The sequence below is a fragment of the Amblyomma mixtum genome, chromosome 4 (assembly GCF_055824585.1).
Source record: "Amblyomma mixtum isolate Tamu chromosome 4, ASM5582458v1, whole genome shotgun sequence".
Classification (NCBI taxonomy): Eukaryota; Metazoa; Arthropoda; class Arachnida; order Ixodida; family Ixodidae; genus Amblyomma; species Amblyomma mixtum.
The window spans coordinates 68,210,000-68,353,612 of record NC_143015.1 but is presented as its reverse complement, the minus strand read 5'-3'; the positions used below and the strand labels follow the sequence as shown (position 1 = coordinate 68,353,612).

Sequence of the window (143,613 nt, the reverse complement as noted above, 5' to 3'; positions counted from 1 at the left end):
GTCTGTTCCAGACTTTAGAAGCCATATCGAGCGGCTATGCGGACGCACACTTGAGTAATACGCTCTGTTCGCTCTTTCCATCCCTTCCCAACTATCTGGGCGCCACGGCCGCCTTCCACGCGCGCAGCTTGAACTGCTTGGCGTTCCCTTCAGTATTGCCGCTGGACACGGCTTTTTGAGCCTGAAGCAGACCTATGCGAGGCAATTACGAGGAAACTGGCGTCAAATGCGCCCGAGTGGTTGTTTCATGAAGGCGTACATAACTGAATATTTACATTCTGATTAATTTATAACAGGTTTTCATGAAACGACACTAAATTTAACAGTAGTGCATCTTTAAATGAAGTCAAACATTAATAGATATGTTGATTCATCGGCGCATAACCGGATTTATACTGTACCACACGAATGCCTTCATTTCCGGTGGTGCACAGGTATATTACTGGAGATTCAATTTCCTTTCCATGACTACAGAACCTTTCATAGTGAAATCATTTTTTTTAAGTTGATTGAATTTCTTTTCCACCCCTTTGTACTTTTCATGGTCGAATGATTTTGTTTTTCTAAAGTTCGCTAGTCACGAATTTTCTCCCTCTCTGCTCTGTCGTTGTTGATGTTGTTCTTCTCCTTTGATGTTGATGCGGAGTCGTAGAGGGCGGGTCTCGTGAGTGACCCTGGGGACGTACTTCGCGACTGGTGAGTTTAGACAGGTGTGCAGGTCTTCGGATGGTGAGGCACTTGGAAGGCTTTCTTCAAGAAATTATTTATTACACATGTATATACAACTTATTTACATATGCCGAATGATTTCGGCCTCTCCACTTTAACTAAATATAAAAACCTCAAAACTTCCACGACTCCGGACCACCGCTGGCCACCACACGGCCAACCCGTCCGGCCGCCGCTCAACTAACTCGCGTCTCCAACTCTACGCTTTCGGCCCCTGGACCACCACCGGCCACACACGACCGATCTGTCCGGCTGCCACACACCCAACCTCGGCGCTCTCCTTCGCGCGCACCCATCTCGTCACATTCGCGCCAAAAACTCCCTCCTCCGCCAATAAACAACCCTCCCGCCAAAACTTACTTTTCAGCCAATCGACGACTTTCCCGCCGTCGTTCAGAAGTAAGAGGTCACAAGGCAAAAGACAAGTAAACAATATAAAACACACACCTCGCTGTAAGCAGCCATGGCTAACTAAAAGCTATTACAACAGAAGGAAACAAACACCATTCAAAACACACGCTCCACTGTTAGCCGCTCTGGCCAGCTAGCAGGAACGAAAACAAGAACAGCCCCAGCCGTCCTGTCGTCGTCTCGGGTTTCGGACCGACTTCCTAGAAGAAACCATTCCCCACTCGCTGGGCCGAGAAGCGCGACCCTCGCACGCTACGCCGTTTTAAGTCCTTCTCCTTTTGTCGGCGCATTCCCCTGCTCCCTTTCGCCGACACTCCTCACACTTTACCACGACGCACGCTAGCTGCGGCGTGACACCTCCCCCCTTCTTCTCAATTCTTTCCCCCGACTTTTTTTTCTTCGCCAGTTCCGAACAAGGCATGCTTCTCCTTTAGGCTGCCTCAAGCCGCCGCCTCTCTCTCTAGTGCGAGAAAGCACTAAAGCTTCCCGTCGAGACACACCCTGAGATACACTCCAAAAAAGAATACAGGCATGCAAGTACATGAAAACAAGGTACACTTCTGCACAACACATCATACGCTACAGGATGACATGTTTCAAGTGAAAGTAAATTATACAAACACCATGCATACAAATAAAAAGGAAAGCAACCACAACAGTCCACCAAGGCGAGCCTCGAACATCGCTGCTCTCATGCTCTGTGCTCAGGGGTTCCCCTTTTTCTTTTCACATGTTAGGTTTGAATGCGGGAAAGCGCGTCCGCAAGCACGTTGTGGCCCCCCTTGATATGCTGGACCGTGATGTTGTACTTCTGTAGCGACAGCGCCCACCTCGTGAGCCGTGCACTGCTCGATGCCGCAGTGGCCACATACTGCAGAGGGTTGTGATCCGTCCTGACATGCACTTCCGCTCCCAGTACCCATGTGCTCACCTTATCCAATGCCCATACCACAGCGAACGCTTCTTTTTCAATCGTCGACCACTTCACTTGAGATTCGCTCAACTTTTTGCTCAAGAATGCAATTGGGTATTCTCTTCCGTCTGCATTCTGCGCCAGACATGCTCCGATTGCCCCCTGGGACGCATCGGTTGATAGAATAAAAGGCTTGGACATGTCTGGTGGGCACAGAACAGCTAGAGTTGCCAGCGCACTCTTCACCTCTTGGAATGCTTGCTCTTGTTCACTCTGCCAGCTGATCGGGCCGTTTCGACGACCCTTCGTTAAGTTTGTGAGGGGCAGCACTACCCGCGAGTACTCTTTTATGTAGTTGCGGTAATAGTTCGTTACCCCTAGTACGCTTCTGAGTTCCGCCTTTGTTCGTGGTGGCTGCATTGCCTCTATTGCTCGAACCCTCTCAGGATCGGGACAGTGCGTTCCAGAACCGACTATGTGCCCCAGGTACTTTACGCTTCCCTGTGCAAATTTACATTTTTCAGCATTTACCTTGAGCCCCACAGATTTTAGTGTCTCCAACACCGCATCAAGATGTTGGGCATGTTCGCTTATGTTTTCAGAAAAGACTGCGATGTCATCGATGTAAGCGCACGCATACGCTCTATGCTCAAAGAGAATTTCATTCATAATCCGCTGGAAAGTGGCCGCGGAATTTCTTAGTCCATACGGCATCACTGTCCAGGCGTACTGTCCACTGTCGGTCGCGAATGCGGTTAATCTTTGGCTCTGCTCGTCTAGCGGAATTTGCCAGTACCCGCGTGTCAAATTCAGAATTGTTATGCAGCATGCTTTTGCCACAGTCGCCAGGAGGTCGTCTACCTTTTTCATCGGAAAGGCGTCTACCTCTGTAATGGAGCTGAGGAATCTGTAATCAACGCAGAGCCTCACACTCCCGTCGCTTTTCGCCACACACACCACAGGGTGGGCGTAAGGGGATTCGCTGGGATAGATCATTCCCTCTGCCACTAGCTCCTGTACTTGTCTCTCAACCTCGACTCTCATCTTTAGCGGGACCCTGTACTGGTGACGAGGAGCAGGACGTGCGTTGTCCATTATGCGGATCGTGTGCTTACCTGCCCTACTTTTCCCCGGCTTTCCCGAAAAAACCTCACTGTGCCGACGGACAACTTCCTGGATGTGAGAGTCTTTTACCTCTGCTTCGCTCATGCGAACAGATACTACCGGGACTTCCTCCACCTTTCCGAACTCTTCATCCTCAAATACGACCCCGACTGTCCTTACCCCGACCGTAAACGGTTTCAAATTATTTGCATGCATCCACTTTCGGGATCCATCCTCCATCTGCATCACGTAGCCATCCTTCCGCTTCCTCTCCACTACCTTTACCGGCCCCCTCCAGACGTACTGCCCCTTAGACGTATCCTCATTCCTGACTAGAACGAGATCGTCACAATTAAAATTCTTCGGCCGTGCTCTCAGATTGTACCGTGTCGCATATGCTCTTTGGTTATCGACAGCATTTTGCCCCACCACCTCCGACATGGCAGCCAGCCGCTTACGTAGTTGCAGTAAATACTTTTCTGCCGACTCATTCAGTGTAATCGGAAGGGTCCAGTTTCCGGTCCAAGACTTCTCTAATATTGCTAATGGCCCTGTAGGTGTGCGCCCATATAGGAGCTCAAATGGCGACACTCCGGTCGTTTCATTGGGCACTTCGCGATATGCCCACAAAAGGCACGGGACCAGTCGGTCCCACCCCCGTCCGTGTTCTCCAATGACATGCCGCAGCATTCTTTTGAATGTCCCATTCCATCTTTCAACCAGGCCATTGCTTTCCGGATGACCCGGGGCTGAAAATCTAGGCGATGCCCCGAGACGGGCCAACAGTTCCTGTGTTACCTTTGCCGTAAAGTTTGTCCCCTGGTCTGAGCAGACCATTTCCGGCACCCCCACCCTAGAGAATATTTCCACCAGGGCGTCGCACACTGCTCGGGCTGTCAACAATTTCAAACAGACTACCTCTGGCCACCGAGAGCATACGTCCATCAAACACAGAGCATACTTGTGGCCTTTTGACGACGGGGGTTGGATTGGACCTACACAGTCCATAACTATCACCTGAAATGGGCTTGCTGGTCTTGTCAGGGGTGCTATCGGCACCCTGTCCGACTTCCTTTGTATAGCATTCTTTTGACACTGTGGGCATGCCTGACAATACCTAAGAATCTCGGTGTTCATGTTCGGCCAAAAGAATGAATTCTTTATGCGCTGCCTTGTTTTCTTTGCCGCAAGATGCCCACCAACTTCTCTGTCATGGGCTACCCGTAACACCGCCTGCCTCTTGCATTTCGGCAGAATCAGCTGTTTCACCATCCTCCCGTTTATCTTATCTGAATGATATAGCAGGCCGTTGGTTACCTGCATACCATGGGTGCCTGCCTTCGCCTGTTGCCATGCTGTTTTTAAGCTTTCATCCTCCAGCTGTAGTGACCTAAAGTTCAATGCCGTTGCTTCTCCCGTATTCTCCGTATTCATTTGGCTGTGCGACAACCGCCGCCACAGTAGCGCGTGGGTTCCCTAAATTACAGTGGTCCTCGATCTGTTCGTTTTCTTTCTGCTTGACCAGTTCATTATAGTCGCTCACTGATAACAAATTATTAATTCCATTCGCCAATTCCTCTGTCAATGCGCACAAGATGGCAACATGTGATCCCCTCCGATCAATTCTTAGTGGCACATACGCCAGCTCAGCCTCAATCTGATGTCCGAAGGCACCCTTCAATGCGACTTTGCCTCGAGGATCTACCCTTTCTTGCGGCAGTAGTGACCTCCTGACTACTGTGATGTCCGCGCCCGAATCCACTCGTGCCAAGATTATTGATTCCCCCGAAAAGAGGGAGACATCGCCCACCTTATGCGTCTCCGTCAACTGAGTGCTGGCTTTTGGCTCCCGTTCCTGGCACAGAATTTCAGCGCGGTGAGGGGTTACTTCTATCACTCTGGCCGTAATCTTCCTGACCTCCGTCTCTTGGCATTCTCGGGCCATATGCCCTAAACGGCCACAGCGGTAACAGAGGGGTGACGCTGGGTTCTTTCCCCTATCCTGCTCCCATTCCCTGCCGGCAGAATGCCCCTCCGTAGCAACATTGCGGACACCCATATCTCTGTTTCCGATCTTTACCTCAGTTTCCCGACACTCCCTAGACATGTGACCTAGTCGGCCACAACGGTAACACTGGCGTGTCATCGTATGTGCTCTAAATGGCGCATACTTCACCTCCATGGGTTCTCCCCCACGAAGTTGCGACGCCCCGGCCTCCCCCTCTTTCCTACATCCTTCGCCGCGGGCCGTACTCATGCGCGCAACGCCAGCCCCAAATGCTTTCCCTCGGCTCCTCTCCACCGCCTCGACTACTTCTGTAAGTCCGTCGATTTTAAGCCAATTTTTGTTTTCTTGAAGAGCTATCTGTCGGATCGCGTCGTTAGACAAGACCTCTTTCATTTTATCGACCACTACCAGCTCCATCAGCTCCTCAATTTCGGTCACTTTTCTGCTGCTGATATAATAAGAGTAATAACTGCGTAGTCGGTAGCCGAATTGGCGCCAAGATTCTTGCGGTCCTTTCTTAGCTGTGTCAAACATTCTTTTATATTCCACCGGGCTTAATCGCAACTCCCTCAAAATTACCTCCTTTAGCAGTTTGTACTCAAGTATCTCCTTTGTTCCACTTTGCATCGCCATCGATCGCATGCGGTCAGTGAGGTATGGAATCAGGGTGATAGACTGCACGCTTTCCGGTACTCTGAAGGAGTGAAAAAGCATCTCCACAGAATCAAACCACCCCGGAATAAGCGACTCATCTTTCGGCATTCGAGGTAGTACACTGCTCAGCATTGTGGAGTATTTTACTGCTTCTTTCCCCTCTGACAGATCAGCTGTGCCTTGCCTGCGTAATTTCTTTGTCTCAAATTCAATTTTGGCCCTCTCTAGCCTCATTTTCTCAATTTCTATATCAATTTGCCTATTGGGTCCAGATTTCCCCAGTCATGTTACTATCCATCTCTGGCGACAGTAGTTTACTCTTTCCCCTCGTAAGCATAAAGCACGAAGTTTGAGAGCAGCGCTGTTCGCTCACCGTTTTTCTTTCGCTGCCTTCTCTTCAAAGATCGTCAATCAAACCAAGTTCGAGAGTTCTCTCACAATGAACTTCACGCTGATGCGCCACAAGTCTTGTTACGAAACGCCGCCGCACTCTCAAGGCCCCTTCAATTTAAGTCCGTCCTGCTTTCCTCTGTTGGTGTCCACGATTCCTCTTCCCACCTACACTGGTGTCGAAGCTGCGATGATCGGTGATGATCGTCGAAGATCCGTCTGCTGTCTCTTGTGCCTTCTTTCTTCTTTCTTGACGTCCAGTTTTCGACTTCTCTTCGCCAGCCAAGGGCAAACGTTCCTTGTGAGCTCACCAAATCGACGTCTTCTCAACCTGAGTTGCCTCTGTCTTCCTCGTTCCCGTCGCAAAGCAGCGGTCCCTTGCGAATCCTATCGGCTGCGCCAGTCACGACTTTTCTCCCTCTCTGCTCTGTCGTTGTTGATGTTGTTCTTCTCCTTTGATGTTGATGCGGAGTCGTAGAGGGCGGGTCTCGTGAGTGACCCGGGGGACGTACTTCGCGACTGGTGAGTTTAGACAGGTGTGCAGGTCTTCGGATGGTGAGGCACTTGGAAGGCTTTCTTCAAGAAATTATTTATTACACATGTATATACAACTTATTTACATATGCCGAATGATTTCGGCCTCTCCACTTTAACTAAATATAAAAACCTCAAAACTTCCACGACTCCGGACCACCGCTGGCCACCACACGGCCAACCCGTCCGGCCGCCGCTCAACTAACTCGCGTCTCCAACTCTACGCTTTCGGCCCCTGGACCACCACCGGCCACACACGACCGATCTGTCCGGCTGCCACACACCCAACCTCGGCGCTCTCCGCGCGCACCCATCTCGTCACATTCGCGCCAAAAACTCCCCCCTCCGCCAATAAACAATCCTCCCGCCAAAACTTACTTTTCAGCCAATCGACGACTTTCCCGCCGTCGTTTAGAAGTAAGAGGTCACAAGGCAAAAGACAAGTAAACAATATAAAACACACACCTCGCTGTAAGCAGCCATGGCTAACTAAAAGCTATTACAACAGAAGGAAACAAACACCATTCAAAACACACGCTCCACTGTTAGCCGCTCTGGCCAGCTAGCAGGAACGAAAACAAGAACAGCCCCAGCCGTCCTGTCGTCGTCTCGGGTTTCGGACCGACTTCCTAGAAGAAACCATTCCCCACTCGCTGGGCCGAGAAGCGCGACCCTCGCACGCTACGCCGTTTTAAGTCCTTCTCCTTTTGTCTGCGCATTCCCCTGCTCCCTTTCGCCGACACTCCTCACACTTTACCACGACGCACGCTAGCTGCGGCGTGACATCGCTCATAAGCCTTTAAGCTTCTATCGGAAGAAATTCTTCTTAGCCTACATCTACAAAAACCTTCTGTTGTCGCAAAACAATTTCTGCTCTAGAAACACGTTGCCATATTCCTCGCGTTTTGCATTTTTTTGTGCCTTCGCTTAAAAGAAATCAAACGTTTTAGTTCACCTACAGTTATCCTATTAACTAAGATGACCACCTTGAAGTCCGACTCAGCGCGCCAGAGACGAGGTACAAACCTGTTTCCTTCAAGCTAGTCACAGGAGCAAGAACTGTTTGATTATGGCTAACTCCAGTCTCAGTCTAGCGATTTCCGAACTGAGTAGATTTCAGGTGATCAGACGTTTTTTTTTTTGGAAGTATGACTCCACTCGGAGCGTTGTACGACGAACGGTGGCATCACAATTTTGATGCGAAACTCTCGGAAGGCATGCTACTGATGGTGACTATTTCATCGGTTCGAATCCCTGTCGCACGCTAGTTTCCAACTTGACGAGCACATCTAAGGAGGAGGAGGAAAGAACTTTACTGTCCAAGAGAAATGGCTCTCGGCACCAGCACCTGTCATTATAAGCAAAAAAAAAAATTTTATGAGACCACCACCTCGAACGCAGTACGACAAACAGTTGCATCGCAATTTTTATACAAATTTCACCGCACGAATGACATCACACGGAGGACTGGCCGTGGTGTTACAATGTCTAAACTAGCGGTGCTCGGCTTGCTGCTTGCGTCATACGGCCGCTTCATGACACGACTCTTTTTTGCTTGCTGCGATTTTTGTACCACGTGCGAGTACACGCACGCACACACAAACACACAGCCGGCTTTTTTCATAATGGCACTAGAAATAGTTTCGCATTGAAAAATAGAAAGTCTAATATGTATGAGATTTTCTCATTTATGATAGCATTTTTGGCGGGTAAGATATATTGTTAGTCCAGTGGATTGTGTGTGCTCTCGCTGTGATTTGTTGAGCGTTGTGTCTGTAGATAGCGAATTCTTTTTTTAGCCATATGCAATGAAGTAGCCGGCGCCATAATCAGGCACCAACATCTCCTTTTATATCCATTTCAATAAAGCATATATATAGCATTGATTTCGCGAAACGAAGCCGGACAACGGAAGCCTAACGGTAGCCTCTCAGTGTGCCAGCCAGAATGCCAGCGAAACCACACAGCGTGCCTACAGGGGGCGTGTCGTGGCTCTTCGGGGCTGGGATAAGGAGGTCATTTGGCAGCGGCGGCAGCATCTGGAAGCACGCGTAACATTTGTACTCTGCTGTTGCAGTGGCCGTGTTGAAGCCGTGCTGCATTCGACCCTACTGGGGCATCGTCAGAAGCACTATTTTCTGGCGGCCATCCTTATCGTCAGTGTTCCTGCGACGAAATCCGGACGATAGGCTGCACTCTGCTTCTGGATTCACGACTGCGAGGATACCGTCTGCGCAAGCCCCGTTCAACGCATCGCAGCCTGTAAATTGTGGGGCGTTTCCCGGTCGGCGGTCATTTGGCAGCGGCGGCAGCATCAGGAAGCACGCCTAACATTTGTACTCTGCTGTTGCAGGTTAGTAATCCTAAGCTTCTATTGCACTTCAATGCTTCTTTTACGCTGTCGCTGCTGCCACTACTGCCACTGCCATAAAATTATGCAATAGGATTTCTTAACAGTTGCCTTGCGGAACTTTCTCGCTTTTGGTTTTCATTTTCGTTTGCTTCTTCTTGCTTCTTCCTTGCTATGTCTGACATTTGTTTATTGTGTCAGCTGCCTGTGCAGGATGAAGGGGCTGTTAAATGTAGTGAGTGTTCATATATGTACCACTTCGGGAAATGTGCTGGTTTGCAAGAAGAAACCTACAAATCTAAATATGAGGTGGCTAAGAAAGCCTGGAAATGCGTGACTTGTAAGAGCGCAGGCTCCCGGTCTAGCCGCAGTGAGGATGACATTGATGTAAGCTTAGTTCTTGCGTGAATCAACGAAAAACTTGAGCGCCTGCCAGCTCTAGTTGAAAAATTAAACAGCATGGAAGAGGCAGTTCAGTTTCTGTCGCAGAAATTCGATGAATTTCAAGAAAAGATTGCTAATCAAGATACTGAAATCGAAGGGTTAAGAAAAAGAGTGGCAGAACTGGAGGAAAGAGAGACAGCGCATGCAGCCGTTGAATCCGAACTTCAACGTCAGGTTAACGACCTTGAGTTCCGAAGTAGGCGACTGAACCTTGAGGTCCATGGAATCCCTGTTCTGGAGGGTGAAAAACTCATATGCTGTCTAAATGAGGTAGCTGATAAACTCCAGATACCTCAGCTTGAAGAGGCTGACGTTGCAGCCGTGCATCGACTGCCCGCTAGGCAAGACAACGTGCCGGGAATTCTTGTCCGTTTCACAAAGCAGGGAACCAGAGACACATGGCTTAAGAAAAAAAACGCCCTGAGGAATGAAACCCCTGTAATTTTCTTTCAAGAAAACTTGACTCGGCATAACAGGGACCTTCTACGGTCGGTAAAGGAAGCAGCAAAAGAAAAAGGCTATAAGTTTGTTTGGTACGTGAACGGCAAGGTCCTTGTTCGAAAGACTGACGGAGCTAATGCAATTCACGTCAGGGATAAGGGAGAGCTGGACGACCTTTAAAGGGTGCGTTTTTTTTTTGCAACAAAAGAAGGGTGCATAACGAAGTGAATTTTTACTTGCCTGATGATGTAGATGAAATTATCACAACATTTCCCGCATATCCCTTAAAATGTATCCATATGAACACGCGTTCTGTCAGAAATAAGGTGTCATCCCTGGAGGAGTTCTTTACTGGTTTCTCTTTTCAATTTTCGGTTATTATGTTAACAGAGACATGGAGCACTAATGAATGTGATATTTTTAGGTTGCCTGATTATATTACCCACTACCTAAACCGGTCGGAATCTCGAGGGGGCGGAGTGTCATTGTTGATCACAAATGATGTAGAATGTCAGATCATTGATTCTTACACAGTGCTTTCACCAGACTATGAAATGCTGACCCTGTGCACTGCTACACATGTATTTTCTGTGTGCTATCGATGACCGAATGGTGATTTGCCTGCGTTTCTGCAGTTCTATGATCAGTTCCTGGCTTATGTGGTTCAAAATCATAACTCTAAACCTCTAACAGCTGGTGGAGATTTCAACGTCGACATGAGTGTGAACAGTTCATCATCAAATGCTTTCAATATGGTCATATTATCGAATGGTTTTGCTCACTTAATTGACACACCAACCAGGATTACACCTGAAGGCCAGTCCACTCTGGATTTATTTATTACAAATTCCTTGGGGCCGAATGTTAAATCTGGAGTTTTGTCATGTTCTATCAGCGATCATTTGCCAGTGTTCTTGTGTGTAGAATCAAGCAGGTCAATAAGAAAAAAATCCCCACCAGTAATGTATCAACTAATAACAGACAAAACACTGAATTCCTTTCGTGACGCCCTGTTGTCAGTAGAATGGGACACGATCGGTAATCTTACAAATGCCAGTGAAGCGTACGATAAGTTTATGGATATACTGACCCAACTATACCACAAGAGTTTCCCGTCAAGAACACGCAAAAAAAGTAAAAGAACACGCAAACCATGGCTTACACCTGAATTACGGAGTGAAATGAAAACGAGGGACAAGCTATATCAACATTTCCTTCATACGCGATCAGCAGATGATCTTGTCCAATTTAAAAAGTATCGTAATAAGCTAACGAAGAAGTTGCGAAATGCACCAGCAGCATATTCATCTTTGTTGGATATTGAGTGCCGTCAAAACAGTCTGTTATGGTCGAGGTTGAACACCATCCTTAACCGTGGTCACTCGCATAAGCCTTCATTGAAATTACAAGTTGATTGAAAAGAATTATCCGGTGCAGAACTAGCTGATGCTTTTAACAATTTTTTCACTAGTATCGCTTCTGCTTCCTCTATATCCTCTCATGCTAGCAAATATGTTTCCAATTATATTAACAACACAACATACCTTCAGCCCGTAACAGTGGATGAAATCATGTCCGTTATACAAGCCTTAAAGAACTCTAGCAGTTGTGACATCGATGGTTTGCAAGTACGCCCAATCAAACATGTAGTTGATATTATTGCCCCCATCCTCACCCACATTTTTAACATGTGTTTAGAATCAGCAACTTTCCCAGCGAGAATGCAGTGCACAAAAGTTACTGTTCTGTACAAAAAAGGAGATTGTAATGAGCTGGGAAATTACAGGCCGGTATCTATTTTACCGATCTTTTCAAAGCTGTTTGAAAAAGTCTTGTATTCGAGGATGGCAAATTTCATTGAAAAACATAATCTGCTAACACCACACCAGTTCGGTTTCCGTAAAAACAAATCAGTTGAATTAGCGTTGCTAGAGCAGAAAGAATATATATTAACGGCGTTTGAAAACAAAGCAATAGTTGTTGGCATTTTCATGGACTTTTCTAAAGCCTTCGATTTAGTTAACCATAACATTTTGCTGGAAAAATTAAGTAAGTATGGACTACGAGGGCAGGCACTAGCTCTTATGAAATCCTACCTATCCAATAGAACTCAAGTTGTGAAAATAGGTGCCTTTACATCGAAAGCTAAAGCTGTCAATTGTGGAGTGCCGCAGGGAAGTATTTTAGGACCTTTACTTTTCAATCTCTATCTGAATGATATCGTCACTATTAACCCTAAAGCAAAATATATTATCTATGCAGATGACACTAGTATTTTTTTTGCTGGCAATGATATTAATCTTCTTGTTGAACAATGTAACAGTGCAATGAAATCCTTAGAGGAATGGTCAAGAGTAACTGCAATGAAGGTAAATGAAAGCAAAACAAAAGCGATTATATTCAGGCTGAAGAACAAGCACATACCTCCGCATCAAGATATTATAATAAACTCACGATGCATCGCTTTAGTAGAGAATTTCAAATGTCGGGGTGTCACCTTTTCCGCAAATATGTCCTGGGATAATCACGTTAAGCATGTTCTAAGCAAAAGAAGTCAAATAACTGGTGTAATAGGTCGTTTAAGGTATATCCTTCCCACACGCATCAAACGTTTGCTTTATCATTCACTCTTTCAGTCACACTTGAACTATTGTCAACTAGTATGGGGAAACACAACTTCCACTAATATAGAACACATCCACTTGTTACAGAAAAAGTATCTCCGACACACATATAATGCTTCTTATACTGCTTCCACCTCAACTTTCTTTAGCAACTCTGGTGTAATTCCAGCTCACAATCTATATAGATATCGCTTAAGCCATGTATATAAACAAGAAATCCACAGGAATATCCACAATATACGTAACCTATCCCAATTACAGGACAGAACTCCAAGTTACCTTACAAGACACTTCGAGGATTGGTCAGTACCAATGTCACGTTCAAGTTACGGGAAACAGTGCCTTAAGTGCACATACCAACGCTTTTGAATTATTATAATTCTTTCCGTTTTGACCTTTTTGACCTTTTCACGGCAACCTACAAGGACCTCCGGCAGATGTATTTGGTTTCTATGTAATGTTATCTAGCCTTGCTGTTGTTTTCTTTTGGATTTGTAGAAGTGAGTTCCGCTGTTGTTTTCTGTTCTTTTTGTTGTTTTCTGTTGTTTTCGTTTACGAGTACTAAGTCTGTATCATATTAAAAATGTATGTATATGTTTGCATATGAAGAATATGTTATGTGAATCCGCCACTCTGACAAAATAAGGGATTGTGGACCCGTCAAGCTGTCCGAGGACAGCTTTTTTCTGCAATCCCCCCATCTGTATTTGATGGCAAATAAAGATTTCATTTCATTTCATATAGGGGCTCTCGCCAGCCGAGATGAGGGCTCCTTGCTACTGGAGTATCTCTTGCCAAAGCCGTAGCATTATGTGAATATTCAAAAATTTCAAGCTGCAACTCAAAGTTCTATTCGGTGATTCGAATGAATCAAACACCGCATGTTCAAAATTATTCGAAACTGGCGGTTAGTTATTTGAATAAGGCATATCCTATTTTTCTACCGCGACAATTCCAATAACACAGGCCAATCACGCCACGCATCATGCTGCTGCGATCAGTACATGCACTGGATAGAGGATTGAGACCGCAGTGCTGCCCATTCGAGTGGCTGTGTTCATAATCCTCATACGTGGCCTCAGAGATTGGACGACGCGGCACTGCCCAAGCACGTACAGATAACCCGGTGCTATGTATGATCTCGGAGGCCATGCTTCGGAAGGCATGCTCCCTGTAGGGAGGGCTCCTTTACAAAGCAAATGATAGTCCTTGGAGGGCTATCCTAGAGAGAGCGGTGGCAATAACCTTGTGCTAGCCCCGATCGGATGTACTGGAGAGTAGGCGCTCCCAGTAATCTAGGGCTACCTCTGGTGCGGGAGGATGTGGGAATGAGGGGCAGGTGAGTAGTATCTGTAGAAGGTGTCCAGGTTTGCCACAGAGCTTTCAGGTGGGTGGAAATTGATCAGGAAAGCGGGCGTGTAGGACAAGGTATGGGGTTGTGATGGCAGCGACTGCGGCTCACCTCGAACCAGTGGGCTAGGCCGTGCACTTTCCTTGTAATTCTTTCTTCATTCGCAACAACAAGATAGCTGTAGTGCTGCCTGCGTCAAGGTTTTTTTTTTTTTTACATTTTATTACGATAACAAGGGATGCGCACAAACACTGCACCGATACCTACAAAGGCTAGCGGCCGGTCCGATACAAAAATTACTTTCAGCCGAACAGTGCGGAAGATTAAAGAGTTAATCAGGATGTTCGAAGCACTCCAGAATGCGTGTGGTGCGGAGAGATAGCCACCCTCTACCACTCCACATGGGGCTGTCGGGCAAGCCCGATAGAGCCCAAAGTTAGAAACCCGTCAGTCGAGCATTGGGAGGAGCTTCTGTCCAGCTCCGACCCGCAAGACCAGCTTGCGCTGGTTTAGCGGGCCGAGGAGGCAGCAAGAACCAATGGGATCCTGTACCTAGGAACACCACCTACTGATCAAGACCCCAACCCCTAAACCCCGTCCCATTCTGCGGAATAAAGTTTTATACTACTATACTACTACTACTAATCATGATGTTCATGAATAGTGCAGGTTTACAAAATACGCACCGCAAAAACAAAGAATAAGATAGGAGACTGCAAGAAGAATACAAAGAATACACTAGCAAAATAAAAAAAAATATGAGTACACAGAATAAAAAGAGAAAGAAATGCCAAAACAAAACACACCAAAAAAATTAGGTATCAAGAATTCAGAAAACAAGAGTGTCAAGCGAAATTTGATAACACTTGTAAACTAGTGAGAAGCAGAAAGCCGCCGGTAAGGATTACAGGCATTGTGGTCACCGCAAAAGTGAGCTTATATGCACACTGACGGAGGTAAAAACGGTCTACGAACTCAGTAAACGGTGCTTTCTTTAGAATAAGTGTCCCAATTTAAATGTGGGACACACCCCCCCCCGCCCCCCCCCCCCCCACTGGCTCTCTCTAAGAGCTATACTTGATGTCTTCGAATTGGAGATGGCGCCGGATCTCTCTCAGGCAGTACTCGTTGAGACTGTCCAACTGGGCTCGTCCGTCTTCGCGCGGGTAGCACTCGATCCGATCCCACACGACGCCGACGATTCGCATGAAGACGTGCAAGTCTTTCTCCAGGCTCCGGATTCCGTCTCGGACCATGTCGGCTGCCTCGGCGTCGGTGACAGAGAACACCTCGGCCAGTTCGGCCATGAGCGCAGGCTGCATCTGGACAGTGTGTAAGGCACTAGGAGTGCGCAACCTGTTAGAAGGAGAATAAAGGAAATTATTTTTTAAACAACCCTTTTCCCTAGGTTCCCCCCGGCTGATAAATCATTGACGAAGAGTCAGGCCACCTCTTGGCGCCGTCTCCAAACACATATACTCCAGGACCCGGTTATGTGTAGTCTTTATAATCCGGGACAATATTCAAATGAATGGAGAGTATGTATCTAAAAAGCGGGTCTGGAGCATACCAGTAGGAAATGCCCTCGTGCCCCTCTAGTGGGTAAAACAAACAGTCGCTTGGCCAATGAGAATCTCTGCTACTCAGCTGCGATACGGAGACAGACAAAGATCGTCCACCTGGCCGAAGACGCCGCCAGGTGGACGATCACAAGTTGTTATGCTCCATGACCACAATGCCCAGGCGTCGCCCTGTTTAGATGTTGCTTATTGCCTGAAAAAGGGTAGTTGAATCGTAATGTGTCACTTTAGGAGGTAGCGGCGTGACTGTGGCTATGTTGCCTTTTTTTGTTTTTGAAGGCTTTGTTTCTTTATGGCTTGAATGCCTTGCGCACCTATCGCAAATGCTTCGATTGTCTTCGTGTGTGTATATACCATCTCCCTTCGCAATTAAAGCTTAGTTGCGAGGCAGAGCTTGGAGAGTTTACTCTTCCTTTGTCCGCAGTCCGTATGATCTGAATTTTGCGTTCAAGATGATCAAGAGACCATGGCTCCTACCTTTCCAGCCGCCATGTAGTGGCCACCTGAGTAGAAGAAGAATGGCATATTGCCTAAAAAGGGGCTCGAGACGTGCATTTTCCCCTACATCTGCTCATCGGTAACCTATTATCATCAGCATCATCAAGCCTCTGCCATGTCACTCCAATTAACCATATCATGTGGCAGCCGTGGCTAACTTATCTCCGCAAATTTCTTAATCTCGCTTGCCCACCTAACTTTCTAAGAGAGAGCCAAGCTGACCTCCATTGGACTGTAGACCATTACCGCTAGCGATCATTGGTTATCTTGTCTGCACGTTTAGATACCGTATACCCGAGCCTATTTCTTCTCAATTTCGACTATAATATTATCAACCCGAGTTTGTTAGCGGATCCACTCCGTTACCCTTCAGGACCAGCGGTTATCTTACCATCGCATTACATGCCCTGCCCAAGCCCATTTCTTCCTCTTCATTTCGGCTAAGATGTCATTAACCCGCGTTTGTTCCCTCACCCACTCCGCCCTCTCCCGATCTCTTAACGTTACACCTATCATTTTCCTTTCCATAGCTCGCTGCGTGTTCTTAACTTTAGCTGAACCCTCTTAGTTATCCTCCACGTTTCTTCCCCATATGTGAGTACCGGTAGGATACAGCTGTTGTATACTTTTCTCTTCAGGGATATTGGTAAGCTACCATTCATGATCTGAGAGAACCTGCCATATGAGCTCCACCCCATTCTTATTCTTCTAGTTATTTCCCTCTCATGATCCGGATCTGCGGTCACTACCTGCCCTAAGTAGACATATTCACTTAGTACTTCCTGCACGTCGCTACCAATTGCGAACTGCTGTTCCTTTGCTAGGCTGTTGAACATTTTTTTTTGGTTTTCTGCATGTTAATTGTTAGCCCAAAAAGTTAGGTGGGCGGATGAGATTAAGAAGTTTGCGGGGATACAGTGGCCGCAGCTGGCAAAGGACAGGGTTAATTGGAGAGACATGGGAGAGGCCTTTGCCCTGCAGTGGGTGTAGTCAGGCTGATGATGATGATGATGTTAACGGATCCGCTCAGCTCTCCTCCTGTGTTTTAACGCCTGGCAAAGAAATACAGCTGCACAAATGCTGTGTAGCACACACGACATGTCTTGGTTTCAGAGGACAATTTTCCGCAAATTAACAAAGGACGTGAGGGAGAAACACTCATACACACACCAGCGCAGCAGCACAAAGCTGAGAGAGCACTACTTCGAAAACCCGTACGCCTTGCGCGTATGAGTTAAGCCAGCTGGCTGACAGACCGTAATTTTAGTCTGTCGTAACTCTCACCTAATTCCCGAGCAAACGTGAGGAAAAATTACTCCTTTCCACCAGCGCCACGTCGTGCAAACGACCGCTCTAACGTGATGCCGTTAAAGTCACGTCCGAAACAGTTTGCCCGCAGCTCATAAATGAGCGAGCTCGCAACAGTGATACTATAAATGAGCAATCTCACACGTACCTGTCGCAGTGGCCACCTGACAGGAACTGAGAAGCACGTGACACCAATCCGTCATTTCGACGCACCGTGTACAAGATGCTGCAAGTGTCGAAGTCTTCCTCCCAAGCCTCGCTGTCAAGTGAGACGTCCGTCAAGCTGTAGTTGTCATCGATGCCGTCACCAAGGTAAAAAACGAAGTCTCTCATCGCGCTTCCGAGCCGAAACCCTCCTCTTCGAATGTTCTTGCTGTGCTTGACGGCATCTGCAAGGCACTTTGCTTCCTCTTCATTCAACCAATTTGTCGACACGTCAAGATGTACTATGCTGGTGTTTCGTGCCAGTGACTTTATTATTGCGAGGCAGTGTCCCTGAGTCTGTGGATGGAAGTGATTAAATTCGATTGACACGAGGGAAAGTTCTCTAAGCGTCCCTGTTTCCTGAATGAAGCGAGCGAATAGGGAACAGCGACTTGAGGTAAGCGAATGAATGTCACATAACAGTTCCAAGGAAGAGATGTTGTTAACTGAAGGCCAAAAGTTTGAGCAAGTCTCCAGTGGCGCTAGGTTTCCATCGTAAGGACCAAGTCGAGGTGCTTCTGAAATCACGTTGTCCTCTAAGAACGAGACAAAACGAGTGATATACAGGTAGGTTAGCTGAAATGACACAATTTTTTCTTCAGCACAGTTCTCACGCAGGTCATTACAGATTTCAAGGAACTCATCTTGGTCATTGTCCTCAACATCAATTATTACTTTCTTGGCATTTCGCTTGGCGGACAATGATTTAAAAAACAGCTTCCAGTGGTCGCTGTCCCACATGGCAAAAGGCACCTTAAGTTCTTCCAGTGTTTCATTTTCCCCGAAAGCCGTAGCCGAGCAGTTCAGGAATCCCATTTCAGAGTCGAATTCTTTAGCTACACTTAATCTCAATTTGCGCAGCACTTTGTTTTTGGCAGCAACGTTCTGCAATAGGTCTCCACATGCTTGGTCGGGGTTAATGTCTTCCAGCTCAACAATCAAAAGTGACTCGTTCTGCACAAGCGCGTCCAGTACCACCCTCAAGTAATGTTCGGAATCATCCCTCATTCCTTTCACGGTCAAAGCAGTGAGCTTACATTGGTTTCTGAGAAAGTCTGAAAACTTGTCGCAGCATGGTGGAGAAGCCGCACTAATGACGCTCGAGTTGACTGACAGTTCCTTCAAGGAGAAGTTTGCTTGCAGCGCTTTCAAAAATGAGTCGGCATGCTCAGCACGCAGGCATAATTGAGGCATCTTGAGGCAAGACAGCGCTTTGCTAGACCGCAGAAGACTGGTCAGCGAGTCCACAACTGTCGTGCAACTGTCTCCCCTGTTCAGGAACACTAGTTCTTCCAGGTTTCTGAGTTTTGATAAGGTCATCCATCGCAGCTCACTCCAGAGTGCCCATGTGGGGAACGTCAGAGTCGTGATGGAAGTACTTCGCCGCAGTGCCTCGCAGAGGTCTGCCTCGTCTCTCTGAGATGTTAGAAAAGGGTATTCGAAGGCACCGATACAGCGGTGTGTTGCGATGAGCCAACGGAGAAGGGCTATTTGGAATCTGTTAGGAATCGATTTATAGCTAAACCTTGAAATGGATAGCTGTCCTGCAGATCCCCTCATCTCACGCATCTGATACCCTATGTTGAAGAGGAATCCATTCCAGACGCCGAGCTGGTCGACGATGTGGCACGTTTGGTGACGGGTAGCTGTGCAATGGAGACGGTGCTTCAAAGCTATCAGACCGAAGCTTTCGAACTTCGGTATGCCGAACTGCTTTGCCAGCTCCTCCGGATCCGGCGGAAGCACTCCATTTTCCGAAGTGTAATGGTTCGCCATTGGACCTGCGGGCAACATTAGTGTGCATTGCATCACAGTGGAAGTAAAGAGCATCGATACTTTCTCCCTATAATGTTTCCGCTGCACCGGCTGTTAACTATTTCCTCAAAGAATATTTTCGTAGTCATTGTCATGTGCTGCTCTCATATTTAACCTTGCTTTCGTTGACGGAAGTTTTACGAAAAGAATACAGGAGAAATTGGCTGTAATACACTAAGGCGGTGATAAAAATACATTTTCCAATTATGGACGCAATATCCATACTTCCCGTATTTTAAAAAGCTTTAGGAAAGCTAATACATAGTCGTGTGTCTTCCATTATCAGTAAGCACCCCATAATTACAAGCATTCAGTTCTGATTCATGGAGGGCCTCTCTACAGAACGTGCACTTTTGCTACAGAAAGAAGAAATATCGGAGACTTTTGAGCGTCAAGAGTGCACTGTGCGTGTGTTTGTGATCTATTCAAAAGCATTTGACTGAATTAATCACCATAGCATCTCTGAAAAATTGAACCATTACGGTTCCGACGAGTTTTTCATCAATTATTACAATCGTATCTTCAACACCGTAAGCAGAAAGTATGCATTAACCATCATGCTTCGCATTTCAGCAATATAACATGAGCTGTACCTCAAAGAAGCATACTGGGGCCGCTACTCCTTTGTTTATATGAACGATGTAGTTAACATAGATAATGCCACTAAATTCATCACTTACTCTGATGACCCCACATTGCTTTTCGCTGGCCGAGATCAAACAGAGGTAGTTAACTAGGCCGACCGTGTTTTGGCAGGACTTACCTTATGCAGCACTGCAAACTCTCTCGAAATTAACGCAACTAAAAGGAAATCCGTGCTGTTCCGACCGAAAAACCGCACAATAAACAATAACTTAGCATTAAAATACGAACATCACAAGTTCAAATATTCTCTCAAATTAAATGTCTTGGCGTACTCTTTGAAGAACATATGACCCGGAACATGCACATAGATTTGGTCGCAGCCAGGAGTTCGCGCGTGTGTGGTAGACTCGAGAAGTCACAATATTATTTACCTAGAAGGATCAAACTCATAATTAACCGTAGTTTACTCGTCTCCCACATTTCCTGCTGTCATTTGGTTCGGGCAATCACCACTTTTACCAACATTACCAAACCTCATAAGATTCAGAAGGGAGGAGTGCACCCTATAACTAAATCTCCGCGTAGCTGCCATATCGAATTCCTTTTTAAAAATTTCAATTTACTTTCAGTCCCTCGCCTTCATAAACTGACCCTTTTTACGCGCTACAAAATAGCCATAAAAGCATAACAATTTTTTTAATGCTGTTTCGCGTCTGGCAAAAAGAAGAATAGCGCGTGACACCCGCATGTTGCCAGAGTTGGAAGTTCGACGCACTCGCACTAACTACAGAAAGCAAATGTTTCGTTTCTTGCTTCTCAGTTACTAAAATAGTATTGTGTAGGTTCATTTTTCTGGAAATTTCTTTTTTTCTTCCTTTTTGTTTGCTTTTGGTTCCAATTTCCTTTTCCTGGTTGCTTGCGGGCATTGTACTTAAATTCCTGCACTGAATACGGTTTCCTGCTGTGTCAGGCTATGTAAAGTGTATGGGGCTCTGGGCCTGGTTAAGCCGTTTGTGTGGCTTTTAGTCGACCGCCCCCAATATCGATGTACAAGATGATGAAATAAAGAAATAAAGAATTTGAATTTGTAAGATGCAACAAAGCTCGCCGCCCAGCTTTTAGGGGTGGTTGTCAGCGGACCTCCGCGAACTAGCCACTGTAAATAGCAGGATTTCGAAGAGCAGTGTTGCTAATGGTGCGATAAAAGAGCTAAGCTCCAGTCAACACTTCTCTGTGCCAGTTATGAAGACGCTATCCTAGAAATTTCACCCGGGCCGAGCGCCTACTGAATCTTCTGCTGCATGCGCCTGTGCTGCCCACCTCTTTTGACCCACTCTATTACCAATGCAATGATTTAAATGATAAAAAAATGGCTGAGGCTTAGCTAAGGTTAAGCCTAGTCAGATGCGAAGCATATTGATGGCTAGGCTTGGTAATACATGGCTTTCCTTGGTTGAATACTTGGTCATTTTAATACAACCACTAGAAGTGTAGCAAGGATTGCCGTGGCAGCTATATACGGGATAATCGGTGAATTCACTGCAGAGTGTACAACCGCTGCCCCAGCACCGGCTACAACAGCATTCTTGGCACCCATGGAAAGTACATTGGAAACACCCTTAGTTATTCCACCACCGCCACCATTCCCTATAGACTGTCAGCTGCAGCGCCTCTGATGTGGAGCCTTTACCGCCGCGGCCGACCGCGCGAGCCGGCAGCCCATCTCTCCTCTGCTGTGACGTCCTGTTGTCGCGTGGTCAGCCGCCGCGCCTTTGATGTGGAGCCTCCACCGCCGCGGCCGACCGCGCGAGCCGGCAGCCCATCTCTCCTCTGCTGTGACGTCATGTTGTCACGTGGTGTCACGCGGTCACGCAAAAGATCAATGGTAGCTCCACCGCCACGCTCGACGGGCTGTAGTGTAGCTCTAGTAATATGCTTTACATAAAACTAGCTCCACTCTGCTATTCTGACAGCTCCGAAAAGGAACCCGGAACATTCAGGATTTAGAAAGAACTACTTCTCAACGCCTCTTACCGATGTGTGGGAGACACCACAAACAGAATTGCCACTGTATGCTTAAGTCCCAGTAACCAATGAGTAATTTGCCGTCTTATAACAAAGTGACTCCAATTAGGGGGATTCCCATAAAAATTTGGCCAACAGTGTTGCTACTTAGAATTATTTATCAATAAAGCCTCAACATACCATATGCTAGCAATCCCGGTTAAATTAATTGGTAGAGCGACTGCTCCGGCGACGTGGAGGTCCCGGGTTCGGTCCTCGGACCAAGACAAATTTTTTTTTTAATGTACCGCAGCCGTTTGGCTGCGCCTGGGTGGATGGCAATCAGTAGTTTGCTCTCTTATTGCAATTCACGCCACCTTGGGGGATTCCCCTAAACAATTGACCAACCGCGTACATCTCTACGACGAAACTGAATCATTCGGAGAGTGTCATATTTAGAAAGAAAAAATATTTTATGATAAAAACGTGGCCCAGAATGAGCCTTGCGATTTTCGCAAAATACAAGCGTAAATTTCTTATAGTGAGCCCGCTTCCTGAAAAGTTTTTCTCCCTTTTGTCCAGTTTAACCATTTTACTCCTCAAGCAAAATCAACCGTTTCTCGTTTGTGATTAAAGTTAGTAACTAGAGAGGGCAAATAAATGCATTCGGCCATACAATGCGCAAAACGTTCTCGCATACCGCTGTTCCACACTGCTCCATCAAGGAGCGGATTTTGTGAACGCAGCCGTCTCAATGCTTTCCTTAATAACGGCCGACCACAGAGGTCGCACCACTCGAACTAGACCGAATGGTGCTTAGTGTGTCTGTTCCGGCGGAAAAATGCTTGGCCTACACGCAAGCACTGAAAAATCGTTCACTCGAGAAATCCTGCCTGCCAAATAACAGAGGAATGCGAGGCTTAGAGAGGGCGAAAAACAGCAGCCGGCCTATTAGAGTGCACCGACAAGTCGTAGTCGTCTGACATGTACGCTCGCGATAACATCACCGCGTTCAGAGCGATTAGGAACCGTCGCTTTAGCGCGCGGCAATGTAAACCGACCCGAACACTCATGACTCACGCGGCAAGGCATCCGCGGAGGAAGAGGGAGGTGCGGAGGGAGAAGAGCGAAGGTCACAATCGCTGGAGGAGAGGCGAGCCAACTTCGCGCTGCGCTGACACGTGACAAATATATAGTAGATGGTGGTCTCTCCATATGCAGGGTGTGTCGCTTAAAACTTTGCGCAATTACTAAAAACCTAGAATTTTTGAGTAAGAAGACCGCTTTTTTCGGCATAGCATTGTCACCGATGGAGTCCATCAGAATACAGATAACAAGTGCTAACCAGCTGGCTGGTTAATACTGAATAGTTAACATTTTAACTATTACTGTTGGAATTTTTAATAATGAATTAGCATATAGCGTACTGTACGTAATACCAGTACCAGTTCAGAGAATTTCAAAAACAGTTTCCCTGGGCGCTGTGGCGCAATAAATTCTGGCGACAGCGGGCCAAAATATACGCCCTTTGGAGAAGCTTGCAGGCAAAAGCACCTCTCGAGTACATGTAACTGATCGAAATGGCCAAAATTTCTTGGACCAAGGCGCCTAGGGAAATCGCGTTCTCGAAATTATAAAAATTGATATGGATATTACAGAGGGCTGCACGCCCCTGAACGATTATGGAGCATAACAGCAATAGTTGAAAAGTTAACTATAAAATATTAGTAACCAGGCTGCTGGTTAGCACATCTGAGATGTGTTCTTATGTACCACACCGCCGACAATGCTATGACGAAAAAAGAGCTCTCTTAACTCAAAACTTGTGTCTAAGGTGAAACACCCTGTATAAGGGCTCCTTCGCCCATGTTAGCCTCAATTCTTGTTGCCACCGAGATGCGAAACCCGTCGACATTCCCGGTATCGCCACTCCTCACAAAGCAGCCGCGCAGTGAGCATGCCATCACATTCTAGTTCGCTTTAGTACGACGGATTGCAGCGCTGAAAGGAAACCCGGGTAGGTTGGAGGCTAAGTGGCTGAAGTGTTATAGAATGATAGCAATGCTACGCTTCAATCAACAATGCCAACAAGCTGGTTTTTGTTAATGTCATTCCAGAATGGCTCACGTACAGGCACAGCCCATTATTCTCCGCATTTCGAGCTCAATGCTGAGAAGAATTTTGCGCTGCGACCACCTGTACAACTCGGTCTCGTAGCAGTGCTAAAGCTCTAGCAGCTTCTCAGCTCTAGCAGCCCCAGCTGTCAGCACAGTGTCTGTAATTGAGGAGACTGAGAAAAACTTCAGTACAGACCGTGAATAACGCCTTCCCGTTCAAAAGCGCTCGCGAACATGAACAGAGTCTGTGAGTACTGATTGGTGCCAGCTGACGTGCGCGCTTAAAAATACGTCTCCAATGCGGGACTTGGAGTGGCAGGGTTTGCTAGAACGTACGAGTTGTAGTAACCGGTGCAAGAAATAGTCGCGCACAGGAACCGACATTTTCATATCGGAGGGCATATATTTCAAACAGTGCGATACAACCAACGTGAAAAATTATTGAGTCTGGGCCCAATTTTACGGTCGGTAATAAAGTCGCCGCACACCGTGCTCATTTTACAGTGATTAATGCCATATTTCACACGTAAACGATTCGTGAACCATTTCTTTCGTCAATGACAGTTCTGCCCGCGAATCACAAAACTCACTGCTAGAGACATTGGCGCATGGAAGTTGAGAACAAAGAGGTTCCTGAACAATGTTATCCTCAGCAAAGGAATCCGCAAATGTGTTTTCGGGTTCGTAGTGCGTGCATTTTTAGGCGCCGCCTCAAAAATGGGCATAGGTTGCGCGTACGAGCACATCATCGTCGTAATTAGGGATGAGTTGTGACACGCGCAGTGGCTAAGACAGAATGACATGGAATACACGCGATGCTTACATGAGATTGCATAGGGCAGCCAACAGAGAAGAAGACCGCACCGTTCTTTCGACACGCCCGCCAACGCAGCTGGCAACTGCACAAGCGAACAAGTGACCCGAGCCGTATCGGCCGCAGGCGCCCCATCCACTACGATTGGTGCCCTCTCCCATATAGATAGGAAATGTTCCGTTTATACGGTGCCGCCGTCTACAGGCGGAGAGTAGCAATCAGTGAGCACTTGATAGGGGAAGGCAAAGCGCGGGATATTAAAGTGCTCAAGAATAAACCGCGTAGGCTGCGAAGCACGATTATAAAAAGTAACATAGAAAATATGGCTCCTGAGGGAAACATATTAGTTGGAATGCTTACGAAACAATTTCGATTGGTGATTGATGAACTGGTGTGTGAGGAGAGTGGCGTTGGGCTACCGTTCACGGGGGGACCGGACATGCTCCGTTTTCTGTGATTGGCCGCTTATTGCTTTAATCGAATACAGTTGTCACGCGAAATGAAATGGAAAATCGATAAGTGATTCTGATACAATAACGCCACAATTTAAGTGTACTTTGACGAAAATCAAGATTAAAGGCATAGGCTTGCTTCATAATTCACACAACCTGCAAGGAGTTTCAAGGATCAACGATTGTTTTCTCAATAGTAGAGATCTAACATGCGGCGACCCACCGACAGGCAGTCTACTGTCGGAGACAAGAGAAAATATATATTCCCATTTTCTGGCATATTTTCTTCTCGATCGCACAAACGGTGGCATAAGAACTCACAGTTGGGTAAAGTTAGGGCATCACCGACAATGCCGACGTGCTGAGTGATAGCTTGGGCATTCTGCTGCCCGGAAAGTCACGTTATTTCAAGTTTATAATTTCACATCTCAAGATCATGAGTAATCACCATGCACTAAGTTAATACTTTGAAAAATAATCATCAGAGACTATAGTTTCTTGGTCTTGTAATTAGTTGTCAGGTCTTGTGGGCTTAACGTTCCTTGCATTGCCTTTCGGTACGTTTTGGAAAAAAAGACATTACAAATGACATTATATTCTTGAAGCCCAGTAACCAATCGCGGTCGCCTGTGCACAGCACTGCTGTCAAATTCTGAGTATACTATCGTCTCTGTGAAGTCTATACGCATATCGCGCGTTATCTGTATCGACTTCAAGCTATTATTTACGACCACGTATGAGCGTCAGTTTTTGGCGTTCCCCTCACCTTCCTGTTATCAGGGGTCTGCTGTCGTGTTCCAAATGTCAGGATTAGAAGAGGTCGCTTATCAATCGAAAAGAAACGTAGACATGGCGAAGAACTGCGTTGTTACACGCTCAGTCGTGATCACAGCACTGGAGCCGGGTATGCGCACATTTAGGAGAGGTGCTTTCCACTGCAGCGCAGAAAATATTGTCGAAAAAATCCAGTGGACTGACGATACGAGGCCGAGAGCATGAAGACGAGAACCTTCATCAACGCGCCAACCCCGAAGGCGTATATGCGCATATGAATATACGCCTATATGCTTCCAGTCCTTATGACGTACGCTACAGCCAACCATCATTACTATTTGCAACGTCACTTGGCATGCCCACATGCTGTACTAGGATGGACGTAAAGGTATATAACACTTATCGAAATATACAGCCAGTAGATGCCGCTGCAGCTGCATACTCCGTAGTTGTGCGTCTACGGATGAGGCCGACCCAAACGAGTCGCTTCTCTGTATTACGGGCGCAATCGCTAAAAAAAACATTCCTGCGACTGCTGATAGTGATGATAGTCAGAGGGCTCCCACTTCTAGCTCGGCTGCTTCGAGCGCCACCTCGCCTTAGTTCTAATCCCTATTGCTGTTCTATGTTTAGCCACTTCTATAAGAAACATCCAAAACGCTTGGAATTCGGTCGTGGCGTTTGTGAGTTATTTTGTGCGCTGTTTGTGAGTTTGTGAGTATCTGCTATTTGTGAGTTTTTTGTCTGGCGTTGTTACCTTAAGCGAACCTCAGTTTCTATATAGTCTTTCCCGTAGGCAGATATTTACCGGGTGACGAACTGTGTGCTGACGAACGACGGTGAAAAGGCCGCATTTCCAAACTAGCCTCCTTCGACTGGCGTGTCACGAAAACCTTATCGTCTCAGCTGAAGAACTCCCGTTCTTTTCTTCATCACCTATTTAATATCGAGTTAGTGCTACAAGGCCACCGCTTCAGCAAACGGTGACAGAAAAACAACCTTCCTACTCAAACGTTCCATATGAGCAGCTCGTATGGAATTGTGGAAATATGGAATCCATAAGGTATAGAAATATATATCGATATCCGTGTTTTTTTTGAGGAGCCCATACGTGTTTCACATAATTCCACACTGTTTTCATACACTGTGAAGATGTCATACGGAGTCCGTAAGCTTCCATACGTGCTTTACATGTAGTCTGTATCAACTCCACATGCTCTCTACTGGTCCACATGCAGCCTATGGACTTATGGGACTCGTCATACGAAAGCTTTCAGTAGGGCTGAGCGCGAGAGAGATGGAACACTTGTGGGAGGCAGCTGGAACAGCAGTCACGGGGAACTGCTCTGGATCTTGGGAGACGGATAGTTGTTCTTTCCGCAGTTTGACTTCGTTGTTTTACAACAGATTCTAACGGCGCAAGGGAGCGGGTCCAAGTACTTCAGAGTGTCGAGGAGTGCGCTTTGAGGAGGTGCAGGCTTTCGAGCGACTGCTGCGGCCAGGGACGTTGGAAGTATATTTTCAGTGGGGGGGCCTGAACAAGTTTCTTTATACTTGTTTTGTATATGTACTTAGGATTTTCAGATATTACAATCCAAGTTTGGCTCGGGAAAGAATAATTAACTGTGTGAAAAAAAAATTGTTTTGCTTACGCAATGTTTCTTTGATTGCTAGATGGTGTATATTTACAAGCATTAACAAGGAAAAAACTGCAAAATGAATTTCCAGTGCGCGCATGTTTATTGACTTTTGACAAATTTACATATTTAGGCATTCGCGCATGAGCAAAACCATAACATAATACAACAATTTAAGTACCCCAATAAAAGCAAACTCGCTACAGTACATGTATACAGTTATCAATAATGCACGCAAGCAGGAGACAATTCGGACAGTGCTGCCCTTGCTTGGTGCTTAGGCGGGTCCAAAGGCTGCTGCTCGCTCTACTGTTCTGTTCACAAACTCCTTGATGACGTCGTCTAAATTTGGGAGCGCCGTTCCTTCTTTTTGTACTATATGCAAAATCAAAAGATGCGATAACCTTTTTTGAGTCGTTCGGTTGCGCAAATACGTTTTTATTTTGCACAGAACACTAAAAGAGCGTTCCCCAGAAGCGACACACGCTGGTAAAGAAAACAGAAGCTGAACATACCTCGCGACCTGATCCATCAACTCGCCCATGTTTTGCGATTCCCTTTGTAGGGGCTCCAAAATGCCTAGAGTTGTAGCAGAATCAGTACCGTTTAGAAAAGCTGGTAATAGCATAAACTGCGCCGAGAGTCTGCACAAGTCAAAATCAACTGCATGCACTCCCAAAGCTGCCTCTAGTTCATCTGCCGTATACCGACTTCCTCCAGCGGCGCTGGTTAAGATGTCTTCTAGTTTTCCGAGCTGTTCCATGCTCGGCTGCTCAAAACGGTGTTTTGTTTCACTTACGATTGGTCGGCAGCAGCGAAATACTCCTTGCGCAGCGCGGCCTTAACGTCAAATGCAACTGGCTGGACAGGTCTATCAGTCGTCTCATACCTCGCAGGAGGTTTTGTCGGCCTTGACATACGAGGTTCCTTCAAGCCTAGGCGCGCTGCTGCTGTGCTCGTGTGCTGTCACAGCTTCTCGAACGCAGTTTCAGAGCGAAACTGGGAGATCGCCTGGCACGGAGCCTGTGCTGCCTTTTTTGCACCTGCGGCGCAATATGTTGAGCCCTGGAGAGCCCTTGCTAGTTCTTCACAAGGCCCAAAGAAGGCTACGGAAATGTGGATACCTAACAAGGTTTCAAATTTCTGCAAAAGCCAATCGCAACCTCTAAAAAAAGCCTTGCTGCTTTCGATCACTGAACCCGGTGTCTGCAAGAGCTCCTTGAGTGTCTCTTGGACTCTGGCGTAATTCTCGACGAAACTTTGCATCGACTTGACTAAACCGATCCATCGTGTCGGGCAAACCGGCAGTAACTTATTTGGCCTTGATCCACTCTCCACAGCTGACTCGCGTCCACGTAGGAAGTACTATGTTAGCATAAACACTTCTGCGGTTTTTGGAGTCAAGGACTGCGTTGGAAACGTCCTGAACAGTGCTAAGAGCGTCTCTTATATGTCGCAACTCCTGCTAGCCTCTTGCAGTACCAGATCTAAACAGTGATTACTGCAATTGACATACAATGACCGTGGCTCACACTAACTAAGTCTTTTTTTCACACCCGAAAATCGGCCGGACATATTCGCCGCCCCATCAAAGCAGTGGCCACGTACACAGTGAAAGTCTATGCCGAGGCGCAAAATCATGTCCTTGATGGCCGAGTACAGGGTCTCAGATCTACTTTCAGGCGCGTTATACAGACCGAGATACTCTTCCCGAACTTCGAGATTATTGCTCTGCAATAACTGCTCGTCACCATTTTCATCGGTTGTTCCATCAGCAATGATACCAAAAAATGGACTAGTCTAAACGTCCTCTACAATTTCTCGTTCCACATATCGGGCCATAATCTCTATAAGCTCATTCTGCATGTCACCGCTCACCCATTTATTTCTCTTAGTCATCCACGTCTTAAGGACCGGGGCATCCTCCGATCTCTCGTCGAGCAAATCGAGCAAATTTCCATCACATTTACCTCGTCCTCGAAGAGCTTGACCTTTGCGGCAGAGGTAGAGGACAGAGCTGACTTTGACACCAAGAGCTTCCCTGGCCTCCTCCCCCTGTTTGTTGTATTGCTGCCAAAGGTGACGCAAAACAACAATGCCTGCCCAGCATGACAAGTTTCGGATCGCGGAGGCGAAGTGAAATTTGCTCTGTTCATGTGACTGGATTCATGTGACTGGAACTTCTAGATAGCTTTTTTCCAATTGTTAAAACCAACCTTAACAAAAGTTGGTTCCATACTTCCAGCACTGTCCCCTCTTTCATCGAAATGTCGACGACACTCGTGACACAAGACTACGTCGCTCTTGCTTTCATACAAAAGCCAAGGAAATCGCACAAACAAATCACGTTGGCACGATCTACCGCCTCGGTTTTCGGGAAACCTGTAGGTTTCGGCTTGAAGTGACTGACATTCGTACAGCGCTGAATCGTCCTCCCTCGATCGACTTCTTCAATTCGTGAAGGCAATTGGCGAATGCACATTGCTTGTTTCATCAAAGCTGGTTCCTTCTGCTGTTCGACGAGAAGGCCCCGGTGCTGGAGCTTCTACAAATGAAATCAAAGACGTATGGTAACATTTTGCTTTTCAGAACGGGCTCCTGCTCGTATTTTGGTTTTTTAACAAGCGAAATCAAGTTCCTTCAACATTTTCCCGAATCAATATATAACAAGAAAATATCATTAGCATAGCCGATAGGCGACTTTTCTTTTGGTTGGAAACAGGGGCGTAGCCAGGGGGGGGGGGGTGCCTATGGAGCTTCAGCCCGCCTTCAGCCCGCCTGTAGGAAGCCCCCCCTCCCCCCCGAAATTTTTTTCGAACTGTCCCGCACCGCTGAACAAAACAATCCACCGGCGCCGGAAGTCCTGGATTTTGTCACCTGCAATGTCTTTTTCAGACTAGAAAATACATTTTGGCACGAACATTGCTAACTCGGGTTGGATTTCGTGGCAACGTTCATGCACCTGGAGTCACGTAACGCAAGCATCAGATAGCATCATATTGACACCGTCCATTCATCGTCGTCGTTCTACTATAACCACGAGAGCGCGGAATGCGCGCGCGAGCTGGCCTTAGAAAGGAAGAAGTCGAAGTGTCTGGCTGCGAATGCTCCGCTTTTGAGACTGCTACCGACGTTCGCTGCAGTCACCTACTTTGACGTATCCAACCGAGCCGGACGTACTGCACCACCCGTGACATCTGGTGGATGTGCTGGGTAACGCATTCCATGCCTCGGACTCCCCCAGCAAGCAGGGATTCAAGTCCTCGAGGGTCATCTGCCATCGAGGTGACGCCTGTACACCACGGCAGCCGCCGGCTCCAAGGCCTTCAACCCGAGTTTGGGCTTCTGGAGTCTCGCTCAACTCAAGCGGTTCGTTCAGCGCCATCATCGACGACCGTCCAGCCCGAAATAGGCATGCAGACGACGATTAGTTCCCCTTCTGTTGTGCTACAGCAACCTCGGGAGCCACCGATCTTCCAAGGTTCTCCAGGCGAAGACCCGGAAGACTGGCTGGAGAAATTTGAACGCGTGGCCCGGTACAACAGATGGACGGATGACTCCAAGCTTCAACACGTGTTCTTTTCGCTGGAGGGCGCAGCTCGTACGTGGTTCGAGAACCGGGAGTCGTCCATAACGACGTGGAACGTATTTAAAGACCAGTTCCTGAAGGATTTCACCACGGTGATTCGAAGAGAACGGGCCGATCTGCTCCTTCAGTGCCGAACTCAGCTACCAAATGAAAGCATACTGGTATACTTCGAAGAGATGGCAAAGTTATTTCGTCGAGCTGACCCGGACATGACAGAGCAGAAGAAACTCCGGTACCTTATGCGAGGTGTCAAGGAGCAAATCTTTGCCGGACTGGTTCGCAATCCACCGAGCACGGTCGCAGAGTTTCTGTCGGAGGCAACCACCATGGAAAAGACACTCGATATGCGGTTGCGGCAATACGAGCGACAGCCTTTGGCCATGACTGCGGCAGCCACGGACATCAGTACCACCCACATGCTTCGCGAAACTGTACGAGCTATCGTTCGCGAGGAGCTCCAGAAGCTGTTCCCGGCTACGCCGCCTGCGCCAACGGTTTCTGCTCTATCCGAGGTTATTCGGGAAGAGGTGCAACAGGCGCTTACAACACCAGCTCCCTTTCAGCCGTCTACAGCCTCACCGCTAATGACATACGCCGCTGTTGCTCGTCGCGCACCACCGCCGTCGCCGAGTCGCCTTCAGGAAACCCCGGCCCCTTTTCGGCCGCCACCACCTGCTCGTCTTGCTCCAGGGTATTCCCCCCGTAAAAGTGACATCTGGCGCACTCCCAACTACCGTCCACTCTGTTATCACTGCGGTGAGCCGGGACACCTGTACCGAAATTGCCGGTATCGTCAGATGGGCTTGCAGGGGTTCCCTGCCGATGCACCCCGTCCGCAGCCTGGGCAGCGACCCAGGGAAATCAACGACTATCTGGCCGCATCTGCCGGAGGGACACGCAGGTCGCCATCCCCTCGTCGTTTCTCTTCTCCTCGTCGGTCTTACGGTGACTTTCCGCGGGGAAGGTCGCCAAGCCCCCGCCAGGAAAACTGAAAGCAGCAACCTTTGAGGGGGAGGTTGCTCACCGGCGAAATGTAACAGACCCTCCTACGCCGCAACTAGGTGGCCACCCGATGCCCCGACCGACTGCAGTCCAACACCGTGATACGCCGACTCGACGTGAATGCCAGCTGACGAATCGAAGTGAACCCGCGCCGCACCGCAGCCGTGACCGAACACCGCGCCGTACCTCTCCCACGACGTCTACGACAGCAAACCTAAGCATTTCCCTCGACGGAACAGACGTCACTGCACTCGTCGACACAGGGGCGGATTACTCTATCCTGAGTGGAAATTTCGCCGCAACTCTGAAAAAGGTCACCACTCCGTGGATCGGCCCACAGATTCGTACAGCCGGGGGTCACTTAGTTACACCGACCGGGACTTGCACATCAAGAGTAGCAGTTCAAGGCGCAACCTACCTGGCAACGTTTGTTATACTCGAACATTGTTCACGTGACGTCATTCTCGGGATGGATTCCTTGACCGAGAATGGAGCGGTCATCGACCTCCGGTCAAAGGCCGTGTGTTTCTCCACAGAGAACGCAATACACAGAGATCCAGACCATCCGACCGCACTTTGCATCCTGGATGACCACGTCACCATCCCACCTCGTTCGAGTATTATGGTTTCTGTCGGCGCCAAGACTGTGCGGAATTTCGAAGGCGTCGCGGAAGGCAACCAGATCTTGCTTTTTGCCAGGAGCCTTGCTGTCGCCAGAGGAGTCGTTAATCTCGTCGACGGAGAAACAGAAGTGCTGATAACCAATTTCGGTGGTGCACACCAACATCTGAACGTGGGAACCGTTGTGGCTCACGTTGATGCCATCGCCCATGTCAGCAGCACACCCAGTATTTCCACAATGTCGTTGTCGCAACAGCAGAGCCCAGTCACTGGTTTCACGTTCGACGTCAATCCAGCACTCTCCCCGACGCAGCAACAACAAGTTAAAGATCTTCTTCTGCGCTACGGCGACACCTTCTCGGTATCATCGCGTGTTGGACGAACTCACCTAGCGAAGCATCGCATTATTACGGACGATAACGTGCACCCTCTCCGACAGTCCCCCTACCGAGTGTCTCCCGCTGAACGCGACGCTATTGGCCGCCAAGTGAAGGAAATGCTCCGCGACGACGTAATTCGTCCTTCCCAATGACACCGTCCATTCATCGTCGTCGTTCTACTATAACCACGAGAGCGCGGAATGCGCGCGCGAGCTGGCCTTAGAAAGGAAGAAGTCGAAGTGTCTGGCTGCGAATGCTCCGCTTTTGAGACTGCTACCGACGTTCGCTGCAGTCACCTACTTTGACGTATCCAACCGAGCCGGACGTACTGTACCACCCGTGACAATATGATCAAAATTACCAAGCGAATACGAATATTTTGAGGATATAAATAACCGATCTTGATTGACCTTGCTTATTGAAAGCCCTACCCACGCGGCGTTTCTCAACACACACACTCGGATATTGGTTATTTCAACCTGCGGCAGCATTCGTGGCTTTCGTTTGTCCTTCTCTGTCCTTTTTAGCTAACTGCTTTTATTTTTTCTTTGAACCAAACGAATACCCTTCAGTAATATGGGCGCAGAATAATACCCTTCTGTAATTATGGGTGCAGAATAATTGTCACCTTGCAGGCAGTTAAAATATACGTACTTTCGTATTGATTTCTGCATTGTTCCTCTATTATTGTAACCATATGGTGTTGTTGCGACCGCAGCATGGCCCAAGTACATATCGCGACTTCAGCTATCATAGTTTTGTTCTTGCGTGGATCGTCGGTCTTTCCGTTTGTAAAGTTTACTATGTGCGATTGCGTAAGATGTTTATTCGCCTTGTTTGACGCATTATATAGAGTGACTTTTGCTTAGATACGTAGATTTAATGGAGACATACGTGTATTTCAATATCTTGTTGCGATGTTTTGTGTACATATACATAGAGTGACTTTGTTTCCATTGGCACTTTTTTGTCCTTTATCAGTTGTATCATCGCTTATATAATACTCCAATTTGTCATCGAATTTCTAATGCATGTTTTGCACAACTCCTCGTTTATGCATGTGCTCGTTGTTGCGACTAAAATTTCAGTGCAATTACTCGCAATATATGGCCGCGCTGTAACTGCTCCTGCGCAGTACACTGGAACGAAGGACAGCGTCGTTGTGGTTTTTTGTGGCCGCTGCATATGTACAAAAAGTGTAAAGTTCTTGACCGACAAAGATTCATTAAAATCTTTGCCTATATACTTGCTAATTTTATGGCATTTACGTTTTTCATATCAGCGGCATGCACTGCTTTGCTGGTTTCGGATTGATATAGTTCTAGACTACATGTGATATTTTCTTCACTTATTAAATATGCAAAAGCATGGAAGAATTGGTACCAGTTATGTCTGCCATGGCTTTTGGGACATACGAATGCATTCTTTTATTTTAAAAAATGCATAATTTACTTGTCTACGCAGTGCGTAGCGTTGTCTAATACCCAGTGGCTGTCAATATGGCAATGCAATTATTATTATTGCGTTTTATGCCTCCACAAATTCTACGAGGATGCCGCGCTGCAACATGACCCCCCCCCCCCCCCCCCCCCGAACAAAATTTCTGGCTACGCCACAAAAGCTATTGTCAGGAATGTACCTCTCTTCTCTTATAGGCCGTCTAGCCTGATTTGCTATTTTGCCTCATAGTAGCGTTGGTAATCTAGCTGTGTTCGCAAACGTTTGTTTCCATAACCTCAATGAAAGGCGAAGTAATCAATCAAACATGCATCTACAAACGTAAAAGACAAACAGAAAAGACATGTTGATGATGGTGAAAATATTTGAAATGGAACTAAAAATTTTTGTTGGTCGCCCTGTTCCTGGAGTCCATTCGAGCTTGCAGCAACACTAGCCTTTTGGCCAGCTCCTGCTGAACCTTGGGGTCTGACCTCAGCAGCATTTTTCACACCTCTCAATTTTAGGTTCTTCAATTATTTCTTTTTCTGGGCTTTTTTGGCAGGCCCACACCATACGGTATAGGCCCACCTCTCTTTTACAGTGTGCACATTCTGGCTCATAGCTTTCCGGGTAGAATGCGGGAAGTCTTTTTCAATTTGAGTGTGCGCTCATTTGTGTTCTTCTCATTGTTATTTCAGAGCGTGCCACGCACTTACGCAGCAACCGAGCAGGTACTGCGCTCCAACATCCAATTGATTACCAAACGCATGGCCAAGATACGGCCCAAGGCCGAGACGTGAAAGTGATTTTATCATCTCTGGCTAAGCCTTGCGCGTTCGTATCGACAGAGCAAAAAAGATGCTGCCGACCTCCTAAGCCTTCTGCTAACCGAGCACAAGGCAAACGTCCGATTGGAGACGAAGGTTTAAGCTTCATGCGGTTTAATGTCCCAACGTTACTCGGGCTATGAGGGACTCCGAAGTGAAAGGCTCCGGAAATTTCGACCACCTGGGGTTCTTTAACGTGCACTCTCATCGCACAGTACACAGGCCTCTATAATTTTGGCTCCATCGAAATTCAACCGCAGCGGCCTGGATCCAAACCGCCTTTTTGAGTCGCAAGCCGAGTGCCATAACTTCTCAGCTACCGCGGCAGCTTTTCGATCCGAAAACCTCTATGTTATCTCCGACAAAAAAAAAGTCATATAGTAGGATCCATTAGCAGAAATCGCAATGGTGGTTTATCTTCAGTAAAATTATTACTTTACAAAGCACTGTTCGCTTCAGGTATTAAATATTGCCCTTTGGTGTGGCGCACAAGTCAGAGGAACCTCAATAACATGTTGTTACAGTAATGGAAGGCCATGCGCATTATTTAAAGCGCATCAGACGCAGACCATATCACCGACTTCTTAACATAAACACAGTCATATATATTGTTACCGGTGAACTGGTTACTGAATAAGTGAACGAATCATGAACGAAGACGCGGCGGTGCGCTGGACGACGACGACGTTGACAGTGGGTAGCTGGGCCCTCGGAGTCTGAGCTGAGTGCTGGCCATCTCAGAGCAGCCGCCAATATAGACTTACCGTAACGGTAATACCGTAACATCCCCGTAACAATACGTAAAGATATAACTTAGAGAAACGCACAAAACGGCGTATTTTTGCGCGGGACGACAAAGCAGAGCAGTGAACTTATCGCCGGTGAGCTTTTGTCCGTGTTTGGCCGAAAAAGTGGCCCGTGCGTGTGCATGACTCTCCTACACAAGACCAGACAGCCTCCGCTATTCTGCCCCGTGCCGAGAGGCGGAGAGCGAGTCTCTGCAGTTCCCGGAAGACAGGAAGGAAGGAAGACCTCCATGAGTGATTCGTCGCGGGGGTGCCAAAGGCAAGAGGTGCAGCGTGTGACCTTCCCCATAAAACTCTCAAGCAGCGCGCGTAAGGCATTATGGGTTAATAGCGACATTTAGGATAGCGCGCACTGTACCGCATACTGCGCGCCGCCAATGCGCGTCCGCTGATTGCTCCTGGTGCAGCAGGAGTCCGTGTAACAGGCTAGGGTGCCTCGATGCCTGCGCGCCGCGCCGCCGTTCGCCGGCGCGGCGGGCAGGCATCGAGGCACCCTATAGCAGGCCGGCATGTTGCGCCATCAGGTGTCCTCAAACCGATCTGCTGATACGCACTAACGGCGCGCAAAGCTGCCGCTTACCTCATAGCGCACACCGTCAGTACGCATGCTTGAGAGCGCCGCCTGCGCGATCGCCTGCAGTGCCAGGGCAAATCAGCGCGCGTACTGCCCATGCGCGTTACGCAGTAAGCAGGAGCAGTATGCGCCATTATATGTCTCTAACTGTACGCTGCCGCTACCATGGGATAGAGACAATTGTACTTGAATAACCTGTCGGGCTTGTTGGTGTTTGTTTTGTACTGTCGGGATTTGTGTTTCGTCCCTGTGTCTAGCTCTGTTGACCAATATGGCACCAAAAACATAACTGTGCTCCCAGCAAGTTCACATTCATCGACTAGGGTTTGTCTCACCATGATGAGTAAAAAACCGCCAACAGGAAGGGAGCCGGAAAAGCATGGACCCACCACAGCAGCCATTCGGAAGGAGTACAACATTCCCGCGGGCTCAAAAGACGAAATTCTCGCATAAATGAACTGATTGACTGGAAAAGTATTTATTTCAGCATACATTCGAAGTATAAAGAAATAGATTCTCTAAGACATCCCATCCACTATACATGGTGACACACACACACACACACACACACACACACACACACACACACACACACACACACACACACACACACACACACACACACACACACACACACACACACACACACACACACACACACACACACACACACACATACATACATACATACATACATACATACATACATGGTGGCACACCTTGGCACAATAAATAAGAACAGTTCTATAAGAAAATCAGTCGATGAGACATCAGGCGGTAACCATGACTTGACCTCTCCGACCGCACCGTCTTATGACTGGAACGTTACTCTAGCATACAGTATTCAGAAGCGAAAGAACACAGGAAAAGCAACTTCGCCTTTAGGAAATGAGCCGAGATCAATGGTTTAGAAATTTTCAAGCTCCGGAGTGTCAATAGGCGCACGACGGATCGTCCCTGACATCTTCGAAGTTGACGAAGCGCCGGATCGCTCTCCAGCAGTCCTCGTTGAGGTCGTCCAACTGCTTCCGGCCGTCGTTGCGTGGGTGGCACACGACCTGCTTTCGTACGACGCCAGCATATCGCATGAATACGTGCATCTCTTGCAGACTCCTCACTGTGTCTCGCAGCATGACGGCAACGTCGGTCTCGCCGGTGGACATAACCTCAGCGAGCTCCGCGGTGAGCGCAGGATGGCTTGAGACAACCTCCACTGCGGCAGCACAGCGCCTGTGCATAGTTGAAAAGAGAAACTGTTGATTTAGTTCACGCCTGCCTGTAGAGGCAGTTGTATTAGCCTTATTTTACATTACCAATATGAACAAGCTAATGGCTGCATAAACTTCGGGTGTAGGGTAGGGGCGGCAGAGGTAGTAAAACTCGCCTGCAGTTAGTAAATTATCAACAACTGATTAAAAATGCAAAACAGGCGAGCGTAGCCAGCATCTAGAAAATAAATCCGCTAGATTATACATTCTAACTACTGATTCTAGATAGAGACACATGTGGCTCGAAAGTGAACCGGGCGCAATGTAGAATGTGTAAACTAGACAAGAAGAAAAGATGTCGAAAGGTAACTATAATGAACGCCGAAACTTATACCGATCAGTTGATAGGCAGGCGCAGTACGTGGTCACCCCGCCGCGGTGGCTCAGTGGCTATGGTGCTCGGCTGCTGTCCCGAAAGACGTGGGTTCGATCCCGGCCGCGGCGGCCGAATTTTGATGAACGCGAAATTATAGAGGCCCGTGTACTGTGCGATGTCAGTGCGCGTTAAAGAACCCCAGGTGGTCGAAATTTCCAGAGCCCTTCACTACGGCGTCTTTCATAGCCTTAGAAGCTTTGGAACGTTACACCCTAATAAACCAAGCTGTACGTGGTCTATACGACGGTAGTCATGCACGACAAGGGACTTATATTGCTTTTTACCATCCAGCCGTAAGGTTACGTTGGACAAACAAAATGCGTCTAAAGGAACTGCTGCGTGAACTCTACAACAAAACCGCTGTGAAGGGCCGTACCTTAGCACACTTCCGGCGCTGCAGTAGTGCATTGGAGGGCATGCAATCAGATAAGTTTCACAGGGGTGTTAATGAGGCCGAAAGGCAATCGGGAACTTTAGTTGCCAAGCATGGTGTCGGGAGGCAAAGACGGCTGACGACAGGCGCTAAACGCCGTCGTACTCTTAACAACCCTGCTGAGTGTTTCGATCCGCATAGGCTATCGCCAAGAAGCGTGTCCGCTGTTTTCTGCGCTGAACGCGGCCAAGTCGTAGGCGTTACGCCGAAGTTGACCACTAGGCTCCACGTCAATGAGCGCTGCTGCGTTCACGAGTTTCACGTTTCAAAACTGCTGGCGCGAGACTGAGGCGGCTTGTCAGGTTCTTATACTTGGCAATCTCTGTTATAAAGGGAGGCAAAGATAATTTAAAGCATATATCAATATAAAAACTGATGAAACAGAGTTTTTTTTATCAAGCAGTCGACAACTTGGCACATAATTTTTCTGCGGGAATGCATTAGCTGCGCAAGTAATTCGTCACTTTATTCTTAAGGCGGTAGTGTTATGCGTCCCGTTCAGCCGAAACAACGTCGTCCGTCGCCGTGCGGCGAAACTCACGTCACACGCGTCGTTATGCGCGGATCTGCGGTGATTAAGAGAACATTACATGTATTAAGAACAGCACATCGTCCCATTTCCCAAATGAAAGAAAATTATTTCCTCTTAGACAAGCTTCCAAGAATGCTACTCTGATATGCTACTCCTGGGCATTGCGACCCCCTTGTACGCCTTCGGTACAAGCGGTGGTTTATTTATGTGCCCAGTGGTCTTTCATGCAAAGTGGCGACTTACGACTCTATGCTAATGAGTTTGCATGTAATTAGAGAGGTTCCAGTTGCGGAGGTACTAATTCAGCAAGTAGCGAAGTTACATGTTGGCATTTCCTATCCTCTTTGCTTGACGTGGCCTAGTAGCGTCGCCGTGCGGCAGCCACTGCAAAATCCCTGCCATCTGGTGTACGCCGGTGCCCAACCGGTGACGCGCGAGCGCTATAAAGTGCGCTTTCTCTTCTTTCGGTTTCTCGTGCTTAACCTGGGCCCCAAAGAACAGCGCGCGTGTCTTCGCAGCGATATACGAAGAGGGCCGGTGAAGTTATCCTAATAATATTTCCTTAATTACACTTAAAGCGGAGGTGAAGTGTCGATAAATATTTAAAAATTTTGTATCATACAAAATAGACAAACAAGTATGCAGATGAGTCGAAGTAGGGCGCCGTGGTATGTTTTGTAAACTTTAGGTAAAGTTAGCTGGAACACCAGGTATAACATGTGTTCATGAAAAGACGCCCAAGGTCTCATGAACCATTTTCGAATTCAATTAGATTCGGATATGTGATGGGCAAATGTGTCGACACAAACTGGCCGAGCACAGTTTTGCAAGAAACGCTTAAGCCTTGTGGAAAAAAAAAATCGTACACCACAAGGGGTGGAAAACGTTCTTTCTGCAATTTCGCGATACCGAAACTTTCGACCACCGCGGAAAAGTAGAATTTTTGAGGAATATTAATATGTTTAGAGCAAAGGTATGAAAGCGCTTCTGCTGAAAGCAGTGCAAAAATTCACGGACGATTAATACTTCCTAATTCGAAATGTGAGCGCGGCTCGTGACGTGCTTTCATTCTGCGCGCGCTCCTTCGAAGCTAGAACTACGCCATGTGTTGAACGACGGCTCTAAACGTCCTCCATGTACAGGGCGCACCGCTCTCTTCGTACAAACACTCACTCGCCCTCCTGGTGAGACTCGCGTCTCCGGCTACGGCGCTTAGCTTCTGCTCCAGCGGCGCGCAGTTCAGGATAAGTAAAGGCGCCAAAAAACCACACACACACAAGACAAGAGAACGGGACAGAGCGTCACTCACAACTAGTTCATTTTTTTGCAGAACCCAGATGCATATATACACTTAGCGAGCGCATGCACAAGGAACGAAATTACGCATAAATGTGATAACTAGCGCTCAAACACTTTTTTCCGCCTGATACAGAGCAACAGATGTTTCACTGACACACGAACTGCCTTTGTTACTGATATAGAACACTTTAATCAGTTCTCTGACTTTGATATTGGTGCTGACGAGAAGCATGGCTCACAAGAGCGTGAAGGGCAGGATCTGGTATGTTTCGGCAAATATGGGCCCTCTTTATTTTGTTCTACGTTTCGTTCATGTTTCCTTATTCGCTCATTAACGCAGCGCCCTGTTTGTCCTATATAGGAACAACCGTACAACAGGGTAATTTCATAAATAACCCCTTGGGCACGTTTCATGAAAGGTCGCCCATGCTTACTACCACAGTACCACAGCGTAGGCGGTACTGAGCCTTTGCTCGGGTAGCCCGTTTAGCAGCAGCGGCAAACGAAGCTCCTGCACTGGTTGCATCGCCCATTGTTCAGAAACAACTCCCTGAAATTATTTGCGCATTGATGAAACAGAAGCCATTCACTCAGATACTAAATGTGACGCAGTAGGACTAAAGCTCAAAGCTTGCTCTTCGCGTCTTCTGGACAGCTGAGGCTTGTCAACTTCGACGAAGCCGGACAAGAACCACTCAAGATCACGTGACACGCGCTTAAATAACCCAGCACGAAATTTTTTGAAGCAGGCGGAGGCGTCGAGTAAGGGAAAGGCACCGCAGCTCCGTCAAGCTGCGTCTCCCTGCCCGACTTCTCGAGATGGCTGGAACCATCTCGACCGCTCCTCAGGACGTCGCTTTGAGAAGGTCTGAGCCAGAGGAGCATCATGGTCGTGAGGTGAGACACGCTAGCTGAACCCAGCGCCTTCGAGAGTGTTCTAGAACATTCTTACAAGTTTGTTATGGCATGGTCGTCATCATTACCACCATCACCTTGACTATGCGCACTGCAGGGCAAAGGTATCTCCCCAGTCACTGCAAATATCCCTGTCCTTCGCCAGCTGCGGTCACTATATCCCCGCAAACTCTGGCATGGGACTGAGCCTTAAGCTGACCTAGCAGTTGAAAGTGCGTATTAAATGCGGAAGCATTTATTGTCTCATGAGTGGCGTGTATAGGACGTGTCTTGTTGCCGCTCCTTTTAGCATACTGATGTCACTTATGGTCACAGTCATGAGTTATTACTGGTCTCCTGACTCATACAGAGATATACAGTTGCAACACACAGTATAACGGCACCTCCATATAACAGAACGCCAGTATATACTGCCTAGACTCCAGTGTGACCTCACGGCGTCACAGCGAAGTGATCCGACGAGCTCCTTACAATGACGTAAAAAGCGTCACGCGATATCTGGAGGCTGGGTCCATGTGCTTTACACTCTGTAAATTTAAGAAATGCATGCTTGCAGGAATGACGGTATACATGAATCCTCGAAAACATACCTGTCACAGCGGGCAGCCGACAGAAACTGGGAAGTTCGAGTCACCAGGCCAGAGTTTCGACGCGCCGTGTCCAGGATCTTGAAACAGTCACTGTCCACACTCCTATCTGGGCGCATGTACGCTATCCTGGCTTTAATGATTGCGTAGTTGTCCTGAACACAATGGGAAAAACGGCGAACAAAGGCAGTTGTCGCACTGTAGAGATAAAAGTCTACCCTTCGGACGCTCTTGCTGTGCTTGACGGCGTCCGCGAGGCATTCGGCGCTTTCGTTGGTGAGGTTACTTATGTCCATGTCGAGGTCTACTATGCTCGAGTTTCCAGACAACGACTCGAATATAACTCTCCAATTTCCTTGATATCTGAAGCGCGAGCCTCCATGAGAAAGCCAAGTAATGCGAAGTTCTTTCAGCACAGCTGTACCTTTGATGAAGTCACCAATTGCCGTCGAAACGCTTGAATTGAAGTCATCAGGCTTTATGGACAAGTGCAAGGCTTTAACTCTGTTAAATGAGGTAAGCTGGTGCATTGGGTCCATATTTGGCACGATGTCTATGGAGCCTTCAGTGCGCAAGCTAGGCTTGGAAAGTGGTTCACAGTCGGCCATACCCACACCACTATCAAAGCGGTATGGTGTAAAAGATACTCTATTCACGGTGCCACTCAGAGAAAGGCTTTCGTATACTTCCCTGAATTTAGGCAGTTCACAATTCCCTACGGCAATAACTACTTTCTTTACGTTGTTCTTTGCGGAAAGCAGCCGAAAAAAGACCGCCCAGTGGTCAGGGCGCCAGATGTCCAGAGGCAGCGCAAGTTCTTCTAGTGCCTCATTCTCCATGAATGCCGCAGCCCAGCAGTCTAAGAGCGCTTCTTTAGAGTAAGTCGCTCTGTCTGCAAGTATAGAATGCAAATCTAATGTGCGTAGAACATTATTTTCCGCAGCAACTCTAGGTAACATGTCAGCGCCTGTTTGGCCTAGAATGAAATTCTCGAGTGTAACACTCGTCAGGGTCTTGTTGCATCGCAAAGCGTCCAGAAGAAGTGTGAAGCAATGTTCTGACTTCGAGTTCTCACCCCCAAGGACAGTCAATGTCGTAAGACTGCAGTTATACTTGAGAAAGTCTGCAAATTCCTGACGGCATTCTGGCGAGGCGTCTGAGATGACACTGGAGGAGAATGACAGCTCACTCAAGGAAGAATTTGCTTCTAGCGCTCTCAAAAAGCAGTCTGGAGACGCAGGGGACATGAATAAGAACGGGATCTTCAGACGAGTCAGCGACATCGTCGACCTCACAAGAGTCGACAAAGTATGCACAAGCTCCGGCGTACGCCCCCCGAAACATGCCCCGTAATTAAGTTCCTCCAAGTCTCTGAGGTTCGCTATGGTAGTGCACAGCTGCTGGTGGCGCCCAGGATGAACGTATATATTCAAAGTCCTGTTGGAAGGGTTTTGCCGAAGCGCACTGCACAGAAGTGCTTCCTGGGTACTCGCGAGATTTCTGGTGACGTCGAAACTAGCGATGCAGCGGTGGGTCGTGAGGAGCCAGTGAATACAGGTAGCCGGTATAAGGAGGGTTCCCATGGGCTCAAAGCTTGAAGACGCAGGTATAAAGCTTGAAAGCGACAACTGCCCGCGCGTGCCGGATATTTCACGCAGCTCGAAGCCAGCATCGAAGAGGAACTCATTCAAGAGAGCTAGGTGGTCGACGATGTGGCACGTTCTGTGCTTGGAAGCTGTGCAAGGAAGATGGAGGTCCAGGGGCTTTTCGCTGAACGGACCTCGGGCACACCTCAGCTCGGCGAACGAAACAGCGCTAGTCTCCGCCAGGTCACGTGGCAATGTTCCATCTGCCGGACTTGCAGGACCGGTCGCTTTACCTGCGAGAAATACAGGGTGCAATATTCTGAAGACAAAGCTTCACTAAGCTAGGTAACGCCAAGGTCGCCGTGTCTGGAGATTTCACCTTCATTTGACCTCGAGATAAAGCAACGAAAAGGTGCATAACTGGCCCCCTGGGACAGTTCACACCTTGGTTGCGCTATAAGCTACGAAACCGATGAACAGCGGGTGATGGTTCGGGCTAGTGGGTATGCGTTATGTTCCATAGCGCGGCAAGAACTCAGGGTACAAACACAAGCGCTTGTGTTTGTCTCCTGAGTTCTTCTTGCGCTATGGAACAGAACAGCGCGAGTTTCGAAATTAAAGCAATGGCGCACAACTGTCCCTCTGGGATAGTGCACAGCTCAGTCGTACTTTAAGCTACGTAGCTAGCGGTAGTAAGATGTGGGCTACATGCATTGGCATTGACAATGTCACTTAAGCCATAGGCCGTCGGCATTCCTTATGATCATTAGCGTTGGCGTTCACAACGTTTTAGACTCCGATGATTTTAAGGAAGTGCGCATAACTGCCCAGGCAGCACCGAAACATTGCGATAATGTTACATTTTTGTTACGCTCAAATGTTATTTCAATGTACTTAATGTCCTTTTCTTCGAACGTCTTTGTAATGTTACATATAAATGTTAGAATAACCTTCCCCGAACATTCATGAAACAAGTAAACAACATAAATAGAACTTTCTCGAAAATAGTGAAGCAGCCCCGCACAACCATGCAGGCCTGCCAGTGGTCACGGCTCACAATTTACAATGCTTTGCAAAAAATAACAACAAGAGCGACACCTTCTCGACTACACTACAGCACAACATGACACTCGTATTCACTCCCCTCCGAACGGATATCATGCCGTTGAGCTTATGAACTCGCTACTGCGGGATGTCCCATGAGTGATAGTGGCGAATGGGTAATAACTAAAGTACTGTGACGAAATAATGAGGCTCTTCATGCAACCCTTTGCGAGCACTATGAGATGTGGTCGTTACAAGGTACTGTTAGTTGATAAACATCTTTATTCTACGCACAGTGAGAAAAGGTCTGGAAATCTGTGCTCGTAATATATTTGCAAGGTTGTTTCATAGTTGCGCTCTAACATTATAATAAAGCTGAGAAGATTATAATAAAACAATGTTTGTTAAGAACATGAAAGTAACGTTTCCTATAAAACTTATAACGTTATATGCTAATTTTTAATATTCATGCAGTTACAATGCAACATTTAACATTACTGCAACTCACATAACAATTTCATAGTACTATTCTATTGTTCGGTGCTACCTGGGTGGCTCCCTGGATCAGTGGATGCCTGAATCGCGCTTCGACGTACTTACGTGTGGTGGTAAGAGAGAGATGTGGGTTGCATGCGTTAGCGCAAACAACGTTGTGGCAGACACTCGGCACTGCCGCAATAGGCCGCAGCGTTCAGTGGGTGAGCGAACTAGGCTATCAAGCATTAACTGCCACCTGCCAGAGTGGCTGCGCAGCCTGTCCAGTGCCCGGAACAGCAGTCATCGTTACAGACGCCAAGCCGGGTATATTTGTCCGATACGCCCCACATTTCGCTCTCTAAACAGGTTGAGCAGTAGTTGGACCGCAGCAAATTTTTTCAATAAGGGGCCAGAAAGGGGGGGGGGGGGGGGGGGGAGGGGATACTGTATTACAGATTTGCTATAACGAGCTCATTTGGATTCCTTTTAAGAGAAGAATTGTGTTGTTCCCAGCAACAGTAGGCCTCAACCACATGGATGCTCAAAATAGTTTACAAAGATGAACTAAACTTGAAATTTATTTGTATCTAAGTTCGTGTACGTGTGCTTAATACGAAAAAAGGCGAAATAAATGGGATTGTCTATGCCTGTACACCCTACGAAATTCATGGCACTATAATCAGTGTTACAAATGCTAAGTAACACCTGACGATAAACAAAAGAAAAAAGCATTATTATTGGTCTCATGGGGTTTCAGGTCGCAAAGCGACTCACGCTATCAAGGACGCCGTAGTGAAGTGCTCCGGAAATTTCGACCACTTGGGGTTCTGTGCACTGACGTCGCACAGTACACGGACCTCTAGAATTTCGCCTTTATCGAAATTTGGCCGCCGGGGCCGGGATCGATTTAAAGATTACAATACAAAAGCATGCGGCCAGAAAAAGAGGACACTACACAGTACTACACAAAGTGAGGTAACAGAAAGGTTACTCACAGTACAAAACAATGCAGATGAAACAATATATTTCATAAGGAAATATTTATCTACATGTACAGAAGAAACAATGGCTGAAGTTTGGCGTCACACGGCGCTTTTTAGCAGCTGCTGGTGGTTGGCGGCTGACTCGTTCTTTTATTAAGGCGGAAGCCTTTAATGTCTCATCGTTGTAAGCAGCACTTGTCGACAGAAAATGTCACGCTTTTCAATTGGTGGAAACGGTCGTGACGTCACAGTGCGCGAATTTCAAACGGGGCCAATTGTACTTTGGCTAGTAACCATGCAACCAATTAAAGGGATCGTATAGTGATACTCCAAGTAAGTGGGACTGAGCTTAGTTAATTGCTTAATTACCCAATTAGCCTAATTAGCTTTACTAGTCAGGCCATATAAATAAATAAAACCGATTAAGAAATTGGTCGAGCTCAGGAATCGAACCCCGGTTTTCGGCGTGCGAGACGAGCATGCTATCCACTCCGCCATGCCAGCTCGATGGTTTGGAATGAACAAAGGCGCGTCTAGTGAATACGGTGTCTTTACTCACTCTCATCCTCCTCCATTCCCTTCCGGCGAGGTTTAGGTGTCCACCGACAAATGAGAGACAGATACATTTCCTTTCCTCAAAAACCAATTTACGGACGAGCGAGGCGTAGAACCGAATGGGCGATGGCGTTCTATGGACTCCTTGGCAGCGTTGCAAGACGCTGTCGCGTTCCACTCTTAGGGGCGAAGCTTAACATCTTAACCACACATCAGTGACCACACTTTAGGTCAAAAAAGTGCCCCCCTGAATTTGTGAGACAGTTACTGCGTAATTTCCTTTCCTCAAAAAGCGTTGCGTTCAAAGGGCAAGGCATCGCGCCGAACAGGTGGTGGCGTTCCGTGGACTCCCTGGTGGTGGTGGTGGTGAAAACATTTATTAAGAAAGGACAGGAGGTATGCTTGGATCAGCCCGTAAGGGACCGATCCTTACAAACACTAGGTGGAGGTCCCTAGTATGGGACCCCAGTGGCGGTGGCCGCCGCCCGGGCGCGCCCGACTAAGGCTTGTTGGGCCTGTAAGTCGTGGCAGCCGAGCAGGGTCGCCTCCCAGTCCTCCCGGGTTGGGTTGGGGATGGGGGGAATAGCCGGGTTGGAGGGGCAGGCCCACACCATGTGATAGGTGTCAGAAGACACCGCACTACAGTGCGGGCAGCCGCCGTTACAGGAGGGGTCAAAATGCTTTAGTGCTGCCGGGCACAGTAATGTATTGGTGAGAAGGCGGAGAAGGAGCCGCTCATCCGCCTTCTTGAGGCCTTTACATGGGCTTGGGTAAAGGCGATGACTGTTTTGATAGTAGGCTGTAATTTCTTTGAATGTATACACCGGATTAAAATCGGGTTCCTGATCGGGTGGGGAGGAGAAAACAGCCCGGTGAGAGAGCGCGCGGGCGGCTGCGTCTGCTGCCTCGTTTCCTGCCAACCCCTGATGAGCAGGGGCCCATATAATGTAACGGTGTGCGGGGTCCGTATCCCGTATGCAATTTTGGTATATTCGATAGGCTAGGAAGGGAGTGCAGCCTTGTTCGACGTTCCGACAGGCCCCTCGCGAGTCGGTGATTATGTATTTTGAATCGGAATGTGAGGCCGCGAGAGCAATCGCGACCTCTTCTGCTTGTGTTGCACTTCTGGCTCTGAAGGTGAGGCCGTTAACTGTCTTGCTGTTGTGAACTACCGCGGCCGTGTACCATCCCCCGTGGTGAGGACCGGAGGCGTCCACGTAGTATACACCTGTTTTGTTGCCATAATGTCGGGCTAGCGCTTCCGCTCGTGCCAGGCGCCGACCACTATGGTCTTCGTGTGACATGTTTGCTGGAAGAGGCCGCACGTGGAGGGCACGTCTCCACAGTTCTGGGATGCGAAACCTGTCTTCCATTGTAGGGGTGTGTTGGATATGGAGTCGAGCAAGAAGGCGGCGACCCGACTCCGTTAGTGACAAGCGCGTGTACTGGTTTGTAAGGTGCGCCTCCCGGAGCTCCCGGAAAGTATTCACCACCCCAAGAGCCATAAGCCGGCTGTTTGAAGTAGTGATGGGGAGGTCAAGGGCACGCTTAATAATTTTGCGAAGGATGACCTCAAGCGCAACCTCCTCTTGTTTCCGTAGGTGGACATAAGGAGTCGAATAGAGAATTCGACTGGTTACAAAGGCGTTTGCCAGCCGCAAGGCATCCTTACTTCGTAACCCCCCGCGTTTGTTGGAAACCCGGCGGACCATACGGCCCACCTGGTCCCCCACCTTTCGGAGTTTGGCCAATGTAGTGTCTGGGCGTCTGTGTTTGTGGATGTAGAGTCCTAGTACCCGTATCTCGTCACTTTCGCGTATGGGACCACTCTCAAGAGAAAGAGAGATTTTAGTAGCGCACTTCTGTGAGGGGCGGAGGTGCACAAATTCCGATTTTTGAGGGGAACATTGAAGACCGCAGCGGCGGGCGTAGCGGTCTACTATCGTCGCCGCTGTTTGCAGGCTGGTTTCAATGTCTCCTGTGCTGCCCTGCGTGGCCCATATGGTTATGTCATCGGCGTACAGGGCGTGCTGCACGCCGGCGACACCATCCAGTTGTGCCGGCAGGTGCATCATAGCCAGATTGAAGAGCAGCGGGGAAAGTACCGCCCCTTGGGGAGTTCCCCGCGTGCCGAGTAGGTAAGGACCATGCTCTCTATCTTGAATGCGGATGTAGGATTGACGATCCATTAAAAATTGGCATATGTATCTGAATGTGTTGAGGCCACAGTCGGTCTGACTTAGGTTAGTGAGTATGATCTCGTGTGTTACATTGTCAAATGCCCCTTTGAGATCCAAGGCGAGTACTACCCGGTCATTATGGGGGCATTCGAGGTGGTCAAGGACTTCCCGATTAAGTTGCAGGAGGACATCCTGTGCGGATCTGTGTGGGCGGAATCCGAACATGGTGCTCGCAAATACATGTTTGTGTTCAAGATATGCAGATAACCGATCCCGCACCATCGTCTCCATGAGTTTGTCCACACAAGAGGTGAGAGAGATGGGACGGAGGTTATCTGTGTCAACTAGTTTGCCTGTTTTAGGGATGAAAGTGACCAGAGCCGTTTTCCAGTCAATTGGAAGGGGGGTGTCCCCGCGCCAAATTGCATTGATGTAGGCGAGGAGGGACTGGTATGCCAAGTCAGGCAGGTTCGTCAAAAGCTTGACGGTGACCTTATCCCTCCCTGGCGCAGTGCCCCGTTTCATTTTGGCGAGGGCCGCCCGCAGATCATGGAGCTGGAAAGGTTGATCCAGCTCCGTGTTCTCCTTGCCTGCATAAGAGTACGCAGATCCACGGGCGTCTTGGGCTGTACACAGATACTGGTCCCGAAGTTTCTGTGCCAGTTGAGTTGTGTTGCCAGGGAAAGCATGCATGGCTCGCTGCAAATGTTTTTGTGTTTCTGTTCGTGTTTGGGTTGGGTCGATTAGGGCTCGAAAGAGACGCCACGTGTTGCGGCTGGACATTTGTCGCGCGGCCGTGTTACATCTATCCACCCAGTTGGAGTCGGCGAGTTGGGCCGCGTACTCTGCCGCTTTCTGGGTAAGCTCGGCAATTCGAGCTTTAAGCTTTCTGTTATGTTTCTGGCGCCGCCAACGGCGGACGAGGCTGCGACGGGCTTCCCAGAGGTGTAGAAGGTGGTTATCCACGTCCGTGACCGCCTCTGAGAGCTGGATCTGAGTTTCATGCGAGCAAAGGTGTGTCAGCAGCTGTTGGGACCATGCGTGGTATCCTTGCTCCGAAATGGGTGTATTATCAAGTGTGTGAAAATTTTGCCTGAATTTCGTCCAATCTGGGATACGGGCTTGTGTTCTGGGACGCTTGAGGGGTCGTGTGCGTAGTGTAGTGTTAAGGATGCAGTGGTCGCTACCTAGGGTCTCCTCGGTGTTGAGCCAGTCTGCGTGTCGTATGTTGCGAGTGAAGGTAAAGTCCGGACACGTATCCCGTGTCACAGAATTCCCTAGCCGTGTTGGGTGGACGGGGTCCGTGTGGAGGGTGAGGCCCAACGTGGACGCAAGTTCCGCCAACTTACGTCCGCGCGACTCCTCCTTGCGATACCCCCACTGCTGACTGGGAGTGTTAAAGTCGCCCACAATCAGCAGGGGATCGCGACCCGCAACTCTTAGCGCACGGCTAAAGAGGTCCGAAAAAGTCACTCGCTTAAGTTTGGGAGAGCAGTACACATTGAGTATATGCAACGGCGGGTCCTTGCGGCGGAGTGGTAGGATAGTCACCATTACATAAGAATACTCGAGCTGGAGATCGAGGTCTACTAAGTTGGCTGTGTAGGCTTTGTGAACGAGAAGACAAGACGCGGGATCCTGTTGGAACGTCGTGTAATTTGAAAGTGTGGCGCCCAGGCCTGGCTCCTGGAGGGCAACCACGGCTGGTAGGGACTCGAAGGTTTCAAGCTAGAGGCGGAAATTGGCCCGCTTAGTGCGGTCTTTAAAGCCTCTACAGTTCCATTGTGTTATTGAAGTGGACACGGCCGAATTGGTGATGGCGGAACTCCTTTGATTAAGGTGTCTCGCCATGATTTAAAATTTTTAGGGGGGAGGAGGAGGTATTGGCTGCCCCAGAGCCAGCTACTTGTGCCATCGAGGGGGTGATGACGGAAGGAGCGGGGCAACTGTCCTCATTGTCCGAATCAATAATGGGACGGTTGAATTTTGAAGGACGGGATACGTCCCTAATGGGCCCCGTCCGACGGAGGAGGCGGGGGTTGTCCAAGATGTGTTTTGAGACCAGTGCGGGGATGGCAGATTTGACCTTGGTCAAGATCTGGTCCATGGCGGTCTCGATCATAGATCGTAATTTAGAGGTTAAGCGTTCCTCCATCGCGGAGATGGCTGTCACGAGGACTCCCTGGCAGCGCTACAACGCGCTGTCGCGTTCCACTCCTAAAGGCGAAGCTTAAGCGTCATTAATTAGCAGTTAACTAGTATTCAGGCATTAATCAGTAATTAACAATTAATTAGTGATTTGTCATCACTTAGTAATTACTACTCAATTATATGTGACGCCACCGGTGCCACAGAAGCAGCGAAGGTGGTGCGGAAAAAGCTTCCGCCTCTACCCACTTTAGACAGTCAAAGTGCCCCCTGAATTTTTTTTCTCCCCACTTTCGACATGTAGCTGGGGCAACCGGGGAATATCGTTGGTACTGCATCTTTCTCGAAGGCCGCTCTTCGAGGCGCGTTAACCAGTACTTGCCCTATATAGACTGCATCCCTAGTTTTAGCGCTCTACATGCTTAGGCTCAAAATATTTCTCATAGACGTAGTCTGTTGGCTGTAGAGCGGGGTCCTTGCGTGGAATTTCCTGACGCCACACCTTCAGGCGATCTTCCGTCGGAGCCGCAAACAGCGACACCTTTTCAAAAAAGACATGTCGGTACCCAGAGTTGCACTGGGGCACAACGCATTTTTTCCCATTTCGGGAGCCTTCAGGGCAACGACGTGACAACACGCATGAGTAGACTATTCTTCCAAGCCAAACCACTACCAGAAAAGTAAAATCATGATAAGAAAAGTCAAACACACACGTAAAGGCAAGCGAAAACAGGCACGTTTTGTTCACATAAAGTGCTAACCGAGTCAAGCGCTGCGCATGGAGGAAGAAAAAACTAGGAGGACCATGACGTCACAATCTTGAAGCCTAGTCATAAAAAATATAATGGAAAGAATCATGGGAAATAGGCCCTCACGTGACAAGGCAGCGGTAGCTCTTAGCCGGATTTCGGTTTCGGTTTCGCTCTCTCGCTCTACGAGCAACTGCGCGACCATCTGCTTGTGTTCACTGACGGCTCCGTGGTGAGCGCTAACTGCTCGCTCGCTGCAGCGGCCGCCATACACGAGCAACGCGTGCGCTGAATGCGGCGCAGTGGAGGCATTGGAGCACATTCTCCTTCGCTGTGCCGCTTCTGCAGTGCCGCGCCGCGAGATGCTCGCGGCCTTACAGGGCGCTGGGAATCATCCCGGACACTCTCGAAGCGCTCCTATGGCCGCGCGGCAATGCGCGCACCCGTGACAAAACAATGTCAGCCTCTGTGCGTTCATGAGCAGGCGGACTTGACTTCCCGCTGGCTCTTCGCCAGGTAGTGCACGCGTGACACGAACGCTCCGTGGGTGCTACCTCGGACGGTATACGCGGCCGGGCCCCCCACCTCGGCCGCTAGTGCAGTGTGCCGCGCGCGCGATTAGTCCGAGACAGGACGCTGCGTGCGCGCGGCTACGTAGTAAATACAGTTTACTTCTTTTTGTACGTGATTGTGCGCAGCGGCCGGGAGACCCCGCGCAGGGGCAGACTCTCGACAGCGATAGAGAGAAATACTTCACTGCTGCATTTCACGTCGGAATCGCGTATGTGCGCGAGCGTACTCGACGCGACTTGTGCCTCGAGAATAGCGGAGAACGGCGGGCCCATGGGCGGGCCGAAGTCCGCCTGCCCGAGAAATAGAATCTTGCGCAGCGCGCCGGAGCGCCCGTTAAACACGTCCGTGCGCCGTGAGCGCTCTGGAAGCCACTGCGCCCTTTTTTAGAGGCTCGTTTTCTTCGCCTACTCTCGAGTTCTCCGCTTATAGCATGCGCTGAAATAAACGCTCCGTATGTGTTTATAACGACGAAAGGAATTCCTCTCTATTCTCTTTATGAACCACAGCTGAACAGTGACGAGGTCGCGGCCGCACCCTTTGATGAAAAGTTTACCTGCAGTTTTCTACAGTGCACCCAAAAACTCGAGAGTGCAATCAACAGAAGTGTTGAGACGCGGAGCCTTCAGACAACCTCGAGGTCGGTACGCATTCCGCCAAAGCTGCAACACAGGCGCTGCGCTTCTGCGCTACATCGGAGCACGGGCGTTCACTAAAAAGCACCGCTGGTTGGCAGTCTAGTAACTGTGGAGGAGAGCCTATTTACCAAGAGTCAGTGCGCAAAAGGACCCTCGGCAGCGGCGTCAGAGGAGGATGGCTTGCAGAGGCTGAGCGCACTCTCTCCTAGTTTTTTTTCCTCCATGGCGCTGCGCCTCCTCGGCGGTACTGCCACCTGGTGGCAAGCGAGAGAAGCGGGGAGCAGTTTTCCCCCCGTCTCATTGTGTGGCAGCAGCGGCGCGTTGTTGGCCTGAAATGCTTCCTACACCGTGGTCACGACGAAACTATACGGACGCGCGCCTGGTTGATCTCCTTCTTCGTATGACGCTGCCTGTACGGGATCATCACGCTGACGCCCGGTGCCTTTAGCAGAGCAAAGACTCCAGTACTTCGTGAAATTCTCGCACAATGGCGTCGCGAAATAGCTCCAAAAGTGTCTCCCTGCTCCATAGGCAGTGTGTTACGTATCTGATATCGGCATGGAAAGCTTCGGCAGTTGGCTACCTGACTGCAAGGAAACCAGGCACAGGGAGGTGCGGAGTAGGCTTGAAAAGAAAGGTTAACATCTCTTACCCAAACTTTCAGGACAGGGATGCGCCGCCTCCATGGCTGCCTGAGTCACAAACAGCTACACCCTGCCAGTTATCAAAGGCGCCAAGGCCATGTCGGGAGTGATGTGCCGCTGTTGCCTTTCAAACCGGCAACACGCTTGGACTTAGCAGGCTCCTGCTGCCATCTAGGAGAAGAGCTGATAAACCAGGAACTGGAATTCTTGAATGGGGTCGTGCGCGGGATTTTCAAACAAACAAGGATTACACGGCGGAGCGGCCGTGGTGAAAAACTTTTTTTTTTTCTTACTCAAAGAGAGTTTGGGGATCAGAAGACCCCGCTACATGGTCGGTATCCTTAGTCCGGACCACCGCACGACGAGGCTCCGTCTCGCGCCCGCTTTACTAGAGCCCTTTAGGAGTCCAGTGTGAGCAGTTGAGGAGGGTAGTAGCGGACAGAAGGGGTCGCCCCACCGCGGGGAGAAGACCACCCAACCTGCACCTAAAACCTCTTCTTCAATAACATTTACCTCTTCCTCGGTCGGCAAGCGCGTTTATGAAAGCGACCAACGTACGGGATGCCTCTGCGTAATGCTCGCTTTGAATGCCTAGAGAAATAATGATCTAATTATACTAGAATTATAGCCCATGAAGTTAAGAGTCGGAAGGAATCCCATCTTGCTAGGAGGGTGGTGCAGTTTAAACATAAACAGACTAGCCGACCAGTAAAAAAGATCTCTGACGGTTCGGCGCCCAGATCGGGGAACACCGCTTGGAGCACCGTTGCCTTAACGGGCTAGCCTGCATCCAGCTGCACAAAGCATTGCGAACAAAGCCCCTGTGCTGGGCGCCAAAACATCGAACATATTTTTACTCGTTGTAGTGTTTGTTTTATGCGTAGCATATTTCAATCACTCAGTTCAGCGCTTGGGCGCGGCCGGGCAGCCACCAAACCACGTGACGTGACGTCACCAAACCACGTGAAAAAAGAAAAAAAAGAAAAAATAAAAAGAGACGGCTGAACATGGTGGCGGTTGCTACCGCCCCGTTTCAAAGGGGGCGCTCCTATCCATCCATCTATTTATCCATACGTCACGGAGGAAAAGCTGCTGAGAAAATCGAGTGCCGCCAAGCAATACCTCGCGCAAAAAGACTGCGAAAAAAGGCTGCTGACCCGAAAGACGCGGGTTCGATCCCGGCCGCGGCGGTTGAATTTTTTTGGAGGAGAAATTCTAGAGGCCCGTGTACTGTGCGATGTCAGTGCACGTTAAAGAACCCCAGGTGGTCAAAATTTCCGGAGCCCTTCACTACGGCGTCCCTCATAGCCTTAGTCGCTTTGGGACGTTAAACCCCATAAAGCAAACCAAACCAGCAACGCATTCTTGGCTTAACCAAGCTATGCCTGGGCATTTTTTTTGTTTCAAATTCACTACATATGTGATGCATTGCGCTTCATCTTGTGCAAGGAAGTATTATCCTAGGACCCCAGTACCTAAACACCTGCATGATCAGAAACGATGCATGCGTATCGGGATAAAGAAAGGCTAAATCTTTTGGAATTTAAATTGGAGAGACGACGGGCAGCAATAAAAGGCCGCACCTGGGCCCTCTACGTAACAGTTTCTTTCATTGCGCAAGCGCACATTTCACTCAGGTTGTACCAAAATTTGCTTAGCAGACCAGAGCTAAGTACGGGAGGAGGATGGCTATTCATACCTTCCGAGAAGACTAGTACGGAAGCTAGAGGTGATCAGAACGCATCTCCAATTTTGCAGATGATGTTGCCGAAAATTTTCTCTCACCGATCCTGGTGTCTTCCAGGCACTACTCGTCGATATAGTGGCGGCCCGTATTCAAGAAGCCCTATAGGCCATTTAGTAGGTTGGGGGAACCAAAAAAAAAAGAAAAATAATAGCCCCTGCCTGCACCACGTACGTACAACAGACCTAAACTAATTAGGATATACAAGAGGAAGCCCTAGGGCAATTCAAAGTTTTGTCATACGCAGGTGTAACAATGAAATAAGGAGGGGGGAATCTACTACAGCGACCCACAGCCAGGGGCGAGGCTTCCCTAATCTCTCCTGGGAAGTAGCAGTAAGGATGGGCTATAGGGACGTGATGGAAGGTTGTCAGGAAACGGGTCATGGGAATTTGGATGGGAATGGGAACAGCGAGCTTTTTTGCTCCGATCCTTCAGTCGGTCTTACTCCATTACGGGCCTGTCTGGCCAGGACACGGAGGGCGTTAGGCCTGGCCGACCCGACGACGGCTGTCACGGAAGACATAAGTCCTTTGCGTTCCCTCCTGCCCTACCGTACCGCGCGGCGCTCGGAGGGAGCTTCGCGGGTTAATGCGTACCCTCTGCCCCGCCGTCAACGCGTTGAGAAAAACGCCCCGATGATGAAGGGAACGGAGAAGAGGTACTGGCTGCTGGAACGTCCAGTTTGCACAGAGCTGAGGACAGTCAGGAGGAGACAGGCAGCTAAAGAGGTTGGGTGGTGTGTCTGCGGGCGTGGAGGGCCGATTTACCACGCCGAGGCATGTGTTCTATGTACCTGCCTTTAATGCATTGTGCGCCATATTGCCAGCTTGTCGCGTTTCGTGTGTATAGTTCCTGCTGCTCCTCTGTTTGTTTTTACCTTTTTGTGTGTGTTTCCCTGCCTGTAAGTAAAGACTTGTTTCAAACCCTCAGCCCCTTGAGTTCCTTCTCGATGACCGACGCACCGACACACGTGCACCACACACGGGCTGTCCGACCTTAACAAATAAATGTTGTCGAATGCTCGCTTTTAGGCCACAGGGAAGCGTAAAGCTGCCCCTGTGCCTTAACGGCTTGCGCCAGGCAGCCGGTTGACGAGCGATAGTTGTGGCAGTTATTCATAAATTTCTGGCAGACGGTATTCTCCGGCCGTTCTGCACAATGCCTTATCAAAAAGAAATATATCCATTAATAAAAGAGAACTCCACCGTCCGCATCGTCTGCAGCTTGCACTTATTGGGCTGTGACTGCTGCTATGCCTCCAAGGCGCTGCAAACATACAAGCGGACTACTATCTCATGTGTCCGAGTACGCGACATCCTAACACATCACTGCGCACAGTGAGTTATTTTAAATACAAGAAGGCATTTACCGGGGACACCGTCACCACCTGTTTCCTCAAATTTCTGTCTTACCACACCACTCGAAAAATCGCCAGAACGTAAAATTAAAATTTAGTGGCATTCTAACCGACATGTCTTAGATGCTAGGCTGAAGCGCTAACCACTCCGCCATTGCCGCAGGTTTTCTCTTCATTGCACGGAGTATAACCGAACTAACAGGCTTCTAGCCTTACCTAACCAGGCCGGATCCAGTGAAACCGCCATGCATAACCACGCCAGGATCCTCTATCACATCAAAATTCCGTGATGCACACACGCGCGAATAAAGGCGGTCAGACAGGAGGTGGATCATGCGTAGCATATACCCCTGCGCCAAAGCATACTGACCTCTGACCTTAAACTTCGATGAATGTGGCGGCTCTGATTGGCGATATACACTCTTAGCAAAAAAGGTAGTGAAAACGTAGTAACGGCTGCTGTTACAACCTTTTTTTAATCCTTACTACATATGTACTATGTTGCTACGACCTTGTTACTACCTCGAAAGAAAATTAAGTAGTAACAAGGCAGTAACTTCTGCTGCTACTACGTTTTTTGGCAGTTACTATTCTTGTACTGCCTCATTATAACCCTGGTAGTATCCATTGCTACCTTGATCTGGAAATGGATGATCGGAATATGCACATGTATGTATACTAACATTCCCGGTGACATCGCTACTCAATGTCCCATGTTTTTATATACTGAAAAGGGTTTCCTGATTGGCAGCAAATCTAACAAAATTGCCAGTGCTGTTTTCTGTTTGCAATACAATACATACGCAGCACGTATGTGTTCCATTCTTTAGTTTGATTTCTTAATTGCACTTTTTCACCAACCCCAAGCTATTGTGCCTGACTTCTGCTCATTTTTCCTTCTGGTTTACTACAAGATGCACAAAAATGGGTGTTGAGTTTCTGGTGTCATGTTCATGCATTCCATGTGACACATTAGAAAGTCACCACGAAGTCAGGTATTCATGTCTTTCGACAATTAAAACTCAGCAGAGACTCTTTTTCGTTAACGAAGAAGATTTCCTTATGTCATTGGCCATCAGCCACTCAAGTGACTTTTCTCACCGTTAACCCCCATGCAGAAATATACCACAACAGACACAGATGTTATTTCACACGAATTTCTTTCTTGCCATTGCCTTTGTGGTACGCACAAAGGCATGCAGGAAATAAATGCAGCAAGCACCGGAGGCACTAAGAGGGAAGGGGGCGGGGGGGGGGGGGGCGGGGGGCTATAATTTACGCTTTTATGACAGTGTCGGCAGTCTGAAAGAGAGAGGTTGTTTACTGGCCAGTGAAGGTTTTCTTGAAAAAAAAACATTATGCTTGTCGACAGCTATTGAGACATTACACCGAAAATTCGAGTGCAGTTTTGCACAACGCTGTGGTCTGTACCAAGGATTAGGAGCGCAAAGTAAAACGGGCAGTAAAACGAACAGCTGTCCTTCTGAGACTTGTAGTTTCCCGAGTGGTTTGATACGGCCAATGAGCTGTATGTCAAGGCTCAGAATACGTTGACACTCCCAAAAGGGCTGAAAGGTCCTTCTCAGCAACGTTGTTGTCCCGTGCGAGCATGTAGATGCTGCTGCTACATTTACACGCAATGGAAAGAACAAGAAACAACTGTGGCTGCACATATCAGGCCACGTAAGTTGACTAGTTAACATCTGGTGGCGCTCTCAATGAGAGCCCATGAGGCGTGACAACTTGTTCCTTCCCTTAGAGGGTGGTAGAGTGGGCCTTGTTCACCTGTTTGTGCATCAACTTGTTTCCCGTTTTTTTTTTTTCAAATCGGCAAACCACCCGTTTCTGGTAGCTGTGCTCATTAGGCGGCTTAGTTTTCATTTGCCTTACTTATTCGCACCGACTGTGCAGGCTCGTGAGGAGACTTTATGGGGATTCCTTAAGGAGGTTGCTGACACTTTCAATTTTCTCACTGTGCGCTTCTCTTTAGATTACCTCTATAGCCTTTCGAGAAAACAGATGACCCAGGCTCTCACTGAGTCTTTGTTCCCTACACCATTGTATCGGCAGCCTTATCTGGGGTCTTTGGACATCAGTGTTCTAAAGCGTGTTAGGCGGATGGGCATTCAGGCAGCCGCTAAAACGTTCTTTTTCAAACTACACACAGCGACGCTGCCTGTCAAGACATTTCTTAATGACAAGGAGATGTTTGTACCCTGGAATGTGAATTGCCGTCTGTGTAACGTGCCTGAGACAATTGATCATTGCTTCATCTTGTGCCGTGATGCCATGTTCTTTTGGGACATACTACAACGAACTCTTAAGAAGGACATTGAAATTACATCATACACTATTAGATTTCTGCCTGTTGGCAAAAACTCTGTTGTGCCTTATGATCTGTTTTTGTTGATGGGACTATTCAGTCTTTGGAAAAGCCGTATGATGGACAGACATGCCGAGCCACCAAGATCGTCCAAATCTGTGTTTCGTAAAAAGTGTGCTTTGGTGAGGAGTGTATATGCTGCACGCGAAGAACCTCCAAGCTTGCTGCCGTGCCTAGATGCATGTGTGTGCCTCCGTGAATTTTGATGTTTTGATGGGGATGCAGTGTTGAGTTAGGGCTATGGCGGGCTCGTATTAAGCAGCCCGGTAACTTGAGTCGCGAACCAGTTTGATTGGAGTTTTTCCCCCTTTTTACGGAAGTTCTTTCATGCAATAAATAAGAAACAAAAACAAAAAAATTGGTGGCGTGGCGTAGTGGTGGGCGTGGTAAGTTAGGGAGTCTAATGTCTGTGGTTCGAATCCTCGTGAAAGCAGGCATTTTTTAGTTTTTGCTCCACTTTTTTATTTTGGCTCTTATTTTGCATTATTATTATCTTATAAGCATAACATCTTAATGTCAAGATTCATTAGACTTTCTAAAGAAAGTCATTAGATTTTTTTGTTAAGGTGTTTTCTCTCCAGAGGTAGTAAATGTTACTACCTTGCAGTTACTACGTACAGTTACTACCTAGGTAGTCATATATGTGACGGTTGTTGCTACCCCAAAATGTAATAACCTCAACTACGTTTTTTTTTAGAGTGTATCATATGGCTCTTCCACAGGTAAACAGTCACGTGATCCCGATAAGATCGCACGAAACATTAGAACCTCTAATTGTACGTGAAAACTCTTGTATAAGGCATGATCTAGACGTCGTTTTACAGTCTATTGAAATATGTCTGACCTATTTCTCTCTGTGTTCATCCATTGCCACCTCCATCCCTTCCATTATGCGCGGTTCTGGTGTCCACGAGATATGTGAGACAGATACTGGGCGACTTCTTTTTCTCAAAACAATATATTTATTATTTATATGTATATCCCATGAAAACACGGCATCACGTCAAAACACAAAGCAATGATTAATAGTCTCCGGCTGCTGACACAGGCGGCAGTTCGCTGACAATGACACAAACGACCCGCTAGCACGACAGGTAAGGCCTTTTGGGAGATAAGCTAACAAAGAAACTTCGCGGTCGACTGAGCACGCGTTCGTTGCACCCGCTTCAACGCACTGTTGTCAGGCCAGGCAAGGTGATGTTGCCAACACATCGGTAGTGGAAAGAACGTTTCAAACAGAGCTTGCGCCGTCTGTTTTCTGAAGAGACCGTACAGGTACTCTATGGCAAAGCGTAGAGTGAGGAGATGGATTGTGTTCAATAAGTAGACGATCGATTAGCTGAAATTAACTAACAAACTTTTTTTTATTTTAGGGAGCACGGTTGTGCCGCGAAATTGACGGCAGTCAACATCGAAGGTGAGCCGTGCTTTTATATATTCTTAATTGGCATTGTGTTTGGAAACATCGAAACGTCAGAAATACGCCTTTGATAGCTCACTGAGTTGGCTTTCCCGCAGTGCATAGTTAGAAAATCACCTCTCTCGCAAGCGTCTCAGATGCAGGTGCAGTCGGTGTATTTTATGATGAACAAGGCGTTAACTTGATTTCGGTGGAGATGCCACGGGCAGCGACATCATTATATAATTAATAATTTCTTGAAAGCCAGCTCAGCAAGCTTTCAAATGCACATTTTTGATAATCGATATTCCGAACAACATTCCACGTTAAGGGAATCTAAAAAGTGGCCTTACCTTGTCTCGAGGCCTCGAGAAGCGTTGACCAAGCCATTCGTTGACCAAGACGGCTCATGAGGGAGCTTGGTCAATGGCTTGGTTGACCAAGCGTTGACCAAGCGTTGACCTGAGCCGTCTGCTGAAGCGAAGACGGCTCATGAGGGAGGAGCAATGTTAGAAACCGGAAGAGGCAGCGGGAGTTTCATTGGCTCATCGGGGGAGGGGGGGGGGGGGGTGTTGCGGACCATGGGCGGAATTTTCGGTGGGTGCAGAGCGAAGCGAAGAGGCAAGGAAGAGTGGCAAAACGCTTCCAGCGACGGCGTCGCTCATCGCTTGCCGCAGGCGCTTGGGACTTCGCGCGAGCATTCGCGTACATTGAGCTTGGCCATAAGGAACTTCCGTGCCGAACATTCAGTGATTTATTTCTTAGCTCGATTTAACCGATCTCAGCTGCGGCAGATTTGTTTGGCCGAAGGTAGAAGCCACAAAGTTTAGTTTAATCTTGTTTCGTCATTTGAAAATTTTGACCGGGTGGAAAATTTATAATAGCAACAATACACGATCCATTTATTTCTGAAATCATTTTTTAATGTTTCAATTGCAGTGCTAGGTACTTCAGGTTAGAATGAATCGATAAAAGCCGCACTTATAACCGTAGGCTCAATCCGATGCATCATCTTCGTTTCGGCTATCGGTTGACTATATCAACATTTGTCAAAATTTTTCCTCTGCGTTACTGTTAATACGTTCCATCAGGAGCCATATTTTCTCTGTGACTTTTTGCAACCACACTTCAAAAGCCTACGCGTTTTATTCTTGAGCTTCTGACACGTCGAACAATTTCGGGCAAAAATTATGAAAATTGGCAAATTGTGGGATACCTTTACAGCAGTATTGAAGGTAATGCTTCAGTTTTCGAATGTGTGGCAAAATCTCTCTTTTAAAGTGTTTCCATCGATCGCATCCAGTAATTAAGACTGCCATAGATAACCAGTACGGTACGCTTTTGAGGATAGAAAGAACGTCAATAGAACAAAAAACAAACACTACACTGCCGTCGGATGATCGATGGATATATTGATTGTTACATTGAAATCTATTATTATACGAAAATATTGCGTTCATTAAAGGTTTCCCACTCAAAAATGATTTGTCCAGAATTGTTTGGTATGAATAACCCGCGCTTTACTTGAGCGAGGGGTTTTTTTACTGATTGCCATTATCCGCCCGTAGATGGCAGCAGGAGTACCGTATCAGCGGAAGATTTTTTCCAAGTGGGAGAGGGTACCCATCGTAGTAGATGCGTGGATGTGGCGGTTGCAATCGCTTGTACGCTTGGGTCAATACCAGATGTTTTAGCGGGCGTGTGTTAGGTGCGGCGCGGTATTCATCTGTTGGATGGACTGTGCAACATAATGTAAGTCTCGCATGACTTCCGTTCGATTCTGACTTAGCCTCTGGGTGTGTTACAACTCCTTCCGAATTGCGCCCTCTCTTTGAGGCGGCGCATAAAAGTGCACGCACTACGAAACAGAAAACACGTGCGCAGATTCCTTTGCCGCGGATGGCATTGTTCGGGCGCCTCTTTGTTTTTGTCCTGAATGGGCCGGTGTCTCTACAACTGAGTTTTGTGTTTCGCGGCTAGTACTGTCATTGGCGAAAGAAATGGTTCGCGAATCAAGTGAAATGTGGCACTACTCACTGTACAATAAGCAGTACGATTTGTGGCGACTGTGTCACTGACCGTAAAAGTGGGCCCAGACGCGATAACGTTTGCCGTTGGTTGTATCGCACTGTTTGAGAAGTATGTCCTCTGATATGAGAATGTCGGATCCTGTGCGCTACCAATTCTTGCACCTGTTGCTACAACTCGTACGTTTTACCAAACGCTGCCGCTCCAGCACACGATGCGCGCACGTCAGCTACTCTGTTCATGTTAGCGAGCGCTTTTGAACTGCAAGGCGTTATTCATGGTATATGCTGACGTTTTTCTCAATATCCTCCGACACTGTACAGGCAGTTACGGTTTTCTAGAGTTGAGAAGCTGTTAGAGCTTTAGCGCTGCTATAGGACCAAGTTGTACAGCTGGCCGCAATGCAAAGTTCTCCACAGCATTGAGCCCGAAATGCAGCGAACAATAGGGGGTGCGTAATCGCCGTAGTGATCGCTGTAATCGGCCGTACTGACACGAACTCGATTGCACCAGCGTGCTCACTGCGCGGCTACTCCGTGAGGAGCGGTCACGCCAGGAATATTGACGACCTTCCGCATCGCGATGGCAAAAAGAATTGACGCCAACATGTGCGAAGGAAACCTTATACAGGGCGTTTCATGTAAGAGTTTACACGAGTTTCAAGACTGGGCCTTTTGACTGTCACTACGTGTCAGCGATGTAGTACATGTCAGCGATGTAGTACATGTACTACATGTCGGTACATGTACTACATGTCAGCGATGTAGAACATCACGATACATAAAAGACGTGCTAATGGCTGCGTGGTTAACGAATATTGAGTAGTTAACTTTTTAATGATTACTTTTAGGCTCCTTGATTATTGAGAGGCGTATAGCCCACTATAAGTAATATGCATATCAATGTTTAGAATTTAGAAAACACGGTTATGCTAGGCGCTTTGGCCAAACAAATTTTGCCTATTTCGACGTGTTACGTACAATCGAGAGTCTTGCTTTTCCTGCGAGCTTCTCGAAAGCGCATGTATTTTGACGCAATGTAGCCAGAATTTATTGCCCCACAGCGCCCGCGAAAACTGCGCTTTCGGAATTCTAAAAACTGATATTGGTATTTCTTACGTTTGGCTATACGCATATCAGTGAATAAGAAATCCAACTGTATCAGTTTAAATGCTAACTATTGAATATTAGTTAACCAGCGTGCTGGTTATCAGTTCTGATCTGCATTCTGATGTACTCCACCTCTGAAATTGCTGTTGCCGAAAAAAAGGCTCTTCTAACTCAAAAATGCATTTTTTTTTTAAAATTTGGTACAGTCTTAGGCGGAACACCACCCCCTATCTGAAGCGACCACTATGTACTATATAGACGCTTTACAGCGCCGTAACATGGGGGCTGCCATCTTTGATCACGTGATCACGCCACCATTACACGCCTCCTGACTGCTCGGCGCGCGCCTCGTGGCGACATTTGCTGCGCCTGATGGCTCGGTTACGACAGGCAGTGTTTCGGCTGATGCGGTTGTAAAGGAGTTGGAAACACGACACTATGTTTCACCAAGCTTCGAAGGACACGTGAAAACCCTAACTTAATTGCTTGAGACGTGAAAACGTGATCGGGCCTCATGTTGCGGAGAGCCGCTCAGCTCTCCTAGCCAACACATGGATCGCCTGTATGCTTGTCTGGTCGGCCGCTGAAAGCTTTTGCTGAATGTGTTTTTTTATTGTTATTGTCTGAAGCGGCAAGGTTTAGTGCTCCTGCGGCAGCGCAGGTCCTGGTCGTATTATGTATATGCATGCAGACGCTGCTCTAAAACGCTCACACGTATATCGTTCACATTTTTTTTTGTGCTTGGGAAACCTAAAATATTTTCTACTGGCTTGCTAAACACAGAAAGACGACGAAAATAGACAAACAAATGTTAGCTATTATGGTAGCAGTACCACGCATCGAGCAGCCTTCACGAGCTGGCGTGCAATCGTTTCGAAAGATTGCGGGATACAATTGTTATAACGCGCGCATGGCTACGCGTTCATACTACACGACGTTCACAATTATGTGAGCCTCACATATAAAAATTGCGCCGCCGCGGTGGCTCAGTGGCTATGGTGCTCGGCTGCTGTCCCGAAAGCAGCGGGTTCGATCCTGGCCGCGGCGGTTGAATTTCTTTGGAGGAGAAATTTGAGGCCCGTGTACTGTGCGATGTCAGTGCACATCAAAGAACCCCAGATGGTCGAAATTTCCGGAGCCCTCCACTACGGCGTCTCTCATAGCCTTAGTCGCTTTGGGACGTTAAACCCCATAAACCAACCAACATAAAAAATTGTGGTACGCTCCACGCTGGATTTGCAGGCATGAAAATTCTCAACGTCTCTTTGGTGGTAAGTAATCAGCTTCACTCTGAGCTCTGGTCTGCGGAGTGAATTTTAGTGACTCTCTCGCATGGACCGCGAAGGAGACAACTACCCAGCATAGCAGCCGTAACGAAAATCCTTTATTCCGAATGTGGTCCTCGAAAACTGCGCTACTTAGAGTGAAGTAAACAGTAGACACAAGAAGTGATTTAATACACGGACTGACGGTAAGCGTTGTCGTCTCGAACGGCTGTGCACTGCACAATCTACAGAAGCGGTATGTAGGGGCGTAAGTCGTCCGTCTTTTCCTTTCCTAATCCGGCTTCGGGCGCTGGTGTTGCTAATGGCCGCACACCTTAACTTACGAGCAGTGGGGTCTCGCTACACACGCACACGCAACTGCACAGAAAGTGAAAGCACAATGTGACGGTTTCGCTGGCGGAACAGCTTGTCCATGCGGCTATGTTTTCCACCTACCCTCGCATATTTTCCAAGAACGAAACCTTGGTTTCTACGTTGGCTATCTAGCGCTGGCGAACTTGTTTGTTGCGTTCGGCCGTTCGAAAAGGGTGCGTGGCGAACGAACGCACGGCCTTGTGCAGTTCGGTTCCGTGAAGCTCGCAAACGACAGCATCACGCACGTCTAGCTATCTGTCACATTTATTGCAATCCACAACACAGCACGTATTTCGTCTTCCTTTCCACATTTCCGTTCAAAGAACACATTGGGTAGCCACCCGCGATATTTCCACTGCTGCGTCGAGGCGTGTATTCCGGCAACTTACGATGCCCGTAAAATGTCGCCGTTGTCTGAGCGCGCCTGTGGCGTGATCCGGTCTCAAACGGAAGAACTGCGTGCTGTAGACGGCCTATATTTGTGAAGCGTCGTCGCGGCGGGAAGTTGGCTCGCCTCTCCTCCACCCATCTTGTCCTTCGCTGTTCCTTTCCTCCCCCGCCGAGCCTTGCCGCGTGAATCATGTGCGTTCTTGTCGGTTTACGTTGTCGCGTGCTAAAGCGACGCCTCCTAAAGCGCCGTCATGGGTGTGATGTTATCGCGGGCTGGGACTTCCTGGTGCACTGTTACAGGCCAGCTGCTGATATTCGCTCTCTCTAAGCCGCTCATTCGACTCTTTACGTGGCAAGCACTATTTCTCGAGTCGACAATTTTTCTGTGCTTCACTTGATGCCAAGCATTTCCCGCCGGAGCTCTTAGGCTACGCACCGTTGAATATGGTTCGAGTGGTGGGGTCTCTATGCTCGACCGTTGCTAATGAGAGCGTTGAGACGGCTGTGTACACCGCGCTTGATACTAGCTTGCTAATCACGAATGAGCAGTGGTTGATGCGGCTCGAGGAGTAAAATAGTTAAATCTCGACAAAAGGCAGAAAGAAACGTTTCAGAAAGCGCACTGAGTGTAAGGAGTTTACGCTTATATTTTGCGAAAATCGCCAGGCTCATTCTGGAACCGCATTTTTCCGATGAAATCCGGTGATCGAACCCGGGACCTCCGCTTTGCCGGAGTAGTCGCTCTACCAGTTGATCTAACCGGGATGACTAGGATATTGTAGGGCGAGGGCGTAATGTTGGTCAGATGTTTAGGGGAATCCCCAAGGTGGAGTAACGTTGGAATAAGAGAGGAAATTACTCATTGGTTACTGGGCTTTAGGCATATAATAGCAATGTCATCTGTAATGTCGAGTTTTCGAAAACACATCAAAACTCAGTGCAAGGCAACGTTAAGCGCTCAAGACATGAGGACAAGACCTAAAAACCGAGGTCTCTGATGATTGCTTCCAAAAATATTTACTTCATGCATGGCGAATGCTGCTGATCTTGAGATGTGCGATAGATACTTAAAATGAGGTGACTTCCCGAGCAGCAAATTGCCCAAGTGGTCGCAGAGAACGCGGGCATCCTCGCTGCTGCCCTAATATTCCCCAAATATGATTTTTTATTGAATGCGCAGCCGTGCCGTCGTTTCTGTGATCGAGAAGATAAATTACCAGAACGTGGCATTATATCATCTCTCGTCTCCGACAGTTGACTGTCTGACGCTGTGCCGCCACATGTTAGATCTGTTCTATTGACGAAGCAGTCGTTGTACTTTGAAACTCCTTGGAAGTGGTGCGAGTTATGAAGTAAGCCTATGGCTTTAATCTTGCCTTTCGTCAACATGCACTTAAATTGCGGCCTTATTCTATAAGAATCCATTAGCGATTTTGCATCTCATTTCGCGTGACGGCATCATTCGATGAAAGCAGTGAGCGGCCAATCACAGATGCCACAATACAGCTGGTCCTCATCTCGGCGGTAGCCCATCGCCACTCTCCGCACAGAGCGGTTCAATAATCACGATTGGCTATGATATGCAGCAAGTGGTACGGTACCGTCGCTTCCCGCGTTCGCTTGAAAGCTGTGTCTACGCCACCGAGCAAGAATGGCCACTGCAGAGGGCGAGATGGACCCGAAATTTATTTATTTATTTATTTTGAACAGTCGTGGAAGACCCGCTGTAGGGGCCGAGGCTAAAGGCTACAAGCCTGACGAGGCCTCTGTCTCTCTGCAGCAGCGCGCAGTGCGCGTACAAAAAGGGAAAACGCGAAATACAGGTGGAAGTGTATGCATTGGTTGATCGAAATTGAACAGGAAACGGAAGTACGACTCGAAACGCATATAATTTTTTAACGCAAAAGACGTTTAAGCACAAAACAGGAGAATTATTAAAGAAGTTGTAGCATGTACAGATAAGGACAGTGTTAGAATTATTTACCATAGCATCCGAACAAACGCGGCGTCTTACATGTGAGAAAAACAGAAAAAGAAAAATGCACATGTGCATAATACATTTTAAACGCAGTGTGTTTGGGCAAGTACACAGTCAATCATACATCGAAGTAGCATAAGACAAAGTAGCATAATGAAAGTGCTCAATTCTCATAATGAATACCGGTTGCGGATATAACACTTTTAATGTGGCGTTTACTGGCATTCGGGGATGTCAGGAAATTGATTTTTCCTTCTGTTTTGTTCAATACAAGGTTTATATTGAATACACTGGAAGTTTATGGCCTGAGTCATGGAAGTAAAATTTCTTAACATATATCATATGAACCAACTTAAAGTAATACAGCTGGTCTGCTTTTAAGAAATATTATTTTAAAAACAATGGCGTGGGTGGCATATGTTGTAAATTGCCATCGTAATTTTCAAAGCATCTAAGGATTTTTGTATTAAAAGCTCCTTAGAAATCCCAAATGTAGATGCACCCTGCATCAATATAAACCAATATACCGTAGCACAACCTAGGATAGAACATTAATTGGTATATTTGCTTCTTTAATCAATGTGAAACTAAGCATTTTATCTTGTTTAGGGCACCTAAAGTTCGCGCCAACTCAGCACTGGGAAAATTAACATCCTCGGTGCAGCCTAGGTCCTCTTGGAACCATATTCCAAGGAATTTTTTCTCTGTCGTTTTGAGTAGGCACTGCTCTTCAAGCTTTATAGCTAAGTTATTACTGAGTAGTTTATTAATTGGACGGAACATAACATATGTCGTTTTCATAGCGTTTGATTGCAGTCTGTTTTTCCTTAACCATTTGGAAAGCGAATGCATGTAGTTCTTAACACTTGTCTCCGGTGTAGTTAACTGTGCAAATGATAAGGCATCTGTGTCATCGGCATACGTAGTGAGATCAGGGGAATTAGAAACAGCAACACTATCATTTATGTAGACCAGAGGTAATGTCCCTAATATTGATCATTGAGGTACACCTTGCAATACATTCATTGGCGTTGATGCTGTATTTTGGCTTTTACTGATTGATACCGGCCATGTGAATAGCTAGTGAGGAGATAAAGGGCGACGCCACGGATACCTTGATAATTTCTCTTGTAAGAGGTCATGAGCTGAAGAATCGAAAGCTTTTGGGATACCCAAGAACAAACGCAGTGTGTATTTTTTTATTTTCCAAATTTTCAATTAGCCACTTGTTATTGTTAACTGATGCCCATTTTGTCGACTTGCGTTTCCGAAATTCATACTGACTATCTATTACAAGTTTATGTTCCTCAAAAAAGGGCAGCAATTTGTCAAGATTAAATCCATTAGAAATTTTAGATATCACTGCTAGCACTGACATAGTACAATGGAAAATGGATACTTATTGAATACGGCCTCTGAACAGTTTATGCCAGCCTATCTATGTCCTGGTTGATAAAGGCGAGGTGCCGTATAACTGCGTCGTTGACGTGAGAACATGTAACGTCGCTGCTCAGTGCACTTTTCACACTGCTTACCAGCACCTGGCAGCGGTAAGGGGCGTTCAGAAATAGTTTCTTCAACTCCAGCATGTTCTGCGTTCCTTTTCGAAAGCCGTGAAAAGCTGTGTGGAAACAGTTTTTATTTTTCGCCCTTGAAATCATTGCATTGGTAATATAATGGGTTAAAAGAGATGGGAAACACAAACGCATGCGGCAGAGCATTCGGTAGGCGCTCGCCTCGGCTGAAATTTTCTAGGATAGCGTCTTCGTAGCAGGCACAGAAATTCGCTGACTGGAGCATAGCCTTTTATCACATCATTTGCAGCTCTTCGAAACCCTGCTATTTACAGTGGCTAGTTCGCGGAGGTCAGCAGACCGCCGCCATTAAAAGCTGAACGGTGAGATTTTGTTGCATCTTACAAACGGCATTCCTTTCTCGTTTTCGAGTTTTGAATAGCTCTGAGCACATCTTCTGATTGCTTGAAACGAGGCGACAGTGTTGGTAACCTTTTTCTTTTCACATAGTTACTCTCTGGCAGTCATACAGATGAGCCTTCGGGGTGCATCGCGTTACGTAATATCCTAGTTCTTCAATGTAATGTCGTAATAATATCATATTTGCTTCGAGCACTGTAGGACTATGGTAATATGAACGAGCTCTGAAGTGGAGACCACTCAAGATTGTCTCTTATGGTGTGTGCGGACGCCTTCGTCCCCTGCGTTCGCTTTCCCTCAACTCACTGGTTCCTTGTGGTTAGCTTCCCCGCAACGCAATCTCTTTAGTTGGGTTACTTTAGCTAACAGGGGAGGGCGCTCGCGTCGCAGCGACACCAGCGCCACGGATGGCGTGTTTTGCCGCTCGCGCGCGGGGAAACAAGACTGGTTCTCTTCTCCCTGGGAGCGGGAAGCGAGCGGACGTTCCGCTCGCAGCTTCGCTCTTCGCCGGCGGCGACCTCGTGTGGAAATATGTTCCCCTCAGCTCGTCCCGTCCGGCCTCGGAGATATTCCCTCTGCCCTACCGTGGGCGAACATTCGCTCGTAACCGTGCTGGTGAGTCGGACATCCTCGATTCCTCAGAGTATTTTGTTGCTGGCTGGCGTTATTGTTGTTATAGCAATAAATGCCTTGTTTGTGTCAGCCAGTGTGTCGTTCCTTTGTTCCCGTAGAGCAAAGCCCGCCGTGGTCGGCGTGCGCTCGGTAGTGCTCGCGACAACGGGGTGGGGTCCGCGCGGTTTTGAACTGGGTCAGCCGTGGTTAAACGGGGAGAACGGATTTATTTCCCCTATTTAAAACCACACAAGTGACGACTTCGGTAAATAATGATAGACGCGCAGCGCTTCTGATGGCTTCCCGACCACTCAGCAGTAATTTACTGAAGCTGCTTATCTATGTCTCTCGTTAAACGCCTCAAAGTGTTCCGCTGCAAGTAATTAAGTTACTGCTAGTGAAGAACAGCGCTAAACGGCAGATGGTTGTCACAGATCATCTCGCCACTGCTGACCGTACAGTTGGTTAAGAGAGGGCTGGTTGAGAACACCGAGCGTTGGTCACCATATTTCGTTTGTTTTGAGAATGCTTTCTTACAATCAATAAATCGGGGGGCGTATATTTGTTAAAGGGAATATGCCTTGATTCAGTCAAACTTTTCGGACCTCCACATGGGTGAGAAGTCTCATCTAAGTGAGTAGCACATGGCAATGACTGGAAGAATATTCTTCTGAGGCAATAGTTAACTACGTTGCAGGGGAAACATTATAGGGGGCAAGTATCGATGCTCTTTACTTCCACTGTGATGTCATGTACACTAATGTCCCCCGCAGGTGCAATGGCGAAGCGTTCAACTTCAGAAAATGAAGAACCGCCACTCGATCCAGAGGAACTTGCAAAGCAGTTCGGCATCCCGCTGGTCGGAACCTTCACTGGGAGAGCGCTGAACCACCGTCTACCGTGCACAGCTACCCGTCACCAAACGTGCCACATCGTGGACCAGATTGACGTCTGTAATGAATTGCTCTTCGACTTAGGCTTGCAGCTGCGTGAGATGCAGGGATCTTCAGGACAGCTATCCATTACAACGTTTAAAGCTAAACTGTGGCCTCACAGTATCCAAGTAGCCCTTCTCCTTTGGCTCATCGCGACACACCACTGCATCGGTGCCTTTTACTACAATTCTCTAGAGAATAAGACAGACGACGCAGACCTCTCCGAGACACTGCTGCGAAGTACCTCCATCAAGATTGTGACCGTCCTCATATGGAAACTGATGAATGAGCTGATCTGCATGACCATATCAAAACTCAGAAATTTGGAAGAACTGGTGGTCCTGGGCAGGTTACACAGTTCCGAAATTCCACAGTTCAATTCACTGACCAGTCTTCTGCGGTCTAGCACTTCGCTGTCTTGCCTCAAGATGCCTGAATTACGCATGTGTGCTGAGCATGCAGACTCGTTTTTGAAAGCGCTGCAAGCAAACTGCTCCTTGAAGGAACTGTCAGTCAACTGGAGTGTCATCAGTGAGGCTTCTCGATCATGCCGCGACGAGTTTGCAGACTTTCTCAGAAACGAATGTAAGCTCACTGCTTTGACCGTGAAAGGAATCAGGAATCATCCTGAATATTACTCTAGTGTGGTACTGGACGCACTTGTGCGCAACCGGTCACTTTTGATGGTTGAGCTGGAAGACATTAACCCCGGCCAAGACAGCGCAGACCTCTTAAAAAATGTTGCTGAAAGAAACAAAGTGCTGCGAAAATTGACATTAAGTGTAGCTTATGAACTCGAGTCTAAAAGGGGATGCCTGAACAGCTCGGCCCCGGCTTTCGGTGAAAATGAAACACTGGAAGAACTTAAACTGCCTTTTGCCATGTGGGACACTGACCATTGGAAGCTGTTTCTAAGGTCATTGGGCGGCAGGAGAAATGCACTGAAAGTAATAATTGATGTTGAGGAGAATGACCGATATGAGTTCCTCGAAGTCGGTAATGACCTCCGTCAGAATTGCACAGCCGAAAAAACTGTGTCATTTCAGCTAACCGACCTGCATATCACTCGTTTTGTTTCTGTCTTAGAGGAGAATGCGATTTCAAAAGCTCGTCGACTTGGTCGTTACGATGGACACTTAGCGTCACTTGAGACTTGCTCAAACTTTTCTCCTTCAGTTAACTACATTTCTTCCTTGGATCTGCTCTGTGACTTTCCTTCGCTTAGCTCAAGAGGTTGTTCCCTATTAGCTCGCTTCATTCGGGAAACAGGGACGCTTAGACAACTTACCCTTGCGTGAGCGAAATCGGATCTCTCGCATCCAGAGCCTCACGAACACTGGTTGCCAATAATAGAGGCACTGGCACAAAACACCACGATAGTACATCTTGACGTGTGGACAGATTGGTTGAATGAAGAGGGGGCAACGCGCCTTGCGGACGCCGTCAAGCGCAGCAAGAACATCCGCAGAGGATCGTTTTGGCTCAGAGATAACAGCAGATACTTCGTTCCTCACCTTGCTCACGGCATCGAAGACAACTACAGCCTTACGCACGTCGCACTTGACCACGTGGCTTGGGAGGGAGGCGCCTACGCGTACCGCATCTTGGACACGGTGCGTCGAAATGTCGGATTGGTGTCACGTGCTTCTCAGTTCCTGTCAGGTGGCCACTGCGACAGGTACGTGCGAGATTGCTCATTTACAGTGTTACTGTTGCAAGCTCGCTCATTTATAAGTAGCGGGCAAACTATTTCGGACATGGCACCGACACCTCCTAAAGTGAGACCTCACGAAATTTCTATCTTTTTTCACGAAATAAAATGTACGTCTTTAAAACGCGGCGATGCCTCAGCGTTGAGGTTATGGAACACACATTTCTGAACTTTGCGCAGACTTTAAAAGCGAAAATCAGAAGTTGTGTAAAGCACTATTCTGAAAGACTAAGGCTCTCTAGCGGCATCGGGATCAGCGCACGCGAGAAATGCTGGAAGCGTATTTTATTGAAAAGAAAAAAGTTATATTTGTTCGCATACTGTCGGTCCTGTTGTGAGACAAAGATATAGCCTTTTTTACCTGATTCTTGATGTCTCACTTTCTAAGATACGGTCGTGAGTATGGCTATGGTGTGTTTATTGTTTTTCGTTTTTGTTTCCTTTTTGACATGTTTTGTTCATGCGTCACTTTCGCACATGCGCCGATTAGTGTGTGTGTCCATCCTTTAACAGTAAAAGCGGGTATGGTAGATAGTGCATGTGGTAAAATTGGTAAATTGGTTCTTGAGGAAAGGAAATGGCGCAGTATCTGTCTCACGTATCTCGGTGGACACCTCAACCGCACTGTAAGGGAACGGAGGAAGGTGGGAGTGAAAGAAGAAAGAGAGAAAGAGGTGCCGTAGTGGAGGTCTGCGGAATAATTTCGAACACTTCCGGATCTTTAACGTGCACTGACATCGCACAGTACATGGGCGCCTTCTGCGTTTCGCCCCCCATCGAAACGCGGCAACCCGGGTACACGGACTCGGCGTACAAGCGCCTTAACCACTGAGCCGCCGCGGCGGGTAGCAGTGCTTGTGGTGTCTACTCCTCGTGTGTCCTTCGTTTGTGTGCGCTGAATTTTGTTTCCTAGATGAACTACACCCGACTGGCCCAACTCGCCATTCTCTTGGCCAGGCGTGCAGAAAAAAAACAAGAAACCTTACAAAGTACACGCACGTTTGAAGTCCCAGAACCGTCATCCCCAGTATCGTTGCCATGACCGCCGGCCATTCGCAAATACCATTTCTCGTAGGAACGCGTGCAGCGAACGGAACCCGTTGTGTTCAGGTGGTGTCCACTCTAAAAATTTACAAATTTGGGCGCCATAACATTGCCTGTCGCGAATTAATCAGATCAAGAAGCATAAATGCTGTATCTATTTCCTTTCCCCGGTGTGCCTCCTTCGCCACCGACCGAGTGGTGGTGGAGCCTGAATATTTGCTGCACAGCAATCGAGGGAGGAGAGGCACAAGTTTAGGTTTAGGTTTCAAGTTTTATGGAGGTTTAACGTCCCAAAGCGACTCGGGCTATAAGGGACACCATAGTGAGGGTTTTCGGAAATTTCTAACACGTGGGGTTTTTTTCATGTGCACTGACTTCGCACAGTACACGGACCTGTAGAATTTCGCCTCCATCGAAATGCTACCACTGCGGCCGGGATAGCCAGCCGAGCGTAATGGCCACGAAGCCACGCCGACGGCCGAGGCACATGTATCAAGTGAAGTAATTACAAAAGGAGATGGTGTTTACAGCTATTAGGAAACGGTTAATAGGGCAAATATAACTCAGTGCGAATAGGTTCTACAGGTTTTCCTTGTATTTCTATCATCGGTTCAGCCAAAGAGGGAAAAAGATTGTTGAAAAGAATCTTTTCCTTTATTCTCGTTTTAACAGGTTGCGCACTCCTAGTGCCTTACAGACCGTCCATAAGCACCCTGCGCTCATGGCCGAGCTGGCCGAGGTGCTCTGTGTCACCGACACCGAGGCAGCCGACATGGTCCGAGACGGAATCCGGAGCCTGGGTGACGACATGCACGTCTTCATGCGACTCGTCGGCGTCGCGGGGGAGCGGATCGAGTGCAACCCGCGCGAAGACGGACGAGCCCAGCTGGACAGTCTCAGCGAGTACTGCCTGAGAGAGATCCGGCGCTATCTCACTCTCGATGATGTCAAGTCTAGCTCTGAGAGAGAGTCAGGGGGAAGGAGTGAGAGAGATTTGAATATGTACATCTAGAGCGGGCCTCTTATTTCATACAAAGAGCAGCAAACTGAGGTTAGTAGACCGTTTTTACCTACGTCACGGTGCATATACTCACTTGCGCAGTGGCCATGATGCCTGCAATCCTCACCTGCTTCTTGCTTCCCACTAGCTTGCGAGTCTAATCAAACGCAGTGGTAACGGCACCGGACTGCTGGCCCGGAAGACGCGGCCGTTATCCCAGCAGCAGCGGTGAATTTCAATGGAGGCGAAATGTAGAGGCCTGTGTACTATGCGATGTCAGTGCACGTTAAAGACCCCAGGTGGTCGAAATTTCCGGAGCCCTTCACTGCGGCGCCCCGATAGCCTGAGTCGCTTTGGGACGGTAAACCCCAATAAACCAAACCAAACCGAATTTTGCCTGAAACTCCCGTTTGGTGAATTCTTGGCACTTCAATGTTTTTGGTTTGGTTTTGGCGTTTGTTTTCTTTGTATTATGTACATTCTTAATTTGTTTTTGTATTTTGTATTACTTGTATTCTTCTTTTAATCTCTTATCTTAATTATTCTTGATTTTTATTCTGTACAGTTTATAAGCATTGCCGTATAGTGTACATCATGAATAACTGTTCAAACTTCCGCGCTCTGCGGCTGAACTACAAATAATGTTTGTATTGGACCGCACACTAGCCTTTGTAGCTATTGCTCCAAACAATGTTTGTATATATCTCATGTTGTCGCAATCAAGTTCTCATTAAAAGAAAAAAAAAACCTTGAAACCTTGAAACAGGCTGCACTACAGCGATGTGTTTGTCGCGACTGAACAAAGTATTAAAACGATAGTTCACAGGCCTGCCCACTGGTTCGAGCTGAGCCACAGTCGCTGCCATCACAACCCCATACCACGGCCGCTTTCCTGGTCAATCTACCTCCACCTCCAAGCTCTGCGGCAAACCTGGCGACATTCTACATCTACTGCTCACCTTCCCCTCATTCCCACATCCTCCCGCACCACAGGAAGCCCTAGATTACTGGTAGCGCCTACTCTCCAGTACTTCCGATCGGGACCAGCACAAGGTTGTTACCAGCGTTCTCTCTAAGATAGCCGTCCAAGGACAATCCTTTGCTCTTTAAGGGGGCCCTCCCTACAGGGGGGGGGGGGGGGGAGGGGTGTGCAAACAGTACTATTGCCACACAGAAACCAGTACAGGTACTGTATAGTTGCTGCGGAGTTGTACACGAATAGCTAAGCTAACAGCCCAATCGAATAGGCATCTAACAGTTAGAGAAGCGAATCGAATACAAATAGAATGTTTTTATGGATATTAGCTGCTAGTGGTAATATTCAGTGAGTCATGGTAAGAAATAGCAATGCGGAGTTTTCGCGGATATCGCTATGTTCAAAATGTAACACTCCGTTTGGGGGATGCCAGCACGTAGTCAGTGTATTAACTTTTCATTTTGATGTTATATGCAAGATATGAGTATATTTTGCTTTTGATAACGGCAGATAATAAACTAGTGCCACATCCCAGTGCACGAGACGGGCGAAAGCTACGTATTAAACCTGGCCTCCGAGATCGTATATATGGGTCGCGTTATCTGTACCTGCTTGGGCCGGGTCGTGACATCCAATCTCTGAGGCCATGTGTGAGCAATATGAACTCAGGCGTTTGAATGGGCATCATTGCGATGCTGAATCCTCCATCCAGTGCATATACCGGTCGCGCCAGCATGATACGTGGCGTCAATGGCCCGTGCAAATGGAGCAGTCGGGGAAGAAAATATAATAGGCCTCATTCGAACTTCTCGTCAATTATTCGAAATGTATTCGAAAACTGGAGGACATAATCGATTGTTTTCGAATCATTCTGAAGATACGGTATTTGATTGATTCGACTGGGCCGGTGTACCCGGGTACGAACCCGACCGCGGCGGCCGCGTTCAGAAGGAGGCTAAACATAATAGGCGCCCGTGTGCTGTGCTATGTCAGTGCACGTTAAAGATCCCCAGCTGGTCCAAATTATTCTGGAGACCTCCACTGCGACACCTCTCTCTCTGCTTTACTACTTTTCACTCTCTCTTTTATCCCATTCGTTACGGCGCGGTTCAGGTGTCCGCCGAGATACGCGAGACAGACACTGCGCCATTTCCTTTCCTCAAAAATCAATTTACCAATCATCGAATAAGATGAACTTAAGAAAAACCAGCCAAAAAGACAGGGACAAAGGAGAGACGAGGCACACACAACGACTGGACTATCAACTGTGCTTTATTGAAAAAACAGCCAGTCTCCAAGAAAACCCAACAGAGCATGCGCAACTCAACGGCACCGCAAAACCAGCCCAAAAAATCAAGAAACGCGATCTCCTAAGATAGTCAAACTGCGGTGTCAACGGGACAAGTAACCTAATTCTTTCTGCATCAACGTGATAGAAGCCGTGCTAACACAGTTATCTCCATGATTGCTAATGTGAAATGCTTCGAGGATTTCCCGCTCAACCTTATCCTTGCCTCTACCGAGAAAGGTAACATTGGAAAACAACGGGTAGCACCCGCAATCGCGGCAATGGCGAGGCAAGTTTGCTCCGTCAGCAGGAGTCAGAGAGTTATGGTGCTCTCGTAGCCTTTCATTTATACACCGGCCAGTTTGACCGATGTAAGCTTTTTCGCATGTCAGCGGTATCTTATAAACCACCCGTGTCGCACAAGGAACATAGCAGTTTTGATGCCGCGTCGAACAAACAGGTGGTCTAGTTCTGCCACGCGCGACACGTGAACAAAGGCTTGAAAGTTTGCAAGGAGCAGAAAAGACAACATTGACACCTTGTCTTGCAGCAACTTTTTTGATATTGTGGGAAGCCCCATGCACATAAGGCATCACCTCAAATTTTCTTCTTTCAGCCCTAGTAGGGTCAGCCACCTTTTCGTCACGGCTCTTAATTCTTTGCAGCAACGACTCTGCCACAGCATTCAAAAGCGGTTTTGGGAAACCAGCCTCTTGCAAACGCTTAACCTGGTTGTCGAAACTTGACTTCATGCTATGGTGGCAACTCTTCTGCAGAGCATTGCGAAAACAGCTCATGGCAATCCCTCTTTTGACGACTTTTGAGTGTGCAGACGAGTACGGTAATAAAGCCTTCTTACTCCTAGGTAAAAAACACCAGCATACATGGCCATCGTCACGAAAAGTTAGTTGAAGTTCTAAAAAACGAATCGACTGGTTAGCGGGTAGTTCAAAGGTAAAACAAAGGGAGCTTGAGCAAGCTTTAAAATCTTCTAAGACATTTTCTACAACCTCATGCAAGGAGTCAGTCGGTGAAAGATTTAACATTATCAAGAAATCGTCAACATATCTAAAAACTTTGCACACTCGTTTGTCAAGAAAAGAGCCTAAAAGTGTGTTGTCAAACTTTGCTAAAAAAATTTGGCACAAGATAGGAGCTACGCTAGCACCAATACAGATTCCTTTTTTCTGTATGAACAGACCGCCCTTAAAATCTACAAGGGTAGATGAAAGATAAGTAGTTAACAGTTCTAAGAACGCATCGACGGAGATGCCACAAGCATTTTGGAAGGCAACTAGGCCGTTCTGTTCAATCACTTCACGCACTGCAACAAAAAGTTCGTCATGAGGGATGCTGTAAAACAAGTCTTCGATGTCAATAGAAAACCCAGCGTTGGCTCCGGGAATGCCGTCGCTGAGTACTTGAACCACAGCAGCTGCGCTTGCAACGTAGCAGGGGTCCTGCACATCAAGGGACTGCAGGTGTCGCTGCAAATACTGGCCCACTAACTTTTGCCAGGTGTCAGCCTCGGTCACAATGGCCGTCAAAGGGCAGTCCGTCTTGTGCGTTTTTGCGGAGAAAAAGATTTGGAGGCGATTACCTTTGCAATTCTTCACCCTCTGAGCCAGATTATCCAAGTTGTTGGCTTCTAGGAGTCTCACGGCTGTGGTCTTCAGTTTTGAAGGCTTGCGTTTCGTAGGAAGAAGGCTTTATTACCGTACTCGTCTGCACACTCAAAAGTCGTCAAGAGAGGGATTGCCATGAGCTGTTTTCGCAATGCTCTGCAGAAGAGTTGCCACCATAGCATGAAGTCAAGTTTCGACAACCAGGTTAAGCGTTTGCAAGAGGCTGGTTTCCCAAAACCGCTTTTGAATGCTGTGGCAGAGTCGTTGCTGCAAAGAATTAAGAGCCGTGACGAAAAGGTGGCTGACCCTACTAGGGCTGAAAGAAGAAAATTTGAGGTGATGCCTTATGTGCATGGGGCTTCCCACAATATCAAAAAAGTTGCTGCAAGACAAGGTGTCAATGTTGTCTTTTCTGCTCCTTGCAAACTTTCAAGCCTTTGTTCACGTGTCGCGCGTGGCAGAACTAGACCACCTGTTTGTTCGACGCGGCATCAAAACTGCTATGTTCCTTGTGCGACACGGGTGGTTTATAAGATACCGCTGACATGCGAAAAAGTTTACATCGGTCAAACTGGCCGGTGTATAAATGAAAGGCTACGAGAGCACCATAACTCTCTGACTCCTGCTGACGGAGCAAACTTGCCTCGCCATTGCCGCGATTGCGGGTGCTACCCGTTGTTTTCCAATGTTACCTTTCTCGGTAGAGGCAAGGATAAGGTTGAGCGGGAAATCCTCGAAGCATTTCACATTAGCAATCATGGAGATAACTGTGTTAGCACGGCTTCTATCACGTTGATGCAGAAAGAATTAGGTTACTTGTCCCGTTGACACCGCAGTTTGACTATCTTAGGAGATCGCGTTTCTTGATTTTTTGGGCTGGTTTTGCGGTGCCGTTGAGTTGCGCATGCTCTATTGGGTTTTCTTGGAGACTGGCTGTTTTTTCAATAAAGCACAGTTGATAGTCCAGTCGTTGTGTGTGCCTCGTCTCTCCTTTGTCCCTGTCTTTTTGGCTGGTTTTTCTTAAGTATAATGTACCAACTAACCCAGATTTCAACTCTTCTGCGAATAAGATGAAGTTTGACTCGCCTTTCAAATTTTCTGAATATTCGTACACGTCTAGGGCTCGGGCGACACCTACTCCAGTAGCAAGGAACCGTCACCTCAGGTGGCGAGAGCCCCTACATCCGAGCCCCGAAGGGCCAAGCCAAGCCCCCTGTAGCCATGCTGTGTGGTTCCGCGCGCATTCTTGCTGGCGCGGTAAGACGCTTTGGTTGTAAGTCTTCGGGTCGGGAAATCAATCCTATATATATGTTTTTTTTTTAAATGGATTTAATAGGAGATGTTGGTCTCTGATTTATGGCGCCGGCTACTCATTTGGGCATGACTAAAAAAACCACTTTAACTAGGGACATAGCGCTCAACAAAGCACAACTACAGCATAGCATTGTCAATGGTGTAGTATATAGGAACATATATAAGACTTTTAACTAGCAGCCTTGGTATTAATACACAATAGTTACCGTCCTAAATATCGCTCTTATCCTCCTTAATTAGAGGCGTGTAGCCCACTTTAATTAATATCCACATCAGTTTTTAGAACTTCGAAAACGCCACTACCCTGGCGCTTTGGCCGAACAAATTTTGGCCATTTCCACGGGTTACCTGAACTCTAGAGGTTGCTTTGCCTGCAAGCTTCTCGAAAGTGCATGTATTTTGAAGTGATGTAGCCGGAATTGATTGCCCCACAGCGTCCAGGTAAATAGCGTTTTCGGCACACTTGAAACTGGTATTGGCAATACTGTGGGCTATACAGAATTACAACGGTAATAGTTCCAATGTTAAATATTCTATAATAGTTAACCAGCCTGCTCGTTAGCACTTCTTATCTGTATTCTGATGCACTCCACCGCTGAGAATGCTTTGCCGAAGAAAGCGCTCTTTTAACTCAAGAAGCGTGTGTTTTTATTAATTGTGCAAAGTTCTAGGCGACACACGCTGCATATGGAGAGGACACCACGCACTATATATTTGTGAAGCGTACCCGCGGCGGGAAGTTGGCTCGCCTCTCCTCCAGCGATCTTGACCTTCGCCTTCTCCCTGCACACCCCCTCCCTCCGCCGCCAAGCCTCGCCGAGTTAATCGTGTCCGTGCGGGTCGGTTAACGTTGTCGCGCGCTGAAGGGACACTTCCTAAGGCTGTAGTGATATCGCGAGCCTACATTTCAGACGGCTGCGGCTGGTTGGTGGACTCTCCATGGCGCATCTCCATGGGCCCTTCCGAGGAGGCGAACGAGCAAAGCGCCTACGCGTACGGCGGTGCCGCTCTGCCCATGCGCACGCCGCAGAGGCGAGCTGGCGCTTCGCAAATATATGTCCCCTTGTCAGATATTCGCGCCTCGCTCCCGCAGCCACGGCCGCTAGATACAAAGCGCAAAGCGTTAGCAAAGCGAGGTGCGCCACGCCACGTCGCACAGAAACGGCGTCTTGGGCCTAGTTCTCCGTGCGCCCGCCGCGGCGCCACTGCTCGGGGACAACTGCTCGCAGGGAAACGCCGCGCCAGCTGCGTCGGTACGCCCGTTGCTCACTCCTTGAGGCGTAAACAGTGCGCTTTCTAGTTGCTCATTAAAGACTGCATTTTTAAGTAGTCATTGAAAACGCCGATTATGTCACAATCACCGCAGCAGGTAGGAAGTGTATGCCTGAACGCTGTCCGTAACGGATGCACGACCGGGCGAGCGGCTGTACCTCAGGATGTTGCATTAATGCGCATGAAGCTTTCGATCTACTTTTAAGGCGTAAGCCTTTTATGGCTCATGACTCGCCAGCGTGTCCGTCCGTCCATGCGTCCGCGGCAGCTGTCATTAATGGTTACTTGAAAAGTCAGTAATGATAGTTAATGGTGTAGTAGTAGATGTACGAACAGTATTGATGATTAGTTAATGATACCCACTAAACGCGCACACTGCGCATGCGCAGTGGCCCATGCGCAATCCTCAGGTAGTTTAACAACGGCGCATGTACACTGACGTCAAATGTTTGCACAATGGTCGTATCACCCAGAGCTCTCTCAGGTGCTCTCTGAACGTTGATCGAGGAAGGGTGCAGCCCGCGCGCGCTCCAATGTCGCCCGCTACGAAACGCGCTCGCGATGCCGTACGGAAGCGTTCAAGAGTCGCCAAACGATCTTCAACAGTCGCCAAGCAGAGGGCAGCGACAGAGGCGGTTAAAAGCTTTCGCCACTTTGCACTTTAGATCGTCAAAGTGCTCCCTGATTTTTATTCACTTCTCGCTACCCGATGTAGACGGTGAATGAGACGGACACGCACAGCTGGTCGCACGCAGTAAATTTCCGCTTCGTGTCACGTCGAATTTTGGCTCTTATATGCACAAGTTATTGCAATTTATAAAAAAGAAAAAAAAAACGACCATTATAGCTGAAGTTGTGGAACTTCATAAGCCCACCTGCAGCCGAGAAAACCACAAAGTACTTGACACTTTTATTGCATGGTCATACAAGAAAGGAAGGAACCATTCACAGACGAAGAACCTTCCTTGACCTTACTTTTTGTAGTCATTCTCTGTAAAATGCAAGGAACATGCCCGAGACCTGTCGCTTTGCGCCCACTTGTTCCTTTCCCTGACAGTCCTTGGCGAGCGATATTTTCAGCCACGCTTCTCGACGCTGTAGTTCAGAGGGAAACTCATGATCTCACAGTTGGCTGTTTTCTGGAGTTTGTGACGGACAGTGGCACACAGCAGATGCGCGGCATCGTGCCCCATACACGTCCCTGACCTCTACACACGCATGCACGAAAAGCCCAAAGAGTGCACGGCAGACACGAGGCAAACATTCATTCACGCGCACACGAAAAGTCCAAATCCAGCACCGCAGACGCGAGGCAAACGTGCTCACTCACGCGCACAGCAGAAAATCCAAAGAAAGCACTGCAGACATGAGGAACGTGAGTAGTAGTAGTAGTGGTTTTTATTTTGCATTGAATATGGAAGGCAAACGCGGTTTTACACGACGCAAACGCGCTCGAACACGACGAAGCAAGGAGCGCTTCGGGAGTCCACTCCCGGGGCCTGTCCCCGAACAGTGGCGCCCCCACCGAAAACAGCGGCCGCGACTGTAAACTCCGCTAGGACATGCTCACCCATTGTCGGCGGCGGCGCGACGTGGCTGGCCGCACCTCGCTTTGCGCTTTGCATCAAGCGGCCGTGCCGCAGCACTCGCACCGGCGCCGGAAGTGGCTCGCTGGTTTCCGGTCGGTGTGACCAATCAGAGAAGGCAGTTCCCTCGGCATCCGGTACGGCCCTTCGCGCCCTTTCCTTCGCCGAGCTTATCCGAGCGCGAATAAAAGCGACAGGAGGCGAGAGGCCATCGAGTTGCTTATTTGGCGCTTCGAGAACTGCACCCGGGGAAGAAGAAGAGGAGGTTCCGCTCCGGCCGCCTTTCGGTACTGTCACCGCTACTCGGCTTCTTTTCATGCGCAACAAACGCCCAACACCCAAACGCGGATTTGAGGAGTGGAACTAGACCCTTTGGACCGTCGGACTTACCCTCCTCCACACCCCTCCGTTACTCACTCCCAACAGATCCTCTGGAGACTCCTTCAGACCCGCTCTCTCTCATCCCCTCAGCTGCTATCTCTCTACTGTGGCACCTCCCCTGCATGCTCCCTCACGCCACACTCTCCCACATCCTTTTCGGCTGCCCTGCTGATCCTCCCCCGCAGGGACAGCCCGCGTTATCAAGTTGGGAGGACTGGGAGGTTGTGCTCTTGTCTCTGGACCCGCCATCGCAGCTTGCTGCGGTGATTCGGGGTGGTGACGTCATGAACAAACGCGAAATGAACGTTTCGACGTAGAGTAGGACCGTGTGGGGGTCCATGGACCCAAGCGGGGTCTAACACACTTGGCTCAATAAAGTTTTTCTCTCTCTGTCTCTACGCATGTCGCGGCGCGGCGCTGGGCGCCTAGGCGATGCGCTCGTGCGCCTCGGATGAGTCCATGGAGATGCTCCTTAATAGGTCAGCTGCTCTTTTTCGCTCGCTCTAAGCCGCGCATTTGCCCATTTATGTGGCAAGGACGATTTCTCGACTCGAAGATTTTTCTGTGCTTCTGCTGATGCGAAGCACAGAAGAAGAGCTTTCCTACAAAGGAAAGCTAAACAGCGTCCACGGAAACTTCGTTGTGCGATGGATGCCAGTGAGTAATGCTAATCTAGTTATTGAATATTCGCTCCCGCCCTAACATATGCTAATCATCTCGGTTAATTTAGTTGGTATAGCGACTGCTCTGGTGAAGTGGTGTTCCGGGGCTCGAATCCTCGGCACAAGGCGAAGTTTTCTTTAACTATTAAGTTTCTGTGGATACTGTATAGATTATATTTTTAGCAATTGGCTGCGCTTGAGTGGATGCGACTGAATAAGTTGTTCCCTTATTAGATATGCCCATATTCTTGTTACACTGATAATCTTGCAATTTCCTCACGTCCGCAATGCATGGCGTTCTGTAGGAAGCACTTTTCAAGAGCTCTATTACATTCCGTTAAGTCAGCTTCACACAACAAACCTGTGATTTTGCACGAATTTATCTGTGACTGGAATATGTAACGATACAGATTTTGAATCGTCGGCCACTTTGTGTGGAGTTTTACGCCTCGAAGCTGTGCCGTGGCTACATTAACTGATGCTGCAATGGAAGCCTCTGGTAGAACAACTCGAACGTATCACGTCATGTAAACGATCACCGACATCACAAAGAACATGGTGCATTTGCACTTCCCTAAAATAAAATGTACCTACTACGTCTGGGACAACGCCTGGGACACAAGCTAAGCAATATGGGGGGTTTCGGCTCTGTGGCATGTTAACCAACAAATAAGCATTTGTCTCTCATGGAATGTTGTGCTGAATATTTCAGGGATTAAGCTGAACATTATCGGGCATGCACGCGTTTGTTTTTATCACGCTTACACACATTTGTACATTTTATGGCAGTGCTGATGCTTTCATTTCTGTGTCATAAGCGAGCTTGGTATTTATGTTGTAGCAACAACGCATCCGGTGTTTAAAATGGTATTTACTTTTCGGCTGTCAAAGCAAAGGACTTGCGCAAGCCTGCATATAATAGTGCATTTATGTACACTGTGCACATGGTGGTCGCAAGCTTTGTAATGTCAGAGCAGAACATTTGTGCAGACCACCGTGGTGCAGACGTTTATATAACAGTGCATTTTTGGACACAATGCTCTCTTACGAGAACATTATCAGACGACAGCGAACTACCAACATTCAGAATTTACATTTTATCTGAGGTATTCGTTCCGAAGACTGTGTTCTACTAGTTGCTTAGATAGCTTTGACAAACCTCTTCCTTTACTGCGGGTAGAGAGGCGGCAGAACTCACTTACGGTTGCCTGAAGGCCATCTAAGGAGATTTTAGTGATAACAAAAGTTAAGCTGGTCTACACCTGGGGCACGTGTTTAGATGGGGGATTAGGGAAGAAGTTCACAAAATCTTGTTTTGTACCAGGAAACAATGCGGTTCTAACGGTTAGATCACTATGATAATAGCAACACAGCTAGAGGCTATAAGAAGACAAGAAACGGTCCAAGGCAGCTGCGAATCAAAGAAGCTCCATTAATTATAAAAAAGGGGATATAAAGAGACAGCAAGTGTTACACAATACAGCGATTGAAATTAGACTAATTACATTAAGGTAATGAAGAGAGGACTGCAATAAATAGTTTCAGAGAGATAAGACAAGGGCGATGGATGGATACGCAGCGCAGAGATTCTTCGGACAGCAAGCCAAGCGTAATGTTCTCAGGGCTTCGATGATTCGGATCGACGGCAGCGGATAGAACAGATCGACACAGGAGTGGCTCGAAAGCCTGCACCTCCTGTAAGCCCACTGCCCGGCACTGTGAAGTACTTTGATTCGTGCAACTCGCTCCCTTGCGCCGTTAGAATCTGTTTGTTGTAAACCAACGAAGTCAAACTGCGGAAAGAACAGCTATCCGTCTCCAAAGATCCAGAACAGTTCCTCATGACTGCTGTTCCAGCTGCCTGCCAGAAGTGTTAGATATCGCTCGCGCTTAGCCCTACTGAAAGTTTTTGTATGACAAGTCCCATAAGTCAATATGGACTTTACGTTGTCCAGTATAGAGCATATGGAGTTGACACAGACTACAAGTAAAGCACGTATGGGAGCTTATACCCTGCTGAAAAAAAGTTATCTGATGCAATTAACTCGTACAGTTTATGACACAAATATCGTACAGTTATCATACAGATTATACAACGTTATCATACAAGCGTCATATATTTCTGCGAAATCACACAGTCATTATGCAGATATTATCCAATGTCATACAAATTATATGGTGTTCCTAAGACGATGTCTGTATCGGCTTATTTCATCATAACACTTTTTTTTCACCAGGGACTGACTCCGTATGACGTCTTCACAGTGTATGGAAACAGTATCGAATTATGTGAAATTCGTATGGACTCCGTGCATAAAACAAGGATAGGAGTATATATTTGTATGCGTTATGGATTCCATATTCCCATAATTCCATACGAGCGGCTCATATGGAACGTTTGAGTAGGCAGGTTGTTTTTCTCTTAGCGTGTGCTTAAGTAGCGGCTCTGTTGCACTAACTCGAGATTACATGGGCGGCGAAAAAAATAAAGGGAGTTCTTCAGCTGAGACGATAAGGTTTTCGGGTCATACCAGTCGAAGGAGGCTAGTTTAGAAAAGCGACTTTTTCACCGTCGTTCGTCACCACACAGTTCGTAACCAGGTAAATATCTGCCTACGTGAAAGACTATATAGAAACTGAGGTTCACCTAAGGTAACCGCACCAGACAAAAAACGCACAAATAGACGGTGAAATTAAAAACAGCACGACCAATTTCAAACTATTTGGATGTTCCTATAGGAACTTGCCGTGGCTACTCCTTATAGAAGTGACTAAACAGACAGCAGCAACAGGGATTAGAACAAAGGAGAGGTGGCGCTCGAAACAGCCCCGCTAGAAGTGGGAGCCCTCTGGTTATCATGACTATCAGCAGTCCCAGGACGGTTTTTTTTTTAGTGATTGCGCCCGTAATACAGAGAAGCGACTCGCTCGGTTCGGCCTCATCCGTAGACGCAAAACTACGGAGTATGCAGGTGCAGCGGTATCTCCTGCCTGTTTATTTCGATAAGTGTTCGATACATTTACGTTAAACCTAGCACAGCATGTAGGCATGCCAAGTGACGTTGCAAATAGGAATGATGGTTGTCTGTAGCGTACGACATGACGACAGGAAGCATATACGCGTATATGCATGTACGCATATAGGCGTTCGCAGTTGGCGCGCTAATGAAAGTTCTCATCTTCATGCTCTGGGCCTCGTATCGTCAGACCACTGAATTTTGTCGACAATATTTTCTTCGGTGCAACGTAAAGCCCCTCTCCTACATTTGAGCATACCGAGCTTCAGTGCTGTGATCACGACTGAGCGTTTCAAAGCACTATTCTTCGCCATGTCGACGTTTGTTTCGGATTGATAAGCCGCCTCTTGTGATCCTGACATTGGAGATACGACAGCAGTCTCCTGATAACAGGAAGGTGAGGGGAACGCCAACGCTGACACTCATGCCTAGTCGTAAATAATAGCTTGAAGTCGATACATATAACGCGCGATATGCGCATATACTTCGCTGAGACGGCAGTTTGCTCAGAATTGACAACAGTGCAGGGCACAGGCGACAGTGATTGGTCACTGGACTTCAAGAATATACGTCAATGTCATTTGTAATGTCTCCTTTTCCAAAACGTACCAAAAGTCAATGCAAGGAACGCTGAGCCCACAAGACCTGACGACTAACTGGAAGACCAAAAAACTACGGCCTCTGATCATTATTTTTATAAGTATTAACTTAATACATGGCGATTACTCATGATCTTCAGATGTGCGATAGAAACTCGTAATAACGTGACCTCCCGAGCAGCAAAGTGCCCAAGCTATCACACAGCACGTCGGCATTGTCGCTGGTGCCCTGACTTTCCGAAGTTGGGACTTCTTATGCCGCCATTTCAAGGATAGAGAACAAAATATGCCAGAAAATGGCAATCTATATTTTCTCTCGTCTCCGACATTAGACACTTTGACGCCGGGCCACCGCATGTTAGATCTGTTCTATCGAGAAATGAATCGTTGATCGTTGAAACTCGTTGCAAGTGGTGTGAATTATGAAGCAACCTATGCCTTCAATCTTGCTTTTCGTCAAAGTACACTTAAATTGTGGCGTTATTCTATCAGAATTGAGTATCGATTTTCCATTTCATCTGGCGTGACAACTGTATTCGATTAAAGCAGTAAGCGGCCAATCACAGAAAAATTCAGGGGGCACTTTGACTGTCTAAAGTGCGTAGAGGCGAAAGCGTTTTCCGCACCACTTTCAGTGCTTCTGTGGCACTGGTGGCGTCACATGTAATTGAGTACTAATTACTAAGTGATGACAGATCACTAATTAATGGTTAATTCCTGATTAATGCCTGAATACTAATTAACTGCTAATTAAGCTTAAGCTTCACCTTTAGAAGTGGAACGCGACAGCGTGTTGTAGCGCTGCCAGGGAGTCCATGGAACGCCACCACCCGTTCGGCGCGATGCCTTGCCGTTTCAACGCAACGGTTTTTGAGGAAAGGAAATGGCGCAGTAAATCTCTGTCATCTCGGTGGACACCTGAACCGCACCGTAGGGGAACGGAGGAAGTGGGAGTGAAAGAAGAAAGACGAAGATGGCCCGTAATGAAGAAAATGAAAATTGTATTTGAGGAAAGAAAATTACGCAGTAACTGTCTCACATATCTCGGTGGACACCCGTCAAAATTCAGGGGGGGGGGGGGGGTGCACTTTTTTGACCTAAAGTGTGGTCACTGATGTGTGGTTAAGATGTTAAGCTTCGCCTCTAAGAGTGGAACGCGAGAGCGTCTTGCAACGCTGCCAGGGAGTCCATAGAACGCCATCGCCCATTCGGTTCTACGCCTCGCTCGTCGGTAAATTGGTTTTTGAGGAAAGGAAATGTGTTTCTCTCTCATATCTCGGTGGACACCTAAACCTCGCCGGAAGGGAAGGGAGGAGGATGGCAGTGAGCGAAGACACCGTATTCACTAGACGTGCCTTTGTTCATTCCAAACCATCGAGCTGGCATGGCGGAGTGGATAGCATGCTCGTCTCGCGCTCCGAAGACCGGAGTTCGATTCCCGAGCTCGACCAATTTCTTACTAGGTTTGATTTATTTATATGGCCTGACTAGAGAAGTTAATTAGGCTAATTGGGTAATTAAGCAATAAACTAAGCTCAGTCCCACTTACTTGGAGCATCACTATATGGTCCCTTCAATTGGTTGCATGGTTACTAGCCAAAGTACAATTTGCCCCGTTTGAAATTGGCGCACTGTGACGTCACGACCGTTTCGACCAACTGAAAAGCGTGACATTCTCTGTCGACAACTGCTGCTTACAACGATGAGACATTAAAGGCTTTCGCCTTAAAACGCAACATATCTGGTCACCCCCCCCCCCCCCCCCCCCCGTGAACGATAGCCCAACGCCACTCTCCTCACACACCGTTTCACCAATCACCAATCAAAATTGTTTCGTGTGCATTTCAATTAATACGTTTCCCTCAGGAGCCAAATTTTCTATGTGACTTTTTAGAATCGTGCTTTGCAGCCTATGCGATTTATTCTTGGGCATTATAATATCCCGCGCTTTGCCTTACCCTATCAGGTTCTCACTGATTGCTAATCTCCGCCTGTAGACGGCGGCACCGTATAAACGGAACATTTCCAATCTGTATGGGAGAGGGCACCTATCTTAGCGGATGTGGCGCCTGCGGCCGATGCGGCTTGCCAGCTGTTTTAGCGGGCGTGTGTTAGGTACGGCGCGGTCTTCCTCTGTTGGCTGCCCTATGCAATCTCAGGTAAGTCTCGCGTGACTTTCGTTCCATTCTGACTTAGCCACTGCGCGTTTCACAACTCCTCCCGAATTACGACGACGATCTGCTCGTACGCGTAGCCTGTGCCCATTTTTTGAGGCGGCGCATAAAAATGCACGGACTACGAACCCGAAAGCACGTGTGCAGATTCCTTTGCTGAGGATAACATTGTTCAGGAACCTCTTTGTTCTCAACTTCAGTGGGCCGGTGTCTCTACGAGTGAGTTTTGTGATTCGCGGCCAGTACTGTCATTGACGAAAGAAATTGTTCACGAATCGTGTACATGTCAAATGTGGCATTAATCACTATAAAATGAGCACTACCGGATGCGGCGACTTTCTTTCTTGCGGCGGCTTTCTTACCGACCGTAAAAGTGGGCCCAGACGCGAAAACATTTGACGTTGGTTGTATCGCACTGTTTGAGAAATATGCCCTCCGATATGAGGTTGTCGTTTCCTGTGCGCGGCCATTTCTTGCACCAGTTACTACAACTCGTACGTTTTAGCAAACGCTGCCACTCCAGGTCCCGCATTTGAGACGTGTTTTTAAGCGCGCACGTCAGCTGGCACCAATCAGTACGCACAGACTCTGTTCATGTTCGCTTGCGCTTTTGAACGGGAAGGTGTTATTCACGGTCTGTACTGATGTTTTTCTCAGTCCCCTCAAATTACATGCCCTGTACTGGGAGTTACGATTGCTAGAGTTGAGAAGCTGCTAAAGCTTTAGCACTGCTACGAGACCGAGTTGTACAGGTGGTCGGAGCGCAAAATTCTTCTCAGCATTGAGCTCGAAATGCGGAGAATAATGGGTTGTGCCTGTACCACGGTGTAAGAATTCTTACGGCCACGTTGTAATTATTCTTACACCGTGGCCTGTACGTGAGCCATTCTGGAATGACATTAACAAAAACCAGCTTGTTGGCATTGCCGATTGAAGCGTAGCATTGCTATCATTCTATAACACTTCAGTCACTTAGCCTCCAACCTACCCGGGTTTCCTTTCAGCGCTGCAATCCGTCGTACTAAAGCGAACTAGAATGTGATGGCATGCTCACTGCGCGGCTGCTTTGTGAGGAGTGGCGATACCGGGAATGTCGACGGGTTTCGCATCTCGGTGGCAACAAGAATTGAGGCTAACATGGGCGAAGGAGCCCTTATACAGGGTGTTTCACCTTAGACACAAGTTTTGAGTTAAGAGAGCTCTTTTTTCGTCATAGCATTGTCGGCGGTGTGGTACATAAGAACACATCTCAAATGTGCTAACCAGCAGCCTGGTTACTAATATTTTATAGTTAACTTTTCAACTATTACTGTTATGCTCCATAATCGTTCAGGGGCGTGCAGCCCTCTGTAATATCCATATCAATTTTTATAATTTCGAGAACGCGGTTTCCCTCGGCGCCTTGGTCCAAGAAATTTTGGCCATTTCGATCAGTTACATGTACTCGAGAGGTGCTTTTGCCTGCAAGCTTCTCCAAAGGGCGTATATTTTGGCCCGCTGTCGCCAGAATTTATTGCGCCACAGCGCCCAGGGAAACTGTTTTTGAAATTCTCTGAACTGGTACTGGTATTACGTACAGTACGCTATATGCTAATTCATTATTAAAAATTCCAACAGTAACAGTTAAAATGTTAACTATTCAGTATTAACCAGCCAGCTGGTTAGCACTTGTTATCTGTATTCTGATGGACTCCATCGGTGACAATGCTATGCCGAAAAAAGCGGTCTTTTTACTCAAAAATTCTAAGTTTTTAGTAATTGCGCCAAGTTTTAAGCGACACACCCTGCATATGGAGAGACCACCATCTACTATATATTTTTCACGTGTCAGCGCGGCGCGAAGTTGGCTCGCCTCTCCTCCAGCGATTGTGACCTTCGCTCTTCTCCCTCCGCACCTCCCTCTTCCTCCGCGGATGCCTTGCCGCGTGAGTCAAGAGTGTTCGGGTCGGTTTACATTGCCGCGCGCTAAAGCGACGGTTCCTAATCGCTCTGAACGCGGTGATGTTATCGCGAGCGTACATGTCAGACGACTACGACTTGTCGGTGCACTCTAATAGGCCGGCTGCTGTTTTTCGCCCTCTCTAAGCCTCGCATTCCTCTGTTATTTGGCAGGCAGGATTTCTCGAGTCAACGATTTTTCAGTGCTTGCGTGTAGGCCAAGCATATTCCGCCGGAACAGACACACTAAGCACCATTGGGTCTAGTTGGAGTGGTGCGACCTCTGTGGTCGGCCGTTATTAAGGAAAGCACTGAGACGGCTGCGTACACAAAATCCGCTCCTTGATGGAGCAGTGTGGAACAGCGGTATGCGAGAACGTTTTGCGCATTGTATGGCCGAATGCATTTATTTGCCCTCTCTAGATACTAACTTGCTAATCACAAACGAGAAACGGTTGATTTTGCTTGAGGAGTAAAATGGTTAAACTGGACAAAAGGGAGAAAAACTTTTCAGGAAGCGGGCTCACTATAAGAAATTTACGCTTGTATTTTGCGAAAATCGCAAGGCTCATTCTGGGCCACGTTTTTATCATAAAATATTTTTTCTTTCTTAATATGACACTCTCCGAATGATTCAGTTTCGTCGTAGAGATGTACGCGGTTGGTCAATTGTTTAGGGGAATCCCCCAAGGTGGCGTGAATTGCAATAAGAGAGCAAACTACTGATTGCCATCCACCCAGGCGCAGCCAAACGGCTGCGGTACATTAAAAAAAAAAAAAATTCGTCTTGGTCCGAGGACCGAACCCGGGACCTCCACGTCGCCGGAGCAGTCGCTCTACCAATTAATTTAACCGGGATTGCTAGCATATGGTATGTTGAGGCTTTATTGATAAATAATTCTAAGTAGCAACACTGTTGGCCAAATTTTTATGGGAATCCCCCTAATTGGAGTCACTTTGTTATAAGACGGCAAATTACTCATCGGTTACTGGGACTTAAGCATACAGTGGCAATTCTGTTTGTGGTGTCTCCCACACATCGGTAAGAGGCGTTGAGAAGTAGTTCTTTCTAAATCCTGAATGTTCCGGGTTCCTTTTCGGAGCTGTCAGAATAGCAGAGTGGAGCTAGTTTTATGTAAAGCATATTACTAGAGCTACACTACAGCCCGTCGAGCGTGGCGGTGGAGCTACCATTGATCTTTAGCGTGACCGCGTGACACCACGTGACAACATGACGTCACAGCAGAGGAGAGATGGGCTGCCGGCTCGCGCGGTCGGCCGCGGCGGTGGAGGTATAGAGGCTAGAAGTTTTGACTAGTGTCGTGAGCAGGTGCCCTCGCCAGCCGCCGCGCCGAAACCTGTTTCGATGCTAGCGTAGGTGGCGCTGTTCGCGGCAGGCGAGTTAGGCGAGCCGAGAAGACCGATGCCGCCGCCGCAGCTCCTCGTGTCGCTCGTCGAGTCTTTCTCGTTTGTTTCCGCTTCGCTCACTTCGTTTCTGATTGCCTGGCATGTTTGTGCGCAACGCATGACAACGCATTTGATAAAATGCGTGTATACCTAGCCTTCCAGCAGTTCAGCGATGAGGTTTTGAAAGGACTTTTTTTTTTTTTACAAGGATAAGCTCGACAAAATTTTCCGTACTACTGAGCCAACGGAAGGATTGGTGAAGCTCATGGAACGCTGGATATTTGTCATGGCATCAAGGGTGCCCTCCAAAGGGCTTCGCCCAGAGTAAGAAAGTGCGAGCTTTCTGAAGAATTTTTAGCTTTTTTGAATGAATGGGAACGGTACGCCGCTCAGCACGGCGATGGATTTCTCAGTGCAGGGACTGCCCTCGGACTTCGTGTGACGCTGAAAAGCACACTGTCACTTATTATTTATGTGACGCGTCATCACTATAAAATACAAATATCTCCTGACAGCCAATTTGATCCACGACAAATTCGAGAATTTATTTGGAATTGTAAGACAATCATTCGGCTGCAATGACCACCTCTCCAGAACAATTTTTGCTTATAGTAAATAACCTTGCCTTCTACAACTTGGCAAGGTCGCCAAGGAATGGAAATTCACCAGCTGAGGTTGTGAGTTCTCTTGATGTAAGGAAAGAAAAGGTGGCACAGATAACGAGCCTAATCGATGATCTCTTGGACGAGGGAAATCTCGCACATGCTTCAGCAGTGCTGCAAGAGCAGGACAGCATGTTTGACCATAAAGGCGGCGTAGAAAAGAAAAGCGACTGCCGACTCACTTTTTATATGTCGCTGGCTGCGTTTTCAGGAAATCACTGAAAATATTCCCGTGCCCCTTCGCATGTGCATCTTGTCTAGTAGTAGTAGTAGTAGTAGTAAAAGACTTTTATTCGACCAAAATTTATAGGCCGAGCATTTCGACCGCCTGGGCGACCAGAAGCCGCTGTTCTTCTTCCCCTTCAGCGCCAAGCCAGTCGAGCCAGGTGGTGATGGATAGAGAGGGTGGGGGGAAGGAACCCGACTGCTGAGCAGCCGGGCAATAGAAGAGGCAATGGGCCAGGTCCGCATAGATACAGGGGCAGTTGGGACAGGAAGGGTCCGATCGATAGCGATAGAGGAAGAGGCGGGACGGGGTGATAACTGCATTCATCTGAATGTGCCGAAGAAGGCGAGACTCCGGCACCGTGAGTGATGGATGAGGGGGAGGGTAAAGGCGTGCTTTTCCGGGCACCGTTGATCCCCTGGCCCAAGCCCTCGGAGGACGGTGGGAGACTCACTCTTCGCCGCACCATAAAAGAGGTCTACCTTGAGCTCCGCCTCGACAAACGCCTTTACCCTCCCCCTCATCCATCTTGGCTATCTTGCCCCTAGAGGCTGATGAAAATGCGAATGCCTCACTGACGAGGCAGGATGACCATGGAGGTTTGGTGAACACTTCAAAGCGCATTGAAGTGCTAATAACTGCACTAGGAAATGCATTCACTGCCTTTTTCAGCAGAAACAAGCTGCATATGCTGGTAGCATGATGTCTTTTTTACATTTTCTAGAAGGGTGTGAACTCCAAGAAATTGGCTCCAGCGAACACTCCCGCGCTCTTACAAGGGATATGAATAAGTTTTATGTATTGACAAGGTAGCATTTTTTACTAAGGCAATGAGCAAAGATAAGGCGTCCAATAGCGGGAAGCAAAAGCTGCTCGAGGCGGTGCCAATGAAACTGCGTCAGTGAAATGTTCCTGTAAGCAAAAATTCCGTTAATGTGTTCTGTTCCCTTATTTATGTGATTATATTAATGTATTCGGGGCTGTAACGACCATCCGCGAGTGGTGCCTTCCACACGTGAGGCCGTAATATCGCTCGGTCGCCAGACAAGCTCAAACTCTTGGATAACGAGCCTTTCTTGTTTTTGCGCATGTCGTGTTGTGCTCGTTCCTTTCCCTTCGTCGCTGTCTTGCTGCACACCTTTTCTTTATTCCTTTTTCCGCGAAAATGGGTCAACCAAGCATAGAAGAGCAAAAATATAACTCCTCGCGGCTTCAACAGGCTGTGTCCACCTGAAGAAGTAGCTTCGAAAGTGGTTTACTGAGAATACCGCTTCTGACCGATGCCGCATGCACCGCAGAACACATGGACACTCGTATTATATTTTATGCTTTGGCCAGACGAATATCACGGCCGTTACAGCGAGATGCGCGCAGCGAAATGCGTTTCCCGGCATTGCTGCCGAGCGCGCGCACAACACACCTGCCAGCGGCAGCGCCATCTGTGAGCCGTCATTGCAAATCATTTCCACTGCGCCCGCGCGTTCACGACACTAGTCAAACCTTCTAGCCTCTATAGTGGAGGCTCCACATCAGAGGCGCTGCAGCTGACAGTCTATAGGGAATGGTGGCGGTGGTGGAATAACTAAGGGTGTTTCCAATGTACTTTCCATGGGTGCCAAGAATGCTGTTGTAGCCGGTGCTGGGGCAGCGGTTGTACACTCTGCAGTGAATTCACCGATGATCCCGTATATAGCTGCCACGGCAATCCTTCCTACACTTCTAGTGGTTGTATTAAAATGGCCAAGTATTCAACCAAGGAAAGCCATGTATTACCAAGCCTAGCCATCAATATGCTTCGCATCTGACTAGGCTTAACCTTAGCTAAGCCTCAGCCATTTTTTTTATCATTTAAATCATTGCATTGGTAATAGAGTGGGTCAAAAGAGGTGGGCAGCACAGGCGCATGCAGCAGAAGATTCAGTAGGCGCTCGGCCCGGGTGAAATTTCTAGGATAGCGTCTTCATAACTGGCACAGAGAAGTGTTGACTGAAGCTTAGCTCTTTTATCGCACCATTAGCAACACTGCTCTTCGAAATCCTGCTATTTACAGTGGCTAGTTCGCGGAGGTCCGCTGACAACCACCCCTAAAAGCTGGGCGGCGAGCTTTGTTGCATCTTACAAATTCAAATTCTTTATTTCTTTATTTCATCGTCTTGTACATCGATATTGGGGGCGGTCGACTAAAAGCCACACAAACGGCTTAACCAGGCCCAGAGCCCCATACACTTTACATAGCCTGACACAGCAGGAAACCGTATTCAGTGCAGGAATTTAAGTACAATGCCCGCAAGCAACCAGGAAAAGGAAATTGGAACCAAAAGCAAACAAAAAGGAAGAAAAAAAGAAATTTCCAGAAAAATGAACCTACACAATACTATTTTAGTAACTGAGAAGCAAGAAACGAAACATTTGCTTTCTGTAGTTAGTGCGAGTGCGTCGAACTTCCAATTCTGGCAACATGCGGGTGTCACGCGCTTTTCTTCTTTTTGCCAGACGCGAAACAGCATTAAAAAAATTGTTATTATGCTTTTATGGCTATTTTGTAGCGCGTAAAAAGGGTCAGTTTATGAAGGCGAGGGATTGAAAGTAAATTGAAATTTTTAAAAAGGAATTCGATATGGCAGCTACGCGGAGATTTAGTTATAGGATGCACTCCTCCCTTCTGAATCATATGAGGTTTGGTAATGTTGGTAAAAGTGGTGATTGCCCGCACTAAATGACAGCAGGAAATGTGGGAGACGAGTAAACTACGGTTATTTATGAGTTTGATCCTTCTAGGTAAATAATATTGTGACTTCTCGAGTCTACCGCACACGCGCAAACTCCTGGCTGCGACCAAATCTATGTGCATGTTCCGGGTCATATGTTCTTCAAAGAGTACGCCAAGACATTTAATTTGAGAGAATATTTGAACTTTTGTTGTCGTATTTTAATGTTAAGTTATGGTTTATTGTGCGGTTTTTCGGTCGGAACAGCACGGATTTTCTTTTAGTTGCGTTAATTTCGAGAGAGTTTGCAGTACTGCATAAGGTAAGTCCTGCCAAAACACGGTCGGCCTAGTTAACTACCTCTGTTTGATCTCGGCCAGCGAAAAGCAATGTGGGGTCATCAGAGTAAGTGATGAATTTAGTGGCATTATCTATGTTAACTACATCGTTCATATAAACAAAGGAGTAGCGGCCCCAGTATGCTTCTTTGAGGTACACCTCATGTTATATTGCTGAAATGCGAAGCATGGTGGTTAATGCATACTTTCTGCTTACGGTGTTGAAGATACGATTGTAATAATTGATGAAAAACTCGTCGGAACCGTAATGGTTCAATTTTTCAGAGATGCTATGGTGATTAATTCAGTCAAATGCTTTTGAATAGACCGCGAACACACGCACAGTGCACTCTTGACGCTCAAAAAACTCAGATTTTCTTCTTTCTGTAGCAAAAGTGCGCGTTCTGTAGGGAGGCCCTTCATGAATCATAACTCAGCGCTTGTAATTATGTGGTGCTTACTGATAATGGAACTCATGCGTCTGTGCATTATCTTTTCTAAATCTTTTTAAAATACGGGGAAGCATGGATATTGCGTCGATAACTGGGCAATATATTTATGTCACCACCTTAGTGTACTACAGTCACTTTTTCCTGCATTCTTTTCGTAAAACTTTTGTCAACGAAAGCAAGGTTAAATATGAGAGCAGCACATGACAATGACAACGAAAATATTCTTCTGAGCATATAGTTAACATCCGGTGCAGCAGAAACAATATAGGGGGCGCAAGTATCGATGCTCTTTACTTCCACTGTGATGTAATGCGCACTAATGTTCCCCGCAGGTGCAATGGCGAACCGTTCAACTACAGAAAATGGAGCACTGCCACCTGATCCGGAGGAGCTGGCGAAGCAGTTCGGCATCCCGAAGTTCGAACGCTTGGCTCGCATAGTGCTGAAGCACCGTCCGCATTGCACAGCTGCCCGTCACCAAACGTGCCACATCATCGGCCGGCTTCCCTTCTGGAATGAATTACTCTTCGACTTAGGGTATCAGCTGCGTGAGATACGGGGACCTGCAGGACAGCTATATTTGTCAAGGTTTAGCGATAAATTGTGCTCTCATGGATTCGAAACAGGCCTTCTCCGTTGGCTCATTGCAACACACCGCTGCATCTATGCCTTCGACTACCCTTTTCTAACATATGAGAGAGACGAGGCAGACCTCTGCGAAACATTGCGGCGAAGTACTTCCATCAAGATTGTGACGGTCTTTCAAAGGACACTGCTGAGTAAGCTGCCATGTAAGACCATATCAAAACTCAGAAACCTGGAAGAACTAGTGTTCCTAAGCAGGGGAGACAGTTCCACAACAGTTGTGGACTCGCTGACCAGTCTTCTGCGGTCTAGCAAATCGCTGTCTTGCCTCAAGATTCCTGAATTGTACATGTGTGGTAAGCATGCAGACTCGTTTTTGAAAGCACTGCAAGCACACATCTCCTTGATGAAACTGTCAGTCAACTCGAGTGTCATTGATGCGGCTTCTCCACCATGCCGCGAGGAGTTTTCAGACTTTCTCAGAAACCAATGTAAGCTCACTGCTTTGACCGTGAAAGGAATGAGGGATGATTCCGAACATTACTTGAGGGTGGTACTGGACGCGCTTGTGCACAACGGGTCACTTTTGATTGTTGAGCTGGAAGACATTAACCCTGACCAAGCATGTGGAGACCTATTGCAGAACGTTGCTGTCAAAAACAAAGTGCTGCGCAAATTGAGATTAAGTGTAGCTGAAGAATTCGACTCTGAAATGGGATTCCTGAACTGCTCGGCTACGGCTTTCGGGGAAAATGAAACACTGGAAGAACTTAAGGTGCCTTTTGCGATGTGGGACAGCGACCACTGGAAGCTGTTTTTTAAATCATTGTCCGCCAAGCGAAATGCCAAGAAAGTAATAATTGATGTTGAGGGCAATGACCAAGATGAGTTCCTTGAAGTCTGTAATGACCTGCGTGAGAACTGCGCTGAAGAAAAAATTGTGTCATTTCAGCTAACCGGAATGCCGTTGACTAGTTTTGTCTGTGTCTTAGAGGACAATTTCATTTCAAAAGAACCTCGATTTGGCCGCTACGACGGAAACCTAGCGCCGCTTGGGACTTTCTCAAATGTTTGGCCTTTAGCTAATAATATCTCTTCCTTGGACCTGTTCTGTGACTTTCCTTCGCTTACCTCAAGTCGCTGTTCCCTATTCGCTCGCTTCATTCAGGAAACAAGGGCGCTTAGAGAACTTGCCCTCGTGTCAATCAGATTGAATCACTTCCATCCACAGACTCAGGGACACTGGCTCGCAATAATAGAGTCACTGGCACGAAACACCAGCATAGTACATCTTGTCGTGTCGACAGATTGGTTGAATAAAGAGGGGGCAAAGTGCCTTGCAGATGCCGTCAATCACAGCAAGAACATCCGAAGAGGAGGGTTTTGGCTTGAAAGCGCGATGAGACACTTCGGTTTTTACCTTGGTGGCGGCATCAAAGACAACTACAGCTTGACGCACGTCTCACTTGAAAGCGGGGATTGGAAGGAAGACCTCGATACTTGCCGCATCTTGTACACGGTGCGTCGAAATTACGGATTGGTGTCACGTGCTTCTCAGTTCCTGTCAGGTGGCCATTGCGACAGGTACGTGCGAGATTGCTCATTTATAGTATCACTGTTGCGAGCTCACTCATTTATGAGCTGCGGGCAAACTGTTTCGGACGCGACTTTAACGGCACCACGTTAGAGCGGTCGTTTGCACTACATGGCGCTGGTGGAAAGGGGTAATTTTTCCTCACGTTGTCTCGGGAGTTAGGCGAGAATTACGACAGATTAAAATCACGGTGTGTGTGCCAGCTGGCTTAACTCATACGCGCAAGGTTTGAAGGTTTATTTCCGCAACTAGGTGTTGCGAGGACAGCCAGGGAAAAAGCTGTATAGACAGCTTGAGAGGTCCTCGCTTCCTCTTACAGTGCAGCATTGACGGCGGCGGAATAGGACATCAAACAAATTGTAAGAAAAAACTCGTATGTTCTGTACACAGAATGACACATGTACTTTCACTAAGCAGTACATTCTGCTTGTAAAAGAAAAAAGGACTATATTAGGTCAGAGACTATAAAGGCAAACACAGGGAGGAGAAAATAAAGGACAGCAGAACTGACAGGTGCACTCAAAATGGTAATAGCAAGAAAAAAAAGAGCTACACGAATATTTGGGGCAATTCTTTCAGAGAAATATCGGAGACATCAAGATTCTTGTGGCAGTACAACTGGTTCAGAAGTGTCGGTAAGGTATGCTGCAACATTTGTTTGCCATAGTTTGTGCGGCATTTCTTAACATTCCAAGGCTCTGCTGCGCGGGTATCATACACAGTTCTGCTTTGCTCTAACCTAGCAAGTGTAAGTGAGAAGTCATCATTTTTCATTATGGCGAGTTTATATTTGTAGCACAGCCTATAGTTATACATGGATTTCATTGGAATAACGTTGTGTCGGTGGAAAAGGCTCGCAGTGTGGAAGAAATACGGCACTTTACATGCAATGCGTATAATACGTTTTTGTAAGACAGTGAATTTGTTAATATTTTCAGCTGTTGTTGTTGCCCACACCATACATCCGTAGCTGGCTATGGAAGCGAACAAAGAGTGATAAAGTAACATGTTGACTGACGTAGGAAAATTAAAGCAATGGCGGCGCATGATATCAACTGTTCTGGAAAGTTTCTGAACGAGGTAATTAATATGGTCATTCCACGACATATCGGGCTGCAAAGTAAACGCCCAGAGTTTTCACAGACTGCACAAATTCTATTCTAGTATTGTTTAGTTCAATTAGAGGAAGTTCAAAGTGTTTGTGACGTGGGTGGAACATGACGGCTGCAGTTTTACTAACGTTAATTCTTAAGTGATTATCAGCAGTCCAAGTATTTATTTCTTTTAAGGTTTTATTAGCTCGATTTGCGAGGTCAGCCGTTGAAGTACCCGAAAAAAACGGACTAGTGTCATCTGCATAAATTATGTACTTAGCAGTGCTATCGATGCGAACAATATCATTAATATAAAGAACAAAGAGAAACGGACCCAAAATGCTCCCTTGCGGAACGCCAGAAGCTACCGCTTTCAACTGGGAGCATTCACCGGCAATACAAACAAACTGAGATCTATGTCGCAAGTATGAGGAAATCAGCATATGGGCTATGCCTCTAATACCGTAGTGGTCTAATTTTTTAAGCAGCACAGAGTGATTAACAAGGTCAAACGCCTTTGAAAAATCTAAAAATAAACCAAGTACCATGTTTTTGGCTTCAAAATGTTTTAGTATGAATTCTTTCTGAGCAAGGAGAGCTAACTTAGTCGATCTATTTTTACGAAACCCATATTGAGCGGTAGTGATAATGTTACATCTTTCAGTGAAGGAGGATAGCCGTTTAAGAATAACTTTTTCGAGGCCTTTGGAAAACACAGGTAAGATTGATATCGGGCGATAGTTTCCCATTTCATTTTTGTTTCCTTTTTTATACACTACTGTGACTTTTGCCCTTTGCATAAGACGCGGAAAAACACCGGAAACTAAGGATAGGTTGAAGATATGGGCGAGGGAAGGTGCAAGAATGTCGATAGTAAATTTTATGGGCTGTATCTGAAAACCTGACGCATCTGTAGCTTTACTATTATTAAGTGCTAAAAATTCTGTTATTACTTCATTTATTGTAACCGGTGTTAGAAATATTGTTTCACCATTTCTGGTACTCATATAGGACAGATTTACCTCGCCGCTTGATGTGTCAGCAAAGGAAAGAAAGTAGTCATTAAAGGCATCTGCTAGATCAGAACCTTTTAATTCAATCCCTTCATGATTAATTTTTGTGGTCGGTTCGGAAGAATTACTGAAGATAGATTTTAAAACCTTCCAAACTTTTTCAGATTGTCCACCAGTTGAATTAAATCGGTTATAAATATATTGCTTTGTGACGAAGTTCCTAAATTTTTTGAATGTTTTCAGTGCTTCAGGACATCTACTTTGTAAAAACACTCTGTAAAGTTTATCGCGTTTTCTTATCAACTGCAACATGTCTTTGTCGACCCATGGTTTCTTACTTTTCTTTGACTGGGAGTATTTCTTAAGTGGAAAGGAAGCATTATAAATGTCAGTAACAATCTCTAAAAAATTTCCGTATGCTTCATGAGGGTCGCTTTCCTCAAAAACATGTTCCCAGTTAACAATACTAGATAAGCGTTCCTTGAACTCGCATAACGTGTGATGATTTATAACTTGATAAAATGACATTTGGTTGGGTTGTCGTTGAGAAGTCGAAGCAAGATTGACAGATATGAATATTGGCATGTGATCACTCAGAGCATAAGCAATGGTGCCTGATTTCAAGCTTTCTGCTTTGGAGTTTGTTATGAAAAGATCTAAAAGTGTTTCTGATTCTGTCGTAATCCGTGTAGGTGACATGATGACATTTTCACAGGAGTGGACGTTAAGTAAAGTATTGAACTCGATTGTTGTGTTATTGTTGGCCAGCATGTCAATGTTAAAATCGCCACCTAAAATTAACTGATATTGGTTCATGTTAACAAATTCCAGGAATGAATCAAGAAATAAAAAGAGCTCAGCAGAACTGCTACCCGGTGGACGATAGCAGACACAAAATATCCTTGTGCCAGACTTGACTGCCAGGACTTCGTAATGGGGCGTAATAACAAAATTCAGGCACCATTTCTGATTCCATAATATTCGAAACTAACATTGAAACACCACCTCCCCTTCTTATGGATCGGTTCATATAGAAGCACTTGTACGTCGGAATCACATAGACGTCACCTTCACAAGTAAACCACGTTTCAGAAAACATAACAACACTGAAACGAGTTTCCACTTCTCTGAAAAAAACAGTCAAGTTCTTCTTGCTTATTTCGACCAGATCTCAGATTAACATGAATACAAGAGCAACAATGAGGATTATCAGGCTTAATGAAACTATTGAGGTCAGAAAGATTAACTAGATCAGTAGAAAGAGCCATTGGAAAAAGAGTGCCACGTATTGCCGCACATTACTGGCTTTACAACTGGTCCAAATCTGCTGGACAATGAATGACAATCGCAGGATCGCGTTGTTTCCTTCTAACGAACACTTTCCCATTCCGGTGCCAAGCGTACTGGTAATCATTTTCACCTGCCCAAGCCTTTCCATAGCGCAACAGCTCACGGCTTTGACGCGTCATGTTTTCGCTGACTGATACATCCGAGTGAGCATCTCTTAAAGCTGTACGCTTCTGAAACTACATGTCACGAGTTGAGAGCTTTGAAAACCGTACAATAATCCCGGGCACCTTTCCTGGCTTTTAAGGAAGTCTGTGCACAACATCGACGTCATTCAATGTAAGCTCTGGCAAATCCACAGATTTTGCTACGTTTTTTACCTTTTCCATCAGATTCTCATCATTTGTCACCGGTATGCCGTGCACCTCAAGGTTCAGCTTTCTGTTTCGCCACTCAAGGTCGTTCACAGTCATTCTCAATGACTCAACATCATCAGCGTCGACTCTGGTCTCAAGTGCACTAACACGTTTTTTTAAGGTACAGATCTCTTTCTCATGTTTTACCTGTTCTTCAAGTATATCATCGTATTTTTTTTTGACATTAGTTCAATGGACTTCTTCACTTCATCGACTTGGTCAGGCAGGCCAGCAAAAGCATCAAGTTTTTGACATATGCCGGCTAAACAGCTAGCAAGGTCAGGTTGCGTACTGGGTGTGTCAGAGCTTCCTGCGTTTGTTTTGCGACATTCTGGACATCGCCACGCTTTGCGACCTTTCTCGCCTTTTCCCTTATATGTTGACGTAGAAACACCAGAGCAATTGCCGAGATGGTAGGTGTACTCACATTCGGCGCACTTGATAGCGAGTCCGTCATTTGGCAGACATTCTTCGCAGGAAGGGCATGTACCCGGCATGTTAGCCTTGGTATAGCTTGTGGCTTGTGCAACATACAGGTTTAAATTCGGAAAATCTTTCTCCTGACACTACAACTGAGAGCACGGTAGAAAACAAGGCAGCAACGAGCAACGAGGCAGCAGCGAGCAACACGGCAGCAGCAGCGGTGGTGAAAGAAAAAATGGCAAGTAGAAAAGTAGGTTTTTCACCAACCTGTAAAGCGAAAACAAAGCAGATAAGGGGGCGTCCCATCACCACCGTCGCTGCTGCTCGTGTGACCCGTTTACAGCTCGGCCGGTAGAAGCGCGGTGGCGCAAAAGTCTGTGACGTCACACTAAGTGCTGTCTTGAGTCCAGTGCAGCAGGGCTCGTCGTTGAAATCTGCAGATGCAAGTAATTCACGGAAGCTGAGCGTCGGAAGGCACACTGGAATGTCCGCCTTCAGGCCAGAAACAAGGCAGCGCCCTATGGCAGCAGGCAGTCAGGGTTAACCCACCTGTAAGGCGAAAACAAAGCAGATAAGGGGGCGTCCGATCACCACCGTCGCTGCTGCTCGTGTGACCCGTTTACAGCTCGGCCGGTAGAAGCGCGGTTGCGCAAAAGTCTGTGACGTCACACTAAGTGCTGTCTTGAGTCCAGTGCAGCAGGGTTCGTCGTTGAAATCTGCAGATGCAAGTAATTCACGGAAGCTGAGCGTCGGAAGGCACACTGGAATGTCCGCCTTCAGGTCAGAAACAAGGCAGCGCCCTATGGCAGCAGGCAGTCAGGGGTAACCCACCTGTAAGGCGAAAACAAAGCAGATAAGGGGGCGTCCGATCACCACCGTCGCTGCTGCTCGTGTGACCCGTTTACAGCTCGGCCGGTAGAAGCGCGGTGGCGCAAAAGTCTGTGACGTCGCACTAAGTGCTGTCTTGAGTCCAGTGCAGCAGGGTTCGTCGTTGAAATCTGTAAGGCGAAAACAAAGCAGATAAGGGGGCGTCCGATCACCACCGTCGCTGCTGCTCGTGTGACCCGTTTACAGCTCGGCCGGTAGAAGCGCGGTGGCGCAAAAGTCTGTGACGTCACACTAAGTGCTGTCTTGAGTCCAGTGCAGCAGGGTTCGTCGTTGAAATCTGTAAGGCGAAAACAAAGCAGATAAGGGGGCGTCCGATCACCACCGTCGCTGCTGCTCGTGTTTTCGTACGGGTTTTCGAAGTAGTGCTCTCTCAGCTTTGTGCTGCTGCGCCCGTGTGTGTGTGTGTGCGTGTTTCTCCCTCCCGTCCTGTGTTAATTTGCGGAAAATTTTCCTCTGAAACCAAGACATGTCGTTTGTGCCACACAGCATTTGTGCAGCTGTATTTCTTTGCCAGGCGTTAAAACACAGGAGGAGAGCAGAGCGGATCCGTTAACAAACTCGGGTTACTAATATTATAGTCGAAATTGGGAAGAAATCGGCTTGGGTATAGGGTATCTAAACGTGAAGACAAGATAACCAATGATCGCTAGGGGTAATGGTCTACAGTCCAATGGAGGTCAGCTTGGCTCACTCTTAGAAAGTTAGATTTGCAATCGAGATTAAGAAATTTGCGGAGATAAGTTAGCCGCGGCTGGAAGAGGATATGGTTAATTTGAGAGAAATGGCAGAGGCTTGTAGATGCGGATGATAATAGGTTACCGACGATCGGGTGAAGGGGAAAAATGCACGTCTCGAGCCTCTTTTAGACAATATGCCGTTCTTCTACTCGGGTGGCCACCAGATGGCGGGTAGAAAGGTAGGAGCCATGGTCTCTTGATCATCTTGAACGCAAAATTCAGACCATACGGACTGCGGACAAAAGAAAAGTAAACTCTCCAAGCTCTGTCTCGCAACTAAGCTTTAACTGCGAATGGAGATGGTATATACACACACGAAGACAATCGGAGCATGTGCGAAAGGTGCGCAAGGCATTCAAGTAATAAAGAAACAAAGCCTTCAAAAACAAAAAAAGGCAACATAGCCACAGTCACGCCGCTACCTCCTAAAGTTACACGTTACGAAACTACCCTTTTTCATGTAATAAATTACATCTTCTAAACAGGGCGATGCCTGGGCATTGTGGTCATGGAGCGTAACAACTTGTGATCGGACGCCGTTCCATCGGGCGTAACTGAAAATTGTGCAAAATTTAAAAGTGAAAATAAGATGTGTTAAGCACTGTTCAAAAATACTAAGGAGCTACAGGCATCTGGATCAGCGCCCGCAGGAAAACATAGACAAGTATTTTATTGAAATTGAAAAACAAAAGATATATGTAATAAGGGAGTAATTACTCATTGGCATCCACCCAAGCGCAGCCATACGGCTACAAAGGAAGGCTATACAGCTTTCAGCTTTCATGTGGCGGATGCCAATGAGTAATTACTCCCTTATTACAAATTTACTCCACCTTGGGGGATTCCCCTAAATATTTGACCAACATTGTTCCCACTTCGAGTTATTGATCAATTCGCTCTCGCCCTACCATAAGCTTGCCGTCCCGGTTAGCTCAGTTGGTAGAGCGACTGCTCCGGTGTAGCGGTGGTCCCGGGTTCGAACCCCGGACCAGGACGAATTTTTCTTTAACTGCGAAGTTTCTGAGAAAGCTGTATAGCTTTCCATTGTAGCCGTATGGCTGCGCTTGGGTGGATGCCAATGAGTAATTACTCCCTTATTACAAATTTACTCCACCTTGGGGGATTCCCATAAATATTTGACCAAAAGATATATGTGTTGGCAGTGCGTTCATCCTCTTCTATGACAAAGAGATAGCATTTAAATTCGGAGTGTGTCACTTTTGGAGGTAGCGGCGTCAGTATAACTATGGTGGGTTTAATGTTTTTCGTTTTTGTTTGTTTTTACAGGTTGTATTTTGCCATTCCTTTTATGCCTTGCGTGCCTTCCGCACATGTCCCGCTTTTATTTGTGTGCATAAATATATATCCACCTCCTAACAATAAAAGCTGAGTTGCGAGACAGACTCTTTCCGCAAGAAACCTCACACAGGCAGCGCGCGTTTCAAGACACAGAATCATCATCCCCAGTATCGTTGCCATTACTACCGGCCGCTCGCAAAGACCATTTCTCGTAGGAACGCGTGGCGCGAACCGCGCCCTCTACGTTCCGCTGGTGTCACTCAGTAAAAATTCGCAAATTTATCGCGCCATAACATTTAATATCTAGATTTAATGAAAAAGCTTAAATACTGTATATATTTCCTCTCCCCCGTTTGCCTGCTTTCCCTACGACCGAGTGATGGTGGAGCCTGAATATTTATTCCAAAGCAAGAGGGGTTACGTTTAGGTGTCAAGTTTTTTGGGTTTAACGTGCCAAATCGACTCAGGCTATGAGGGACAGCGTAGAGAAGTGCTCCAGTAATTTCGAGCACCTAGGGTTCTTCACCGTAAACTGACATCGCTCTGTACATGAGAATCTAGAATATCGCCTCCATCGCAATTCGGCGGCCGCTGCCGGGATCACCAGCCGCCCATAATAACCACCCAGCCACGGTGGTGGCAGAGCCACATGTATCAACTGAAAAAAAAATACAAAAGGAGATGGCGTTTAAAGCTTTTACGCCGTGGTTAATAGGGCACACATAACTCAGAGCGAACAGTTGTTGAAGCTTTACTTGACGCAGTTTTATAATTGTCTCTTGTATTTCTATCATCGGTTTAGCCAAAGAGAGATTTTGGATGGGAAAATTTTATTTCAAACAGTTTGAGGGGCATTAGGCCTTCGCCTAAACGACGGCCAGAAGGTCTTGGTTCCTGGCGGCGTCTTCGGCCAGTCTCTGTCTGAGTCTCCGGATCGGAGCTGAGTAGGAGAGATTCCCATTGGTGAAGCGACTATTTTTTTTACCCTCTAGAGGGGCACGAGGGCATTTCCTGCTAATATGCTTCAGACCCGCTTTGTAGATACATACCCTGCCCTCATTTGAATATTGTCCCGGATTATAAAGACTACACATAACTGTTTTCTGGAATATATGTGTTTGGAGACGACGCCAAGAGGTGGCCTGACTCTTTGTCAATGATTTATCAGCCGGGGGGAACTTAGGGAAAAGGGTTGTTTAAAAAATATTTTCCTTTATTCTCAATGTCACAGGTTGTGCACTCCTAGTGCCTTACGCACTGTCCAGAAGCACCCTGCGCTCATGGCCGAGCTGGCCGAGGTGCTCTGTGTCACCGACACCGAGGCAGCCGACATGGTCCGAGACGGAATCCGCAGCCTGGATGACGACATGCACGTCTTCATGCGACTCATCGGCGTCGCGGGGGAGCGGATCGAGTGCAACCCGCGCGAAGACGGACGAGCCCAGCTGGACAGTCTCGACGCGCTCTGCATGAGAGAGATCCGGCGCCATCTCCGATTCGAAGACATCAAGTATAGCTCTTAGAGAGCGCCATGGGGTGGTGTGCGGGGACGGGGAGGGGGGGGGGGATTTAGATTGGGACACTTATTCTAAAGAAAGAACCTTTAACTCAGTTAGTAGACTGTTTTTACCTCCGTCAGTGTGCATAAGCTCACTTGTGCAGCGGCCATGATGCCTGTAATCCTCACCGGCTTTCTGCTTCTCACTAGTTTACAAGTGCTATCAAATTTTGCTTGACACTCTTGTTTTGTGAATTTTTGATACCTCATTTTTTCGGGTGTTTTCTTTTGACATTTTCCGCCGCGGTGGCTCAGTGGTTATGGTGCTCGGCTGCTGACCCGAAAGACGCGGGTTCGATCCCGGCCGCGGTGGTTGAATTTCTTTGGAGGAGAAATTCTAGAGGCCTGTGTAGTGTGCGATGTCAGTGCACGAAATTTCCGGAGCCCTCCACTACGGCGTCTCTCATAGCCTTCGTCGCTTTGGGACGTTAAACCCCATAAACCAACCATCTTTTGACATTTGTTTTTTTTTGTATTCTGTGTATTCACATATTTGTATCTCTTAGTGTACACTTAGTATTCTTCTTCTTACAGTCCCCTATTTTATTCTTGATTTTTTGCTGTGCGTATTTTGTAAACCTGCACTATTTTGAAGATCATGGTTAACTCTTTACTCTTCCACGCTGTGCGGCTGAGCTCAGAGTAATTTTTGTATCGGACCGGCTGCTAGCCTTTGTAGCTATCAGTCCAGTGTTTGTGCATATCCCTTGTTATCGCAATAAAATTAAAAAAATAACCTTGAGGCAGGCCGCACTACAACGATCTTGTTGTTGTTGCGAATGAAGAAAGAATTATAAGGAAAATGCACGGCCCTGCCCACAGGTTCAAGGTGAGCCACAGTCGCTGCCATCACAACCCCATACCATATGTCCTCCACGCCCGCTTTCGTGATCAATTTCCCTCCACTTGCAAGCTCTGTGGCAAACCTGGACACCTTCTGCAGATACTACTCACCTGCCCCTCATCCCCACATCCTCCCGCACCACAGGTAGCCCTAGATTACTGGGAGCGCCTACTCTCCAGTACTTCCGATCGGGGCCAGCACAAGGTTATTGCCACCGTTCTCTCTAGGATAGCCCTCCAAGGACTATCCTTCGCTTTGTAATGGGGCCCTCCCTACAGGGAGCACGTCTTCCGAAGCATGGCCTCCGAGATCATACATTATTATCGGGTTATCCGTACGTGCTTGGGCAGTGCCGCGTCGTCCAATCTCTGAGGCCACGTATGAGGATTATGAACACAGCCACTCGAATGAGCAGCACTGCGGCGCTCAGTCCTCTATAAAGTGCATGTACCGATCGCGGCAGCATCATACGTGGCGTGACTGGCCTGTGTTATTGGAATTGTCGCGGAAGAAAAATACGATATGCCTTATTAAAATAACTAACCGTCAGTTATTCCAAACATGTTCGAAAACTTGAGCATATAACCGATTGGTTTCGAATAATTTTGAACATACGGTATTTGATTCATTCGAATCACCTAATCGAACTTTGAGTTGCCGTTTGAAATTTTTGAATATTCGCATAATCCTACGGCTTTGGCAAGAGATACTCCATTAGCAAGGAACCGTCATCTCGGCTGGCGTGACCCCTATATCCCAGCCCCGAAGAGCTAGGCCACGCCCCCTGTAGCCATGCTGTCTGGTTTCACTCGCATTCTGGCTGGCGCGTCGAGAGGCTACCTTTAGCCTTCAGTTGTAGGGCTTCGTTCCCGGAAATCAATCCTGTATATATTTTTATTTGAATGGATATAAAGGGAGATGTTGGAGCTCGATTCTGGCGCCGGCTGCTCCTTTGCACATGACTAAAAAAAAGAAATCGCTAACTATCGACACAACGCTCAACAAATCACAGCGACAGCACACGCAATCCACGGGACAAATAATACATCTTACCCGCCAAAAATGCTAACATAAATAAAAAAATCTCATACATACTAGACTTTCTATTTATCAATGCGAAACTATTTCTAGTGCCATTATGAAAAAAGCCGGCTGTGTGTTTGTGTGTGCATGCGTGTACTCGCACTTGGTACAAAAATCGCAGCAAGCAAAAAAAAAAGTCGTGTCATGAAGCGGCCGTATGACGCCAGGACCAAGCCGAGCACCGCTAATTCAGAAAATGTAACACCACAGCCAGTCCTCCATGTGATGTCATTCATGTGGTGACATTTGTATAAAAAATGCGATGCAACTGTTTGTCGTACTGCGTTCGAGGTGGTGGTCTCATAAAATTTTTTTCTTGCTTATAATTACAGGTGCTGGTAACGAGAATTCTCTTGGACAGTAAAGTTCTTTCCTCCTCCTCCTTAGATGAGCTCGTTAAAACTAGCGTGCGACAGGGATTCGAACCGATGAAATATTCTCCTTCAGTAGCATGCCTTCCGAGAGTTTCGCATCAAAATTGTGATGCCACCGTTCGTCGTACAACGCTCCGAGTGGAGTCATACTTCAAAAAAAAAAAAAAAACGACTGATCACCTGAAATCTACTCAGTTCGTAAACCGCGAGACTGATACTGGAGTTAGCCACAATCAGACAGTTCTTGCTCCTGGTATTATCTTGAAGGAAACAGATTTGTACCTCGTCTCTGCCGCGCTGAGTCGGACATCAAGGTGGGGATCCTAGTTAATAGGATAACTGCAGGTTAACTAAAACGTTTGATTTCTCCTAAGCGAAGGCACCAAAAAATGCAAAAAGCGATGAATATGGCAACGTGTTTCTGAGCAGAAACTGTTTTGCGACAACAGAAGGTTTTTGTAGATGTAGGCTCAGCAGAATTTCTTCCGATAGAAGCTTTAAGGTTAATGAGCGAAGTTTAGAAAAAGGAAATCATTCGACTATGAAAGGTGCAAAGAGATGGAAAAGAAATTGAATCAACTAAAAAAAATTATTTGAATATGAAAGGTTCTATAGTGATGGAAAGGAAATCGAAGCTTCAGTAATATAACTGTGCACCACTGGAAATGAAGGCATTGATGTGGTACGGTATAAATCCAGTTATGCGCCGATGAATCAGCACATCTATTAATGCTTGACTTTATTTAAAGATGCACTACTGTTAAATTTAGTGTCGTTTCATGACAACCTGTTTATAAATTAATCAGAATGTAAATATTCATTTATCTACGCCTTCATGAAAGCACCACTCGGGCGCATTCGACGCCAGTTTCCTCGTAATTGCCTCGCATAGGTCTGCTTCAGGCTCAAGAAGCCGTGTCAAGCGGCAGTACTGAAGGGAACGCCAAGCAGTTCAAGCTGCGGGCGTCGACAGCGGCCGCGGCGCCCAGATAGTTGGGAAGGGATGGAAAGAGCGAACAGAGCGTATTACTCAAGTCTGCGTCCGCATAGGCGCTCGATATGGCTTCTAAAGTCTGGAACAGACCTATGCTAGGCAACTGATGAGGCTGGTAAGCTATGTGGGACACTATGGAGGCTGCGTTTTCGGTTCCAACGCCACTATAAGCCTGTTACGGCCGCCGTCCTCGCGCGCCTCGTGGTTGCGTCCAAGTTGCGTAAAAAAAACAGCGGATCATGCAACGCGGAACAGTCCGCACGGGGCCCGCGGCCGCCGACTCTTGGCGCCGGATGCGGAGAAGGCCCAAGGAAAACCGGGTCTGACGAAAGGTGGAGGAGAGAGAGGAGAAGGTGAGAGGAAACATGAGGAAGAGAGACAAGAAGAGAAGGAGAGAAGTGCGTTGCACCTGAAGCACCTCGTTGCACCGCTAGTATGCAATGCGAATGAGGAAAGTGTACGTTGGAGCGCGTCACAGCAACATCGCGTCCTTTAGACTTTTAAGGCGGAAGCTTTCAATGCCTCATCGTTGTGAGCAGAAGTTGTCGACAGAAATGTCGAGCTTTTGAATTGGTCGGAATGGTCGTGACGTCACAGTTCGCGAATTGCAAACGGGGCCAATTGCACTTTGGCTAGTAACCATGCAACCAATTAAATGGATAGTTTAGTGATGCTCCAAGTAAGTGGGACAGAGTTTAGTTAATTGCTTCATTAACCTATTAGCCTGATTAACCTTTCTAGTCAGGCCACATAGATACATAAAACCGAGTGCGAAATTGGTCAAGTTGAGGAATCGAACCAGGGTCTCCGGAGTGCGAGACGAGCACGCAACCACTCCGCTATGCCAGCTCGATGGTTTGGAATGAACAAAGGCGCGTCTAGTGAACACGGTGTCTTCGTTCATTTCCATCTTCCTCCCTTGCCGTTACGGTGAGGTTAAGGTGTCCACCGAGATATGCAAGAGAGAGAGAAACCAATTTACCGTCGAGCAAGGCGTAGAGCCGAACGGGCGATGACGTTCTGTAGACTCCCTGGCAGCGTAGCGATTTGCTGTAGCGTTCAACTCTTAGAGGCGAAGCTTAACATGTTAACCACGCATCAGTGACACAAGCATCAACACTGCGCTTGAAACTTTCGCCTCACCGCACTTTAGGTCAACAAAGTGCCCCCATGAATTTTTGTTCCCGCTATGCACTTAACTGCTAGCTAACACTAAACGGCCGCATAGGTCCAGGAGAAACACACCGCTGACTGTGCAGGTACAGAGCTGGGAAAGAAATCAGTCAGCTATGTTTAACGCTTGAAACTTGTACAGCCACATTTCGTTCTTAATTGCTGGCTAAACCATATCCTTCGCCGCTGGCACTGCTTATCGCCAACAGCCGCCAAACTCGACTGGAGCGGTCCCAGGGCAAACCACAGAGACTGACATGTTCTCCAACAACGCCAATGCTGCGCTCGCAGGAGCCAGAGCTTGGGGATTGCGTCTGCGCACATTGGCACAGTGCGTCGCAGATAGGCACGTTCTGTATGCTAGAATAAGCCGATATGGCTGTTTGCAAGCGAACTTAGTAAATAGGTGCGGTGTCAGGATGAAAATTAAAGCATACCGTACGTACTTATGGAACAGTGTAGGACAGGCTGTCAGCGACACAAACGCTCGCGCTCTGCAATAACAACTTCTCTGCGACGCTGCCCCTCACGACCGGCGCTCTTATTGTGCTTCAACTGTATTCCTTTTCCGCGGGAAAAACATCTCATTTTGTACCGTTTTGACGTTCCGAAGCCAGAATTTATTGCACCACAGCGCCCAGAAAAATTGCGTTTTAAGGCGGAAGCCTTTAATGTCTCATCGTTGTAAGCAGCAGTTGTCGACAGAAAATGTCACGCTTTTCAATTGGTGGAAACGGCCGTGACGTCACAGTGCGCGAATTTCAAACGGGGCCAATTGTACTTTGCTAGTAACCATGCAACCAATTGAAGGGATCGTATAGTGATGCTCCAATTAAGTGGGACTGAGCTTAGATAATTGCTTAATTACCAAATTAGCCTAATTAGCTTTACTATTCAGGCCGTATAAATAAATAAAACCGATTAAGAAATTGGTCGAGCTCAGGAATCGAACCCCGGTCTTCGGCGTGAGAGACGAGTATGCTATCCACTCCGCCATGCCAGCTTTTTTTTTTTTTTATTTATTGCCTGACTTCGGCAAGAACCACAGTACACAAATACACTTACAGAGCACAATGAGCAATAATTAACAACACTATCCGCCCGGGGGTGCGTGGCTTCATCATATTAAAACTCCTTAAGCGTCACCAAAGGCTCGACTCTTTCGAGCCACTCGGGAGCTTCAGGAGCAAGTTTCTGAACTTCAATATACTTATGCATGCACTCCCGAAAATAGATCCGTGCTGGCCGTGCATCAGGATCGCAATGATATCCTGCCATTCTGGAGCGCCAAATACAATGGAGGCCCATTAGCATAATGAGGTCGAATGGTGTCCCATCCTCACTCTCTACAGGCAAGTACCGAATACCATGAGCGTCAAGCGGAAATTCCTTTTTTAAAGTCCGTTGCAAGATGTCCCAAAAGTATACCCCCTCCCAACAGTGCAAAAAAACGTGGTCTATTGTTTCTGGTTGTTTACAAATTAAACAATGTGATCCCCAAGGTAGAAATAACTGCTTCCTTTCCAAGAATTCCTTTACTGGTAGTGTTCCGGTATGTAATTTAAAGAAAAAAGTTTTTGCACTTGGCGGCACCTGCATCGCCTTCACACGCTTAAGTACGTCGCGTCCCTGGCCTCCATTGTATAAGACCCATGCCAGCTCGATGGTTTGGAATGAACAAAGGCGCGTCTAGTGAATACGGTGTCTTCACTCACTCTCATCCTCCTAAATTCCCTTCCCGCGAGGTTTAGGTGTCCACCGACAAATGAGAGACAGATACATTTCCTTTCCTCAAAAACCAATTTACTGATGAGCGAGGCGTAGAACCGAATGGGCGATGGCGTTCTAAAGACTCCTTGGCAGCGTTGCAAGACGCTGTCGCGTTCCACTCTTAGGGGCATCAGTGACCACACTTTAGGTCAAAAAAGTGCCCCCCCCCTGAATTTTGTGAGACAGTTACTGCGTAATTTCCTTTCCTCAAATACAATTTTCATTTTCTTCATTACGGCTCCTCTTTATCTATCTTCTTCCACTCCCACTTCCTCCCTTCCTCAACGGTGCGGTTCAGGTGTCCACCGAGATGACAGAGAATTACTACGCCATTTCCTTTCCTCAAAAAGCGTTGCGTTCAAAGGGCAAGGCATCGCGCTGAACGGGTGGTGTTCCGTGGACTCCCTGGCAGCGCTACAACGCGCTGTCGCGTTCCACTCCTAAAGGCGAAGCTTAAGCATCATTAATTAGCAGTTAATTAGTATTCAAGCATTAATCAGTAATTAACCATTAATTAGTGATTTGTCATCACTTAGTAATTAGTACTCAATTATATGTGACGCCACCGGTGCCACAGAAACAGCGAAGGTGGTGCGGAAAACGCTTCCGCCTCTACCCACTTTAGACAGTCAAAGTGCCCCCTGAATTTTTTCGGAATTCTCATAATTGGTATTGGTATTACTTTGTATGATCTATAAGCCAATCAATAATTAAGAATTACAACAGTAATTGATAAAATGTCCACTATTCAGTATTTGTTCACCAGCCTGCTGGTTAGTACTTCTTATCTGTATCCTGATGGACTCCACCGCTGAGAATGCTATGCCCAAGAAAGCGCTCATCTAACTCAAAAAGCCTATTTTTTAATTCTTGTGGAAAGTTCTAGGCGACACACCCTGCATATGGAGAGACCATCACCGACAACGTATTTGTCAAGAGTCGCCGCTGCTGGAAGTTGGCTCGCCTCTCCTCCAGCAATTGTGACCTTCGCTTTTATCCCTCCGCACCTCCCTCCTCCTCCGGGGATGCCTTGCCGCGTGAATCATGAGCGTTCGGGTCGGTTTACATAGTCGCGTGTCTGATGATTATTTGTAAAAATTTCAGCTTTACGCGTGGCGAGTGCTCATAATCTTTAGATGTGCGACAGTAAGTATGTTGCGAGCAGCAAAGCGCCCAAGCTATCACACAGCACGTCGGCATTGTCGCTGGTGCCCTAACTTTCCCTTATTGTGAGTTCTTATGCCGCTGTTTCTGTGATCGAGAATAAAATATGCCAGAAAATGGCAATATATATTTTCTCTCGTCTCCGACAGTAGACTCTCTGACGCTGGGCCGCCGCATGTTAGATCTGTTCTATTGAGAAAGGAATCGTTGATCTTTGAAACTCCTTGCAAGTGGTCTGAATTATGGAGCAAGCCTATGCCTTCAATCTTGCCTTTCGTCAACGTACACTTAGATTGTGGCCTTATTTTATCTGAATCCATTGTTGATTCTCCATTTCGTTTCACTTGACGGCAGCATTCGACTGAAGGAGTAAGCGCTCAATCACAAAAAAAAAAGTACAACATATCTAGTCCCCCCGTGAACCGTAGCCCATCGCCACTCTTCCCGCACACCGGTTCGCTAATCACCAATCAAAATTGTTTCGTGTGCATTTCAACTAATACGTTTCCCTCAGGAGACATATTTTCTATGTGACTTTTTATAATGGCGCTTCACAGCCTACGCGGTTTATTCTTCAGCGTTTTAATATCCCGCGCTTTGCCTTTTCCTTCGAGTTGTTCACTGATTGCTATTCGCCGCCCGTAGACGGCGGCAGGAATACCGTATAAACGTAAAATTTCCTTTCTAGATAGGAAAGGGTACCAATCGTAGCGGATGTGGCGCCTTCGGCCGATGCGGCTGGCCTCACTTGTTCTCTTGTGCAGTTGCCAGCTGCGTTGGCGGGCGTGTCGAAGGAACGGTGCGGTCTTTCTCTGTTGGCTGCCTTATGAAATCGCATGTAAGTCTCACGTGACTTTCGTTCTATTCTGACTTAGCCACTGCGTGTATCACAACTACTCCCAAATTACGACGATGATCTGCTCGTACGCGCAACCTGTGCCATATTTTGAGGCGGCACCCAGAAGTGCACGCACGACGAACCCGAATACAGGTCCGCAGAATCCTTTGCCAAGGATGACATTGTTCGTGAGCCTCTTTGTTTTTTACTTCTATGGGCCCGTGTCTATACGAGTGAGTTTTATGATTCGCGGCTGGAACTGTCATTGGCGAAAGAAATGCTTCACGAATCGTTTAGAACTGAAATGTGGCATTAATCGCTATAAAAGGAGCACTACTTTGAGCGGCGACTTTCTTACCGACCGTAAAGGTTGGCCCAGACTCGATGTTTCACGTTAGTTGTATCGCACTGTTTGAGAAATATTCTCTCCGATATGAGGATGTCGGTTCCTGTGCGCAACCATTTCTTGCAGCTATTACTACAACTCGTACGTTCTAGCAAACGCTGCCACTCCAGGTCCCGTATCGGAGACGCATTTTTATACCCGCACGTCAGCTTTCCCGAAGCAATATTCAGAGACTCTGTTCATGTTCGAGGGCGCTTTTGAACGGGAAGGCGTTATTCACGGTCTGTACTGCCGTATTTCTCAGCCTCTTGAAATGAGAGGCACTGTACTGGCAGTTGCGGTTGCAAGAATTGAGCAGCTGTTAGAGCTTCAGCACTGCTACGAGGCGAAGTTGTACAGGTGGTCGCAGCGCAAAATTCTCCATACTATTGAGCTCCAAATGCGGTGAACAATGGGATTTGCGTGTATGCGAGCAATTCTTGAATGACCTTCACAAAAACCAGCTTGTCGGGTTTGGTGAACGAAGCGTTGCATTGTTATCATTCTATAACACTTCAGTCACTTAGCGTGCAACCCATCTGGGTTTCCTTTACGCGCTGTAATCGGTCGTACTGAAGCGAACTAGAATGCGACAGCGTACTCACTGCGTAGCTACTTTGCGAGGAACGGCGACGCCGGGAATGTGTACGGGCTTCGCGTTTCAGTAGCAACAGGAAACGTCGCCAACATGGGCGAGGAGCCCTTATGCAGGGTGTTTAACCTTAGACCCTGCACAAGTTCGGAGTTAAGTGAGCGCTTTTTTCTTCATAGCATTGTCAGCGGTGTATTATATAGGAAGGGATCTCAGATGTGCTACCCAGCAGCCTGGTTACTAATACGTAATAGTTAACTTTTTAACTATCAGTGTTAGGCTCCATAATCATTCAGGGGCATGTAGCCCACTGTACCATCCATATAAGTTTTTAGAACTTCGAAAACACAGTTACCATAGGTGCTTTGGCCGAACAAATTTTTCCCATTTCGCTGGGTTACGTGAAGGAGAGAGGTTGCTTTGGCTCCAAGCTTCTCCGAAGGGCATGCATTTTGACGTTCTGTAGCAAGCATTTATTGCGCCACAGCGCCCAAGGAAATTGTGTTTTCGGAACTCTCAAAACTGGTATTGGCATTGCTGTGGACAATACGAGAATCAATAATTAAGAATTCCAACAGTAATAGTTCAAACGTTAACTGTTCAATATTAGTTAACCAGCATGCTGGTTAGAACTTCTTATCTATATTTTGATGTACTCCACCGCTGAAAAAGTTATGCCTAAAAACGTTCTTAGAACTCGAAAAGCCCTTGTTTTATTAATTGGGCAAAGTTTTAGGCGACACACCCTGTATATGGAGAGACCACCACGTACTACATCTTTATCAAGAGACACCGCAGCAGGAAGTTGGCTCGCCTCCCCTCCAGCAATCTTGTCCTTTGCTTTTGTCCCCCTGCACTTCCTTCCTCCTCCGCGGATGCCTTCCCGCGTGAATCATGAGCATTCGGGTCGGTTTAGATTGTCGCGCGCTGAAGCGACGGTTCCTGAAACGCTTTGAAGGCTGTGATGTCATCGCGAGCGTGCATTTCAGACGGCTGCAACTTTTTGGTGGACAGTGATAGGCCAGCTTCAGTTTTTCGCCCTCTCTAAGCCTCGCATTCGTCTCTTATGTGGCTGGCAGGATTTGTCGAGTCAACGATTTTTCAGTGCTTCCGTTGATGCCAAGGATTTTCCGCCGGAGCTGACACACTAAGCACCATTGGCTCTGGTTCGAGTGCTGCGACCTCTATGCTCGGCCATTATTAAGGAAAGAATTGAGACGGCTTCGTGCGCAAAATCCGCTCTTGATGGCACAGTGTGGAACAGCGGTATGCGAGAACGTTTTGCGTATCGTATCGGCGAATGCACTTATTTGCCCGCGCTAGATACTAACTTGCTAATCACAAACGAGAAACTGTTGATTTTGCTTGAGGAGTAAAATAGTTAAACTGGACTAAAGCCAGAAAAACTATTCAGGAAGCGGGCTTGCTATAAGAAATTCACGCCTGTATTTTGCGAAAATTGCTGGGCTCATTCTGGAGCCACGTTTCTGGAATAAAATATTTTTTTCTTTTTTAATATGACACTCTCCGAATGGTTCAGATTCGTCGTAGAGATGTACGTGATTGCTCAAATGTTTACGGGAATCCCCCAAGGTGGCGTGCATTCCAATAAGGGAGCAAACTACTGATTGCCATTCATCCAGGCGCCGCCAAACGGCTGCGAAGGAAAGTTATACAGCTTCCATAGAAAATTCGTGCATTAAAAAAAAAAATTCTTCCTGGTCTGGTGATCGAACGCCGGTGCTCCTCTTCGCTGGAGCAGTCGCTCTGCAAATTAATGTAACCTGGATGACTAGCATATGGTAGGTTGAGGCTGAACTGATAAATAATGCTAAGTGGCAACACAGTTGGTCAAGTTTCTATGGTAATCCCCCTAGTTAGAGTAAATTTGTAAGAAGACAGCAAATTACTCCTTGCTTCCTGGGATTTAAGCATATAGTGGCACTGTCGTTTGTGATGTCTCGTTCACAACGGTAATGAGCGTTGAGAAGTAGTTCCTTCGAAGCCCTGCAAGTTCCGGGCTCCTTTTCGCAACAGTGGAAAGAGCAGAGTGTAAGTAGTTTGTATCCTTTAAATCACTGCACTGGCAATGGAGTGCGCTAAAAGAGGTGGGCAACACAGGCGCATGCAGCAGAGGATTCGGTAGGCCATCTCGGGTGAGATTTTCAGGATAGCGTCTTCATAACTGGCACAGAAAAGGGCTGACCAAATGACAGCAGTTAATGTGGGACGCGAGTAAACTATTGTAAATTATGAGTTTGATGCTTCTAGGTAGTTAATATTGCGACTTCTCGAGTATGCCGCACACGCACGAACTCCTGGCTGCGACGAAATTTATGTGCATGTTCCAGGACATATGTTCTTCAAGGAGTACGCCAAGACATTTAATTTGAAAGACAATTTCAACTAATGATGCTCGTATTTTAATTTTAAGTTATTTTTTATTGTGCGGTTTTTCGGTCGGAATAACACGGCTTTTGTTTTAGTTGTGTTAATTGCAAGAGAGTTTGCAGTGCGGCATAAGGTAAGTCCTGCCAAAACACGGTTGGCATAGTTTACTACGTGTGTTGAATCTCGCGCAGCGAAAAGCAATGTGGCGTCATCAGCATAAGTGATGTATTTAGTGGCATTATCTATATGTTATGTTAACTACATCATTTATATAAACAGAGGAGTAGAGGCCCCAGTATGCTTCTTTGAGGCACAGCTCATGTTATATTGCTGAAATGCGGAACATGATTGTTAATGCATACTTTCTGCTTGCGGTGTTGAAGATACGATTGTAATAATTGATGAAAAACTAGTCGGAATCGTAATGGCTCAATTTTTCAGAGTAGCTATGGGGATTAATTCAGTCAAATGCTTTTGTATTGACCACAAACACACGCACAGTGCACTCTTGACGCTCAAAAGACTCCGATTTTCTTCTTCCTGCAGCAAAAGTTCACGTTCTGTAGAGTGGCCCTTCATGAATCAGAAGTGAGCGCTTGTATTTATGTGGTGCTTACTGATAGTGGAAGTCATCCGTCTATGTATTATATTTCATAAAGATTTTTAAAGTACGTTAAATAGGGATATTGCGTCGATAATTGAAAAATACATTTTTATCACCGCCTTAGTGTATTACAGTCATTTTCTCCTGGATTATTTTCGTAAAACTTCCGTCAACAAAACCAAAGTTAAATATGAGAGCAGCACATGACAATGACTACGAAAATATTCTTCTGAGGAAATAGTTAACAGCCGGTGCAGCCTAAACATTATAGGGGGCAAGTATCGATGCTCTTTACTTCCACTGCGATGTAATGCACACTAATGTTGCCCGCAGGTCCAATGGCGAACCATTCAACTTCGGAAAATGGAGTGTTTCCACCGGATCCGGAGGAGCTGGCAAAGCAGTTCGGCATCCCGAAGTTCGAACGCTTGGCTCTGGTAGCTTTGAAGCACCGTCCGCATTGCACAGCTACCCGTCACCAAACCTGCCACTTCGTCGACCAGCTCGGTGTCTGCAATGAATTCCTCTTCAACATAGGGTATCAGCTGCGTGAGATACGGGGACCTGTAGGACAGCTATCCATTTCAAGGTTTAGCTTTAAATCGATCCCTCCCAGATTCGAAATAGGCCTTCTCCGGTGGCTCATCGCAACACACCGCTGTATCGGTGCCTTCGACTACCCTTTTCTAACATCTCAGAGAGACGAGGCAGACCTGGGCGAAGCACTGCGGCGAAGTACTTCCATCAAGACTCTGACGTTCCTCACATGGACACTGATGAATGAGCTGCGCTGCATGACCATACCAAAGCTCAGAAACCTGGAAGAACTAGTGTTCCTGGGCAGGGGAGACATTTCCACAAGCGTTGCGGACTCGCTAACCAGTCTTCTGCGGTGTAGCAATTCATTGTCTTGCCTCAAGATGTCTGAATTACGCTTTCGTTCTCAGCATGCAGACTCGTTTTTGAAAGCACTGCAAACAAACTTCTCCTTGAAGGAACTGTCAATCAACTCGAGCGTCATTAGTGCGGCTTCCCCACCATGCCGCGAGGAGTTCTCAGACTTTCTCAGAAACCGATGTAAGCTTACTGCTTTGAGCGTGAAAGGAATGAGCAATGATTCCGACCATTACTTGACGGCGGTACTGGATGCGCTTGTGCACAACCAGTCACTTTTGAAGGTAGAGCTCGAAGATATCAGCCCGGGTCATGCAAGCGCAGACCTATTGCAGAACGTTGGTGCCAAAAACAATGTGCTGTGCAAATTGAGATTAAGTGTTGCTGATGAATTGGAGTCTAAAAGGGGATTCCTGAACTGCTCGGCCACGGTTTTCGGGGAAAGTGAAACACTGGAAGAACTTCAACTGCCTTTTGCCATGTGGGACAGTGACCACTGGAAGCTGTTTTTGAAGTCATTTTCCATGAAGCGAAATGCAATGAAAGTAATAATTGATGTTGAGGACAATGACCGAGACGAGTGCCTCGAAGTCTATAATTACCTGCGTCAGAATTGCGCTGCAGAAAAAATTGTGTCATTTCAGCTAACCAAACAGGAGTTGACTCGTTTTGGCTCTCCAAACGCAAACCTAGCGCCACTGGAGTGTTTGTCAAATTTTTTGCTTTCAGCTAACATCTTTTCCTTGGAACTGTCCTGTGACTCTCATACGCTTACCTCATGCGTCTGTTCCCTAATCGCTCGCTTCATTCGGGAAACAGGAACGCTCAAAGAACTTACCCTCGAATCATCCACATTGGATCACTCGCATCCAGAGACTCAGGGACACTGCCTCACATTAATAGAGGCATTGGAAGGAAACACCAGCATGGTACATCTCGGCGTACGGACAGATTCGTTGAGTGAAGAGGGGGCAAAGCGCCTTGCGGACGCCGTCAGGGGCAGCAAGAACATCCGCAGAGGAGTGTTTTCGCTCGGAAAAACGATGAGAGACTTCGTTGCTTACCTTGCTGACGGCATCGAAGACAACTACACACTCACGGATGTCGGACTTGACCCCGTGCCTTGGGAGGTAGGCTTCCGCGTTCGGCCGATCTTAGACAGGGTGCATCAAAATTTCGGATTGGTGTCACGTGCTTCTCAATTCCTCTCAGGTGCCCACTGCGACAGGTACGTGCGAGATTGCTCATTTATAGTGTCACTGCTGCATGCTCGCTCATTTATAAGCGGCGGGCAAACTGTTTCGGACATGACTTTAAAGCGGTCGTTTGCACGACATGGCGCTCGTTGAAAGGAGTAATTTTTCTTCACGTTTGCTCAGGAGTTAGGCGAGAATCGCGAGACTAAAATTACGGCCTGTGCGCAAGCTGGCTAAATTCCTACGCGCAAGGGGGACGGGTTTTCGAAGTAGTGCTCCCTGAGTGTATAATTCAACCGTTCTCAGCTTTGGGCTGCTGAGCTCGTGTGTGTGTGCGTGGTTCTCTCTCCCGCCCTGTGTTAATCTGCGCAAAGTTTTCTTTTGAAATCAAGGCATGGTGTTTGTTCACACAGCATTTGTGCGGCTGTATTTCTCTGCCAGGCGTTAAAACATAGGAGAAGAGCAGAGCGGATTCGTGGACAAACTCGGGTTAATGATATTCTAGTCGAAATCAAGACGAAATGGGCTTGGGTATAGGGCATGTAAATATGAAAACAAGATAACCAATGACCGCTAGCGGTAACTGTCTACAGTCCAGGAGAGGTCAGCATACCTCTCTCTTACAAGGCAAGATGGGTACGCGAGATTAAGAAGTTTACATGAGAATGTACATGAGAATGTACATGAGAGTGTACATGAGAGTGTACATGATAATCTAGAATATCGCCTCCATCGCAATTCCGCGGCCGCTGCCGGGATCACCAGCCGCGCATACTAACCACCCAGATATTGTGGTGGCAGAGCCACATGTATCAAGTGAAAAAAAAACAAAAGGAGATGGCGTTTAAAGCTTTTACGCCGCGGTTAATAGGGCACACATAACTCAGAGCCAACAGTTGTTGAAGCTTTCCTTGACGCAGTTTTATAATTGTCTCTTGTATTTCTATCATCGGTTTAGCCAAAGAGAGATTTTGGTTGGTAAAACTTTTATTTCAAACAGTTTTAGGGGCTTTTGGCCCCTCGCTTAAACGACGGCCAGAAGGTCTAGGCTCCTGGCGGCGTCTTCGGCCAGTTGTACCATCTTCGTCTGTCTCCGTATCGAAGCTGAGTAGGAGAGATTCCCGTTGGTGAAGCGACTAATTTTTTTACCCTCTAGAGGGGCACGAGGGCATTTCCCGCTAATATGCTTCAGACCCGCTTTGTAGATACATACCCTGCCTTCATTTGAATATTGTCCCGGGTAATAAAGACTACGCATAACCGGGTTCTGGAATATATGAGTTTGGAGACGGCGCCAAGATGTGGTCTGACTATTTGTCAATGATTTATCAGCCGGGGAGAACTCAGGAAAGAGTTTAAAAAAAATATTTTCCTGTATTCTCCTTCTAACAGGTTGCGCACTCCTGGTGCCTTACACACTGTCCAGAAGAACCCTGCGCTCATGGCCGAGCTGGCCGAGGTGCTCTGTGTCACCGACGCCAAGGCAGCCGACATGGTCCGAGACGGAATCCGCAGCCTGAAGAACGACTTGCACGTCTTCATGCGGCTCGTCGGCGTCGTGTGGGATCGGATCGAGTGCTACCCGCGCGAAGACGGACGAGCCCAGTTGGACAGCCTCGACGCGCTCTGCATGAGAGAGATCCGGCGCTATCTCAGATTCGAAGACGTCAAGTATAGCTCTTAGAGAGATCCATGGGGTGGTGTGCGGGGGACGGGGAGGGGTGGGGCGGGGGGGGGGGGGGGGGGGATTTAGATTGGGACACTTATTCTAAAGAAAGAACCGTTGACTGAGTTATTAGACCGTTTTTACCCCCGTCAGTGTGCACATAAGCTCACTTTTGCGGTGACCATGATGCCTGTAATTCTTACCGGCTTTCTGCTTCTGACTAGTTTACAACTGTTATCAAATTTCGCTTGACACTCTTGTTTTGTGAATTCTTGATGCCTCCTTTTTTTGGGGTGTTTTGTTTTGGCATTTTTTTTTTGGATTCTGTGTATTCATATTTTTTGTATTTTGCTAGTGTATTCTTTGTATTCGTCTTGCAGTCTCCTATCTTATTCTTGGTTTTTTGCTGTGCGTATTTTGTAAACCTGCACTATTTATGAACATCATGATTAGTAGTAGTAGTATAGTAGTATAAAACTTTATTCCGCAGAATGGGACGGGGTTTAGGGGTTGGGGTCTTGAGTAGAAGGTGGTGTTCCTAGGTACATGATCCCATTGGTTCTTGATGCCTCCTCGGCCCGCTCAACCAGCGCAAGCTGATCTTGCGGGTCGGAGCTGGACAGAAGCTCCTCCCACTGCTCGACTGACGGGTTTATAACTTTGGGCTCTGTCGGGCTTGCCCGACAGCCCCATGTGGAGTGGTAGAGGGTGGCTATCTTTCCGCACCACACGCATTCTGGAGTGCTTCGAACATCATGATTAACTCCTCAATCTTCCGCGCTGTTCGGCTGCAAGTAATTTTTGTATCGGACCGGCCGCTAGCCTTTGTAGCTATCGGTGCAGTGTTTGTGCACATCCCTTATTATCGCAATAAAATTAAAAAAAAAAACCTTGAGGCAGGCAGCACTACAGCTATCTTGTTATTGCGAATGAAGAAAGAATTATAAGGAAAGTGCACGGCCATGCCCACTGGTTCGAGGTGAACCGCAGTCGCTGCCATCACAATCCCATACCCCATCCTCCTCCACGCCCGCTTTCCTGATCAATTGCCATCTCCATCCACCTGCAAGCTCTGTGGCAAACCTGGACACCTTCTACAGATACTACTCACCTGCCCCTCATTCCCATATCCTCCCGCACCACAGGTAGCCCTAGATTACTGGGAGCGCCTACTTGCCAGTACTTCCGATCGGGGCCAGCACAAGGTTATTGCCACCGTTCTCTCTAGGATAGCCCTCCAAGGACTATCCTTTGCTTTGTAAGGGGCCCCTCCCTACAGGGAGCATGTCTTCTGAAGCATGGCCTCCGAGATCATACATAAAGACACGGTTATCTGTACCTGTTTGGGCAGTGCCGTGCCGTCCAATCTCTGAGGCCGTGTATGAGGATTATAAACACAGCCACTCGAATGGGCAGCACTGCGGCGCTCTGTCCTCCATCCAGTGCATATACCGATCGCGGCAGCACGATGCGTGGCGTGAATGGCCCGTGTTATTGGCATAGTCGCGGATGAAAAATACGATAGGCCTTATTCGAATAACTAACCGTCAGTTATTCCAAAAGTGTTCGAAAACTTGAGGACATAACTGATTCGTTTCGAATCATTTTGAACATACGCTGTTCGATTCATTCGAATCAACGAATAGAACTTTGAGTCGCTGTTCGAAAGTTCCGCATATTGTCACAATGGTACGGCTTTGGCAAGAGATACCCCAGTAGCAAGGAACCGTCACCTCGGCTGGTGAGAGCCCCTACATTCCAGCCCCGAAGGGACAGGCCACGCCCTCTGTAGCCATGCTGTCTGGTTTCGCTCCTATTCTGGCTGGCGCACTCAGAGGCTACCGTTAGGCTTCCGTTGTCCGGCTTCATTTCGGGAACTGAGTACTATATAAATTTTTTAATTGAAATGGGTATAAAAGGAGATGTTGCTGCCTGATTATGGGGCAGCTACTCCTCTGCACATGACTAAAAAAAAAAGAAATCGCAAACTGGCGACACAACACTCAACAAATAACAGCGACAGTACACACAATCCAGAGGACAAATAATACATCTTACCCGCCATAAATGCTAACATAAATTAAAAAAATCGTACATATTAGACTTTCTATTTTTCAATGCGAAACTATTCCTAGTACCATTACGAAAAATGCTGCCTGTGAGTTTGCATGTGCGTGCCTGTACTCGCTCTTGGTACAAAAATCGCAGCAAGCAAAAAAAGAGTCGTGTCATGAACCGGCCGTATGACGCAAGCAGCAAGCCGAGCACCGCTAATTTAGACAATGTAACACCACTGCCAGTCCAAAGGGTACATAAAAAAAACGTTAAATAGAAAATAGAATCTAGTAAATGGTAAAAAGGCAGATAATAAAATGAAAAAACTAAGAAAGACAACGAGCGAAATTAAATATAAGCAATCCAATTGTTATCCCAGGGCAAACCATAGACACTAATATATTCCAAACAACGCTAATCCTGCGCTCGAAGGAGCAAGACTTTCGGGATTGCGTCTGCGCGCATTGGCACCGTACGTCGCAGGTAGGCACGTTTTTTATGCTCGAATAAAACTCTATGGGTATTTGCAAGCGCACTTAGTAAACCGGCGCGGAGTCAGGATGAAAATTAAAGCATATCATACTTAGAGCGGATATGCCTATTTGCAAGCGAACTTAGTAAAAAGGCGCGCTGTCAGGATAAAAATTAAAGCATATCATACTTAGAGAACAGTGCAGGGAAGGCTGTCAGCGACCGAAATGCTCGCGCTCAGCAACAACAAGTTCTTTTTGACGCTGCCCCTCACGACCGGCGCTCTTATTTTGCTCCAACTGTTTCCCTTTTCCGCGGGCAAAACACCTCATTTTGTACCGTTTGGTGTCGCCCTCTGGAAGCGAAACTGGAAAATGAGAAGAAAAAAATGAGAAAAGAGGAAGTGGGCGGGATTTTCAAATTCTGAAGCGTAAACGCTTAGGCGCGGAGTCGTTGTTATAAAACGGCCACGTAATCTAGTATAATCCGTGTTTTGCGCTTAGCACATTGGCATGGATGACTCAGAAGAAATATTGCTGATATTTTTCTAATCACTGCAGATTCAGAGCAAATGTGGCCCATCCTACACACGTGACGGATGTGCATATCTGTGTGGTCCATTTCGTTTAAATTATCCCTTAAAAAAGTGGGAGTGAGAAGTTACTTAGCGAAAAAGCTGTTGCTGTTGATATGAAGCTCGCACCATGTGCAATGTTGGAAATAAAACAGAACGGTAAAACGAAACCTTGTGGTGTCCATAAAGGATACCTGCTGCTCCTTTCTGCAGATACGAGCAGCTAAGAAAGCGAAGCCCCTACGAACCTCCTTTCGCGTTTCTGAACGCCTCCACCTGCAGTTCCCCTTCTTTGGAACAAACTTCGCCCTCTCACCGTTCTCCTGCTTGCACTTTTCATGCTCAACCTTCGACAGCCACAGAAGTGCGTCTCACGAACTAACTTTTGCCTGTTTTCACCTCTTCGTTGTTAGTCTTTTCGAAAACACTTTCACTCTCTTCATTCTGCTCCCTTCATTTTTTTACTTCCGTCCTTGGTCATCCTCTTCCAAGTAAGAACCCAAGCCACGGGCGCTTAACAGCTGCGCTGTTATGAAACACCTAAACAGGAATCAACTAGCGCCCAGACGGGTCAGAAACAGGACACACCTTTTTAGCCGAACGTAATGTCAATGTATATTGTGCACGTTCCAATGGCCATGTTGCCGTTTTAGCGCCATCATGATGAACAACACACAATTCGCATGTCTTACCCTTCTCTTAGAGTAACCGCGTCATCGTTTTCTTTGCGGTCTATTAGAAATTGTGGCTATTCCTAAATATCTTGGGTCAATAAATGTGTGATGGTTGTCTACTGCCCGTTACATTCTGGCCAGGACAAAGAGCGGGAAGTGTGATACCCAGTTAGTCTACCCGGGCTTGGTTAATCCACGCAGATGCAGGCATATGACCTTGCTCAGTCTGTTTCAAGAAACTTACTTGTCTGTTAAAAGCGAAGAACAGGTCAGATATTGCTATCTCTCTTTTTCACTGGTCCAGGAATTAAAGAAAATGATTCCTTCCTTCCAGTCTTCACCTCCGACTGATGTGTATACATCGTCTTGAGAAGCTCAATGTTGACATTACACTCACAAGAGCGAAAAAGTCGGCTCAGCAGCCGAGCGCCGTAACCACCGAGCCACCGCGGCGGGGCCGCTACATTGTTACATTATTCGACGATTACGAACCACACAAACTCTATCGTATATTAGGCGCACCATTTTGAAAGCTTAAAATCATATTATGACCACTGGGAATATTTACCGCACTCGGTTGGTTATCTGAATGCAGAGGCGCTTTTTTTTCATTTCGGCCGGCCGTGTCCCCAGGATCTAAACACAACAACCACCTTGCGAAACGCGAAGGGTACACAAGAAAGGTACGATAGGCTTCCCGTACTGCTCAACTTGATCGGTTGTTTATATTTTTTCGCTTTCTTTTGATATAGCCGTGCATTAAACGTGATCATTTTCACTTTCCTGGGTTCGCTTTCTCGTGTACGCGCCCAGTCGTCTACGCACGAACACACCACCTGGATTCAGTGTAGCAGTAGCAGCGGCCACACGCGGTAGGAGCAGTACCAGCCGCCGATGATGATGACGCCGAAGTTCCGCCGAATGGAGCTCGACTCTCGTGCCAGTTGCACGCGCCTCTCTTTGGTACGCCATCTTACATTTAAACACTCCGGCCAGCAAAACCAATCACTTCTTTCATCGTGCCGGCCTCATACTTTTTGGGCGCAACACCAGGTCCACCCTGATATGGATCGCTACAAACAGAAACAATTTATAAGCAAGGAACGTATCATAAATGGCTACTCAAGGTCTTCCCTTCCTTCCATGTTATTTAGATCAGCTCGAAGGAAAACGAAGTTTAACAATACCGACAAGATAAAAACATAGCCCGATTGAATGCATTAAGTTTTATAGGAGCTCCCGTAAGGAGACATTATCGACGTGGTCATCAATAAATATATTGGTGAACAAGTCTAGTCCGCCGTTAGCGCGGGCATGAGGACTATTGTGTTTTTTTTTTGCTGTATAATTCATGTTCCATGCTTGCTGCGCAGGCCAAAGCTAGTGGTTTAGGAAAGCGGAAAGTTTCAGGCATTGGCTATAAAACGTCAAGTCTCAGTTCCACGTCTCACTGACCAAGACCTGGCTTAAAAGGCGGCCGAGGAGGCGCCGTATTCGGACAATGCCGGTAGATTATAAAAGCTAGCGACACGTGTATCTCACGTCTGGCGCCGTTATGAGCGCTCTCTGCTTAGCGATATCGCTTTTCCGGGGCCCGGTTAATTATAGCGGGACACAATAGGCCCGTCTTGAACGATCGTACGAGCCCTTGGAAAGCTGCTGCCACAACACCGAAAAAGAACAAAGAAACTCAGACTAGCTGGCCGGTCCGCCGGTTCGGACTGGACAGTCTTTCTGCCACATCACTCGAGGGCGTCCAGCTGGTTCCAGGTAACTACCGCGTTTATTGCGTCACAGGCTTGTAATTTTACTTCCATGTTAAGTGGTTATTTGTCTTATTGTTCATGCAGTGCTGGTGTGAGCTCAGGTGGCGTCTTTTGCGAGCTGACTTTTTTGCATTAACGGCAGTGACTGTCAAAGCTCTTCGCGTATGTCGTGCTGCCGTATAACCCACAGATAGAGCGAACACCTAGTTTTTCGCACATTAGTCGCCGTAAGTAACATTTATGTTCCCCTTTTGCGCCCTCCTTTTCACTCGAAACTTACTTAGCCCGTCATATTCACCACTTTTAGCAATTTGGTAGACCAAGCGCTTCAGATTATGTTTGCCCGAATAAAATATTCCTTGAAAGTTTGGGCCTTAATTAAAATCCAGTCCACAATATTTTTTTTCTTAATACTTTGAATCTGTCAAGATATTGAAAAAGGTCATTCATTCGAGTGGCGTATCCTGATTGGTCCGTGGTGGTGCCACGAACGCAGATGTGACGTAGGCTAGTGTTCTAACGCTATGTGGAAAGTAAGAACGTCTTGATGCCGTGGAATCTCGGGATGTTAGTACTTTGTACTCAAAAATGAGTACATGAGATGTTTACACCATGATGTTTACCCAAAAAAGGAAATAAGCGTTTCAAAGAAACTTTTTTTTTTTCAGTGCTAGTAACCCTGACCATCAACATTTTGCTCTTCCCAAGCCTAGATACATGACGATCAAAGGGTCTACAAGGTGCATGTAGCGAAAGAATGAACGATAGCGACCATAGCCTTTATTTTTCTTTTTCAAAGATGGGAATTCGTAGACAACTAATATAAGTGCTTCTATTATCGCTATAGCGGATGGGACGCTGATGAAGCTGATGGGTGGTGCAAAATACATAGTCGTATCTTTGTGTTACCTTCGTGCCTCTACCGTTTCCTCCTCTTCGCCAGGTGGTAGCTCCTTCTAAGTTCATTTGCACATGCCAGGTGTTTTACATTAATGATAAGTTAGCGCAGAAAGGGTGACAGTTGCTCTGTAGCTAAAGCATGCCTTAGGTGGCTAATAGCAAACGTTGAGCTTATCTGGAGCACACTAAGCAGTTGCTCGGAGGTTCAATTTTGTAGCGATTCTCTCAGAGAGAGAGAGAGAGATAAACTTCATTTCAACAGGAATTCGGGGCATGCCCCAGGGTCCCCGCACGACCCCACTGCACTCAAGTGTTTATGTTCCTAAGGTCCATAACACTGGCAGCCCGGCTGGTGGCGATGGTCTGCACGGCCCGGTCCTCCGAGCGCAGCAGGGTCTCCCAGTCCTCCCAGGTCTTGAGGTTCTCTAGGTCCCGCGGGGGAGGGTCCGCCGGGCAGAGGGAAAGGATGTGGAGGGAAGACGCGAAGGGTTCTGGGCATAGGGCGCAAGCAGGAGTGGGGAAGGAGGAATGATAGTTGGTTAGGGTAAGGGGTGAGGGGAGAGTGTGTGTTTGTAGTCTGCGCCAGAGTGTTGCGTGTCTGTTTTCTAGGGAGGGGTGGGGCGGGGGGTAGAGCTGGCGTGAGGCTCTGTATGCCTGCGTCAGCTCGCTGAATGAGTGCATGCGCTCCTTCGTAAATCCCCGATCCAAGGCCGCCTGAGCCCGGTTTAAAGAACCTCGGGCTAAAAGGTTGGCGGCCTCGTTTCCGGGATTCCCGGAGTGCGCAGGCACCCATATCAGCTCCACTTGGAGGGGCGGGGGGGCATCGGGCGAGTCCAGCATGTCAAAAGCAGGGACATGAACTCGGCCTCGAGCAAAATTTAGAATCGCAGTTTTAGAGTCACCTAAAATATACCGGGCTTCCGTGCGAGTGATAGCAAGTACAATGGCGGCTTCCTCTGCAGCCTCTGGGGACGAGTCTGGAGGGAGAGGTAGTGTGAGGAGGGTGGATGAAGAGTCCACCGCAGCTGCTGTCGTTTCATCACCCGTGCAGGCAGCGTCCACCCATACGGCGTATGGCTCGGAGCCGTACGTTCGATTCGATGGAGTGCCTTCGCACGGGCTCTGCGGCGCTGCTCATGGTGGGATGGGTGCATATTCCTTCCTTTGTCCCTTCTTCTGTGACAAAGCTGTTCGCTGGCTTTGGTATGAAGGGCAGTGTCAGTGCTTTAAGGAGGACAAATTGGAAAAGGGATCTTTGTAAAGTACTGCCCCCGCCTTATTAATCGTTGGGCACCACGCGCACAAGGATTTATGGCGTTAGGGAGTCCGTTCAAAGAAGAAAATATTTGAAAACGAGTATTGTTTTTGTGCGCTTACGTTTGATTTTTTGCGACGTACAGCCTTGATGAAAAGTCCGCGGATCATATATACGGCTTTTTTACCGTACAGTAAAGTTGTTACGGCACCCTTAAGAATAAAAGGTTTTAAGAGGTAAGGACCAGGTTCGACTCCATCTTGCAGAGATGTAAAACTTCAGGGGTTGTCACACGCTCCCCACTGGATTGAAGATCGCATGGACTGAAGACTTTCGACAAAACGTGTTCATAACGCCTTATAGTAGAGGCCTCTGCCTTTATTTGGCCCCTGTAAACCGTGCAGACTGCTTGCATCGCGCACCCCTCATACGGAAGACATGGGGAATACACATAGAATTTAGCAGCAGTCACGCAGAAAATAGTGATACGTATCCAAATCACCGTGGGACACGTCAGCACTGTTTCCTTTGCGTTCGAAGACGCCAATGCGTGCTCTGACTTTGAATGTAGAACGAAACCACGGTAAGTGTCGATTGAAACAATGTAGACATATAGTTCAAGCGTTATTGACAGAACAAACAACTGAAGTGTGTAGCGGCTACGTCAGTTTTAATCACATAATGCAGTCCCTGAAATAGGTTCGCCTTGAGTGTTAACTATAAATGCAGCTAGGCCCCACAGCGGCGGCTCTTACGAAGGTCCAACAGCAGCTATTCTCAAAAAACGTTCGCTACCTTAGCGTCACTACCACATCATCATCGAATGATTTGCCCTTTAATGCACGCTAGTCGGGATGCCAGCTCCTTTAGGACAAATGACGTCAAGACCACGCTATGCTAAAGCTGTAAAAACGTTGGACTCTTGCAGAGCCTTGCAAAGTGAAATATTTCCTCGCTTAGTCCGTGTTCTGGTCAAAATACGGCGCCACTCATAGGAACTGGAGGCTTTAAGTCATAGGGCGAATGGCTGGCGTTATTTAAGACTGCTCCATTGGAAATTTTTAATCCGTACAGTAGGCGTCGCAGTTATTCCATGTACCCGGCGTCCCAAAAATGACTGATGGATTTTGAAAATCAATAAAAAAAAACGGAATGAGACAGAATTGTATTGCTTGTGGTATTACGCTTAGGAAATCATGGAATTTTGCCTTCAAAATTCAAATTTAGCTTTCACTTCCACCAACAGGTGGCGCTGGAGGCGATCTGGAACAGGTATAGCTGAAACGGAGCGTATTTGAGCTCGTCATTCCGTAGTTTGCCGTCAAGCTGATAGCGTGTGCTATTGAGGTTGCAATTCCGCTGTACTAAAATGGTTTATTCCGTTGAACAGCGGGTGTTTATTGTGAGTTCCACCGCCTGGAACACAGTCTTGTTGAAACGAGGCGCAGTTTCCAAAGAAAATACCCGCCACCTGTTGGTGGAAATGTAAACTAAATTTGAATTTCGAAGAGATAAAATTTCATGATTTCCTAAGCGCAAGGCCGCATACAATACAATTCTATCTCATTCCGCCTTTTCTTTATTGATTTTCAAAATCCATGAGTGATTTTTGGGACACCCGTTATAAGCGTTGCGTAGGTCTGCTTCTGGGTGCAGCCAAGGTAAAATAGTGTTTGTTTTAAAGGTTCACAGTACCCCCCCCCCCCCCCCCCCGCGCTTTTTTGTCAATGTTGGCGACCTCGTCTGAGTAATTATTTCATTCGTCGAGACTGTAATATAACGAAATGAGTGCCAACTAAGAAATCGCTGTCTGGCGCGGGTAAAGGCTGGAGGGAATCTGGTGCGGTGGACGTTGGACGCGCGTTTGGAAGCGCTATTGTTCGCATCCGGCGCTATAGGCAAACAAGATTCAGTCACTTTCGTGCAGATTGCGCAAAAACCAAGGCAGAAACATATTAACTCTTGCATGCGTTTTAACGGATATAATGGCCCCACTTCGCGTTATATCGTAATCATAAAGTTTAATGACATCGTGCTACTTTAGATATTAATGTACCAAGTGTTTAAGGGAAGGTGATCACTAATGTTTGAAGAGAGTGTTTTCGAAGTAAGGAAAATATTTTTGCTGCATATTAATGCCAGTGTTGACGCACGTCAAAAAACAGCCGAGCCATGACACTAATAAATAGATTAAATAAATTCTAAATATTAACTTCTTAAAGGAATACTGAAGCAAAATCTTAGAATTGAACAAAAACGCCGAAAATGAATTCTCGGAATGTGATTTCCCCGAAATCTAGTCGTCACTGCGCATATTTTTCAGCGGATGGTTTTATTTTCGATGTTTTATGAGCGCGCGCCAAGCCCTCCCGGCTGGCACGAGGTGAAGAGCGTGACGTCATAATACCCTCGTCCGACAGGCCGCGTCACTCGAAGCGCGATGTCGCACTGCAGTTTGGGTGGACCAAGCGATAAGGCTCCCAACCTCCGACGCTGCCGACGCAAAACTGGCGAAACCCGCGAGTAGCGATAGCAACAATCGTGTTCCTGCGGAAAGAGTGGGCGAGCGGCTTAGCTCAGCTATGCCCGGATTTTCAGATAATTTCTTTTAGCCGAAAATCACAAAATTCACATTTCTCTTACCCCATTAATAACGATGCAGTGGCTTGAAATACACAGTACAAGTATCTAGGCGCCCATCTTTCACCAAACCTTTCTTGGGCTGAACATATAAACACCATTTTCGCTAATGCTTTCCGGTCACTAGGTTTCCTTCGCCGTAACCTGCAAAGCACTACCTCTCCCGTGCGTAAACAAGCCTACTTAACTTTTGTCAAACCACAGCTAGAGTACGCTTCATCCATCTGGTCACCCCATCAGAAGTATATTAATAGAGAAGTTGGAAGCTGTCCAAAATAGGACTTGTCGTTTCATTTCGCAAAATTACGATTACCACTCCAGTGTAACTCAACTAAGGATCGAACTTTTCCTCCATCCGTTGAATATTCGTCTCGACGTTGCCCTTTTATCTATCTTTCATAAATACGTCCGTGCCACTGATTCAATGCCAGCCCAAGTAGAAGTTCCCTCCTACTTATCACATAGATTACATAATAACTACAGCTATGCCCGCGTTTATGGCAGCACTCATGCTTTCAACTCATCGCCACTCCCGCGCACCATCCGCCTCTCGAACGATCTTCCGGATTGCATCGCCCTGCAGCGTGATGAACATCTTCTCAAACTCTTCGTTGATAACGCTTAGCACGTCATTTATATAATCATGATTCATATAGCTTTGTTTTCAGCTGCTTGTAACTTGCCTCCTTGGTTTTGTTCATGCGCACCAACCCTCATGTATACCGGAAATGTTTTTTTGCTTTTGTTTAACTCTTTGTGCATGTCACTCGTTTTTGTTCCATGACGCATAGTAGCCTTGTACCTTTACCAACTTCGATATGTTATCTGAACTCACTTGTTTTTGTCTGTTTTGCTGCACTTTTACTAGGCTTTTTATTTCTAACCTATTTTACACAAACTCCTGTGTCTGACCCCCCTTACACAATGCCTCTCCGGAGGCCTGTAAGGTATTTGTAAATAAATAAATATACGTGGCGAGAGCTGTAGTTTCCCCCTGGTAATATTCAGTCAGTCTGATCACGTGGTCGGTCATGCGGCGAGCCTTCACGTCGTCGGAAAACGGCTCACGTCGCGTCTTGGCTAGGCGCTCTTCTCGCTGCTCAGACGTTTCCGCTGCTCTCTTGGCCTTGCACCGATCGTTCTTCCTTTTCCGGGCACCCGCCGCGGTGGCTCAGTGGTAAGGCGCTCGTCTACCGAGCCGGAGTACCCGGGTTCGAACCCGACCGCGGCGGCCGCGTTTCGATGGAGGCGAAACGCAAGAGGCGCCCGTGTGCTTTGCGATGTCAGTGCACGTTAAAGATCCCCAGGTGGTCGAAATTATTCCGGAGACCTCCACTACGGCACCTCTTTCTCTCTTTCTTCTTTCACTCCTACCTTCCTCCCTTCCCTTACGGCGCGGTTCAGGTGTCTGCCGATATATGTCAGACAGATACTGCGCCATTTCCTTTCCCCGAAAACCAATTTACCAATTTATTTAAATTCTAGAGGCCCGTGTGCTGTGCGATGTCAGTGCACGTTGAAGATCCCCAGGTGGTCGAAATTTCCGGAGCCCTTCACTACGGCGTCTCTCATAGCCTCAGTCGCTTTGGGACGTTAAACCCCAAGAAACCTTTTCCGGACAGCCAGCTCTCAGGCCACAACTTCAGGGTCTGACGAGTTGAACTTGCCATGTTTGCAAAGCCGCTCAACGGCTGCCTTCTCCATGGCAATGGCTCTCCACTACTGCACCACACCCGTCCCCTCCCCTTGCGCATGCGCAGTAAGGCGCACCAGCTCTGACGTCACTCGGCTCCTCGCACATGCGCACAACTGGCGAGGCGAGCGGGGTCTGCTCCGCGGTCACGCATCTGCTAGGCGCGCGGCGCGGCACACCAGCCACGTGCTCTGACGTCACTCGGCTCCCCACGCATGCGCAGACCTGGCCTTCCAGACGCACGGCGAAATGGCGAGACTGTTGCTAGTCTAGCTCTCGCAACAAAAATTCGTTGGAAGCCCTTAGATATCTCTTAAGCGCGGGTAGGCGAAAGCCGTTTGTGACTCATTGCACTGATTTGAATTTGACGCGCTTGAATTCATTTCACGACGTAGGAGAAGAGCAAGGCGAGAGGAAACGGTGACGTCACGCTGCGCATGCGCAGCGCTTCGGCGGTTATTGCTTGCCGGCGCATCACACTGCTTCGACGTCCTTCCGTCTGATGTGACATCATCATCCTCTTTTCCTCGTTTCTGAGCAATTTTTACCCAAATTACAGATCTTTCGGTGATCATAAGTGCTAATTATGCTTAATTGCACATTTTGCAATCTAAAATCACGGAAATCCGGCGTTTTTTCGAGATTATTTCCACTATGCTGTGACGACTACCAGTGGATGTGACGTCACACCATTCTCGTGGCTATATTGACGTGCGCGCTATTGAGACGCAATTTTGGCATTTTTGACTATAATTGATTAACTAATCCCTCTACAGTCATCAAACTTGGCTTCTAGGTTCATTTTCTCCTCCTCTATCTTAAGCAGGAACTCTTTTTCTCCTATCTTTTTTAGTTCCTGAGTTAAGACTTCCGGTTAGCGATGTAACGGATGGACGGTCACCGCGAGTATGAGCCATTAAAGGCTTTCGCCTTAACAACAGATGCGTGATCAGCATGGGCAATAGCATAGTGCTACCCTGCAGTGGCCAGCGAAGGTGATCTGTATGCGCCGTTGCTGGTTGGAAACAGTCGCGGCAATATATTTTCATGCCTCAAAATTTGCCAAGGTCAGCGTCATTCAAAGTATCGCTTATTTCGCGCCATTTATCGGATCCCGTGACTAACTTCAGAGTCTTCACCGCACGTCCGTATTTTCCCGGTTATGATGTCATAGCGCTTTCGCACAAAATTACTGACAGGACGGCTACCATTGGTTAACGCGAGATTCAGCGACAGCTTAAGGTATTGATGATTTACGATAAGTTGCGATGGAGATTATGAGAGCGACCTTCCACCTCTGTAGTTCTATCGCGTTCTTTTTAGTTTTCTACACATAGTTGTTTTTCGTCTAGGTCTGCTTTGCAGTCCGCCGCTCTGGAAGCGCAGCGCCGGCGATTATCCTCCCCTCTGGCGGCGCGTTTCACAGCAGCTGCCGCAGGTGGACCGTGCTACATTCCCTACTCTCTCTATGCCCTTCCTCCTGTTTCCACTGTAACCACGTTGAAGATGGCGACCATGGTACGCCTTCCTACACTCTCGTCATACCCTCCTCCTCTCGCTGTACCCTCCTACTTCTGGGTGACTACCCTCCGTTTGGTTCCCACGGCAAACACGTACAGGTTGCGTCTTCTAACATTCGCCATTCCCTACCTCCATGGTAATCATCCTGTTCTCAGCTCTACCCACACCCTCGTCGTCATCATCATCATCACCAGCCTGACTACGTCCACTGCAGGGCAAAGGCCTCTCCCATATCTCTCCAATTAACCCTGTCCCTTGCCAATTGCGACCACCGTATCACCGCAAACTTCTTAATCTCATCTGCCCACCTAACTTTCTGCCACCCCCTGCTACGCTTGCCTTCCCTTATAATCCACTCCGTTACCCTTAAGGACCGGCGGTTATCTTGCCTTCGTATTATATGCCCTGCCCAAGCCCACTTCTTCCTCTTGATTTCAACTAGGATGACATCCTAGGATCAACTAGGATGTCATTAACCCGCGTTTGTTCTCTCACCCACTCCGCCCGCTTCCGATCTCTTAATGTTACACCTATCATTTTTCTTTCCAAAGCTCGCTGTGTTGTCCTTAATTTAAGCTGAACCCTCTTTGTTAGCCTCCACGTTTCTGCCCCATAGGTGAGTACCGGTAAGATAGAGCTGTCGTATACTTTTCTCTTCAGGGATATTGGCAAACTGCCATTCATGATCTGAGAGAACCTGCCATATGCGCTTCACCCCATTCTTATTCTTCTAGTTATTTCCCTCTCATGATCCGGATCAGCTGTTACTACTTGCCCTAAATAGGTGTATTCTCTTACTACTTCCAGCACCGCGGCATAATTTGCAAGCTGCTGTTCTCTAGCTAGACTGTTGAATATTACTTTGGTTTTCTGCATGTTACTTTTTAGCCCCACCGGTCTGCTCAGCCTGTCTAATTCATTGATCATGCTTTGCAGTTCATGTCCTGAGTGACCCTCGTCGTTCCACGGTAACCACGTTCCGGACTGTTACCGCTGCAACCACCCTCTAGCTACGCCTTCCCACTCCCTCGCCATGTCTACTGCTTCCACCTTGACCCTCCGTGTCCTTCCAGGGCAACTATCATCGGGGTGGTTCCGGTGACAACCACCAAACAAGTTTCACCTTCTTACGCTCTCGCCATACCCTCCTCCTTACAAAGTGTCCATTCTCGAGTTGGGGATTGTTCCGCTCCCCCGATGCCTTCCTTCTTTCACTATAAACACCCTCCGGACGGTTCCTCTGGTGACCACCCATCGGTAACGCATTTCTACGCTCACGTTGTACCTTCCTCCTGCTACGGTGACCCCCCTCCAAGTGGTTTTCATGGCAACGCACACACCTGTTACGCCCACTGCTACGACATTCTACTACGACGCGAAATCCAGGAATGGGTACATTAACAGCCATAGGCTACAAAACAGTTTGCTTGATTGCAACAAATTTGCCTGTACGTCTAGTTACAGGAAAGCCCCATGGATGGTTCCACCCCATCAGCACAGCTAATCTGCCCAATATTGAAGATGTCGCCGCCGCGGTGGCTCAGTGGTTACGGCGCTCGTCTACTACCCGAAAGGCGCGGGTTCGATCCCGGCCACGGCAGCCGAATTTCGATGAAGGCGAAATTCTAGAGGCCCGTGTACTGTGCGATGTCAGGGCACGTTAAAGAACCCCAGGTGGGGAAATTTCCGGAGCCCTTCACTACGGCGTCCCTCATAGCCTGTATTGCTTCGGGACGATAAACCCCAATAAACCAAAGAAATGCTCAAGATGTATTTGCACAGGACGGTCCTATATAGAACCAATGTAAAACCATCCATTTACAATATTGGGCCAATTTTCTGCTGCTTGGGCCGCTGCCCCAACAACGGACTGAAGGTGGTGGTGGTGGTGAAAAACATTTATAGTGCAATAAATATTTACAGAGAGGTGATTGGGGTAGGCCCTATTGGCCCTTTCCCCTAACAATACTAGGTGGAGCCCCTATTCCGGGGCCCCATTGGCAAGCAACGCCGCCCGCGTCCGGTGAAGGCCTTTTGGGTCTTTAGGTCCTGACAGCCGAGCAGGGCCGCCTCCCAGTCCTCTCTGGTGGGGTTGGGGTTGGGGGGGATAGATGGTGTAAGGAGATAGCGCCACCCAGCGGCGTTCGTGAGGAGAAGAAGACAAAGCACGAGGAGCGCGTGCGGAGGGGAACGCGGGGCTGGTCGAAGAGGATTACGGGGCAGAGAAGAGAAGAGCGCGGTGGGCGACGGACGTGGACGAGTTCTGCTGGCTCCCCGAGTTCCGGGCTTGGGCCTTAGCCGCAGACGTCCGGGCCACCAGACCTGGACTTCCATCGTCGAGAGCCTCAACCACCAGGCTCAGGCGCTACTCTTCTCCGTCCATCCGTCAGCTGCTCCACACAGGCCGCTTCTGGCGCCTACGTGACTTTTCCGGGATACGAGACCTGGAAACCGTGCCGGGAGCCCACGGACGCCGACGCTGCGGTAGCGTTGCATCAACATTGGAACGCCCAGAGACTCCCGGACTGCCCGACACCCAGCCAGTCCTCCCCGCTCGTTGCTCGAATAAGAGACAAGTAGTGTGACTTTCCTCTTTGACTTTCTTTTCCCTGTATTGTCCGTAAGCATTTTGTTCTGTTCCCCCGTGTGTTTTTCCTGTGTGTTGTTGCGTTGCTCTCTTGTTCCTTTCCTTTTTTCTCGCTCATATTGAAATTGGTTTTTCCTTTCCGATAAAAGCCGCCTCGCTTATTGTTTGTACTTTTGTGTTTGTTTAAAATAAGACCTGCAATCTCCCACGATCCTCACAAATTTGGCGTCCACTACGACAGGACGAGGTCGGTTTTTATTTATTTGCCTGTTGTGTTAATTTAGGAACAATATGAGCGCTTCAGATTTGGTTGCTTTAGGCGAGCGCATGGGCTTGTGCGGCGCAGAGTTACGAGCGTGGGTGGAGGACGAGCTTCGTAAGGCACGGGAAGAGAGAGCCGCTGAGCGTGAAGCTGCGAAGCAGAAGCTGGAGTTAGAGGCACGGAATTTGGAGTTAGAGGCACGGAATTTAGAGACGGAGCGTGAAGCTGCGAAGCAGAAATTGGATTTAGAGGCACGGAATTTGGAGACGGAGAAACAGAAATTGGAGTTAGAGGCGCAGAACTTGCAGCTACAAATAAGGCTCAAGGAGGATGGCGCAAATCCTCCGAGTGACCGTGGAGAGCGTAGCGTCTCATCGACCAGCTCCATTAAACCGCACAGCCTCATACCACAGTTCAATGAAGCGCGGGATGACCTCGATGCCTACTTAAAGAGGTTTGAGCATGTGGCCACGGGGCAGGGTTGGCCAAAAGAAAAGTGGGCAACGGCGTTGAGCTTGTGCCTTGGCGGCGAGGCACTTAGAGTCTTCGGTCGGCTATCGCCTGAGGATTCAGTGGACTATGACAAAGCGAAGCTTGCCTTGCTTCAGAGGTTTAGGTTCACCGCGGAAGGGTACCGGGAAAAGTTTCGCCAGAGCAAGCCCCAGGATGGCGAAACGGCCTCGCAATATGCTGCCAGGTTGTTTAGCTTCTTTGACCGTTGGGTCGAGATGCGGGGAGGAGGAGGAGGAGAAAAGCATTTATTTGGTAATGTACAGAGAGGTGCTCGGGGAGAGGCCCCTAGTGGGTCTCACCCCTTACAATACTAGTCGGAGTCCCTCATTCCGGGATCCCGTTGGTCGAGACCGCTACACAAGTCCGCCGAACCAGGGCCTGCTGGGCCGATAGTTCCTGGCAGCTGAGTAGGGCCGCCTCCCAGTCCTCTCGGGTAGGGGAAGGGGTGATTGGGGGGAGAGAAGGATTTTTTCTGCATGCCCAAACCATGTGGAAGGTGTCGGCCACCTCCCCACAGAATGAGCAGCGGCCGTCAAAAGAAGGATTAAAGTGCTTGAGAACCGCCGGGCACAGCAGGGTGTTTGTAAAGAGCCTGAGGAGAATTCGTTCGCCAGCTTTACCCAGTCCTTTCATAGGAACTGGGTATCGCCGGTGTTCGGCACGATAGTGCTCAGTAATTTCTTTAAAAGAAAGGAGAGGGCTGTGATCTGGGTTAAGCTCCTCCCAAGGGACGCCTGGTGCCCGGTGAGTGAGTGCGCGGGCTGCTGCATGGGCGGCTTCGTTCCCTGGCATGCCTTGGTGGCCGGGGACCCATATGATTGAGCGATGAGTTGGATCGCCGTCGCGAGTACTGCGGTGCAAAATTTGGTGAGCGAGTGGAGTGATCCAACCGAACTCAAAGTTACGACAGGCTCCTCGAGAGTCTGTGAGGATGAATTTAGAGTCGGGATGGGAGGCTGCGAGGGCGATCGCCACCTCCTCCGCATGCGTTGAGTTGGGCGCTCTGAACGAGAGGCCGTCCACCTGTTTTCCCTCGTGTATGACTGCAGCCGTGTACCATTCCCCCCTGGAGCGGTAGGGGCCTGCAATGTCGACGTAGAAGACGTGTTTCTTTGAGCCATAGTGGCGGTGCAGGGCATTCGCCCGCGCCTGGCGCCGGCCATTATGGTCCTCCTTGTTCATCTTAGTCGGAAGGGGTCGAATGTAGAGGGCGCTTCTCCACAGTTCTGGCACTCGAACCTGTTCCATGGTATGGTGATCATGTCTGATATGTAACCGGTCCAAGAGGCGGCGACCGGACACGGTCTGGGCGAGACGCGTGTATTGGTTAACGAGATGCGCCTCGCGGAGTTCTCGATAGGTGTTCACCACCCCCAACGCGAGAAGTCGCGCGTTGGAAGTGGATATCGGGAGGTCGAGGGCTCTCTTGAAAATTTTGCGGAGTACAATCTCCAAGTGATCTTCGTCATGTTTCCGTAAGCGGAGGTAAGGAGTCGAGTACAGTACTCGACTTGTTACGAAGGCATGCGCGAGCCGCATCGCATCCTTACTTCGCAACCCTCCTCGCTTGTTGGAAACGTGGCGAACCATTCGGCCCACCTGGTCGCCGACTTTGCGGAGTTTGGCAAGAGTTGTGTCTGCCTTACGATGTTGATTAATGAAGAGACCGAGTATTCCTAGCTCCTTCGCTTCACGGATGGGGCCGCTTGCGAGAGAAAGCTGAACGGAGATTTTGCATTTCGGAGAAGATCGAATATGCACAAATTCAGACTTGGACGGGGAGCACTGGAGGCCGCAGTACGTGGCATAGGGGTCAACTATGCTCGCCGCTGCTTGCAGGCATTCCTCCATCTCTCCTATATTTCCCGTAGTGGCCCAGATGGTGATGTCATCGGCGTACAGCGCATGCTGAACACCGCCGACAGCCGCCAGCTCTGCCGGGAGATACATCATAGCAACGTTAAAGAGAAGCGGGGACAACACA

The 143,613-nt window shown here is 47.6% G+C and overlaps 5 protein-coding genes and 1 pseudogene across 8 annotated transcripts; 4 read left to right on the top strand and 2 right to left on the bottom strand.

Moving 5' to 3' along the window:
* Nucleotides 1-15,014: 15,014 nt before the first annotated feature.
* On the bottom strand, nucleotides 15,015-25,469 carry LOC149346769 (uncharacterized). Its single transcript, XM_089586682.1, has 3 exons — nucleotides 24,888-25,469; nucleotides 17,488-19,324; nucleotides 15,015-15,309 (listed from the first exon to the last, which is right to left on the bottom strand). Exons 2-3 carry the CDS (start codon nucleotides 19,317-19,319, stop codon nucleotides 15,018-15,020), a joined length of 2,124 nt encoding a protein of 707 aa, XP_089442808.1. The 5' UTR covers nucleotides 19,320-19,324; nucleotides 24,888-25,469; the 3' UTR covers nucleotides 15,015-15,017.
* A 5,686-nt stretch (nucleotides 25,470-31,155) lies between these two features.
* Nucleotides 31,156-32,322, top strand: LOC149346768 (uncharacterized). Its single transcript, XM_089541417.1, has one exon. The coding sequence runs from the start codon at nucleotides 31,156-31,158 to the stop codon at nucleotides 32,320-32,322; it is 1,167 nt and encodes a 388-aa protein (XP_089397543.1).
* A 5,300-nt stretch (nucleotides 32,323-37,622) lies between these two features.
* On the bottom strand, nucleotides 37,623-54,094 carry LOC149346767 (uncharacterized). Its single transcript, XM_089586681.1, has 3 exons — nucleotides 53,973-54,094; nucleotides 42,394-44,269; nucleotides 37,623-38,210 (listed from the first exon to the last, which is right to left on the bottom strand). The coding sequence occupies exons 1-3, from the start codon at nucleotides 54,004-54,006 to the stop codon at nucleotides 37,913-37,915; spliced, it is 2,208 nt and encodes a 735-aa protein (XP_089442807.1). The 5' UTR covers nucleotides 54,007-54,094; the 3' UTR covers nucleotides 37,623-37,912.
* Nucleotides 54,095-62,477: 8,383 nt separating this feature from the next.
* Nucleotides 62,478-76,342, top strand: LOC149346766 (uncharacterized; annotated as a pseudogene). The gene is made up of 3 exons (XR_016292471.1): nucleotides 62,478-62,602; nucleotides 71,315-73,154; nucleotides 74,904-76,342. The product of XR_016292471.1 is annotated as an uncharacterized LOC149346766 (transcript).
* LOC149346765 (uncharacterized) lies at nucleotides 62,493-114,815 on the top strand. 3 transcript variants are annotated; one of them, XM_089586679.1, is made up of 3 exons: nucleotides 62,493-62,602; nucleotides 98,189-100,025; nucleotides 108,424-114,813. In XM_089586679.1, the coding sequence occupies exons 2-3, from the start codon at nucleotides 98,194-98,196 to the stop codon at nucleotides 108,713-108,715; spliced, it is 2,124 nt and encodes a 707-aa protein (XP_089442805.1). In that variant the 5' UTR covers nucleotides 62,493-62,602; nucleotides 98,189-98,193; the 3' UTR covers nucleotides 108,716-114,813. The 3 variants fall into 3 exon arrangements, with proteins under 3 accessions (XP_089442805.1, XP_089442804.1, XP_089442806.1); XM_089586678.1 differs by lacking the exon at nucleotides 62,493-62,602 and adding an exon at nucleotides 89,743-90,110; XM_089586680.1 differs by lacking the exons at nucleotides 62,493-62,602; nucleotides 98,189-100,025 and adding an exon at nucleotides 89,743-90,110 and having other exon boundaries at nucleotides 108,424-114,815.
* A 119-nt stretch (nucleotides 114,816-114,934) lies between these two features.
* On the top strand, nucleotides 114,935-124,738 carry LOC149346764 (uncharacterized). Its single transcript, XM_089586677.1, has 3 exons — nucleotides 114,935-116,990; nucleotides 121,296-123,084; nucleotides 124,445-124,738. Exons 1-3 carry the CDS (start codon nucleotides 116,867-116,869, stop codon nucleotides 124,734-124,736), a joined length of 2,205 nt encoding a protein of 734 aa, XP_089442803.1. The 5' UTR covers nucleotides 114,935-116,866; the 3' UTR covers nucleotides 124,737-124,738.
* Nucleotides 124,739-143,613: the final 18,875 nt, after the last annotated feature.

Bases quoted from the DNA above. Each gene is read 5' to 3' on its own strand.
- LOC149346769 (XM_089586682.1), bottom strand. From the start codon at position 19,319: ATGGCGAACCATTACACTTCGGAAAATGGAGTGCTTCCGCCGGATCCG. The intron at 15,310-17,487 runs GTACGTGTGAGA...TCCTTCTAACAG, and splicing joins TCAGGTGGCCACTGCGACAG to GTTGCGCACTCCTAGTGCCT.
- LOC149346768 (XM_089541417.1), top strand. From the start codon at position 31,156: ATGCAGACGACGATTAGTTCCCCTTCTGTTGTGCTACAGCAACCTCGG.
- LOC149346767 (XM_089586681.1), bottom strand. From the start codon at position 54,006: ATGGAGGCGGCGCATCCCTGTCCTGAAAGTTTGG. The intron at 44,270-53,972 runs GTAAGAGATGTT...TATTTCTCGCAG, and splicing joins TCCCTGTCCTGAAAGTTTGG to GTAAAGCGACCGGTCCTGCA. The intron at 38,211-42,393 runs GTATGTTTTCGA...AACTATGCACAG, and splicing joins TCGGCTGCCCGCTGTGACAG to GCGCTGTGCTGCCGCAGTGG.
- LOC149346765 (XM_089586679.1), top strand. From the start codon at position 98,194: ATGGCGAACCGTTCAACTACAGAAAATGGAGCACTGCCACCTGATCCG. The intron at 100,026-108,423 runs GTACGTGCGAGA...TCAATGTCACAG, and splicing joins TCAGGTGGCCATTGCGACAG to GTTGTGCACTCCTAGTGCCT.
- LOC149346764 (XM_089586677.1), top strand. From the start codon at position 116,867: ATGTGGCGCCTTCGGCCGATGCGGCTGGCCTCACTTGTTCTCTTGTGC. The intron at 116,991-121,295 runs GTAAGTCTCACG...TGTTGCCCGCAG, and splicing joins GCTGCCTTATGAAATCGCAT to GTCCAATGGCGAACCATTCA. The intron at 123,085-124,444 runs GTACGTGCGAGA...TCCTTCTAACAG, and splicing joins TCAGGTGCCCACTGCGACAG to GTTGCGCACTCCTGGTGCCT.